The sequence below is a fragment of the Sceloporus occidentalis genome, unplaced genomic scaffold (assembly GCF_023333645.1).
Source record: "Sceloporus occidentalis isolate IW3139 unplaced genomic scaffold, rSceOcc1.0.p SCAF_39, whole genome shotgun sequence".
Taxonomy (NCBI): Eukaryota; Metazoa; Chordata; class Lepidosauria; order Squamata; family Phrynosomatidae; genus Sceloporus; species Sceloporus occidentalis.
Genome location: NW_028317019.1, coordinates 4,440,583 through 4,584,761, shown reverse-complemented (window position 1 = coordinate 4,584,761; position 144,179 = coordinate 4,440,583). Strand labels below are relative to the sequence as shown.

The following is a 144,179-nucleotide window of genomic DNA, read 5'->3' as shown; positions in this document are numbered from 1 at the left end:
TAGCCATGAGGGACAGGGATTGAGAGAGCAGGTCGTCCTCCTAACACTTCTAAGGATCTTGTCCACATCCTTGGTACTTACAGACTCAAAGTGATCCAGTCTAATTGAGTCCATGGAAGCTCTGGAGACCTCTACACTGGTTTCTAACCCAACAATGGCGTCGAGATCAGCCCTTATCCGAGAGGTTTTATTCGCGAAGAAGTTATTAAATTGATCACAGCAGGCCTTGGATGGTTCCAAAATAGGGTTCAGGGAGGAGGGAAGCTGCGTAAGTTACCTCACTACCCTGAACAGATCTGCTGGAAGCGATACATGCAGCATAGAACGAGTTCTTTGCTGTGTCTATCACCACTCCGTAGTCCTTCAAGAGGGAAGCTAGGAGTGCCTTGTCGGCTAAGCGCTGGTGTCTCCGCCATTTACGCTCTAGTCGTCGCAGAGCCCGCTTCCTTGCCCGAAGATCTTTCGTATACCAGGGCTTCTTTTTGGAAGCAGGCCTGAGAGGGCGCTTGGGAGTGATACTGTGTATAGCCCTGGAGAGATCAGTGTCCCAGATGTTTGTCAGGGCATCAACAGAATCGCTGTCACATCCAACCATATACCCCTCTAGAGCTTCCTGGAACCTTATGGGTTCCATCAGCCTTCGAGGGTGGACCATTCTAATAGGTCCACCACCCCATTCTTGCTTGTGACTGTGGGGAATATTGTTCCGGAACCTTCTCTGAGGCCCCAGTTGAACAGAGGCTTCTCTTTCTCTCCTGAGGCTCCAGAGTCAGAAGGAGGCCAGGCTCCTTGGGCCAAACGGAAGGAAGTGTGTCTCTTTGTGTGCATTTTGTGTCTCTTTTCTGAGAGGGTTTTCCTATTACAAAACTCTGCTCCTTCTGGGGAACATGGGTTTTAAAAGGGATCAGAAATGGGGAGGAGAGTTTTAATACAAGCCTTATTCTTATTTTTCTTCACAAACATCAGGCTTTGACTACTATCTCTGTTTTTATTAACTGTTTAAATAACTGTCCAGTAATTTAATAGTATTTTATTTTGGATGGGAGTGTTAGGTTTAGGGTTTGGGAGATCATGAAACATGTTTTTATTGTATTGTATGGATATTTTTTATTTTAAACTGCTGAAAGGTGGCCATTCTTGTGTAGTAATTGTCTTGTGATTAACTCCCACAACAGCCTTGTAAGGTAGGCTTCATAGGCTCCTAGGGCTGGAAGGGAGCCCCAAGGGCCAAACAGTCAGCCCCATTCTGCCCTCAAAGTCCTCTGAAGAGATGGCCATCCAGTCAGAGGCTCCTCCAATGCTCTTTGAGGCAGCATCTCCCATAGATTTGCTCAAAGGTCATGGGGCCTACAGTCCCATGGGAACCAGTTATTTCCACCCCACTTTGGGAAAGGAGACCCCCCTCAGTCCCCTGGACTATTTACTACCCGGAGTTACTATTGAGAGGGACATAATAATGCTTTCTGCTGCTGTACATGGCTTTGCAAAAGAATCAGTGGTTACAGTAGACTGATAGAATGAGCTACAGAGTAAAGTGCAGATGGGCGAATGGCCCCCTACCCTTTTTTACTGCGGCACGTACTCACTTATCACCCCCTCCTTTCTGTAGAGAACTCTGAATACAATGGCCTGTGTCTTAGCAGTGGCCTTGGAAGAGAACAGGATCAGTCTAGCTAAGTATCTCTGTACATTCCAGGCTCCAAGCAGATGTAATGCCAAGAAGAAAATACAGGACCGTTGAGTGAACAGTGAACGCAACCAATCGCTTGTTGTTTAGAAAACAGCCCTCTGCGAAGGGCATAAAAGGGGGGTGACAAGAAGCCATCAGTGCTGCAGCCTTGGTGACGCCTACTTTGGTGTGCTGCTGCCCTGTGCAGAAAATAAAGCATTTTTATTCTAGCCAGTTCGGTCTCGTTGACTCTGCTTGTCCTCTGGCAGGCCACAAGCCTTCGGGTTCGTGGGTTTGGGGTCACCTGCTACATTTTCTGGGGGCTGGTCCAGGATCCCCCCCCTGCCGTTTTGGAGGACGGAGTCAGGGAAGAGGGCATTAGCCCTGCCACTCTGACACGACCCTGGCGGACGACGGGACTTCTGTGCGACGAGAGGGGCCCCTACTGATGACCGTTGGCAGTCATCGCACCGTCCGACGTGGCTGTCCCAGTGTTAGGTGCTGAACCAGGTGGCTAGGATAACCGCTGTGGGACGACCGGTGCACCGGAGGAGGAGGAGGCAAGTATGAAAACAAGAGAAATGTGTTAATCAAATGTGGGAGGCTTTTGTGTGCAGTGTGCATGACCTATGAGGCTGGTACGGTTTCTGCCACTTGCCGTGATCGTCCGGGGGCACAGGCTACCAGTCTGAGTGTTCAAGTGGTTACTTCCCCCATTTTCCTTAAGTAACCACGAATTCCCTGTCAACCCTTGTGTGAATGGTGATTTATGTACCGCGGTTGGGAATAAAGAAAAGGAAAGGAAAGTCTAGGCTATAAAAGTCGGTCTAGGTGAGGGTGATCCGAGACCCTAGTTACCGCAATGGATATAAAGATAGGTTGTAACCTAAGGGAAACTGCAGTTAAAGTCGGTCTAGGTGAGGGTGATCCAAGACACTAGTTACCGCAATGGGATCGGGGAAGTCAAAGGGACTGTCCCCCTTGGATTGTATGTTAAAAAAAAGGGGGAAGAAAGGGAAAAAAAGAAAAAGAAAAGAAAAAGAAAACTAATAAGACAGGCTGGTGAGGGTGCTTACCCAAGACCTAGCCTGCAATGGGACAGGCTGGTGAGGGTACTCACCCAAGACCTAGCCTGCAACAGGAGCTCAGAAAAACAGCTGTTAAGACGGGCTAGTGAGGGTGGGTATCCCCACCCAAGACCTAGTCTGCAATAAGACAGACTAAATCTAGTCTGCAATGGGAGGAAAAAGTTCAAAAGGCAAAGTGCCATTGAGCTAATAAAAACAGCTGTTCAGAAGACTAGGGAGGGTGCCTCAACACCTAGTCTGCAAGGGTTAATGGAAAATCAAAAACTGGAGGCAAGACGTCTTTGGATTGTATGCTAGCAAACTTTGGAGAAAAAACACATTTCGGCAGGCACCGAAAAGCAGGGAAGTTGAAACAAACAAGCAAACCTTTTGTATGTTAGAGTGGCCACTTTTCCCTTTAGATTCCCCCTGGCCAGCTATTGTGTCCTTGGACCTAAAACTTATAAAGAAAGTGTTAGCCTTTACAGCAAAGTACCAATCCAGATCAATGCTACTACATTATTGCATGGTACAATGTTGTAAAAGAAAATCTGCCATGGTTAAGAACAATGTTGCATGGTAGTTAAAATACAAACTACACAAGAAAAATCTACAATTCTGTGATTCCTCATGTGCTAAAGACATGGAGACCAATTGTGAAGGAGACTGATGCAAGTTTACCTAAGGCAAGAGGAAGATTCAAAAACAACAACAACAACAGAGAGGGTTCTCGAGTTTTGTGATCTATGGCCCAGTGAATGAGAACCTGAAGGAAAAAACAGAGACTGAGTAATAAAATGCTAAGAGTTTTAATTGTAAAATAAGACCCCTTTTGTCAGCCTATTGGAAGAGATTAAAGTTTATGCAATACACTGAATAGCCAATGAGTTCTAAAATGCTCCTAGATGCCCAGTACCTTTGAAACAGACTTTGCCTGAAACTAGAAATTTGTGATGAAATTTGAAAAAGTCTATGTCCGTTTGCTCTGAGGACTGTGTCTAAAATTTAAAAAGGAGCAAACAGAAGATAAACCCAGGAGCATGGGCAGAAAAAAAAAAGATTAAAAGCCTGGAGTGTTTAAAAAGAAAAATGGAAAAATGGGTGTTAGAGTAATTTAAAAACACCCAAATGGACTGTATATCATATAAGAAGAAAAATCACATTAATGAAATACCAGTTTGTGTGAAAAACACTCCTGTTAAAGAAAAATATAATCCCAATCTGTGTGAGTTTAAAGGAACTATTATTATTATTATTAACCTTTATTTATAAAGCACTGTAAATTTACACAGTGCTATACATTATAATACATACAATATACAAACAACAAACTTCCACAGATTGAGTGAGAAAACAGATGAGTTTTGCTGTCCTAAAGTAACAGAGAACCTGGAGTAACAAAGCAGGACAAGCTTGAAATTTGGTTGTGAGAGCAGTAGAACAACCACATTTAAAGAGTAAAGACGGGTTTGCAAAGTTATGCAAAACACATGAAAGAACCAAGCACGTTTGTAAAAGGAAAGAGACTCACAAGAAGCCTTTGGATTGTGGAAATCCAGGCTGAGGAAGGATGTATGCATGGAGGCCTGAGAGAGGAATCCTGAGAGAGAAATCCTGAAATACAATATAGAGCACACAGCCAACCACCCAGAGAAAAGCAGGAGACAATGAGGAAATAAATGGGACAGGATTGCTAACAGCTTTTTGGGAAAACTTTCATTGAGCAATTTAAAAAGGAAGGAAAAGTTTCCTTCTAGAGAGCGAAGGCTTTCTTTTTTTTTTCTCCTGCCCCCCTTTATTCTTTGCCATGGAGGATGAAAAAAAGACTTTCAGTTCCTCAAGGCAAAGCCAGAGATAAGACACTGTGTGCACTACAGAGAGGACAAAGAAGGTTTCTTTTAAGAAAGCATGAGAGAGAAAAAGAGAGAGTTCTTGCAATACTCTGAAAGTGAACACTGGAGGCACTAGAGTGTCAACAAGGGTTCCAGAGCATAACAAGAGTGCTATCTTAATGAAAAAGGAGATGAAGTTACCATTGCAGAATAAGTTTTAGCTGCACTTGATAACAGCAGCAACAACAACAACAATAAAATTACAGAGAGACATCTTGCTAAGTTGAAAGAGTCTGAGAAGGATTTCTAACAAAGAAAAGCATTTCCAGACTTTAAAGAGTTTTTCAGTTCTTGTTTTTTAAACTTTTGATGTTTATGAAATTCAACCACTTTTGAGAGTGTTTGGGACTGTTTGGATTTTGATTTTTGGGGAAAGGACATTTTTTCATCAATTTAGTGTTTTTGAGTTTTGGAGATTGTAATCCTGAGTGAGTTTTAAATGTTTTGTAACCATACCTGGAAGAAGTTGTAGAAGGACTGAGGAATGTCCCAGCCTTGGCAGACAGAAGTTTAAGGAAAAGTGAGAAGCAGATGCAGGAAAAAGCAAGTTTGCTGGCCCAGCAGCACTGAAGGAGGAGGATGTGTCCCATTGGACTGGAGAGGCCAGATGAGAGTATGTGGAATGATGATGCATGAGGATGAGGAAGAAGGCGTGGATGCGGAAAGGGTGCCATGAATTCAATGCTAGAGCTCCCCTTCTATTCCGCTTCCTAGGATGTTCCTGCCATGGTAATGAGAGATGTGGAGGAAAAAGAAGACTAAAGTAGAAAACAGAATACAAGAGTCTTAGCAGACAGCTGATGGCAAGATACTGTCAAATATGGATTTTAAACCTTGCTTCTCTGGTGAAACCACTGTATGATATGTTAAAAGAAAAACTACTAGAGTCTGCACTTTTTTTGTGGACAGGCAAACACCAAGAAGACAACTGTAGCCCACCTGTTTTAGGATTACCAGACATCAGCAGACCTAGCATCTTGGTTCCTGGAATAAGCCTGTAGCCTGTTTCAATAAGAATAGGGACCCTGTGAGCCAAAGATAGCCAGGCTGTCTCAGAAACATTGTGGCTATCTCTCTTTTGTTGGAAGAAGCTGTCAAACCTATTTATGGGCAAACTGTTAAAGTTATGAGCTCACATTAAATTCAAACCCTGTTGGAAATTTAAAGGCCTAAGTAGAAGACAAGTTTGAGATTGGAGAAATAATAATAACTTTATTACAGCCATTTGGTCAGCATAGTTAAAGACTGAGCTATGCTTAACTCAGCCACACTGTTTCCCATCCCAAAAGGCTAGGCCATCCCAACTTGGTCTAGAAGTTGTCATTTACATGTACAGCCTGTGTCACTTAGGAGAAGAGACACTGAGATATTTGACTGAACAAACTATATATATATTGACTGGCTCTCAAGTATGTGCAGAGATGCCTCCAAAGGTTGTGTGACCAGAGCTAAGTCAAAACTCCTACAAGAGACCTGTGTTACAGCCCAAAGTTGTACTTGAAGAAAATGTGCTAGGAAACTAAACTAAATTGGGTTAAGGTTTTACCAATGGCGTTGTTAAAAGTCAGGTGTACACCCACCAGGTTTTTGGGATTGTCACCTTATGAATTAGTGTTTGGCAGACCACCGTTAGCAATTCCCTAATTGCAAGCAGATCCAGGAATCTTGGGTCCCAACAGGTTAGCTAAAGAGGTCCAAGCATTAGGGATTATTTTGCAACAGTTGTACATATATGTGGGTGAAATCAGATATCCGTTCCCCTTTACTGCTTTACATTCTTTCTCTCCAGGGGACACTGTGTGGTTAAAAGATTGGAAAACGTCTACCCTGGGACCCAAGTGGAAGGGACCATTTGTGATTTTGCCGACAACTCCAACTGCAGTTAAACTGGAAGGAGTTAAACCTTGGGTCCATTACACTTGCATCAAGAAGGACGACACCCAACAGAGACCTGTGTGGACCATACAGACCAATAAAGACAACCCTTTGCAGGTAAAGATCACCAAACATCCTACAGATGGAGATGGAGGAAGGGGCAGCATCGCAACGTGAGCCCCCCTTCCGAGGTCATGATGCTAAGATCAGCCTCGAAGTAACAGGAGGAATGGCTTCCGAGAGCCATTCTGAAAGACAGAAGGGACTTATGGGAAATGGGATGTGTTGCACAATTGATGTAGAAACACAAACACAAACATTTTCATCACCCCCACCTATATCCCCACCTTCATCCAGATTAAGCTGCCTCACACTTAACCATATGGTAATCATTTGGTTAGCTGGTTTCATAGTAATGATGTTCATATTCCCACCGAGATGTCATGGATTTTCAGAAAGTAATTCCCTTTTGGTATACTCACAGAAAATTGGGAACGCTTTAAATGTATCTGACTGCTGGGTGTGTCACCAAATGCCCCTTGACTCACACACTGGGATGCCCTTTGAGGTAGTACCATTGAACTCTGCTGTATTGGCCAAACCATATAGACCAGACAACAGCACGGGCTGGAGTTGGGTAAAGTCTGAACCCTCCACCCAAGGGTACTATAGAGTTGGTCAAAAGGCAGGACAATGGTGCTGGCAATGCAATGAGACCACAGGACCAAGAGTGGGCATCAGTAAGTGTAAAGTCAACCTAAAAATAAATGGGGCATATATCAATGGTAGCTGGGTGGCAGGATACACCTTGCAAAATCAGAATGTAAGTGGTTATTATGTATCATGGACAGTGTCTGCATCATGTAGAAGGTCGTTCCCTGCTTTGAAAGGACATTATTTTATCTGTGGGATACGTGCATATGCCATTTTGCCTGAGAATTGGAGTGGGAATTGTTATGTAGCCACCATACTTCCAGCTATGACAATTAGAAATGAACTACCTGAGGGAATAATTAGAAATTACTGAGATTTGGAAGAAAGCAGGCAGCTTGTAAAAGATTATGCCCCAATGAGACACTGGAGAGGCCATAGAGGCCTATTGAATGCAGTATATAGACTGCAGGCGGTGGTAGAAATCATGGCAAATGAGACAGGTGAAGCCCTTATTGGTCTAGCCAAAGAACAGAAAGAAATCAGAAAAATGGTGTTGCAGAACAGGCTAGCACTGGACACCATGTTAGCCAGTCAGGGAGGAGTGTGTACACTAATAAAACAGGAGTGTTGTGTATACATCCCAGACAATGAAGAAGATGTAAGACAACATGCTGACAGAATAGCAAAAATAGCAGAGGTTCCTCACATGGGAAAAGGATGGAATCTATGGGACTGGCTGACATCCTGGTTGCCAAACTTTGGATGGTTAAAAGGTCTGTTTGGAACAGGAATAATTGTCCTCACAATAGGGCTATTGTTATGTATGTTAGTGCCATGCTTATTGCAATGTATAAAGAGAAGTATTACTAAGACCACTGCAAGCTTTGTAGCAAAAGAAATGATGATAATGAGGGCATATGATGAACATTCATAGTGAAACTTGTTTTCACAACTTTCAAAGAGAAAAAGGGGGGAATGAGAGGAACACAATAATAATAATGCTTTCTTGCTTCTGTACTTTGCTTTGCAAACGAATCAATAATTACAGAAGGCCCATAGATTGAGCCTACAGAGTAAAGTGCAAATGGGCTGTGCTGGCCCCTACCCTTTCTTTCTGTATGTGTGGCAGTAGTATACACACTCACATAATCACCCCCTCCTTCCTCTGGAGGGCTCTGAACACAATGGCCTGTGTTTAACCAGCGGCCTTGAAGAGCCTAGCTTAGCCGAGTATGTATCTTACAGTTATCTCTCTGTACATTCCAGGCTCCAAGCAAGCAAGCAAGCACATGTAATGCCAAGCAAATGTAATGCCAAAAAGAAAATGTAGGACACAATGCTGCTTCGCTTTTGTGATTGGCTTACGCTAGGAAAAGTAGAGTTAGAAGGGCATAAAAGAAGATGGCAAGAGGCCCTCGGGGCTGCAGTTTTGATAACGCCCACCTTGCTGTGTGTGTGCGTGCTGCTGCCCTTGGCCAAGAAAATAAAGCGTTTTTTTATCCTAGCCAGTTCGGTCTCTTTGACTCTGCTTGTCCTCTGGCAGGCCACGGGCCTTCGGGTTTGTGGATTTGGGGTTCACCCGCTACACTATTAAGAGACATATCTATGATATGGGGTGCACTATAAACATTTTAATAAATGAACAGGTATTTCAATTCTATATATTCATATTATCAGACCAAACTCCAGAGAATGTTAGCCTTTTGGATGCCATAATGTTCCTCTCCTTCCTCAGAGCAAGAAGCAACACTTCAGCTGCCTTCTAGAAGAGAAAGCAAAAAGGCTTCCAAAACAACTGAAGCCTTGGGCAAGTCACACTCTCTCAGCCTCAGAGGATGGCCATGGGAAACCCACTCTGAAGAAACCTGCCAAGAAAACCCCTTCAGAGATTCCCATAAGGTCACCATAAGACCTGGAAACAACTGGGAGGCAGACCCCAAGAACAACATTGGAAATAGGTGCAAGCCTTGCCTTGGGAAAGTGTAATGACTGGGCTCCAGTCAATGGAGGTCTTCTTCAGGCAGTAAAGGGAGGTTTATGCAAATGCAGAATGACATCACTGCTACGGAAGGCTCTCTTGACCAATCAGAGAGCAAGATAAAGGTTCTTCTGGAAGCTTCCGTGAGAAGGAGATATAAGGCCTGAGAGACCAAGAGACAGTTGGGGGAATTGTGTCGGTTGGAGATCGAGAGAGAGAGTTAAAGAGCGGATCTTGGAAGTTGGTCTCAGAATTGGATGCTTAGGTTCATTTATTTGTTTTAATAGCTTGTATGATTTGGATATATATACTTACTAATATTGTACCTGCAAGATTCTTAATATCTTGTATAACTGATATTTTAGTTATATTTTGTTATTTATAATAAACATCTCCTTGGAGTATCTACTACTCAATGCTCCTTTTACACGTGTCTTGGATCGGTTGATGCTTTGGAAGATCAGTAAAGAAGTAGAAATAAGGTTCCTTAACTGGTCCCAGTGTAGGTTAAGGGAAACCCTTTTATAATTCACTGGATGATGGCAGCGTGATTTAAGGAATTTAAGGGTCTGCTGGGCTAAGAGCCATAATGTCTAAATGTCTAATTAACAATTTGTAAGCCACTCTGGTAGCCTTTTGGCTGAAGAAAGAGGGGTATAAAACTATTATTATTATTATTATTATTATTATTATTATTATTATTATTATTACAGGGCCGCGGTTTGGCTGCTTGGACCACCGGAGATCATCACAGAGAGTCAGTTGCAAAAACGCATCTCACTCCAGAAAATAAAGGTACTTCAGGAGTTTGCACTCTATCTCTTTCTGTAATAATAGCTACAAAACTGATAATAGCATTTGGGACATTTAGTCTTTTAAAAACAAATATGGCAGATTTAAATGCTGCTTTAAAACCTCTTTCCATCTGCCAGCTTTGTGCTGGTTTTGGGGGAAATGAGAAAGTGTTGGGAGGGAGGGACTGCCAACAGAATTAGGAGATGCATTGCAGGATATGGACAGTTTGCGGCCAAGTAAGGTCCAAAACACACAGCAGCAATAGTCCATTTTGAGAGCGCTTTAACTGCCCTGGCCTAGTGCTAGGGAATCCTGGGAAATGGAGTTTATTGTGGCACCAGAGCCCTCTGACAGAGAAGGCTCAATGTCTCACAAAACTACATCTCCCACAATACCCTAGCACTGAGCCAGGGCAGTTAAAGCAATCTCAGATTGGATTATTGCTGCAGTGTGTTTTGGACTTAGGTGACCCTTGGCAAGTCACACTCTCTCAGCCTCAGAGGATGGCAATGGCATCCCCTCGCTGAATAAACCTGCCAAGGAAACCCCATGATAAGTTTGCCTTAGGGTTGCCATAAATTGGATTAGACTTGAAGACACACATGAAGAACAGAAAAAAGTCTGCTATTATTTCTCAGGTTGTACATGGGAACGGGGGGCAGTGTGGTGCAATGGTTTGAGTGTTGGGTTACAACTCTGAAGTCCAGGCTCCAGTGCCCCACTCCTCCATGAAACCAGCTGGGTCCCTTGGGCAAGAAGTCACACTCTCTCAGCCTCAGAGGAAGGCAATGGCAAACCTCCTCTGAACAACTCTTGCCAAGAAAACCCCAGGGAAGGCTCCCCAGAAGTCGGCAATGACTTAGAGCCACTCCACAAAAAACTACAAAGCCTCAAGAAAGAGCCAGTGTGGTTTAGTGGCTGGAGCATTGGACTATGACCCTGGAGCCCAGGGTCCAAATGCCCTCTTGGCCACAGAAATCCACTGAGTGACCTTAGGCAAGAAGTCACACTCTCTCAGCCTCAGAGGGAGGCACTTGCAAAACCACTTCTGGACAAATCTTGCCAAGAAAAGCCTTCAATGGACGTCCCTTAGGGTCACCATAAGTCAGAAACAACTTAGAAGCACACAGTGACAACAAGAGCAGTAACAGCACTAACACAAGGCAGCTTGGGAGAAAAGAAGGAAGGAAGGAAGAAGGAAAGTAACAAAAAAGAAAGAAAGAAAGAAAGAAAGAAGACTTGGGAGTTGTAGTCCTCGGTTGAGAGGGATTGGAGTGGCCTTACTGCAGGGCAGGACCAGTGTTGGTAAGAAGCCTTGAACTTATTTCCCGGCATGTTTTACCAAAATCCATGGAATCCACCCCATATTACACGGAATATTCAGTCAAAATCCCTTGAAAGTTCCCGTAATGTTAATAATAATAATAATAATAATAATAATAATAGGATTTATTTATATTTTTACTAATATGGTGGATCTTTAGCAAATAAATGTAAACCTAATTGAATAAAAATAATTGTAACTTATTTCAACTCTCAAAATTACCATTGGACCAAACAAAGAATCTTTCAGTCCTTCTAATACCTTTAAGATACTTATTTGGACATGAAGGGGGGCCAGGAAGATTTATGCAAAATAGAAACGTGTTCGGCTGCAACCACACTGCAGAAATAATCCAGTTTGACACCCCTTTAATTGCCCAGGCTCGGTGCCATGGAATCCTGGGAATTCTAGTTCTGTGAGACATTGAACCTTCTCTCTCAGCAAACTCTGGTATGATAACAAACTACAATTACCGGGACTTCATAGCACTGGGCCATGGCAGTTAAAACGGTATGAAACTGGATTGTCTCTGGAGTGAAGATGCAGCCTGAGTTGGTTCCAAGACACACTGCAGAAATAATCCAGTTCAAGACCACTTTAGCTGCCGTGGCTCAGTGCTAGGGAACCCTGGGAATTGTAGTTTTGTGAGAAAGAGCTCTAGTGCCACAATAAACTACAATTCCCATACATCTGAGGAAGTACGCTTAAGTCTAGGAAAGCTCATGCTGCCAACTTTTCTTTTAGTGAGTCTCAAATGTGCTACACGATCTATCTATCTATCTATCTATCTATCTATCTATCTATCTATCTATCTATCTATCTATCATCATCATCATCATCATCACCATTATTATTATCATTATTAAATTCAAATGCAGCTGAAAAAGTGGACTTAAATTGGCAATGCTGATATACTGTAGAGACTCTTTCTCTGGGGCTGTGATCTGGAAGCGTGGAGGCAATTCCCTTGTCAAATCAGGGAATCCTGGGAATTGTAGTTTGTTGTGACACGTATGTATATATACAGTATATGTATGTGTATATATGTCTGTGTGTGTGTGTGTGTGTGTGTATATATATATAATGTGTGTATATGTGTGTCTGTATGTCTGTGTGTGTGTGTGTGTGTGTGTGTATCTGTGTGTGTTTATGCATGTTCAACTGAGGACTCAGAGAAGGTTCTAGAACATACTCCATAGTCACAAACAGCACACAAAATGGCCGCCAGAACACAAAATGGCCGCCAGTGTGGCTGGGGCTCCAGGGTCCCTCAGTCCCTCCTGCCTTGTTCCATATTAACTGCAGGAGGAGCCTGTGAGGGTGGGGCAGGGGGTGGGGCCTCCCAGCTCCTCTGCTCCCATTGGCCAGATTAAAGAAGGGGTGGAGCTTCTGCCTCTCTATTTAGCTCTGCATGCGGAAGAGTGAGTGAGAAGGGGACAGAGAGAGGGAGGGAGGGAGGGAGGAAGGAAGGAAGGAAGGAAGGAAGGAAGGAAAGAGAGAGAGAGAGAGAGAGAGAGAGAGAGGGAGAAGGAGGAAGGAGGAAGGAAGGAGGCAGAGAGAGAGGGGAGAGGGAGCAGAGGGACAAGGCCTGGAAGTGGTAGGTTTCACTACTGCACTGAGGCCTCCAAGTGCTGACCCAGAGGTGGCCATTTTGTGTTCTGGCAGCCATTTTGTTCGGCTTGTGATTGTGGGGAATAATATTCCGGAACCTTCTCTGAGGCCTCAGTTGAACAGAGGCCTCTCTTTCTCTCCTGAGGCTCCAGAGTCAGAAGGAGGCCAGGCTCCTTGGGCCAAAAGGAAGGAATTGTGTCTCTTTGTGTGTCTTTTGTGTCTCTTTTCTGAAGAGGGTTTTCTTATTACACAGCTCTGCTCCTTCTGGGGAACATGGGTTTTAAAAGGGGTCAGAAATGGGGAGGATAGTTTTCATACATGCCTTATTCTTCTTCTTCACAAACATTGGGCTTTGGCTTCAAAGAGGAGGCTAGTCCCCCAAACAAGGCCAGAGGTGGCTCCTTTGGGAGGTTTTAAGAGTCTCCCCAGTTTCCTTATTAATAGATTTTCAGGCAAGAAGGAAGGAGACAGATCAGAATAACTCATATTACCAAGAATGAAACATAAAACAAACAACAAAAATAAGGATTCTAGACTAAAACAAACTACTTAATTTTTTAAAGGAAAACCATTATTAGGAGGATGAAAACAAGACATCGGTGCTTCTATCCTTTTACAATCGACTCAGGATGTATCTGCACTGCAGAAATAATCCACTTTGAAACTCCTGGTTCCATTCTATGGAATCCTGGGATTTGTAGTTTGTTGTGGCATGAGAACTCTCTGGCAGAGAAGTGTCCTAAAGGTAAAATCCCAGGATTCCATAGCACTGAGCAGTTAAAGCGGTGTCAAAGTGCCTTATTTCTATAGTGTGCATGCAGCCTTCTTGTGAAAGGGGCTGATGCTGGGGAAAAGCACTGGGGACCTCTGCAGGTTTCAGCAGATGGTTTATTTATTTATGATGCACTGATTTCACATCTATCTATGGGGACATAACCAGGGGCCTCTCTAATTCCCCATCCCCTAACCCCCCCCCCCACTCTAATAAAGCATGGAGTATCTGTTGAGTAGGGGAGCTGAAGTAAATCTATGCTAGGTCCAGGGAGCTTTGTTTGGTGCAGAGGGAGGAAGGGGATGCCCACCTCTGCATTGGGCCAAACGAGGCATATGTCACCTGCGTATGTCTCCAGCAGGATGCTGTTCTTTGTGTCTTTGAGTGCTGCAGGGTTTCTTGCCAAGTCAATCCTAATCCTGTTCCCTTTTCTCAGGACCTTCATCTCGGCCTCCTTGGACACGGCTTTGGGCCTCTCTTGCTAGAAGTGACCCAAGTGCAGGACAACCAGGATCCCCCTGCCCACCTGATGGCCGAAACAGAGGCCAAGCAGAGGGAGTCGGGCTCCAACAGAAAGAGGGTCCTGAGGTACAACAGCTCTTTGGTAAGTTGCCATCCTTACTATTAGTTTCATCTATGTCTGGTCCGGCTCATGAAAGCATGCAGAGAACACACTGTCCCAGTTTGGCAGAAAGAGTCCTGGGTAATCCTCTGTCACCTCATTTTTTCAGGGGCTTAGGAAATGTCCTATTTCTCTCTCCTCCTCCCACTTTCCCCATTCTCCTCAGGTCAGTTCAGTTGCTGAAAAATTTGTTCCAAGTTCAAAAGAGTGTTCATCCCTTCCACTCAAAAGAGGGGAGAAGGGAGGAGAGGAGGAAGCAGGGTCTTGCCCTTGCCAGGAGACGGAGGCAAAAGCAAACTGCAGTACCCTTCCTCGCTTGTGTGATCTTTATCATACAACTTTGGCCATCTTGACCACCTTCTGGTGTTGCTTAGCCACATGTGTCTTGCTTTCCCCATCTGTGAAATGCTGGGGGATATGGGAGAATATGTCTAGGCCTAAATTGAGGGTGGGCCCAGTGGCCCTCAAACCCAGAGCACTCCCCAGAACTGTTTTTAACAATGAAATATACCTCTGAAATTAGGTGAGATGTGGCTAAATGCACTATAATTCATTGGTGACTAAATGTACTATACATGTTGGGATAGTCAGTATCCTAATCAAGCAATAATATTCCAGAAATGGCCTAAATTATATTCTTTATTATATAGTATATTATATTGATAGGATTTGAGACAAACTGGATCTCAAAAGCTGCAGCTTTTTTCTGGCTTGCAGAATTTAAAGTTTATTTCCTGGACTGAATTCTAAAGTGATCAAATAATATTTGCAATGCACCATGTGCTTCCCTCCCCTTTTGTTTAGTCACTCTCTGGATGAGGGCTATTTTCTGTTGCAGGTGACCTTTGCGGATGTGGCGGTATATTTCACCGAAGAGGAATGGAAAATGTTGACGAAGAAGCAGAAACTTATGTACAGTAATGTGATGATGGAGAATTACGAGAATGTGGCCTCTGTGGGTAAGGAACCTGAATCCATTGCCCTTCCTGTTAAGACTGAGGGCCCTTTCATAATTCACTGTCAGAGAGCTATGATTCCACTTTAGAATTATAGAATCAAAGAGTTGAAACAGACCACAAGGACCATCCATTTCAGTCTTCTGCCATGCAGGAATAGACATTCAAAGCACCCCCCAAGAGATGGCCATCCAACTTCTGTTTAAAGACCTCCAAAGAAAGAGACTCCACCAAACTCTGAGGGAGTATATTCCACTGTTGAAGAGCCCTTACTCTCAGGAAGTTCCTCCTAGAGTTTAAGTGGAATCTCTTGTCCCTGTGGCTTGCATCCATTGTTCCATGTCCTTTTCTCTGGAGTAGCAGAAAGCAAGCCTGCTTCATCCTGAATATGACATCTCTTCAAATATTTGAACAGGGCTGTCATATCCACTCTTAACCTTCTCTTCTCCAAGCTAAACATACCCAGCTCCCTAAGTCGTTCCTCAGAGAACATGGTTTCCAGACCATTCACCATTTTGGTTTCCCTCCTCTGGACATGCTCCAGCTTCTCAACATCTGTTTGAATTGTCGTCCCAGAACTGGACACAGGATTATTGCAAGTGAGCCTTGACCAAAACAAAATAGAGTGGCACTATTACTTCCCTTGATCTTGACACTATACTCCTATTGATATAGCCTAGGATCACATTGGCCTTTTTAGCCGCTGCACCACACTGTTGACACATGTTCAACTTGTGCTCTACTACCATTCCTAGTTCCCTTTCACACGTAATTTAATTGTCCTAACAACTTCCTGCGGAATCTTGGAATTTCTAGTTTTAGTGAGGCACTATTGTTGTCCACTTTGTAAGGTTTCTAAATATCCAATCCTAAACTGCCAATTCTGGAATGTTGTGGGACGCAAGTGCTATGCTTTTAGGGGAATATGGTACTTAGCTCAGTAGAGCGAAATAGTTTTACTGGGGCAATAGTGACCTCAGCCAATCTATAGCAGTTCCTGAATCAAACAGATCTTGAGTGGGATTTGAAATAGGTTTTTGTGTTTTATTTAGGGGGAAAGCAAAACACACAGACACATACATAGAAGTGTTCACGCACACACACAAGAACTAGGTAACAAAGGTGGGTGTGGTGAATAGATGTAAGGCTTTGATAATGATGATACTTTATCTATCCAGATCTTTATTCCAATTGTTGAGGATTTGAAATAAGGAGAGATCAGTAGTTCCCATGACAATTGGGGTTGGTGAGTGCATTGAGGTGTTTAGCCATGAAAACAAACAGAGTGTCTATCTGTAACTGGACTGACACCGAAGAACAGCAAGTCGGGGCTGATATTTATACTGAAATTGGTTTCTGCTTGGGAGCAGAAACTGTGGGTTCAGAAAGGTTTATATCACTTTAGAATATTTCCTTTGTGGGGGAAGAATGGTGTGAAACGAATTGAATGCAATGGGTGTTGGATGCAAATACATCAGACAAAAGGGATTAGCACACTGCCTCTCAGATTCTTGTTGGCTCTGAATTTTGACCGCGTTCACAAGCCAATGTACACTACAATCTGAGGGTGATGCACCCAGATACAGCTCAAAAATATCATAGCAGAGTACGGAAGCAAATATCCAGGTATAGGCATTGGCAATGCACTGACCACTTTTCACACTTAAAAATAAGTCACAAACACAGTCGATTTCATTGAAATCCTTGGAGGTTCTCTATCTTGAGTTGCAAAATAATGCAAATATTTGCAAGCTCTCCTCTCCGACTTCCATCAACTTCACCATCCATTGTACACACAACTCCGATCCAATCCACTCCAATCCTCATGTGAGCTGCATACTGTATTGGTTGTGAGTCCTCTCCTGGTGCCAAACAGCATGAAGCATCCTCTGCAGTTAGCTTGCATCATGCCTTGGGCTCTGACTCAGCATTCAGTGGCCGTCTCACAGGATATGATGCCACCTGCCAATCAAAGTATTTTTGCACATGTTTAATTGAATATTTTTTTTCAACAGTCCTTTGACTATCTTCTTCTACTGATTCCCTCAAGGCAGTTCCCATATGGTCTCTTCTTTGCTAGCTCCTAGGAGGAAGAATGCAACCATTCAATGGATTTAGGGGCATAAGCAGCAGGGTCATGCTTGGGTTACTCACAGCAACTTTATTAATTTAATCTGTAAGAAGGAGGGGTTAATGAGGACTAAATCATGCGATAACACCTTCCTCTCTTAACTGATTTTCAGTCTCATCTGTAATTGTCCTTCTTTACAGAAAAACATTTGAGTCATGAGAGAGTCCACACAGGAAAGAAGTCACATAAATGCCAGCATTGTGGGAAATATTTTGCGTACAAGTCAATCCTAGTCATGCATCAGAGGGGCCACACCAGGCAGAAGCCATACAAATGCCAGCATTGTGGGAAATGTTTTTCTCGGAAGTCAATCCTAATGATACATCAGAGAGTCCACACAGGAGAGAAGCCATACAAATGCCAGCATTGTGGGAAATGTTTTTCTCAGAAGTCAGGCCTAATGATACATCAGAGAGTCCACACAGGAGAGAAGCCATACAAATGCCAGCATTGTGGGAAAGGTTTTTCTCGGAAGTCAATCCTAATGATACATCAGAGAGTCCACACAGGAGAGAAGCCATACAAATGCCAGCATTGTGGGAAATGTTTTTCTCGGAAGTCAAACCTAGTGAGACATCAGGGAGTCCACACAGGAGAGAAGCCATACAAATGCCAGCATTGTGGGAAATGTTTTTCTCAGAAGTCAATCCTAATGATACATCAGAGAGTCCACACAGGAGAGAAGCCATACAAATGCCAGCATTGTGGGAAATGTTTTTCTCGGAAGTCAATCCTAATGATACATCAGAGAGTCCACAGAGGAGAGAAGCCATGCAAATGCCAGCATTGTGGGAAAGGTTTTTCTTGGAAGTCTGACCTAGTGAAACATCAGGGAGTCCACACAGGAGAGAAGCCATACAAATGCCAGCATTGTGGGAAATGTTTTTCTCGGAAGTCAAACCTAGTGAGACATCAGGGAGTCCACACAGGAGAGAAGCCATACAAATGCCAGCATTGTGGGAAATGTTTTTCTCGGAAGTCAATCCTAATGATACATCAGAGAGTCCACACAGGAGAGAAGCCATACAAATGCCAGCGTTGCGGGAAATGTTTTTCTCGGAAGTCAATCCTAATGATACATCAGAGAGTCCACACAGGAGAGAAGCCATACAAATGCCAGCGTTGTGGGAAATGTTTTTCTTGTGCGTCACACATAGTGTCACATCAGAGAGTCCACACAGGAGAGAAGCCATACAAATGTCAGCATTGTGGGAAATGTTTTTCTCTGAAGTCAATCCTAATGATACATCAGAGAGTCCACACAGGAGAGAAGCCATACAAATGCCAGCATTGTGGGAAATGTTTTTCTCTGAAGTCAGGCCTAATGATACATCAGAGAGTCCACACAGGAGAGAAGCCATACAAATGCCAGCATTGTGGGAAAGGTTTTTCTCGGAAGTCAATCCTAATGATACATCAGAGAGTCCACAGAGGAGAGAAGCCATACAAATGCCAGCATTGTGGGAAAGGTTTTTCTTGGAAGTCAAACCTAGTGAAACATCAGAGAGTCCACACAGGAGAGAAGCCATACAAATGCCAGCATTGTGGGAAATGTTTTTCTCGGAAGTCAATCCTAATGATACATCAGAGAGTCCACACAGGAGAGAAGCCATACAAATGCCAGCATTGTGGGAAATGTTTTTCTCAGAAGTCAGGCCTAATGATACATCAGAGAGTCCACACAGGAGAGAAGCCATACAAATGCCAGCATTGTGGGAAATGTTTTTCTCGGAAGTCAATCCTAATGATACATCAGAGAGTCCACACAGGAGAGAAGCCATACAAATGCCAGCGTTGCGGGAAATGTTTTTCTCGGAAGTCAATCCTAATGATACATCAGAGAGTCCACACAGGAGAGAAGCCATACAAATGCCAGCATTGTGGGAAATGCTTTTCTTCAAAGTCACACCTAGTGAAACATCAGAGAGTCCACAGAGGAGAGAAGCCACACAAATCCTAACATTATATTTGTCAATAACGAATACAACAAATATATTTTCAATCCAGCAGTGCAAAGAAAAGGCCCTTATGATCTTATTTGTAAAATTTGTCTGCCAATATGTCTCTATGTTTTCAAGTTGGATTTTGTTAAGTTTAGGTTTTAATTGCCAATAGTATAGATAATTGCTTTGGGTTGTCAATTTGGCTGGGGATTGTGGGTTGTGGTATAGGTTAGGTAGATGGGAGGTTGGGATTTGTTGCAGCTGGTTAGAATAGTTATGGGAATTATAGCTTTTGCAATGTGTGGGATTTTGGCTTAAGAAAGTTGGGGGCAGGTATTAACAGAAAGGGCTAGTTTTTGGGAATGGCAAAAGGGGGCCTTGTTACCTGTGGGGCAGAGACTGTGGGAATTGGAGGTGGGGGCTAGGTTTGGAAGAGGGTCATGTTTTAGGTTTTAGGGGTTTTAATATATTGTTTGGATTGGAGTGGTCAGTTCTGGCTTAAACACTGAATTTCTATGTGTTCTCAATAAAGTTCTTTACTGTTTCAACACACTGGACTTTGATGCACAGAATTTCTGAATTTGCCCAAAACTGACCCTTTCTTCTCTCCTCAGTTCTCATCTCCATTCCCAGCCATAAGAACAGCACAGACACACAGACACAAACATACAGGATACACAGAGAGAGCTATATTTCCAAAGCAGAGCCTTCCTTTCCTGCCTTTCCCTCCTGAGTCCAGCTCTGCACCTTGGCCTCCATTGCGGTCTCCTCAAAGGAAGAAAGGAGGGAAGGAAGGGGAGGCCACTGAACCCCGGCGCATACCTTCCTTTCCCACAAAGGCCGCCAGCGGAATAAGCAGCAGCATCTAGGACCTGGCAATCCCTGTGCATGCTGAGGAGGGGCCTTTGGGACTTTATGCGCCTGCACAGTCTCAGCCCCAGAAACCATTTCTGCCCTCACAGTCAGTTCTGAGGGAGGGAGGGAAGTGGGGAGAGCCCTTGTTCATTCAGAGGAATGGCTGGAGGGGAGAAGCCCCTCTTCTCCCCCCAAAGAAAGGCAGGGGTCCTGCAAGGCCTCCTCTCCCTCTTTCCTTCCCTGCCCCCTATTTGGGGGATTCCTTGGGTCCCGGGTACTTGGGGAGTTATTATGAGAAATGAAGGCCGGTGGGACCCTTGGAGAGAGGCATGGCCATGGAGCGGAGGGGGATCCAAGGGTAAAAAGGTCTTTGAGGAGCCCCCTCCCTCGTGGAAAGTGGGGCCGAGGAGAACCCCTCTCTTCTGATGCCTCATTTATGGAAGAGTTTTGTGCCAAATAGCATCGCAGAGGATAGGATTCAATGGCATTTTTCTTGGGGGTGGGGGAGTTTTCTCTGGAGTCCTGGGGGAGGAGGCTCTGGGGGGAGAAGAGAAGAGCCAAAATCCTCCTGACCAAAGCCAAGAGGAGGGAGACGGAGGGACCTCAAAACTCTGGCAATTCCCTGTGAACCTGGGAACTAGGCTTAGAGACCCACAGGATCCAGATTGGGCATCCTCCCTCACATACTTACCTTTTCCTTCACAACAACCCTACAGAGGAGGACCAACCGAGAGACCCACAGCCCAGAAACATCCCCCCCCCCCAGTTCTGGGAGCATACTGAAAGGGCTTTTGACCCCCTTGAAGAGATGTTGTTGTTGTTATTATTATTATTATTATTATTATTATTATTATTATTATTCCACCTTTTCTCAAAGGAATGAAAGAGGATTACAGTAATAAAATAAAATACAATTTAAGAAATACAATTAAAATTCCAAACCCCCAACCCTTCTCCCAATTATAAAAACATTAATCAACCCTTAAAAATCCTATTAAACAGCAAGAAAATTTAAAACTTTCATAACACAATACAGTAAAAAAGTTTTATTCGGGCGAGAAATGGGTTATTTTCTGAAGGAGAGGTGGGAGGGCAGGAACGATATACATCAATAGCAATTTCCATCACACTAACGATGGCAAGGGTAAGGGTCAGGAGGAGGGGGAGGCAAGTCAATAGATCTAATCTAGTCTGGAAAGAGGTCCGTCTTAATAGCCTTCCTAAAGGCTTCCAAGGTGTTAATAGGACGGATCTCATCCAGAGGTCGTTCCAGAGTGAACCAACACCTTGTATCTTGCCCCGAAACTAATGGGCATCCAGTGGAGGGATTTAAGAACCGGTGTAATGTGGGCAGTTCTAGAAGAGCCCATAACCAACCTGGCTGCCATATTCTGTTCCAATTGAAGTTTCTGAACTTGGCACAAGGGTAGTCCCATGTAGAGTGCGTTACAGAAGTCCAGCCGAGAGGTGACCAGCGCATGTACTACTGTTTCAAGGTCTCCCTGCTCCCCGCCCCATGTCTCCGAATGATCTCACCCAGCAGCTTCATGTAAATGTTGAATAGCACTGGGAACAGAATTGCGCCTTCAGGGACACTTGACTTGACTCCCTCTTGGACGAACAACTGTCCCCAAGTGACAGGAATCTGCCTGAGATGTAGGACCTGAACCACTGGAAAGCAGTGCCCCAATTCCCAGCTCTCCCATATGTTCCAGAAGGATACTGTGGCCAATGGTATTGAAGGCCGCTGAGAGGCCTTCAATAGCACCAGCACGGTCCCACTTCCCCTTTTCAAAGAGCTGTCGATGCTCAAACGGAGATCACTGACTAAGGTGACCATGGACGTCTGAACTCTAAATCCAGTTTGAAGTGGATGTAGAAAAATCCATTTATTCCAAGACTGCTTGGAGTTGAATGGAGACTTCCCTCTCAATTGCCTTGCCTAAGAATATAAAGATCCAAACAGGCCTGTAATTGTTTCTGTCCAGAGAGTCAAGGGAAGGCTTTTTGTAGAAGTGGTTTAACCACCGCCTCTTTGAGGCAAGATGGAAGAAAGCCTTCCCTCAAAGATGCATTAGTTATGTTTTTTAGCAGCATCTTGATGGTATTTCCCCCTGAACGGCCAGCCAAGACGGGCAAGGATTGAGAGAGCAAGTCCTCTTTATCATACTCCCAAGGAGCTTCTCCACATCTCAAATTGATCCAGAATAACAGTATGGGTGGAGGTTCTGGATACCTCTCCTGTCGCCTCTGTCATAAGGCCGGCATCCAAATTGGCTCTCATCTGAGAGATTTTGTCTGTGAAGAAGTTATTAAAAGCATCACAGCAGGCTTTTGTAGGTTCTAATAAAGAGTTCAGGGTTCTGGAAGCTATATATTAAATAGGACAGTGTTGAAAAATATGTAGTTTGGCAAATGGGTGATATAACCCAAGAAAATGGTTTAGTTCACAGAGACTGGAAGAATCTTAAAGTAAAAGTTGAAAGAATAGATATGTAAATGCAGAACATGTTCACATCTATAAACTTCGCTGTCAAACATACTGGTGGCGACCAGATGACAGACAAGCGTCGGTGGGACCCCAAAAGCCATCAACCAACTGGAAAAGGAGATTCAACAGAGGGAAAAAGACCAAAGATTGTGATGAACTATCTAGAGAACGGGATGATTTTGATAAGGGACACTTTACGGTCTACAGAAGAAGATGTAAAGATTGCTCAGCGCACTCAAGGAATGTGGTCCAGTGACACAGGAGGAAGCAAAGACTTTTTACTAGATGAAGTGTTAAGTCCACAGCCGGTAAAAAGAAACACGCGGTCAGTTACAAGGACTGATCCAGAGAAGACTCCTAAAAAGGACAAGGATATAATTGAGTTGATAGAATAGAAAACCAATATATTGTAGTTTGCCATTAGTATAATGGAAGATGAAATGTTTTCAAAACCATACTGGGAACGGGGCAAAGTAGTTGGAGATGATGTTCCATCAATAAGAGAAAAGGGTTAAAAGATTAAGTATGTTTGATAAAAACATTTAAATGGAACATATAAAGATCTAAAGTTGGGAAAAAGGTTATTTAAGTGTTATTAAAATATTAAAACCCAACAAGTGATAAGGGATATGGATATAATATGCTAAACTTATAAGAAAATGATGGTAAGTTGTTATAACAGGTAGAACTGATATTAGACATATGTTTAAAAGGGGAACATACAGGAAAATACCAAAGATATTTAAGTTGGAAATGGTTATTGATAAAACAAGTATATGAAGTATATCACATGTGTCACCTGATGTGTGTATAATGTTATATATAATGGGTAAGTATAATTGATAACTGGGAGTTCCTTGGACCATAGAACCGTTTGGTTCTGTGTCTCAATGAACCTATTAAAGGGGGGAGGCGTCTGACGGACTGACTTACAAACCAGCCAATCAGAAGCCAGAGACTCTAAGCCAATCAGGTGCTGGCTGAGGAGTGTGAAGATTCCGCTTGGCAGTTGGGTGGAGTCAGTTAGGGTTTGCAATCCTGAGGGATGAAGCGGGAGTTCAGTGGGAGATAGTTATAGAGAGGATGGGAACGGCAGAATCCAAGAGAGGAGTGGGTTCCCATAGTTCCTGAGGGATGGTTACTTAAGGAACTGCTTTGTCCAGAGAGGGACAGGATTAGTTCTGGAGAGTCTAGAAGAGAGACTCAGTGGAGCCAGACTCAGGAAGAGGGCTTTGGCTTACAGCATTTCCCCAAATGCGGGAAACTCGACTGCATTTGTGATAGTATAGCCTGTGTGGCGGAGTTATTATTGTTTTTATTATTATTATACCATTAAAACCAGCCAACAACTCCATCTCAAAGATATCTTTGCCTATTCTATTTTAAAAATAAACTTACATTGTTGTTAAATCAGCCGCTTGGTCTGTGTTTTAAAATCCATCCACACGACTGTCCTTTAAACACCCAAAGAAGTGTCGGGTCAAAATAGAAGAGAGCATTGTGAATCGTTACATCATCTATGAGAGATTTAAATCTGATTCTAGGTCTTTTCCTGCCCAGATGGACTTTTGCAGGTCCTTCTGCCGTTCTAAAAATGGTTTGTCATTAAGAAGGATAGGTATAGTCTGAACGAAACATAGTAATTTAGGTGGTACATTCATTTTAACTGCCGCAATCCTAACCAAGGGGGATAGGTTGAGTTTAGCCCATCTATTGAGACCTTGTATTATATCACCCCATATTTTCTTGTAGCTGTTTTAAAGAGCTCTCGGTTTTTAGAGGTGAACTCAACACCTAGATATTTGACCCTTTTTCCTACTTTAAAGCCAGTCTCCTCTTGTAGATTTTCCTGATCATTCTTTTGTTAAATCCATTGGTAAAATGTTTGTCTTATCCCTTTTAATCTGGAAACCTGAATGCTGTCCATATTCCTTTAATTTATAAAGTAGGGGATTAACACTTTCTATTGGGTCAGATAAGTATATCACCACGTCGTCCGCGTATAGCTTCATGTTTTATTTTCAGGCCTTTGGTCTTCTTATCTCCTTTAATGCTAGGACTCAGAGTCTCTAAAGTGGCCATAAATAACAAAGGTGAGAGGGGTATCTCTCATTACAGGTAACGCCTTCACTTTCCCCCCATTAATAATAAGTCTCAATGTTTGTTTTCTTTAGATTGCTTCTATCCAGCTGATAAAGTTATCTCCTAGAACCATGTTTCTTAAGGTTTCCAGCATGAAGTTCTAATTAACTTCATCGAACGCCTTTTCGGCCTCAAGAAAAATCATAGCTGCTTTTTAATCTGTTTTCTTCTCATAGAAGTCTATAATATCTATTAAATTCCTCGTGTTGTTTCTAAGGTGCCTTTTTGGGAGGAAGCCCATTTGGTCTTCGTTTATGATATTTTGTAGGGTTTTCTAAAATCTTTCTGCTAAGACCATTGCAAAAATTTTATAATCGTTGTTAAGGAGAGAAATGGGTCTGAAATGTTTCACCTCCAGCACCTCCTTACTTTCTTTAGGAATCAGTACAATATCAGCTCTCTTCCGAGAGTCAGGCGTTCTTCTTTGTGAGAGTCTATTCATGATTTCTACTAGGGGTTTAATTAGCTCTTTCTGTAAGCTCTTGTAATAGATTGCGCTTAGGCCATCTGGCCCTGGCGCTTTGGGTGCCTTGGTTTTACTGATTGCTTCTAGCACCTCAGGAGCCGTTATTGGATTATTAAGTTCGATTCTCTGTTCTTCATCAATCTTTACTACATCTTGTCTGTCAAAAAATTCTTGTATCCTCTCCTGGGAAATATATTCTTCTTTGTATAGATTTATATAAACATTCTTTCATATGTTTTTGGTTGGAATAAATCTTGTCCCCTTCTTCAACACTTGAAAAGATCTGTTTCTCCTTTTCCTTTTTCAGTTTCCTTGCTAACCATTTCCCAGGTTTATTAGCATTCTCAAAGTGTTTCTGTTTGACGTATCTTAATTATTTCTCCTGGTCTTCTATTAGCCTTGTGGATATTTCCTTTTGAATCATTTTAATCTGTTGTTGAATCATTTTGTTTGGGGGTTTTCTTTAAGTAATTGTTCCTTATCCTTTAACTTTTCCCGTAGTTCTTTCCAATCCTTTTCTCTATTTGTTTCCCTTTCGTAAGATTGTTTCAAAGAGAAACCCCTCATTTCCGCTTTGCTTGTGTCTCAGACGATCTCTGGGCTGACTTCTCCATTCATATTTTATTCAAAGAAGGATTTAAGTGGGTTTGTTTTTGCTTTATCTAGAATTTTTCTGTCTTTTAACAAAGTCTCATCTAGGCTCCATATCAGTTCCTTAGGTTTATTCTTCAAAGACAATAAAATTGGGTCGTGATCCAATAGGATTTTTGTTAGGGTTTCTCCTGCTTCCACCATTGTGATAATAGTTGGGGAAGTCAGGAACATATCTATTCTCCACCAGGATTGATGGGTGTTTGAAAAGAACGTAAATCCCTTAGACAGACCATACTTGATTCTAATGCAAAGGCTGCTTTTAACTCAAAGAAAGATTTCCCTTGCTTTGAGTATGTTTTGTTGTCTGCTTTTCTATCTATCTGGGGGTCTATCAGTCTATTCCAATCTCTCATCATTAAGGGCCTATCGCACATACGGTCTGGCATTTGTTTTTTCTATTTTCCAAAGAACAGGCCTTTATTTTCTAAGGGTACATAAACTCCCACCATTAGGATCCTTTGGTCTTGTAAAGTAACTTCTACACCAACCAAGTATCCACTGGGGTCTGAGAATACCTCTTTAGATTCTCATTTATCCTTTACATATGTCACTACACCTTTTCCCTTCTTTTTTGAGGCTGCTATGTATTCTTTCCCCAATTTGGCGTTCTTCAACAAATGAGTACCCAGACTGTTGGAGGCAAATTAGCGTATTGCTAATTAGCTTACTTGCTGTTCACTGCTATGATCTTTGGAATAGCAGTATATAAATAAAACAAATTATTTATTATTATTATTATTATTATTATTATTATTATTATTATTTATATGGGTTTCCTGAAGGCAAATGACATCAACTCTCTGTTTCCCTCAGTAATGAAAAAGTTTACCTCATTTTTTGGGCTCTTGATTCCTTTAACATTCAATGATAGGATGTCCGTCTTTTCCCGTTTCATCCTCATATTCTCCATCTATATCGTCCTCTCTTGTGTTTGGTTTCCTAAGCAATTTTCCTTCTTCTGTTTCTTCTTCTAAGCTCTCTTCCACCTTTTCCTCTTCTCCTTTTCCCGGGTTTTTTTCTTTCTTCTTTCTGACTGTCCCCTTTATTAAGTTCTTTTTCATTCTCATGTAGAAAATGTCTTTCTTTTTGTACGGAGTTGATTTGGTATCTTTTTTGCTTGAATTTAAAAGATAGGCCCTGAGTTAGTTCCCATTTGTAGTAGATTGCATTGCTGCGCAAAATCTTAGTCAGTGGTCCATATTCCTTCCTCTTCCTTAACAGTTTCCCAGAGATATATTTAAACAATAAAATTTCATTTTCTTCAGTGTTGAATCTTGTATGAAAGTGTTGTTGTAGAATTGCTTCTTTCATTTGAGTCCTAACAAAATACATCACGATATCTCTGGGCAGTCTCTTCTGTATTGCGACCCAGGAACTTACTCTAAACATCTTGTCCACCTCAAGGAGAAAAGGTTTCATTATCTAGGTCCATAAATTCAGCCAAGGCTGGTATTATCCTTTTATATAGATCTTCTTGTGTTCGGGAAGACCTCTTATTCTAAGACATCCCTCCCTAAATCTTTGCTCTAATTTAATTCTTTCTGCTGTATCTTCAGTATGTTCTTTTGTTAATCTCGCTATCTCTTTCCCCATTTTTTTATATTCTTCCTCCAGGAATGTCACTCTTTCCCTGGTTTGTGTTAATTCTGATGTTATCTTTTCCAGAGAGTATTTATGTTAGTATTTATGTTAAGCAACGGGTGGACATTAAACCAACAGAATCCCCAGACTTTCCCTAGTCTTTAAGCTGAGGCAAATAGATTCGATGTGGTCCATCTTACGGATAGGTATCCTGGCCAAAGCAAGATTGGATGCATGGACCAAAGCGACGTCCCCTTACCTGCTCACTGACGGAGAACCCGGCTGGTAAGGCCTGATCCCAGGTGGCTGAGCTATCATCACCCAGCCAGGTCTCCATGAAACAATCCAGCTCAGTCTCTTCATCCAGAAGGAGATCTTGGACTATCTGCGGTGTATTTTTGACTGACCTGGCATTACACAAGAGCAGGGAAAGGTTCTGTGGTTGGTTTGGTATGCTCTCCAGCCCTTTTGGGATAGCAGGGAGAATGGAAGGGGAGAGAGATATCTGTCAGGGTCCTAACTGCAGCCCCTCTTGCAACACAAAAGGCAATACTTTGAAAAAGGAACAGCTTTTATTGAAAAAGAAGATACATGCAATAGAAGTGACTTTTTTTGTCAGGAATGAAAGAAAGTATGTATATACATTTCACTTTTATAACCATATCAATTAACCCCATCCTATAACCAATAAAGCTAATTAATTAGATAGCCCTTCATCCGGGATTCTGGCAGTGTTTCTAAAAACAATTAAGCTCTCATGTGCCTTTTCTCAACCACTGCACCTGTGGCCTTGTACCACAGAACTCAGCGACACAATAGTTTTAATTAACATTATGGCTTAACAATATATATATATGAAACCCCATCAATCCCAATCTAATATGATACCATATGAAAATATAATAAGCATAAACCCATGACAACATATTACAATATAAAAATACCAATAACTCTCTATGTTCCCCCTCCTTTTACAGAGACCAGTCTTTTAAACTCCAGCTTCTGTTAGAAGGGTGATTCCCACACATTCCAATCCTTGCAAACAAGAACATACTTTGGCCATGATCTCTCTACCTCTTTCTAGTATCTTCTATTAAAGCACATATTCAAACATATTATTTCAACCCACCATAAATCCCATTTATCTTAACTCTAATTTAATCCTAAACCCTTATGGCATGAATCCCTAAATTAATAAATGCATGAATAAAGGGATTCGTGACATATAGCAACCTCAGGCTGGTGCTCCTTGCCTGCAGCAATGAGATGGGACCATTGTGAATTTAGGCTAATGCTACTTACCTGAACGTTTGAGACTTGACCATTGCAACCTGAGGCTGATGCTTCTTGCCTGAAGGATTGAAACTGGCCCATTGTGATCTCCGGCTGATTCTCGTTGCCTGAGAGACTGAGTCTGGCCTATTGTGACTTCAGTCTGATGCTCCTTGGATGAAGGATTGAGACGGTACTATTGTGACTTCAGTCTGAGCAGGTGCCTTCTTCAGAGGAACTAGGGCCAAGCCCAAGACTGGGAAACCCCCTGAAGCTCACAGCACCCAGGCCACCACTGGAGGATTTGGGTTTCCGGCCCCAAACTGGGGAAAGGAAGGCTGTCAGGGGGGGAAAGTAACAGCCTGGGACCTGGCAGTGGGGGAGTCGCTTGATAGCCGCCCCAGCAAAGAAGAACCCCAGGTAGAAGTTTATTGAATGGAGGAATACAGAAAGGAATTAAAGGACCGTATGAAGGGGATGGTGTCCAAGTTAAAGATGTAAGAGAAATGTGTGAGTTCTGACTTAAACCCAGAGCTGAAGAACCAAAGAACCAAGGAATGGTGTTTTAAAACAAGCTAAAGAACTAAACAAGATGGTTCTGCGCAGAGCATTGATGTGAAGGAGGGATTTGGCAACTGAGATGAGGAAAGGCTGAGGAATCTGGAAGCTGAAGCCGGGTGCTGTTCAGGTGTGTCGAACTATGACCGGAAAGGTGCCTTTTCTCCTGAGTCACAATAAAGAGGAACTGACAGGACAATGGACTAATTTGAACAGAACGTCCTGCCTTTGAACAGTGTGGACTGTTTGAATAGCTGTCTCCTCCTGAAAAGAAGAAGTTGAGTAATGGGCGGCAATATTGCAAGACTTCAGCAGCCAAAAGCCAGAGAGAAGAAAAGTATAAGGAGCCTTGGCTTTCACCCTAATTTTGTTGGCACCAAATGCACAGCAATGATGTCATCCCCAGCCTTCGAGGACAACTGATCAATGTCCGGCGGAAGGAAAGTGTGTGAGAGTATTGTATGAATCTGTGAGTGAATGAAAGACCTCTTGATAATCAATGTTTGTATTATGTTTGTGATTTAATAAATGTTACATGTATTATGTTTAAACTCAAATTTTGGTGTCTCACTATCTGTGTTATCCCTTCTCTGAATCAGTCCACAGAAAGAGACATTTTCATTACACGCTCTCAGGTTAAACAGGTTGCCCTTATAAACTTGGGCATAACAAAGATGTGGAGGAGGAAGATGTCAGAGGCGAACTGAGGGCAGCTGATGCTCCTTGCCTGAAGCATTGAGACTGTCCCATTGTGACTTCAGTCTGATGCTCCTTGCCTGAAGCATTGAGACTGTCCCATTGTGACTTCAGTCTGATGCTCCTTGCCTGAAGCATTGAGACTGTCCCATTGTGACTTCAGTCTGATGCTCTTAGCCTGAAGCATTGAGACTGTCCCATTGTGACTTCAGTCTGATGCTCCTTGCCTGAAGCATTGAGACTGTCCCATTGTGACTTCAGTCTGATGCTCTTAGCCTGAAGCATTGAGACTGTCCCATTGTGACTTCAGTCTGATGCTCCTTGCCTGAAGCATTGAGACTGTCCCATTGTGACTTCAGTCTGATGCTCCTTGCCTGAAGCATTGAGACTGTCCCATTGTGACTTCAGTCTGATGCTCCTTGCCTGAAGCATTGAGACTGTCCCATTGTGACTTCAGTCTGATGCTCCTTGCCTGAAGCATTGAGACTGTCCCATTGTGACTTCAGTCTGATGCTCTTTGCCTGAAGCACTGAGACTGTCCCATTGTGACTTCAGTCTGATGCTCCTTGCCTGAAGCATTGAGACTGTCCCATTGTGACTTCAGTCTGATGCTGTTTCCCTGAAGCTTTGAGACTGTCCCATTGTGACTTCAGTCTGATGCTCCTTGCCTGAAGCATTGAGACTGTCCCATTGTGACTTCAGTCTGATGCTCTTTGCCTGAAGCACTGAGACTGTCCCATTGTGACTTCAGTCTGATGCTCCTTGCCTGAAGCATTGAGACTGTCCCATTGTGACTTCAGTCTGATGCTGTTTCCCTGAAGCTTTGAGACTGTCCCATTGTGACTTCAGTCTGATGCTCTTTGCCTGAAGCATTGAGACTGTCCCATTGTGACTTCAGTCTGATGCTCCTTGCCTGAAGCATTGAGACTTTCCCATTGTGACTTCAGTCTGATGCTCCTTGCCTGAAGCATTGAGACTGTCCCATTGTGACTTCAGTCTGATGCTCTTTGCCTGAAGCATTGAGACTGTCCCATTGTGACTTCAGTCTGATGCTCTTTGCCTGGAGCTTTGAGACTGTCCCATTGTGACTTCAGTCTGATGCTCTTTGCCTGAAGCTTTGAGATTGTCCCATTGCGGTTTCCAAATCCTTCACCATTTTAGTCGCCCTCCTTTGGAGGTGCTCCAGTTTCTCAACATCCTTTTTGAATTGGGACACCCAAACTGGACACAATATTCCAGGTAAGGCCTGACCAGAGCAGAATAGAGTGTCACTATTACTTCCCTTGATCTAGACACCATACTTCTATTGATACAGCCTTAAATCGCATTGGCCTTTTTAGCTGCTGCATTGCACTGTTGACTCATGTTCAACTTGTGCCTACTTGATTCTTAGATCCCTTTCACACGTAGTTTCATTCAGCCAGGTGTCCCACATCCTATATCTGTGCATTTCATTTTTCCTCCCTTAATGCAGTACCTTACATTTCTCTGTGTTGAATTTCATTTTGTTAGCTTTGGACCAGCTTCTTAGTCTATTCAGGTCATTTTGAATTTTGATCCTGTCCTCTGGAGTATTAGCTACTCCTCCTAATTTGGTATCATCTGCAAATTTGATAAGCATGTCCCCAATTCTGTCCTCCAAGTCATTGATAAAGATGTTGAATAGCATATAAAACAAAAACATGAAACAAGTTAGACAAAGCAACTGTTACATGGATTTGTAACTGATTGACCGGCCGAACCCAAAGGGTGCTCAAGAATGACTCCTTTTCATCCTGGAGAGAAGTGACCAGTGGGGTTCTGTCCGGGGCCCAGTGCTTGTTTAATTTGGTTAACTGCTATTAGTGAATTGCCAAGAGTGGCCACCAGGTGGCGCTCCAGAATAGAAGTTGGTGAGAAGCCCAAAGAGGCTGCAGTGCCCTGAGTATCCACCAGAGGGCAGCGTTGTATTAGGAATGTTCTTTATTGATTAAAACATTAGTCTATGGGGACTAATGTGATTTTCCATTGGCTCCCCATTCCTGAGGGGGTGTGGCCTCCTTCCCATTACCTGGACTTTCCTCCACTCCCATTGGCTGCCTATTCCCCACGAAAGGTTTCAGCCTTATCCCAGCAACAATGGAGCGAACAACGCACCCCCCTGATTGCCCTGAAAGTGAAAGGAGCACCGGAAGGAAATGGGGGGAATTGCAGCGCTGCATCATGGGAAATTTGCAACCGGGGGGTTTGCGGTGGTGAAACAGAGCAGAAGCGAAGCTACATTCCACACCAGACCAATTCGGAGTGGAATCGGAGTGAGCTTGGAAGCGATTTCTGTGCATTCGCTTGTTACCGATTTCAGCAAAATGAGGGGTCACTTTGGAATCACTTCGGAAGCCCCACGGAAGGAGCCCCATAGAAAGGAATCGCGTGTGATAACACAAAACGTTGTCGCCTGAATTTGCATCATTGGACCCGCAGTGGCTTCGGATCTGAGCTGCATAGAGCTGCAAAAACCTCCGTGTGATAAACACAGTCTTTGAGATTTCACAAGGCTCTGTGGTTTTGGGAACAAGAAGCTAATTATCATAATTGTTGTTGATAATAATAATAATAATAATAATAATAATCTCATTCTCCCTCATAAAGGGACACAACTGGAATTACAAGTTTAAGACAATAAACTCTCTTTCCCTGGAGTTTGCACCCATTGCTCCGTCTCCTGGTCTCCTCCGCTGGGAGGAGGGAGAGCGTGGAATTCTGGGAAAGGCTGGCAGTTGGCTTGGAGCCTGAATAGGGTTCTAGAAGGCTGGTGGCTTTGACTGTTGGCTGCTTAGGAAGAAGAAGGGCTCCTTCTGGGTTTCCTTGGCAGGAAAGGCAAGGTGGGTGCCTCGAGATGGCGATGGGGGACCCCCAAATTTGGTTCCTCTGTGAGAAGGATGGCTAAAGGGAAGAGCCCCCATTTTGGAGCCAAGGGTGGGGGTCTGGAGGGTCTTCTGTATGGAGGCAGCTTTGGGGGCTGGAAGCAAGGAAGCCCCCCTCCTCTTCCCCTCTTCTCCAGCTGCCAGGCCTCCTCTCCTCTCTTGGGAGCCTCTGTGGGGCCCTGAGATTTTGGAGAGGGATCCAAGAGAATCAAAGGGAGGCTGGGACCAAACAACCTCAGAATATGATCAAGATTGCAAGGTTCTTTCTGAGGAAGGAGTGGCAAACTAGGAGAGGCTGCAGCTGTTTGCTTTTGCCTGAGCTTCTGGGAAGGGCCCCTCTTCTCCTTTCTCCTTCACTGTCTTCATGGAGGGCAAACTCCTTTTGCCCTTTGGACTCAGTTTGCAGCAATGGCAGTGAGCTCAAAAGAAGGGGAGAAATGGCAGGAGGAGGAGGAAACTGTGGCCTTTGAAGAGCAGCTGAAAAGGTGGGAGGGCAGAGGATGAACAAGGGGAGGGTCCCTGCCAAACTGGGAGAGTTGGAGGGTATGCAGAAGGAGCTGGGCCTGGAAATGGAGGAGGAGAGGGGGGCTTGCAAAATGACCTCCATGGATGAGGAAGCTGCCCAAGTCCATGGCATACAATGGTCAAGTGAAATGATGTCCATGATATAGGAGCCAGTGTGGCATAGTGGTTTGAGCATAGTGGAACTACAACTCTGGAGATCAGGTTTTAAATCCCAGCTCCAACATAGAAACTCTCTGGGTGACTGGGCACGCCACACTCTCTCAGCCTTAGCGGAAGGCAATGGGAAACATTAAATACAGACATTTAAATATTGCAATTGCTATGGTTGTTGTTATTGCTGTCTATCTATACATTATGATTTTATGTAGATTATTGGACGAAAAAATTTAAAAATAGACCCATTAAAATCAATCAGACCCATGAGTCCTACCCAGCCCTCCTCCTATTGACATCTTTGGAGTGATGAAGGCTGGGGCCAACCCTAGGACTCCAATCCTAGCCCCATTTTCTGGAAATTAAGGGGATGTACAGGCCGCCCCTTTTAGCGCCAGATCAGGGCCATGACAAACACGCTACTTTTTCCAGCTCCTTTTCCCACTATGATAAGGCTACGCTGTGGCCCTGATGTGGCCTTTCCGTGGGGCAAAAAGGAGCTCCTTTCTGCGCCAGGGAAAAAGTGCCATATCCGCCAATGGTGTGGCTTTTCTGCACTCCTTTTCTGCATCATCAGCGCCAGAAGAACACCGTGATGTCACCTGTGATATGGTGCAATGTGCAGCATCACACATGCGGGAAGAGTCAGGGAGTGCGCTGTGCAGACTCCATCTTCGCCCTCATGCCAGCCAACGATGCTGGTCTCTACGCCCCGAAAGGCCCAGTGAACTGTCTTAGTCTTTCAGTATTCACAATATTCTCTCTCTGAGGGTTTGGAGGCAAGACTAATAATAGTAATAATAATAATATCAATAATTAATATCCTGCTTTCCAATGGATTTATTTTGAATTTTAGGGAAGGTTCAGGTTTGATTTGCCCTTAGTGCTGTTGAATTGTATTTTCTGTGGTCCATGAAAGATTGCATAAATGTGTGCACATAAAAACACTTTGTATTTTCTGCAGGTGTGGAAAGAACCAAGATGGCTTCCAAAGGAAGGGAGAGAAGAGAAACAACCCTCAATTCCTCCTTTGTGGAAGAAACTGGAGGAAAGAAGACCTCCAGACAGGTTAGTGTCCAGACCTCCTTTTTTGTGGTGGAGCCATTGGGAATTTGACTGACTAGGATGCAATGGGGGTGTTATTTACAATCCTTTGTCTTTCAGCGAAGGCTGCTTTCTATTGCAGATCACCTTTTGAGATGTGGCAGTGTTCTTCACAGAGGAGGAATGGCCACTCTTGAGTCCAAAGCAGGAATTTCTGTACAAAGAGGTGATGATGGAAACCTATGAAAATGTGTCCTCTGTGGGTAAGGACCCATTGCCCTTCCTATAGAATGGGGGCAAGTGCTCTAGAACACTACATTGCATGCAACACTGGTCCGAATTCAATTTTTATAGCAACAGCCTGTGAAATCATGGAATTTGTAGTCTGTAGTTTCTAGAACTGCCCACATTACACCGGATCTTAAATCCCTCCATTGGCTGCCCATTAGTGTCTGGGCAAGATACAAGGTGTTGGTTGTAACCTTTAAAGCCCTACATGGCTTGGGTCCTGACTACTTGCAGGAGTGCCTTCTTCCACACAATCCTCCCTTCACTGGAAAAAGTCTCCTAAAGCCTAAGAAGACTAGATTGGCTACAACAACCCAGAGGACCTTTTATTCTGCCACTCCTAGTCTTTGGAATGACCTGCCAGAAGAGATCCATCACATCTCCACCTTAGAAGCCTTTAAAAAGGCTGTTAAGACAGATCTCTTTCAGCAGGCCTTTCCAGATTAGGGCTTTTCACTGTCACTGACCCTTTTTTTGCTACCAATACCTTGGCTACCTTGCATAGATAGAGGTTCTCCCCTCAGCCTCTCCACCCTCATTTTAGCCCATTTTTCCTTTTTCTTATCTGTATTGTAATTTATCTTACTTAGAGCCGATATAGACAGGCCAAAATAAAGCTGCTTCTGGTCACTTTGGAGGTATGCTATTTAAATGATGCATGTGTCCTAAGAGGCCAGAAGCCATGACAAAGCCACACTACAATCCTAAGGACAGGAGCGCAGCTTTGGTGCAGCTTCTGACCTCTTAAAATGCATGTGTCATCTGAACAGTAATAATAATAATAATAAGAAGAACAAAAATAAGAACAAGTGTGATGTATGTTTGAATTGTAATTTTATTGATTGTATGGTGGAATTTGAAGATTATTTACAGTTTGACCTCAGTATCTGCTGAGGTTTGGTTTCAGGACCCCATGAAGTAACCAAAATCCATGGATGTTAAGTCCTATTACAAACAATGGGGTTCTAGTATGATGTGCCTTACATAAAATGGCAAAATCAGGGTTGGCGTTTTTGGGGATATATTGAGATGCAGAATCTGTGGATCCTGAGAGCTGACTGTGAAATGTTAAAAAGCAGTTGAAATCATCCTATTAAGAGAAATGTAACCCATGTCATTGGACTCATGGAGAAATGGTCAGATGGAACCAAGGAGAATGTGTTTCTTTGGTTGGTTTCCTTGGAAAGAATTGGGAATCTTGGCCAAGGTGGGAGTTGAGTCAGTTGAGGCTGAGAGAAGGAGGAGAGACCTCAGGAGAAGAGCATTTCTCTGGGTTAGTTTCCCTGTTTCCTATTTTATGTGAGTGTTTAGAGTACTGTCTTCCTTACAGTGGAACCTACTCCTGCTTTGTGAAGGCATCACAAGTTGGACTGGTTGATCTCACCTGAAAGCATCCTTCTGGAGGTCTTTAAGCAGAGGCTGGATGACCATCTGTCAGGGATGCTTTGATTTGGATTTCCTGCATCGTAGGGGGTTGGACTGGATGGCCCTAGTGGTCTCTTCCAACTCTATGATTCTATGATTCTATGATTCTTATTCATTCATTCCTATTGTACCTTCTTTTAACTGTATGGTTGTGTTATTTATTACATTTCATCCCATCTTTCTCCCATGGGTGGGTCTGAAGGTGGCTTAGAATACAAAATGTAGAATGAACAAAAGCATCTTTGGGTCTCCATTAGTCCAAAATGACTTGGAGACACACCAGCACCACCAGCAGCAGCACCACAACAAGGCACTGTCACACCTTCTTCCCCTCCTTTCTTTCAATGGTCAGATCCCTGATTTTGTCACATCCCTAATTTTGCTTTAGGACTAATCTGCCCAATTTTCTTCTTTCACTGGCCAAAGACAGTGAGGCCAAAGTTGGAGATAAAGGGAACCCACCACAGGGCCCTGTCTACGTTGCAGATGGGAGTGAGCCCATAGCCATTGCGGAACAGGAGGAAGAAGAGGAGGAAGAGTATATAACCAGGAAACATTTGACATTGTACGTTTTCTGCCACTCATATCATGCTGAAAACATGCAGAAAAGAGTATCCATTGAACTCTTCTCCTGCATCACATTTTAGATGAGCTGATTTTCCTCTTTACTTAGCTGTCCAAAGCAATAGGCAAGTTAAAAAAATTCCTCCCACCTTCCCTCCCACCCTTCACTTTCACATGGCTCTTCTCTGTTTGTTCCCCTCTTCAGTGCGAAGAGAAGATGCAGCCAGTCAGGAAGGCCATACAAGATCTGGACAACCCAGACAAGGGGCGCTTGGTGGAAGAACTGGAGAATCTTATGCTCAGCTGTCTGTTGAGATAGGCGACCACATCGGCGAGTGCTTGAAAGCTTATTCCAACAAGCAGGAAACTATACTTTGGTGAAGGTAAGCCTCAGCTACTTTCCTGCCAGGCCTTTTACCATGGAATCCAATGACCCCGACGGAAAACCCAGGACAGGGCTATAGAAAGGGAGCTTGTTTGGCTCTCGGTGGCTCCCCTTGAGTCCAATGGACACAGCAGATTGCAGTCTGGAACATAGTTGAATGCAGGAGCAATCATGGGTCTTGGCTTCCATGTCGACCTGTTCTCAGTTTTAATACCCTCTTAGATGCTGAGTTTGAGGGATATGGTTCAGCACCGTCAATAGTTGCCTTAAAATCTGAGACTGCGCATTCGCACATACATCCAAAGGCCCCTTCTGATCATGTGCAGGGATCACCAGGGCCTTACTGCTGCTGCTGTTTACTCCACTGGCAGCCTTTGAGGGAAGGGAAGGAGCGCGCCGGGGGTTCAGCAGCCTCCCCTTCCTTCCTTCCTTCCTTCCTTCCTTCCTTCCTTATTCCTCCCTCCTTTCCTTCTTTTGAGGAGATTTTGAAGAGGCCACAGTGGTGCCCAGGAAAGGCAAGAAAGGAAGACTCTGCTTTGGAAATAGCTTCTCTGTGTATACTGTATGTATATAGATATAGATATATATAGATGTATGTGTGTTTGCCTCTGCTGTTCTTATGGCTGGGAATGTTGCTGAGGACTGAGGGGAGAAGAAAGGGTCAGTTTTGTGCAAATTCACAACTTCTGTGCATCAAAGAGTCCAATGTGTTGAAATAACAAAGACCTTTATTGAAAACACAGCCAGAAATTCAGTGTTTAAGCCAGAACTGCCTCCCCAAGCCAAAGAATATACTGAAACTCCAAAACCTAAAACTCCACCTTCTACCAAACCTAGCCCCCACCTACAATTCCCACCATCTATCCCCCACTATTAACCAGCCCCACTTTGCCATCCTTCTCTCACGCACAATCTCTCCCCGCCCCAGACATTCGAAGAAGCTAGTTCCCTTTCTGTTGCTACCGGTCCCCAACTTTCTTCAGCCAACATCCCACAAATTCTGAATGCTATCATTGCTATTCTAGCTAGCTGCAATAAATCCCAGTCCCCCGTCTAACTAGCCTAAACCACAGCCCATAATCCCCAGCCAAATTTATAACCCAAAGTGATTATCTATACTAGTAGCAATGAAAACCTAAACTTAACAAAATATAACATAAACAGACATATGGACATAAAAACCGTACAAATAAAATCATGAGGGCCTTTTCCTAGCACTGCTGGATTGAAAAAAGATTTTTGTATTCCTTCTTTACAAAAATAAAGTTCGTTCACTGCTTGGATTTGTGTGGCTTCTCTCCTGTTTAGCCTCTCTGGTGACTGAATAGGCCTGACCTCCAAGAAAAGCATTTCCCACAATGCTGGCATTTGTAAGGCTTCTCTCCTGTGTGGATTCTCTGGTGTGTCAGTAGGTGGGACTGCCGAGAAAAACAGTTCCCACAATGCTGGCATTTGTATGGCTTCTCTCCTGAGTGGATTCTCTGGTGTGTCAGTAGGTGGGACTGCTGAGAAAAACAGTTCCCACAATGCTGGCATTTGTATGGCTTCTCTCCTGAGTGGATTCTCTGGTGTGTCAGTAGGTGAGACTGCCGAGAAAAACATTTCCCACAATGCTGGCATTTCTATGGCTTCTCTCCTGTGTGGATTCTCTGGTGTGTCAGTAGGTGAGACTGCTGAGAAAAACAATTCCCACAATGCTGGCATTTCTATGGCTTCTCTCCTGTGTGGATTCTCTGGTGTGTCAGTAGGTGAGACTGCCGAGAAAAACATTTCCCACAATGCTGGCATTTCTATGGCTTCTCTCCTGTGTGGATTCTCTGGTGTGTCAGTAGGTGGGACTGCCGAGAAAAACAGTTCCCACAATGCTGGCATTTGTATGGCTTCTCTCCTGAGTGGATTCTCTGGTGTGTCAGTAGGTGAGACTGCCGAGAAAAACATTTCCCACAATGCTGGCATTTGTATGGCTTCTCTCCTGTGTGGATTCTCTGGTGTGTCAGTAGGTGGGACTGCTGAGAAAAACAGTTCCCACAATGCTGGCATTTGTATGGCTTCTCTCCTGAGTGGATTCTCTGGTGTGTCAGTAGGTGGGACTGCTGAGAAAAACAGTTCCCACAATGCTGGCATTTGTATGGCTTCACTCCTGAGTGGATTCTCTGGTGTGTCAGTAGGGTTGACTGGTGAGGAAAACAGTTCCCACAATGCTGGCATTTGTATGGCTTCTCTCCTGAGTGGATTCTCTGGTGTGTCAGTAGGGTTGACTGCCAAGAAAAACATTTCCCACAATGCTGGCATTTGTAAGGCTTCTCTCCTGAGTGGATTCTCTGGTGTGTCAGTAGGGTTGACTGCCAAGAAAAACAATTCCCACAATGCTGGCATTTGTATGGCTTCTCTCCAGTGTGGACTCTTTGATGCATGACAAGGATAGACTTGTACATAAAATGTTTCCCACAATTCTGGCAGTTGTATGGCTTCTCTGATGTGTGGACTCTCTCATGACTGACAAGTTCTTCTGTAAAGAAGAATAATGACAGATAATACTGAAATTCAGAGTTAAGAGAGGAAAGTGTAGCCCAACATTTAGCCCTACGTTCACGCCTCCCTATTTGAGATTAAATTAATAGAGTTGGAGTGGGTGACCTGAGCATGATTCTGGTGCAGGTGCCCCAAATCCATGAAATGATTATATCCTTACTCAGAGGAGCTGGCAAAGAGGAGATTGTGGGGAGCTACCTTGAGGTAATCAGTAGAAGCAGATAGTCATACAGACTGTTGAATAAATATTCATTTTAACATGTGTAAAAATATCTTAATTGAAAAGTGGCATCATATCCTGTGAGATGGCCAGAGAGTGCTGAGTCAGAGCACATGGCATGATGCAAGCTAACTGCAGAGGACGCTTCATAGTGTGGCATCAGGAAATGAATCACAACCAATACAGTATACAGGTCACATGTGGATTGCTGTGGATAGGATTGAATTGTATTTGTTTATACAAGAGACAGTGAACATGATGGAAGTCAGAGAGGAGAGCTTGCAAATATTTTTTATTTTGCAACTCAAGATAAAAAACTTCCAAAGATTCAGATGAAATCAACTGTGTCTGTGACTTATTTTTAAGTGTGAAAAGTGGTCAGTGCATTACCAATACCTGTATCGGGAAATTTCTTTCCATATTCTGCTATGTTATTGTTGAGCTTCATCTGGGAGCATCGTGCTCACATTGCGTTGTACATTAGCTTGTGAACGGGACTGGAATTCAGAGCCAAGAAGGACTTGAGAACCGGGGTGCTAATCCCTTATGTCTTAGGTATTTGTACCAAGCACCCATTTTATTCCATTTGATTTTGGACCATATTTTCCCCAACCAGGAAACTTTCTGAAACGATTTAAACCTTATAGAAACTCAAGTTCTGCCCACTAGCAACAATTTCAGTATAAATATACCAACTGGCTGTTCTTTAGTGTCAGTCCAGTTGCAGACAGACACTCTGTTGGTTTACATTGCTAAACACCTCAGTACACTTGCCAGCTACACTTGCCATGGGAGTTACTGATTTCTCTCACCATTCTGGACTGTCAGCACTTGGAATCAAGTTCTGTCTAGGTTATGTATTATCATTAGCAAAGCCTAACATCTCCAGTCCCACCTTTGTTACCTAGTTCTTGTTTTTGTGCGTGAACACCTATATGTGTGTGCATGAGTGTACAGTGCACCTGCATCATGCGCGGGCATGCCTTACACGGATTTCAGCATACACTAAAAGTCACACTGGGAAAAGGGCCGGCATGCCTCATAAGGGTTAATAGCACCTCATTCATTTAAATAGGGCTCGGGAATATACGGAATTAGTCTAATGCCGGGGGGGGGGGGGGGGGTCCGGAACTACTGAGGTCCCTGTTGCCCCAATCTCTCCTTTGAACTAAGTATGAAATTCCCCTAAAAGCATAGCACTTGGGGGTGTCCTCCCCAGACTCCAGCAATCAGGTAATAAAGGTCCTCTGGAATCAACCATGGAACTAAGCAAGCTCAGATTGGAAAAGAAACATTAGAGAAAAAGGGATTTTTGTGTCGCCCTTCCATCTCTTCATGGGCCAATAAATAGTGTGATGCGGCAGCTACAAAGGCCCAAGTGATTCTAGGCTGCATCAATGCAAGAATAGTTTCTAGATCAAGGGAAGTAATAGTGCCACTCTATTCTGCTTTGGTCAGGCCTCACTTGGAATAATCCTGTGTCCAGTTCTGGGCCCCATAATTCAAAAAGGATGTTGACAAATTGGAGCATGCCCAAAGAAGAGCAACCAAAGTGGTGTAGAGTCTGGGAACTATCAAGTTCTGTGAGGAACACTTTTAAGAGCTGGTTATGTTTAGCCTGGAGAAAAGAAGATAAAGAGTGGATATTATATCCAAGTTTAAATATTTGAAAGGTTGTCATGTTGCGCAAGGAGCAAGCTTGCTTTTTGTTGCTACAGAGAAAAGGCGACACCACAATAGATGCAAGACACAGGGAAAGAGGTTCCACCTAAACATTAGGAGGAACTTTGTGACAGTAAGAGCTCTTTGACAGTGGAATATACTCCTTTAGAGTCTGGTGGAGTTCTCTCATTCGGATGTCTTTAAAGAGAGGCTGGATGGCCATCTCTTGGGGGTGATTTGAATGTGTATTCCTGCATGGCAGAAGGGGGTTGAACTGGATGGCCCTTGTGGTCTATTCCAACTCTATGATTCTATTATTCTAGTGGAACCATAGAAACATAATAATATAGGATAAAAGGACCCTCAGTCTTTATAGAAAGAGCAATGTATTCATGTTCCTTACCTACAGAAGCCACATTCTCATAATTGTCCATCATTACATAACTGTACAAATGTTTCTGTTTCTTTGTCAACAGATTCCATTCATCCTCGGAGAAATATACTGCCACATCTGCAAAGGTCACCTGAAATAGAAAAAAGCCCTCATCCAGAGAGTGACTAAGCAAAAGGGGAGGAAAGCACATGGTGCATCCCAAATATTAGTATTTCATCACTTCAGAAATCAGTCCAGGAAATAAACTTTAAATTTTGGCTGGGATATTGAGGATGGATTAGGATACTCACTATCCCAGCACATATAGTACATTTAGCCACCAAAGAATTGTGGTGCATTTAGATATCTCTTGCCAAATTTCAGAGGCAAACGTCATTTTAAATAAGGGCCACTGGGCCCACCCCCAATTTAGATCCAGAGACATTCTCCCATATCCCCCAACATTTCGCAGATTGGAAAAGCAAGACATATATGGACAAGTAATCCAGAAGGGGGTGAAGATGGCCAAAGTTGTTTATGAGGAAGATCACACAAGCTAGGAAGGGCACATCAGTTTGCTTTTGCTTCAGCCTCTTGGGAAGGGCATATCCTGCCTCCTTCTTTCCTCTCCTCTCCGCACTTTTGAGTTGATGGGCTGCAAACTGAATGGCACTCAGGAACTGAAGTGAGCTGAGAAGGGGGAAAGTGGGATGGGGTATTTTTAAAAGTCCCTGAAAAAGTGGGGTGAGAGAGGCTTAACCAGGACTGTCTCTGCTAAATTGGGAGAGTATGTTCTCCGCTTGCTTTCATGAACTGGCCCAGCAGTGACACAGATGAAACTAATAGTCAAGAACCTAGACTCACCAAAGAGTTCTTGTACTTCTGCATCCTCTTTCTCTTGGAGCCCAACTCCCTCCGCTTGGCCTTTGTGTCAGCCATCAGGTGGGCAGGGGTCCTGGTGGTCTTGCACTTGGGTCACTTCCAGAAAGAGAGGCCCAAAGCCGTGTACGAAGAGGCCGAGATGAAGTTCCTGACAAAAGGGACCAGGGTTAGGATAGGCTTGGTAAGAAACCCGGCAGCGCTCAAGGACACAGAGAACGGCATCCTGCTGATGACATACGCAGGTTATATATGTCTCCTTTGGGCGAATGCAGAGGTGGGTATCCCCTTCCTCCCTGTCCCCAAACAAAGCCCCCTGGACCTAGCATAGATTCACTGCAGTTCCCCTACACAACAGCTATTCCATGCCTTGTGAGAGTGGTGGGGGATCAGGGGATGGGGAATTGGAAAGGGCCTTGTCTATGTCCCTGTTGCTAGATGTGAAATGAGTGCATAATCTCCACAAGTACCCAGTGGTCCTCAGAGGAAGATGTCTTCATTTTGCTTCTGGCTACAGAAACACGACTGTATGCTTCTCTAATACCTCGCACCTGACACTCTCACCAGGCATGGAATGGCCATGCAGGATGGCATCCACAACTCTATGGTAGGACCTGGGTCAGTGAATGGCCAGTTGTAGCCTCATTCCACCCAGAACAACACTGGAGCGTGGAGGGTTTTTCTGAGTCAGGCTGTGTGGCCTAGTGGCCCCTCATTCTCCCAAACCAGTTGCCCTCCATCCCCCAGAGAGGACCCTGGTCAGGTAGGGCAGGAAAGGAGCTCTCTCTTCTCTTCTTGCTCCCCTTGCATTGTATCATGCCCTCCTCCCAAGGTTGGGGGGCATCAGAGGATTGGGCTGATGGGAAGAGAGCACCTGATTTCCACATTCAGGACTAAATCCTAACCTGGAACCTATACTATGCTTTGTCCTGATCAGAGGAGAATCACTGAATCAGTTGGCATTACCTATAGTTTGACTCGCCAGTCACTTATGGATTCAGTGGGTCTAATCTCTAGGGTTAACCAACAGGATTCATGCCACCTCAGTTTTTTTAAATGAAGAAATGCTGTTTCAAAGTCACGGATGAGAATTAGACTACTCTTTCATGTAGAGGAGGAGGAGGAGGACCTGTTTTATGTCCCATGTAGAGAAGATCTAGCTCCTGGACTGGATAAGATATGCACTACTTTACGGATCTGATCCACAGCCTCCCCTCATCATGCCCCCATCCCCATTTCGACACTGGTGAAAATAATCATTTCATTATTACAAATGAGTGTGTTCATCTAAGTTTAACTGCTGTGTTTCTGTCTGTCAGTCATAGCTAGCGCATGAGGTGTGCACCTCCTCTCTCTGCTTGCTGAGGCCATCCAGAAATCCTTATATGTATATTTGTGTGCAGTGTTTCTGAACAGACCCATTGTCAAAATCACATTCATCTTCACTTCTTTTTGTATATTTTAAAAGGTATGCACACCACTTGATACAATAAAATTATATAAATGTATAGGTTTAAGATTAAAGATTGCATCCTGGATTATGCTTATTTTTGGGAAGAGAAGACATATGTAAATTCATTTTATAAACTCAGTAAAACAAATACCTCACAAAGCTCTAGTAAACAACACATACACATATATTCCCCACACAAAGGACCATGTGTCTGGGGTCTGGAAATCTCACTTCCACCTTCTGGGAAGACAGTGCTGCCAGAAACTGAATTTGGGGCTTTATTCCTGCAAAGCATGGGCTCAGTCTCTCAGCTGCAGCCCTTCCACACAATCCTGGACTGAAACATTTAAACAAAGGTCCTCTTTCAGCTCCAGGAATAAAGGCCTACTTTCAGTACAAAGACCCTGATTCCTGTGGCCCCAGAAAGGCCTCTTCTGCAGTCCTTTATGGCCGTAGCTTCCCTGGGTCAGAGGCCGTCTCCTCAGCCGTAGAGAAGGGTTGCTCTGAGTGCGAAGGAGGAGGAGGTCCACAGGGCTGAGGGAGGGAAGGCAATGGGGAAAGGTCAGTGCCAATGGCCATGGAGGTCAGAAGGTGACAATGCCTAGGAAACTCCTCTGAGTCCCAGCCATTCTAGGAATGAGTGGCAGAAGTGAGTCCAGAGGGCTGAGGGGGTCTCCTTTCCCAAAGGGGGAGGCAAGGACCGGTGGGACCCTCCCCAGCTAGGGCCCAAAGGGAGGGTCTCTTTCCCAACTCTCTCTTCCAGTCCCCAAAGCCCAGGTTCCCCACTGGCCCCGAGTCCCTGCCTCCCCTCCCTTCCTTCCTTCCTTCCTTCCTTCCTTCCTTCCTTCTCCCCAAAATGGAAGGTCAGTGGCACAAAGGGACACACTTCCTTCCTTTTGGCCCAAGGAGCCTGGCCTCCTTGACTCTGGAGCCTCAGGAGAGGAAGAGATACCTCTGTTCAACTGAGGCCTCAGAAAAAGTTCTGGAACAAGCAGCACAAAATGGTTGCCAGAATACAAAATGGCCAGGGATGGAGGGAGGGACTGGGATTCCAGCCAATCAGGGCCAGGGATGGTGGGAGGGACTGGGATTCCAGCCAATCAGGGCCAGGGATGGAGGGAGGGACTGGGATTCCAGCCAATCAGGGCCAGGGATGGTGGGAGGGACTGGGATTCCAGCCAATCAGGGCCAGGGATGGAGGGAGGGACTGGGATTCCAGCCAATCAGGGCCAGGGATGGTGGGAGGGACTGGGATTCCAGCCAATCAGGGTCAGGGATGGTGGGAGGGACTGGGATTCCAGCCAATCGGGGCCAGGGATGGTGGGAGGGACTGGGATTCCAGCCAATCGGGGCCAGGGATGGTGGGAGGGACTGGGATTCCAGCCAATTAGGGCCAGGGATGGTGGGAGGGACTGGGATTCCAGCCAATCAGGGCCAGGGATGGTGGGAGGGAAGGGGATTCCAGCCAATCAGGGCCAGGGATGGTGGGAGGGACTGGGATTCCAGCCAATCAGGGCCAGGGATGGTGGGAGGGAAGGGGATTCCAGCCAATCAGGGCCAGGGATGGTGGGAGGGAAGGGGATTCCAGCCAATCAGGGCCAGGGATGGTGGGAAGGACTGGGATTCCAGCCAATCAGGGCCAGGGATGGTGGGAGAGACTGGGATTCCAGCCAATCAGGGCCAGGGATGGTGGGAGGGACTGGGATTCCAGCCAATCAGGGCCAGGGATGGTGGGAGGGAAGGGGATTCCAGCCAATCAGGGCCAGGGATGGTGGGAGGGACTGGGATTCCAGCCAATCAGGGCCAGGGATGGTGGGAGGGAAGGGGATTCCAGCCAATCAGGGCCAGGGATGGTGGGAGGGAGGGGATTCCAGCCAATCAGGGCCAGGGATGGTGGGAGGGACTGGGATTCCAGCCAATCAGGGCCAGGGATGGTGGGAGGGAAGGGGATTCTAGCCAATCAGGGCCAGGGATGGTGGGAGGGACTGGGATTCCAGCCAATCAGTGCCAGGGATGGTGGGAGGGACAGGGATTCCAGCCAATGGCAGCCCCTCAGAGTGTCCTCAGGAGGAAATCACGTGTAAAAAACATCACAAAGTATAAAAATTCCAATTACAATAATCACAGGGCAGTGATGCTGTTATGAGCGGAAGTAAACGTATATGCAATTATAATTATATATACATGCTGATGTTCAACAGAACATGGCCGATGTATACATGTTCAGGTGCATACATGTGCATGCATATGTACCCCCATATTTCTCCATTCGTTTGCTTATGTTTAACTTGTACGCAAGTAGAAGAGTATATATAAATGTGTTTGTATATATATGTGTGTGTGTGTGTGACCCAACATATATGTGTACCTGTGCTTGCATCTCTCTCTCTCTCTCTCTCTATATATATATATATATATATATATATACACACACACACATGTGTGTACACATGCACACGTTCAGATAGATATCTATGGGTATGTATAGATGTATCTATGCGTGTTGTATGCAAGATCTATAGAACTGAAACATTCCATATATATATATATATATATGTAGGCACATAAAGGTATGAGTGTGATGTAAAGTACCTTTAAGACACAGCCCTTAGTGATATCACCTGCAGTATATATATATAGTATTAAGAGGGTTGGAGAGGGATTGATGGTTCTCTCTTCTTCATCTCACTCTCCTGGAACTGCCGGTGCTCAGTAGCTCATGGATGAATAAACTTACTGCTCTTATTTGAAGACTGGACGCTGTGTGGATTCTTATAAGATTGGCTTCCAACAGTAGACATCACAGTGCATGCACTTAGATAGAGATGCCTCCACATATATACATATATGTATACGCACAAACACACATGCACACATACATCTGTTGTTGTCCATCGAAGGCTGCTGAGAGATCTAAAAGCACCAGCAGGGTCACACTTCCCCTATTGATACTCAAGCTGAGATCATCTACAAAGGTGACCATAGCAGTCTCGACTCTGTATACCATCCTGAAGCCAGTTTGAAATGGGTCCAGATAATCTGTCTCATCCAAGCCCACTGGGAGATGAAGAGCAACTGTCTTCTCAATCACGTTGTTTAGAAATGGGAGATTGGAAAACAGTCTGTAATTGTTCATGTCCAAGGGATCTAGGGAGGACTTTTTCAGAAGAGGCCGTAACACCGCTTCTTTTAAGCAAGATGGAAAATAGCCCTCCCTAAGAGATGCATTTATGATATATCTCAGGTGATATAAAAAGGGCAAGGGTCGGGAGGACAAGTTCTCCTCTTCACACTTCCAAGGAGCTTGTCCACATCCTCAGTACTCAGATTCAAATTGATCCAGTATGATCTTACTCATGGACACCTCACTTACAGCCTCTGCAATAATGCTGACGTCCAATTTGGCTCTTATCTGAGAGATATTATCTGTGAAATAGTCATTTAAAGCATCATAGTGAGCTGTGGAAGGCTCTAATAATGGGTTCGGGGGGGGGGGGGGAAGGTGCCTGAGTCAAGTCCCAGATCCCCCCTCAGCAGTCCCTTTATGCTTCTCTTCCCTTGGTACTTTCACTCCTTTATTCCTTCCTTCTCCTCTTTTAACGGACATCCCTTCAAGGGGGAACAAGGTCCTTTCAGCATGTTCCCAGAATCGGGAGGCATTCTTTCTGGGGCTGTGGGTCTATCTGCTGGTCCTCCTCTTCAAGGTTGTTGCGAAGGGAAAGATGTGTATATGGGGAGGGGGTGCCTAATCCGGATCCTGTGGGCCTTTAAGCCTATTTCCCAGATTGCCAGGGGGGTGTGAGTCTCCCCAGAAGGGGCTTTGGAGTCCCTCCATCTCCCTCCTGTTGACTTTGTCCTAAATTTGGGCTCTTCTCTGCCCCCCAGACAGAGCTCCCTCCCCCCATGACCTCAGAGAAAACTCTCCCCGCCGAATAATGTTGCTTCCAATGCTATAGAAGCCTATGTTGTGTAATGTTCTTTATGTGGCACAAAACTCTTCCGCAAATGAGGCATCAGAAGGGAGGATCTCTCCTCTGCCCCACTACGCTTCCAGGAGGGAGGGGGCTCCTCAAAGCCCTTTTTACCTTTGGATCCCCCTCCCCTCCATGGCCATGCCTCTCTCCAAGGGTCCCCCCTGCCCTCTCATAATAATCCCCCAAACACCTGGGCCCCAAGGAATCCCCCGAAGAGGGGGCGGGGAAGGAAAGAGGGACAGGATATCTGGGTTTCCTTCCTTCTTACAACAACCCCCCCCCAAGAAGACCCACCCAGACATTCCCCCAAATGAACAAGGGCTCTCCCCACTTCCCTCCATCAGAGCAGGCTGTGAGGGCAGCAGCTTCAGGGGCTGAGTGTGCATGCGCAGATGCTGCAAAGTCCCTTCCTGAGCATGTGCAGGGATCGCAAGGCTCTTGCTGCTGATGCTGCTTATTCCACTGTCGGCCTTTGGAAGAAGGGAAGGACTACGGCCTTTTTTCCTTCATTCCGGAATGGAGCCCAAGCTGCGGAGCTGGACTCAGGAGGGAAAGACTGGGAAGGCTCTGCTTTGTACATATAGCTCTGTCTCTCTGAGTGTGTATGTGTGTGTGTGTGTGTGTGTGTGTGTGTTTGCCTCTGTTTTTATGGCTGGGAATGGAGCTGAGGACTGAGGAGAGAAGAAAGGGTCAGTTTGGGTAAATTCAGATTCAGAACTTCTGTGCATCAAAGAGTCCAGTTTGTTGAAACAGCAAAGAACTTTATTGAGAACACATATAAATTCAGCGTTTAAGCCAGAACTGCCCACTCCAATCCAAACAATACATTAAAACCCCAAAACCTAAAATATCACCCTCTTTCATACCTACCCCCACCTCCAATTCCCACAGTCTGTGCCCCACTAACAAGGCCTCCTTTGCCCTTCCCAGAAACTAACGCTTTCTGTTAATACCTGACCCCAACTTTCTTCAGCCAACATCTCACACATTGCAAAAGCTATCATTCCCAAAACTGTTCTAACCAGCTGCAACCAATCCCACCCCTCCATCTTGCTAATCTATTCCACCACCCATAATCCCCATTCAAATTTATAAACTAAAGTAATAATCTATACTAATAGCAATTAGAAAGCATCACACAGGATAGGCTTCAATAGCATAGGAAACAGCATTTTTTTGGGGGGAGGTTTTCTCTGAAGTCCTGGGGGGAGGGGACTCTGTTTGAAAGGGGAGAAGAGCCAAAATCTAGGCCAAAGTCAAGAGGAAGGAGACGGAGGGACCTCAAAACTCTGGCAATCCCCTGGCAACCTGGGAGCTAGATTTAGAGGTCCTCCCTTCATTCCAAATGCCACTTCCCTGGTCTTGAAGCTGAATAAGGAAATCAGATTACATCGTACTGTTTACAGACTAGAGTCTGTCATTTTAACATCCTATACACGTTGTTAACCGCCCTTAAACTGGTCCCAAGGCCCCCGACTCATGCTGACCCTGTGGATGAGACATCTCCAAGACCCCTGTCCTCCATTTCTCTGCTTAGGTCCTGCAGATTCAGGTCCGATTATTGACTCTACCCATTGGGCATGCAGTTTCCTCTACCTTCTATATTTCCTAGCATCATTGTCCTTCCTAGTGAGTCATGCCTTCTTGTGATGTGTCCAAATACGACAGGCTCAATTTAGTCATCTTGGCTTCCAGAGAGAGTTCTGTCTTGATCTGCTTTAGAACCCTTTTGTTTGGCTTTTTGGCTGTCCATGGGATCCTTAGCACTTTTCCCCACCATCGCATCTCGAATGAGTTGATTTTCTTCCTGTTGGCTTTCTTAACTGTCCAGTTCTCACATGTGTATAAAGTGATGAGGAATCCCATGACTTGGACGGTTCTAGTTTTAGTGCTCAGTTGTTTCTCTTTAGGATCTCGTCTAGTTCTTTCATTGCTGCCCTCCCCATTCCTAGTCTTCCTCTGATTTCTTGACTGCAGTCTCCATTCTGATCAATGCTTGATCCAAGGTACAAGAACTCTTTAACTATTGTGATTTCCTCACAGTCTAAGTTGAATTCATGCAGATTCTCCATGGTTGTTATTTTTCTTTTCTTTATGTTCAGCAGTAATCCTGCCTTTACACTTTCACATCAGCCCTTTTCACATCATATACAAACAATTACTCAAACATCTAAGCAAAGGCCTGACTTTCAGTGTCACACCACTGATCACAACACACATAGTGTTTCATGGGCACATACATGTCATCACACACCTCATCCCTTTGCTGTTTTGCTTCTTTGTGTGTGAGGATCCGTTTCTCTCACAATTTTTCTTCCTTGCTGATTTTTCTCTTTCTGTCCCCACGGCTTTTCTCTCTATTAATATCCCACTTCACTTTCTCTCTTTCTCTCTCTCCTCTCCCTCCATATTTTCCTTTTGTATGAGAGAAAAAGAAACTACGTTTCTGACACTCTAAGACTTATCCCTCCCTCACAGACACAAAAGGCATTAAGTGCATGTCTGCAGCCATTTGAAAAATGGTCAATATGCCCACTGCCCCCTCCAAACATGGGAGATTTCAGGCATATGTAATGAGAAGTAACATCCTTGATAAGGACATCACACATGATAACTTTTGTAGATCAGAGAGTGAGCTGGTTTACACAGAATTCAACCCCATTACATGAATGAGCCACATTTTCTTTCTTTAATGTTTGTTGCACTTACATTCCTGCTTTTCTCCCAAAATGGGATACAAGGTGGCTTACAATCATTTTTAAAATATTCAACTAAAACATTAATTTACAAAAGTTATAAAGAAATTAAGAGTCAGCATTGAAAACATGATTAAAACACTGAAAACAAAAACGTATTTAAAACAGTTTTTATATATACAGTATATATCTACAGAGAGAGCGCATACCATGTCACGCACTGCAACTCCATAGTTAAAACCCCAAAGCCTGTCCAAATAGAAATGCCTCCATCTGCCACAGAAAGACAGAAGGGAAGGAGCCAACCGGACTTTCTGTGGAGCCAAGTCCTAGCTATTGGGATCAGCCATGGATAAGGCTCTCTCCCAGATCCTTACTAACCCTGTCTGTGAGGATGGTGGGACTGTGAGAAAGTCCTCCCTTTAGATTTCAATGCACACCTTGGTTTATATCAAGAGATACCACCTTTACAATATTAAAAACAAAAGCTTTATGCTCACACACGCAGTTTCCCATCTCCACTCCTGCTTTTTCATACCTTGGAAGAAGAGATGGGCCATTCCTTCTATGGACTTCAACAGATCTCTGTGACATCCAAACATGAACAATGTGATTTCCCTAAACGCAACTTGACAAAAACCAACCAAACAGGAACAAAGGTATCAGATCTTGGTTTGTTTTAACCAGAGTTTACCCATAAAAAACAACACTGTGGCTTCTCAAAAGGATTCTTTAAACTTGAGTAGCTGGAGCTAATTAGTTTGCGTCTTAATACTATCGTGGGGAGGAGGGAAGCCTCAGATCTGACCTAAATGCATTGCTGATCACTTCTATCCTGACGGTCTTCAATAAAGTTATTTTGTTTATTCAATAAAAAAAGAATTGGAAGCAAATGCTTTCAAGCCCCTTCTCCAGCGAGCAAAAAGAGGAGGGCAGAGTATGAGAGCTCAAGGCTCATATACTATTCATGCCACAAGAAACCAGGGTTTCCCATTACAATAATACCAGGGCAGCATGTACATTAGATAGGGCTTTAAGTACCAAATGCTGAAAAACACACTCAGTAGCACACAGAAGATATAAGGAAAACTGTCGCATGGAGCAGGTCAGTGTCACCAAGTGTGGAAGAAGAAGAAAAAGTGTTTTATATACTGCCTCATATGGAGATCTCTGGTCAGCTCTATCAGTAACAGACTTCCCTCGGGTGATATTCTCCTGGCATTTTTGGACTACAAATCCCTATCAGTTCCTAAAGTGGAATGATATACACAAGTTACTGTTCAAAATATCTAGAAGATTGGGGAAAGCTCTGACTGACTTTTCAGGGACAGGGATAGATCTTTCTTAGCTTCCTTACTACATAAGATCCTACACAAAAACTGAACACAGAACCTCCTACATGCAAAGCATGAACGCTGTCAGTGCATTATAACATCTTTCTTGCAATATGGTAAAAACACATACCAGGACCTATAATCTGTAGAACAGGAGAGCCATGATTTGGAGGTGAAGAAGGGACACCCCTTTTTCAGCATGAGATTAGCCCACATGGACAGTAAGAAAATGCTTAAGCAAAGAGGTTACAGTTTTTTTTTTAAATAGGGTACTGAAGATGTCACAAGCTTTAGAGGGAAGTCCTTTGTGACCACTGATGACATGGGCAATGTCCAGCAGATGACTGCCACATGAACAGCCACATCCCACCAAATACTTTAAAAGGAAGCACCAGGGGATGGGGGTGGAAAATCACTCTCCGTCTACCATTTATTACTCTTCTGAGAATACAGTCATTCATTCGCTGTCACCCACTGACCACAGTTCTCTGCATGGAATAGAAGTGGCTGGCAATACAAAACGCAGAACAACAGTGATTCAACAAAACAGTGATGAAAACCAGCAGCAGGGAATAAACCTATGGCCAACTTCTGGCAGAGTTGTGCAAGAGATTCCTAGAGAGAACATATCAATTGGAACCTCAAATAATCAAAGCCGCAAAAGTCAAAGCTGCAAAGGTAGAAGGCCAACTCTACTCCATAAAGCTAAAAAGCAGCTTCATATTTTTTGTGCTAGAAAAGGGAAGAGTGTAGAAGGATTATGTATCTTGCAGGTATTAATTTGGCATAGAATTTGGGGGAGAAGGCTAATTTCACTGAATTACAGCCAAATAGGTGTGTCTGTGAGTGTGTGTGTGCACCGTCTTCAAGTCGCCTGTCAATGTATGCTGACCCCATGAATTTCATGTGTCTTCTAAGGCAAGGAAAGACTCAGCCATGGTTTTGCTAATCCCTTCCTCTGAAATATAGCCTGCAGCACCTGACCTTTGTTGGCAGTCTCCCATCCATTACTACCCAGGGCTGACTCTGCTTAGCTTCTAAGATCAAGTGGGCATTGGTGCCTTCAAAGTTTTTAGGCCAAATACACCTACACTACAAGCGAATTCCCATAACTCTTGTGCAGCTGATGGATCTTCCCAGATACAGACACATCTTGGAAATCCTTGAGAGAAAGGGCAATGGATGGCATTAAGGAGAGCATCACTTTCATCAGACCCAACATGGACCCCTAAGCCTCTTCCTCATGTACTGAAGGTAGACAAAATAGAATGGAAAATGGCCATAATATAGCCATAGTTCAGCCTGTTTCCATTTCATTAACTTCAAAAGGAATCATTAATGATGCATTTGGGGCCTATAATTCTATGTGTACTAATCTTGGAGAAGGAAAATAAACCATAGGATTGGACCACAGATGTGTGCCAAAGGAATCAATAGGATCCTTAACTGGATCATACAAAATAAATTTCTCTTACAATGTCACCATTTTCATTTCCTAGCAGCCACTCAGGCATCTTACAAATTCAACATGTTTAATTTAAAAACAGCATCAGAGAAGAAGAGAGGGGGCAAAGCTGACTTCGAAAGACCCATTTAGGATTAGGACAATTAAGGGAGCTCTTATATATCACTTATAATAGTATTATAATAGCTATTGCCTCCATTGTTTGTTCATTCTGATCTCAATCCACAATCATTTAATTGTGTGTGCGTTTGTATGTATATGTCTATACGCATGTGTGTGTGTGTGTGTGTGTGTGCATATGATCTTACAATACTGTACTCCAAGCATCTGAGAAAGGCTGTATCTGCACTGCAGAAATAATCCAGTTTGGCACCACTTCGACTACCATGGCTCAATGCTATGGAATCCTGGGAACTGTAGTTTGTTGTGGCACCAGGGCTCTCTGACAGAGAAGGCTAACACAAAACTCACAAAACTATAATTCCCAGAATCCCATAGCATTGAGCCAGGGCAGTTAAAGTGGTGTCAGATGAGATGATTTCTGCAGTGCAGATGCAGCCGAAATGAATCACAACCCACAGAAGCTGATGCTGAAATAAAACCCTTAAGTCTTTACTTGCTTTGTTGTTATTAGCTGCCTTCAACTCACAGCAACGCTGTGGATGAACCACCTCCAAACCCCTCTATCCTCCATTGCTCTGCTCAGGTTCCCTTGATTCAGCCCTGTAACCTCCCGAATTATGTCTAGCCATTTGGCATGCGGCCTTCCTCTCTTTCTACTCCCTTCTACCTTTCCTAGCATTATTCTCCTTTTCAATGGTTCATGCCTCCTCATGATGTGGCCAAAATACAACAGACTCAGTTTAGTCATTTTGGCTTCCGGGGACATTTCAGGCTTGGTCTGTTCTCGGATCCATTTGTTTGTCTTTTTGACTGTCTGCGGTATCCTCAGCCTCTTCTCCAGCACCACATCTCAAATGAATTCATGTTCTTCTCATCCACTTCCATTACTGCCCAGCTCTCACAGCCGAACATGGCAACAGGGGATACAATGGACTGGACATTAGTGCTCAGTTGTATATCTTTAGACTTTAGGACCTTCATGGCTACTTCTCCCATTCATAGTCTTGTTTCGATTTCTTGACTGCAGTTTCCCATTCTAATCAATGTTTGCTCCAAGATACAATAAACCTTTTAACTTCCTCATTATCTTGGTTGGATTTATGGACATCTTCCCTAGTCATTATTTTTGTTTTCTTTATGTTCAGTAACAAGCCTGCCTTTGCCATTTCTTCCTTGACCTTCCTTAGTAATTGTTCCAAGTCTGTGGTGTTTTCCAATAATAGTATTGTATCATCCATGTATCTTAAGATTGCTGATGTTCCTTCCTCTTATCTTCCCTCCTCCTTTTCAAACCAGCTCTTCATTTATTTTCTGCATGTAAACTGAACAGTTGGGGTGATTAGCGGCAGCCTTTTGCCAATTGAGAACTATTCTGTTTCTCCATGTTCTGTTCTGACAGAAGCCTCTTGTCCTGAGTACAGATTCCTCATCAGGACTATCAGAGGTCTTGGCACTCCCATGGCTTTAAGGGCTTTCCATAGCCTTTCATGATCTATGCAGTCTAAGGCTTTGCTATAGTGACCAGTGTTTCACAAACTCTGGTCTTCCAAGTGGTTTGGACTTTACTGGTCAGTAAACAGGAAAGCTGTAATCCTGGGAACAAGTTTAGGAAACACTGCTATAGTCTATTAAGCACACAGTGATTCTTCCCCCTGGAATGCCTTTGTACAGGCACACAACTACAAATCCCAGAATTCCATATCACTCAGAGCCATGGCAGTTAAAGGTGGACTATTTCTGCAGTGTAGATGCAACCAAAATGAATTACAACTCATAGAGTTGGGAGAGACCCCAAGGGCCATCCAGTCCAACCCCATTCTGCCATGCAGGAACTCTCAATCAAGGCATCCCTGACAGATGGCCATCCAACCTCTGCTTAAAGACCTCCATGGAAGGAGACTCCACCAAAATCTCTGAGGGAGTTTGTTCTACTATCAAACAGCCCTTTCAGTCAGGAAGTCCCTCCTAATGTTGAGGTGGACTCTCCTTTCCTGCACTTTGCATCCATTGTTCTGCATCCTAGTCTCTGGAGCAGCAGAAAATAAGCTTGCTCCCTTCTCAATATGACATCCTTCTAATATTTAAACAGGGCTATCATATCACCTCTTAACCTTCTCTTCTCCACGCTGAACATCCCTAGTTCCCTAAGTCCTTCCTCATAGGGCTTCATGGTTTCCAAATCCTGTATAGAAATTTCTGCTTCAGACTCAAGTATGGCCTTTCCTCTTCTGTGAAGAACACTGCGACATCTCAAAAGGTGATCTACAATAGAAAATAGCCCTCATCCAGAGAGCGATTCAGGAGGGAAGCACAGGGTGATCCCAAATATGATTTAATCCCTTCAGGATATCAATAGAGTGGGACATATTGGAACATCCTCCCTTCTCTTTTCCTTAGCTCCCTGGATCTTCAAGAAAGGGGTGAGAGGGAAAAGACAAGGCTGCAATCTTTGTTCCTGGTCATCTAGATAGTGATGGGAGTATTTGTTTAGCAATGAAAGCTCTTCCCTGGAGGCCTTCCCAATCTGCTTTACTAAACTGACAGAAATCCATGGCAGTGTCACCCAATAATCAGATTTATTTATTTATTTATTTATTTGATTTCTAGTATTCCTGGAGGTCCAGTTCTTTTTGGAGGCAGAGAACACTCCGGGGCCCTCTTCCCTTCCCTGGCAATAGAAATAGGAAGACCACATATTCAGCCATTAGGAATGGCTTCCTTTCATGGTGGCTCCAAACCAGCTGCCTTCACCAGGAGCCTCACTGAATCAAGCCCTGTCTCAAAGGCATGCGTTCAATGCTCTTTTAGGAACAGAAGATGTCCTCCTGAGGACACTCTGAGGGCTTCCATTGGCTGGAATCCCAGTCCCTCCCTCCATCCTTGGCCCTGATTGGCTGGAATCCCAGTCCCTCCCACCATCCCTGGCCCTGATTGGCTGGAATCCCAGTCCCTCCCACCATCCCTGGCCCTGATTGGCTGGAATCCCAGTCCCTCCCACATCCCACAGAGAATGACATCACTGCTACGGAAGGCTCTCTTGACCAATCAGAGAGCAAGATGAAGGTTCTTCTGGAAGCTTCCGTGAGAAGGAGATATAAGGCCTGAGAGACCAAGAGACAGTTGGGGGAATTGTGTCGGTTGGAGAGAGAGAGAGTTAAAGAGCGGATCTTGGAAGTTACTCTTAGAACTGGACATTTAGGTCTATTTATTATTTTAATAGCTTGTATGAATTGAATATTATATACTTACAAATATTGTACCTGCAAGATTCTTAATATCTTGTATAATTGATATTTTACTTATATTTTGTTATTTATAATAAATATCTACTATTGAACACTCCTTTTCCACATGTCTTGGCTCACTTGATGCTTGGGAAGATCAGTAAAGAAGGAGAAATAAGGTTCCTTAACTGGTCCCAGTGTAGGTTAAGGGAAACCCTTTTATGATTCACTGGATGGAGGCAGCGTTATTTAAGGAAGTTAAGGGTCTCCTGGGCTAAGAGCCATAATGTCTAAATGTCTGATTAACTATTTGTAATCCACTCTGATAGCCTTTTGGCTGAAGAGAGGGGTATAAAACTATTATTATTATTATTATTATTATTATTATTATTATTATTATTACAGGGCCACAGTTTGGCTGCTTGGACCACCGGAGATCATCACAGTGAGTCAGTTGGAAAAGCCCATCTCACTTCAGAAAATAAAGGTACTTGAGGAGTTTGCACTCTACGTCTTTCTGTAATAATAGCTACAAAACTGATAATAGCATTTGGGACATTTAGGATTTTAAAAACAAATATGGCAGATTTAAATGCTGCTTTAAAACCTCTTTCCATCTGCCACCTTTGTGCTGGTTTTGGGGGAAATGAGAAAGTGTTGGGAGGGAGGGACTGCCAACAGAATTAGGAGATCCATTGCAGGATATGGACAGTTTGCGGCCAAGTAAGGTCCAAAACACACAGCAGCAATAGTCCAGTCTGAGAGCGCTTTAACTGCCCTGGCCCAGTGCTAGGGAATCCTGGGAAATGGAGTTTATTGTGGCACCAGAGGTCTCTGAAAGAGAAGGTGCAATGTCTCACAAAACTACATCTTCCACAATACCCTAGGACTGAGTCAGGGCAGTTAAATCCGTCTCAGACTGGATTATTGCTGCAGTGTGTTTTGGACTTAGGTGACCCTTGGCAAGTCACACTCTCTCAACCCCAGAGGATGGCAATGGCAACCCCTCTCTGAAGAAACCTGCCAAGGAAACCCCATGATAAATTTGCCTTAGGGTTGCCATAAGTCGGAAACGACTTGAAGACACAGATGAAGAACAGAAAAAAGTCTGCACTTATTTCTCAAGTTGTACATGGGAATATGAGGCATGTGGTGCAGTGGTTTGAATGTTGCTTACAACTCTGGAGGCCACGGTACACTGCCCCAGTCCACCATGAAACCAGCTGGGTCCCTTGGGCAAGAAGTCACACACTCTCAGCCTCAGGGAAGGCAATGGCAAACCACCTCTGAACAACTCTTGCCAAGAAAACCCCAGGAGAGGCTCCCCAGAAATCGGCAAAGACTTGGAGCCACTCCACAAAAACAACAAAGCCTCACGAAAAAGACAGTGTGGTTTAGTGGCTGGAGCACTGGACTATGACCCTGGAGACCAGGGTTTGAATGCCCTCTTGGCTATAGAAACCCACTGAGTGACCTTAGGCAAGTCACACTCTCTCAGCCTCAGAGGTAGGCATTTGCAAAACCACTTCTGGACAAATCTTGCCAAGAAAAGCCTGAGAAGAGCTTCCCACAGGGTCTCCATAACTCAAAACAACTTGAAAGCACACAACCACAACAAGAGAAAGAAAGCGAGCTATTGCCAGTATGTCTGGTCAAGAAGACATGGGAGTTGTAGTCCTAGTTCAGAGGGACTGGAGGGGCCTTACTGCAGGGCAGGACCTCTCCTCTTTCTGGCCATGTGGATGCTGGGAGATTCAGTCTAGGAAATACACTTTAAGTCCCATTGGCAAGAGAAAAGGCTACTACTGCCTTTCAGATCCAGTTTGTCCCAAATCCTTTATGAGGACAGAAACCCCTTTGTTAGGAAGCAAACCCCGAATATCTCAGGAAGGCCCTATATCTCCCAAGGCCCCCTCCCTCCAGGACCTCCTTCCTCTCTTCCCCTCAGTCTCTCTCTCTCCCCTGAAGGCCTCAAACTGACAACTGCCAAGCGCTGAGACTCAGGAGGCCATTTTGTGTTCTGGCAGCCATTTTGTCTTTCCAGCGGCCATTTTGTGCTGTTTCTGATTGTGGGGAACAATGTTCTGGAACCTTCTCTGAGCCTCAATTGAACCGAGGCTCCTCTTTCTCTCCTGAGGCTCCAGAGTCAGAAGGAGGCCAGGCTCCTGGGGCCAAAAGGAAGGAAGTGTGTGTCTTTTGTGTGTCTTTTCTGAGAGGGTTTTCTTATTACACAGCTCTGCTCCTTCTGGGGAACATGGGTTTTAAAAGGGATCAGAAATGGGAGGATAGTTTTAATATAAGTGTTATTATTATTCTTCACAAACATTGGGCTTTGGCTTCTAAGAGGAGGCTTCTCCCCCGAAAAAGGCCAAAAGTACCTCCTTTGGGAGGTTTTAAAAGTCTCCCCAGTTTCCTTATTAATAGATTTTCAGACAAGAAGGAAGGAGACAGATCAGAATAACTCATTACCAAGAATGAAACAAACAAACATACAAACAAACAAGAAGAATAAGAATAAAGATCAGACTGAAAGGCAAACTGCTCATCTTTTTTGAAAGGAAAACCATTATTAGCAGAGTAAAAACAAGAATGGGCTGCTTCTATCCTTTTACAACTGACTCCCGCTGTATTTGCACTACAGAAATAATCCGCTTTGAAACCGCTTTAACTCTCCTGCTTCCATCCTATGGAATCCTGGGATTTGTAGTTTGTTGTGGCATGAGAGCTCTCTGGCAGAGAAGGCTAAGTGTCCAAAGGTAAAATCCCAGGATTCCATAGCACTGAGTGGTTAAAGCAGTGTCAAAGTGCCTTCTTTCTATAGTGTGGATGCAGCCTTCTTGGGAAAGGGGCTGATGCTGGGGAAAAGAGGAGGAATGCAGAAGGAAAGGAGGACGGACAGACGGACGGAGGGCCACCTGCAGCTGGACTGGCCTCCCTGAGCAGTCAAGACCTGAGCTGGGTTGTGGACGATGGGCACTCTTAATATCAATATTAATATCTTTCACTATTGATTGTAATTAAGGAGGGGATGGGGTTCCTCCTTTCAATAGCATCAGGAAAATGTGTAGGTGTTGTGAAGGTTTGCAAATCCTGTTTGGGGACTTTTTGTGTTCTCACAGCCATCGGGTGCCATCAGGAAATCTTTTCTTTAGGATCAGAAATCCTATTTGGGGCCCTTCCGACTTTGAGGCCCTTTCATCTTCCATTTTGGGTTCCCTGAAGGCCTCAAACTGCCAACTGCAAAGCGCTGAGACTCGGGAGGCCATTTTGTCTTCCCAGCAGCCATTTTGTGCTGCTTGTGATTGTGGGGAATAATGTTCCAGAACCTTCTCTGAGGCCTCAGTTGAACCGAGGCTCCTCTTTCTCTCCTGAGGCTCCAGAGTCAGAAGGAGGCCAGGCTTCTTGGGCCAAAAGGAAGGAAGTGTGTCCCTTTGTGCCTCTGGCCCTCCATTTTGGGGGCGAAGGAAGGAAGGAAGGAAGGAAGGAAGGAAGGGAGGGAGGGAGGGAGGGAGGGGTCTGTGGGGGGTCTGAGGAAGGGAGGCAGGGACTCAGGGCCAGTGGGGAGGCTGGGCTTTGGGGGCTGGGAGAGAGAGGTGGGAAAGAGACCCTCACTTTGGGCTCTAGCTGGGGAGGATTCCACCGGTCCTTGCCTCCCCCTTTGGGAAAGGAGACCCCCTCAGCCCCGTGGACTCACTCCTGCCACTCATTCCTATGGCTGGGACTCAGAGGAGTTTCCTAGGCATGGTCACCTTCTGCCCTCCATGGCCATTGGCGCTGATCTTTTCCCCATTGCCTTCCCTCCCTCAGCCCTGTGGACCTCCTCCTCCTTCGCACTCAGAGCAACCCTTCTCTACGGCTGAGGAGACGGCCTCTGACCCAGGGAAGCTCCAGATATAAAGGACTGCAGAAGAGGCCTTTCTGGTGCTGCAGGAATCAGGGTCTTTCTACTGAAGGTAGGGCTTTATTCCTGGAGCTGAAAGAGGATCTTTGTTTAAATGGCTCAGTCCAGGATTTTGTGGAAGGGCTGTAGCTGAGAGACTGAGCCCAGGCTTTGCAGGCATAAAGCCCCAAATTCCGTCTCTAGCAGCATTGTCTTCCCAGAAGGTGGAAGTGAGATATCCAGACCCTGACACACAGTGCGCCAGTGATTCCTTTTTATGGGGACTGTGTTTGTATGTTGTGTTCACTAGAACTTTGTGACATATTAGAATCATAGAATCATAGAATCGTAGAGTTGGAAGAGACCACAAGGGCCATTCAGTCCAACCCCCGCCATGCAGGAAATCACAATCAAAGCATCCCCGACAGATGGCCATCCAGCCTCTGCTTGAAGACCTCCAAGGAAGGAGACTCCACTACACTCCGAGGAAGTGTGTTCCAGTGTCGAACAGCCCTTACTGTCAGGAAGTTCCTCCTAATGTTGAGGTGGAATCTTTTTTCCTGCAGTTTGCATCCATTGCTCCGGGTCCTAGTCTCTGGAGCAGCAGAAAACAAGCTTGCTCCCTCCTCAATATGACATCCCTTTAAATATTTGAACAGGGCTATCATATCACCTCTTAACTTTCTTTTCTCCAGGCTAAACATCCTCAGCTCCCTGAGTCGTTCCTCATAGGGCAAGGTTTCCAGACCTTTCACCATTTTAGTCACCCTCCTTTGGACACACTCCAGTTTCTCAATGTCCTTTTTTGAATTGTGGTGCCCAGAGCTGAACACAATATTCCAGGTGGGGCCTGACCAGAGCAGAATATAGTGGCACTATGACTTCCTTTGATCTGACACTATACTTCTATTGATGCAGCCTAAAATCGCATTGGCCTTGTTAGCTGCCGCATTGCACTGTTGACTCAAGTTCAACTTATGGTCTACTACCCTTTCATATGTAGTTTCATTCAGCCAGGTGTCCTCCATCCTATATCTGTGCTTTTCGTTTTTCCGCCCTAAGTGCAGTACCTTACATTTCTCCGTGTTGAATTTCATTTTGTTAGCTATGGCACAGTTTTCTAGTCTGTTCAGGTCATTTTGAATCTTGATCCTGTCCTCTGGAGTATTAGCTACTCCTCCTAATTTGGTGTCATCTGCAAATTTGATAAGTATGCCCCCAATTCTGTCATCCAGGTCATTGATAAAGATGTTGAATAACACTGGGCCCAAGACAGAGCCCTGTGGGACCCCACTGGTCATTTCTCTCCAGGATGAAAAGGAGCCATTGTTGAGCACCCTTTCGGTTCGGCCGGTCAACCAATTACAAATCCATGTGACAGTTGCCTTGTCTAGTCCACATTTTACAAGCTTGTTTGCAAGAATATCATGGGGAACTTTGTCAAAGGCCTTACTGAAATCAAGATATACTATATCCACAGCATTCCCTTCATCTAACAAGCTGGTAATTTTATCAAAAAAAGAGATCAGGTTTGTCTGGCATGACTTCTTTCGTTTATAAAAAGAATTTACATATGTCTTCACTTCCCCAAAATGAGTATAATTCAGGGTGCAATGTTCATTCATAAACTATACATTTATAGATTTTTGTTATATCAAGTGCAACACATTCAGTAGTGTGCATCTTTTTAAAAAATATACAAGGAAAAGTGAAGAAATTGTGATTTTGACAATAGATCCATTCCGAAACAATGCACACAAATGTACATGCCTCAATTTCTATGTGGCTTTAGCAAGCAGAGGGAGCAAGTACACACTTCTTGATCCTGCTATGACTGACATAGACAAACACAGCAGTTAAGCTTAGAGAAATAGTCTCATTTGCAAAAATAAAATAATTATTTTGACCAGTGTCTAAATGGGGAGGGGGCCATGATGATGGGAGGGCGTGGATTTGGTCTGTAAAGTAAATCATGTATCATCCAGCCCAAGAGCTAGAGCTTCTCCACCTGGGACATAAAGCAGGTCCTCCCCCTCCTCCTCTTTGTGAAAGAGAAGTCAAATTCTCATCAGTGATGATGAAATAGCATTGAAAATTGGCATCCCTGCATTAAAAAATCTGAGGAGTCCTTTATCCTGTTGGTTAACCCCAGAGAGCAGACCCACTGAACCCATAAGTGATTGGTGAGTCAACATATAGATAAATCCAACTGATTCAGTGATTCTACTCTGATCAGGACTAGGCATAGGATACAGGCTAGGATTTAGGTCTGCATGTGGCTAGAACAGGATATTCCCAAGACAAGATGGACAGGCAACAGTGTGGAAAATGGGCACTCTCCACATGGGCAGAGACACTCTCAGAATTGTGACTTCTCTGCATGCAGAAGTTTGCCATGGGAATTGGGTGCTCCCTTCCCATCAGCTCAATCCTCTGGTGCCCCCTGATCCTGGGAGGAAGGCTGGATCCCATGGAAGGGGAACAACCTGGGAAGAGAGAGCTCTTTTCCTGCCCTTCTTGACCGGAGGCCTCCCTAGTGAATGGCCAGCTGTAGACCCATTCCTCCCAGAGCAACACTGGAGCATAGAGAGTTCTGCTGATTCGACCATCGGGAGAATGAGGAACCACCAGGCCAGACAGCCTGACCCAGCAGAACCCTCTATGCTCCATTGTTTCTCCAGGTGGAATCAGGCTACAACTGGCCATTCACTGATCCAGGTCCTACCATAGAGTTGTGGAAGCCATCCCTCATGGCCATTCTATGCCTGGTGAGACTGTTGGGTGTGAGGCATTAGAGAAACATCCAGCTGTGTTTCTGTAGTCAGAAGCAAAATGAAGAAATCTTCCTCTGAGGGCCACTGGGGACCTCTGCAGGAGATAATGCACTCATTTCACATCTAGCTATTAGGACATAGTCAGGACCTTTTCCAATTCCCTATTCCCTGATCCCCAGCCACTCTCACAAGGCATGGAGTAACTGTTGTGTAGGGGAGCTGCAGTGAGTCTATGCTAGTTCCAGGGGGCTTTGTTTGGTGCAGAGGGAGGAAGGGGATGCCCACCTCTGCATTGGACCAAAGGAGACATTAGTCACCTGCATATGTCACCAGCAGGATGCTGATCTCAGTGACTTTGAGTGCTGCAGGGTTTCTAGCCAAACCAAGCCTAATCCTGGTCTCTTTTCTCAGGAACTTCAACTTGGACCCCTTGTACACGGCTTTGGAGTATCCTTTGCTGGAAGTGACCAAAGTGCAGGGCCACCAAGACCCCTCGCCCACCTGATGGCCGACACAAAGGCCAAGCAGAGGGAGCTGGGCTCCAACAGAAAGAGGCTGCCAAGGAACAACAACTCTTTGGTAAGTTGCCATCCTGACTATTACTTTCATCTGTGTCTGGGCCGGCTTATGAAAGCAAGCAGAGAACATACTGTCCCAGTTTGGCAGAGAATGTCCTGGTTATTCCTCTGTCACCTCATTTTTTCAGGGGCTTTGAAAATGTCCTATTTCACTCTCCTCCTTCCACTTTCCCCCTTCGCCTCAGGTCAGTTCAGTTGCTGCAAAATGTGTTTCAAGTTCAAAAGAGTGTGCATCCCATCAATTCAAAAGAGGGGAGGAGAGAAGGGAGCAGGGTCTTGCCCTTGCCAGGAGTCGGAGGCAAAAGCAAACTGCTGTACCTTTCCTCGCTTGTGTGATCTTTATCATTAACAACTTTGGCCATCTTGACCCCATTTTGATGTTGCTTTTCCACATGAGTCTTGCTTTCCCAATCTGTGAAATGCTGGCGGATATGGAAGAATATCTCTGGACTTAAGTTGAAGGTGGGCCCAGTGGCCCTAAAGCCCAGAGTACTCCCCAGAACTGTTTTTTTTTAAAGTGAAATTTGCCTCTGAAATTAGGTGAGATATGACTAAATGAACTATAATTCATTGGTGACTATATCTAATATACATGTTGGGATAGTCAGTATCTTAATCAATGTATAATATTCCAGAAATGGCCTAAATTATATTGTTTATTATATTATATATTACATTGAAAGGATTAGAGACAAACTGGATCTCAAAGGCTGTAGCTTTTTGTTTCTTTGCAGAATGTAAAGTTTATTTCCTGGACTAAATTGTGAATTGTTGAAAAAATAATTGCAATGCACCATGTGCTTTCCTCCCCTTTTGTTTAGTCACTCTCTGGATAAGAGCTATTTTCTGTTGCAGGTGACCTTTGCGGATGTGGCAGTATATTTCACTGAGGAGGAATGGAAACTGTTGACAAAAAAGCAGAAACTTATGTATAGTTCTGTAATGATGGAGAATTACGAGAATGTGGCCTCTGTGGGTAAGGAACCTGAATCCATTGCCCTTCCTCTGAAGACTGAGGGTCCTTTCATAATTTACTGTCAGAGCGCTATGATTCCACTTTAGAATTATAGGCCTGTTACAGACTGACAAAATAAAGCTGCTTCGGGTCTCTTTGGAGGTATGCTATTTAAATGATGCATGGGTCCTAACAGTCCGGAGGTCGTGCCAAAGCCACACTCCATTCCTAAGCACTGGAGTGTGGCTTCGGTGCAGCTTCCGGATTCTTAGGATGCATGCATCATTTAAATAGCATACCTCCAAAGAGACTTGAAGCAGCTTTATTTTGGCAGTCTGTAACAGGCCATAGAATCAAAGAGTTGAAATAGACCACAAGGACCATCCGGTTCAATCTTCTGCCATGCAAGAATAGACATTCAAAGCACCCCCAAGAGATGGCTATCCAGCCTCTGTATAAAGACCTCCAAAGAAAGAGGCTCCACCAAACTCTGAGGGAGTATATTTCACTTTTGAAGAGCTCTTACTCTCAGGAAGTTCCTCCTAAAGTTTTAGTGGAGCCTCTTGTCCCTGTGGCTTGCATCCATTGTTCCATGTCCTTTTCTCTGGAGTAGCAGAAAGCAAGCCTGCTCCATCCAGAATATGACATCTCTTCAAATATTTGAACAGGGCTGTCATATCCAGTCTTAACCTTCTCTTCTCCCAGCTAAACATACCCAGCTTCCTAAGTCGTTCCTCAGAGAGCATGGTTTCCAGACCGTTGACCATTTTGGTTTCCCTCCTCTGGACATGCTAAAGCTTCTCAACATCTATTTGAATTGTGGTGCCCAGAACTGGACACAGGATTATTGCAAGTGAGCCCTGACCAAAACAGAATAGAGTGGCACTATTACTTCCCTTGATCTTGACACTATACTCCTATTGATACAGCCTAGGATCACATTGGCCTTTTTAGCTGCTGCATCACACTCTTGACACATGTTCAACTTGTGCTCTACTACCATTCCTAGTTCCCTTTCACACGTAATTTAATTGTCATAACAACTTCCTGTGGAATCTTGGAATTTCTAGTTTTAGTGAGGCACTATTGTTCTCCACTTTGTAAGGATTCTAAATATCCAATCGTAAACTGCCAATTCTGAAATTTTGTGGGAAGGAGCCATGGAGATTAATGCTTTTTGCCCCTAAATGGTCCTCAGCCCATCCCAGAACAAGTAGCCCCTCTTCTAGCATTTTGAGACTCTGGAGAGGCATTGTGGGAAAAAAGCCTTCCTTGGCCCTGCAGTGGCTCAGAGAGGGCCCAACAGTGGCAAAATGGCCTCCACTTCCCCAAAGGGATGCTGTGGGATATTGAGGGGCAAAACATTAGGCCATATTTTTAGGCGACACAATGTGGGGTTGCCCCTGAGATCCACTGGGGTCCAATGTGACCACCCCACTTCCCTACAGCAGTCCATCCCTGTCTTAGAGATGTCTTAAGGTTGTTTTAAGGATTCTCCCTTGCACTTGACCCTCACTAATATCAGAAACAAGGTCCCGGACCCCTTTTTCTGCCTTTCCTAATGCATTAGTCGTATATTAATTGTCTTGCCAAGAAATGACCTCAAAGTGTCCCTTTTGTGCATCACACTCTGTGGGTGTGTGTCTGTGATAGAGAGATGGTGGCAATGTGAAAAACATAAAGGCAGGGAAGAGATGCGGAAGGTGAAATGGTAAAGCAGTGCAGATGGGCAAGAGGCAAGGTTGGAGAGCAGAGGGAGAAAGTGAAGGGGATCAGGCCTCTGGGAGCCAGGAGGGGAAGGCAGGATAGGGTTGCCATATCCCGCTGGGAGGCGGGACAATCCCGGTTTGGGCGGTGCCATCCCGGTCCCGCCCTGGTCTGGCGCCCAAACCGGGACGGCCCCGCCCACCGCGGCCACCTCAGGCCCCGCGGCGGCTCCAAGGCCTTGCTGAGGCCTGGGAAGGCTCTCCATGGTTGGAGCTCCAGCCGCGGAGACGCTCCCTCCCGGGCCCCAGCGAGGCCTTGGAGGCGGCTCCGCAGTCGGAGCTCCGGCCGCGGGGTCCTCAAGGCCTCCACGAGGCCAGGGAGGAGGAGGAGGCCGTTTCCCACCGCGGCGATTGCCGCGATGAGGAGCGGCCCCTGCCTCTTTCCCGGCCTGGGAGCCTGCTGAGGCTTCCTCCCAGACCAGGAGGAGGAGGAGGACGCTTCCCCTCGCGGCGATCGCCGCGATGAGGGGCGGCCCCGCCTCCTTCCCCGCCTGGGAGGCGGCCTAGGCTCTCTCCCAGGCCGGGAGGAGGAGGAGGAAGCCTGGCACCGTGGCGATCGCCACGATGCCAAGCTTCCCCGCGCCCCTTCCTGGCCTGGGAGGCGGCCTAGGCTCTCTCCCAGGCCGGGAGGAGGAGGAGGAAGTCTGGCACCGTGGCGATCGCCACGGTGCCAAGCTTCCCCGCGTCCCTTCCTGGCCTGGGAGGCGGCCTAGGCTCCCTCCCAGGCCGGGAGGAGGAGGAGGAAGCCTGGCAGCGTGGCGATCGCCACGGTGCCAAGCTTCCCCGCGCCCCTTCCTGGCCTGGGAGGCGGCCTAGGCTCCCTCCCAGGCCGGGAGGAGAAGGAGGAAGCCTGGCACCGTGGCGATCGCCACGGTGCCAAGCTTCCCCGCGCCCCTTCCTGGCCTGGGAGGCGGCCTAGGCTCCCTCCCAGGCCGGGAGGAGGAGGAGGAAGCCTGGCACCGTGGCGATCGCCACGGTGCCAAGCTTCCCCGCGCCCCTTCCTGGCCTGGGAGGCGGCCTAGGCTCTCTCCCAGGCCGGGAGGAGGAGGAGGAAGCCTGGCACCGTGGCGATCGCCACGGTGCCAAGCTTCCCCGCGCCCCTTCCCGGCCTGGGAGGCGGCCTAGGCTCTCTCCCAGGCCGGGAGGAGGAGGAGGAAGCCTGGCACCGTGGCGATCGCCACGGTGCCAAGCTTCCCCGCGCCCCTTCCCGGCCTGGGAGGCGGCCTAGGCTCTCTCCCAGGCCGGGAGGAGGAGGAGGAAGGCTGGCAGCGTGGCGATCGCCACGGTGCCAAGCTTCCCCGCGCCCCTTCCCGGCCTGGGAGGCGGCCTAGGCTCTCTCCCAGGCCGGGAGGAGGAGGAGGAAGGCTGGCACCGTGGCGATCGCCACGGTGCCAAGCTTCCCCGCGCCCCTTCCCGGCCTGGGAGGCGGCCTAGGCTCTCTCCCAGGCCGGGAGGAGGAGGAGGAAGGCTGGCACCGTGGCGATCGCCACGGTGCCAAGCTTCCCCGCGCCCCTTCCCGGCCTGGGAGGCGGCCTAGGCTCTCTCCCAGGCCGGGAGGAGGAGGAGGAAGGCTGGCACCGTGGCGATCGCCACGATGCCAAGCTTCCCCGCGCCCCTTCCCGACCTGGGAGGCGGCCTAGGCTCTCTCCCAGGCCGGGAGGAGGAGGAGGAAGCCTGGCACCGTGGCGATCGCCACGATGCCAAGCTTCCCCGCGCCCCTTCCCGACCTGGGAGGCGGCCTGGGCTCTCTCCCAGGCCGGGAGGAGAAGGAGGAAGCCTGGCACCGTGGCGATCGCCACGGTGCCAAGCTTCCCCGCGCCCCTTCCTGGCCTGGGAGGCGGCCTAGGCGTCCTCCAAAGCCGGGAGGAGGAAGAGGCCACTGGAACCGCGGCGCGATTCCAAGCGGCCCCTTGGCGTCCTCCGAAGCCGGGAGGCGGAGGACAGGGTTTGAAAATGTAGGACTTTTTTTTAATTTCCTAGCCAGGAAATTAAAAAAAAAAGTCCTACATTTTCAAACCTGGTCCTACATTTGTCCCGGTTTGGAGGTCCTCCATTATGGCAACCCTAAGGCAGGAGCAAAGCCAGGATCGCCTAGTTCTGTGCGGAGAGGAAGGGACTTCTGGGAAGGGCCAGGAGAGAGGCCTTGGGGATTGGGAGGCAGCCACCAAACTGACAGATTTTAAGAACTGGATTGAGTGAACTGGTGAGAACCAGCTCAAATCCTTCTTTTCAGACATATTTAGGGGTTCCATTTAGCAGTTATGTGTAACATCTATGAAGGGAGGAAAGGGGACACAAAAACTCCTTTTTCTCTAATGTTTCTTTTGCTTAGTTCCATGGTTGATTCAAGACATCCTTTGTTACCCAAAATGCTGGAGTCTGGGTGGACACCCACAAGTGCTATGCTTTTAGGGGAATTTGGTACTTAGCTCACTAGAAATAAATAGGTTTACTGGGGCAATAGTGACCTGGACTCAGCTCAGCTATAGCAAGTCCTGAATCAAACAGATCTTCAGAGCCATTTGAAATATATAAGTGTTTACACACACATGCAAGAACTAGGTAACAAAGGTGGGAGTGGTGAATAGATGTAAGGCTTTGTTAATGGTGACACGTCATCTATCCAGACCTTTATTCCAATTGCTGAGGATTTGGTTGGGAAGAGGTCAGTAGTTCCTTTGACAATTGAGGTTGGTGAGTGCATTTAGGTGCTTAGCCATGAAAAAAAAGAGTGTCTGTCTGTAACTAGACTGACACCAAAGAACAGCAAGTTGGGGCTGATATTTATATTGAAATTGTTGCTTGGGGGCAGAAACTGAGGGTTCAGAAAGGTTTATATCACTTTAGCATATTTCATGTGTGGGGAAAGCATGGCGTGAAACCGAATTGAATGCATTGAATACCTCAGACAAAAGGGATTAGCACACCGCCTCTCAGGTCCTTGTTGGCTCTGAATTTTGACCGTGTTCACAAGCCAATGTACACTGCAATCTGAGGGTGACACTCCCAGATGCAACTCAAAAATAGCATAGGAGAGTATGGAAGCAAATATCTAAATATAGGTATTGGCAATACACTGACCACTTTCCACACTTAAAGATAAGTCACAGACACAGTAGATTTCATTCAGGTCCTTGGAGGTTCTCTATCTTAAGTTGCAAAATAATACAAAATAATCCTCTCTGACTTCCATCAACTTCACCATCCCTTATACACACAACTCCAATCCAATCCACACCAATCCGCATGTGAGCTGTATATTGTATTGGTTGTGAGTCATCTCCTGGTGCGAAACAGCATGAAGGGACCTCTGCAGTTAGCTTCCATCATGCCTTGGGCTCTGACTCAGGACTCTATGGCAGTCTCACAGGATATGATGCCACCTGTCAATCAAAGTATTTTTGCACATGGTTAATGGAATATTTTTTCAACAGTCCTTTGACTATCTGCTTCCACTGATTCCCTCAAGGCAGCCCCATTTTTTGCTAGCTCCTATGAGTAAGGATACAACCATTCAATGGGTTTAGGGGCATAAGCAGCAGGGCCATACTTAAGTTACTCACAGCAACTTTATTAATTTAATCTCAAATAAGGAGAGGTTAATGAGGTCTAAATTGTGGGGTAACACCCTCCTGTCTTTAGTCTGATTTTCAGTCTCATCTGTCATTGTCCTTCTTTACAGAAAAACATTTGAGTCATGAGAGAGTCCACACAGGAAAGAAGTCACATAAATGCCAGCATTGTGGGAAATATTTTGCTTACAAGTCAATCCTTGTCATGCATCGAAGAGTCCACACCAGAGAGAAGCCATACAAATGCCAGCATTGTGGGAAATGTTTTTCCTGGAAGTCTGACCTAGTGAAACATCAGAGAGTCCACACAAGAGAGAAGCCATACAAATGCCAGCATTGTGGGAAGTGTTTTTCCCAGATGTCACACTTAGTGATGCATCAGAGAATCCACACAGGAGAGAAGCCATACAAATGCCAGCATTGTGGGAAATGTTTTTCTCAGAAGTCATACCTAGTGAGACATCAGAGAGTCCACACAGGAGAGAAGCCATACAAATGCCAGCATTGTGGGAAATGTTTTTCTCAGAAGTCATACCTAGTGAGACATCAGAGAGTCCACACAGGAGAGAAGCCATACAAATGCCAGCATTGTGGGAAATGTTTTCCTCAGAAGTCAGACCTAGTGATACATCAGAGAGTCCACACTGGAGACAAGCCATACAAATGCCAGCATTGTGGGAAATGTTTTCCTCGGAAGTCATACCTAGTGACACATCAGAGAGTCCACACAGGAGAGAAGCCATACAAATGCCGGCACTGTGGCAAATGTTTTTCTTTGAAATCAAAACTAGTGTTACATCAGAGAGTCCACACAGGAGAGAAGCCATACAAATGCCAGCATTGTGGGAAATGTTTTTCTACAAAGTCAGACCTAGTGAGACATCAGAGAGTCCACACAGGAGAGAAGCCACAAAAATCTCAGTAGTGAACTAACATTATATTTGTCAATAACGAATACAAAAAATACATTTTCAATCCAACAGTCCAAAAAAGGCCCTTGTGATATTGTTTGTAAGGTTTGTCTGTCCATATGTATGTTTATGTTTTAAAGTTATACTTTGTTAAGATTAGGTTTTCATTGCTAATAGTATAGAAAATTACTTTGGGTTGTATATTTGGCTGGGGATTGTGGGTCATGGTATAGGTTAAGTAGATGGGGGGTTGGGATTTGTTACAGCTGGCTTTATTAGTTATGGGAATGATAGCTTTTGCAATTTGTGGGATTTTGGCCTAAGAAGGTTGGAGGCCAGTATTAACAGAAAGGGTTAGTTTGTGGGAATGGCAAAGGGTCTTTGTTACGTGCAGAGCATAGACTGTGGGAATTGGAGGTGGGGTTTAGAAGAGGGTAATGTTTTAGGTTTTGGTGTTTTAATGTATTGTTTGTATTGGAGTGGGCAGTTCTGTCTTAAACACTGAATTTCTGTGTGTTCTCAATAAAGTTCTTTGCTATTTCAACACATTGGACTCTTTGATGCACAGAAGATCTGCATTTGCCCAAAACTGACCCTTTCTTTTGTCCTCAGTCCTCAGCTCCATTCCCAGCCATAAGAACAGCAGAGGCAAACACACACACACAAACACAAATATACAGGGACAGCTATATTTCCAAACTAGATCCTTCCTTTCCTGACTTTCCAGCTCTGCACCTTGGGCTCCATTTTGGTTTCCTCAAAGGAAGAAATGAGGGAAGGAAGGGGAGGCTCCTGAACCCCCGGCGCATCCAGAAGAACTGTATAAGCGGAGGGTCTGGATACTTCTCCTGTCGCCTCTGTCGTAAAGCCAGAGTCCAAATTGATTCTTATCTGAGAGATTTTGTCTGCAAAGTTATTATTAAAAGCATCAGAGCAGACTTTTGTAGGTTCTCACAAAGACTTGAGGGTGGGGGACATTTGAGCCAAGTCCCTTACCATCCTGAATAGCTCTGCAGGACGAGACTTTGCAAATGCAGTACATGCAGAGTAGAAGGACTTCTTAGCTGCATCTATTGCTACTACATAGGATTTAAGAAAAACCCTTATCAGGTATCAGTCCATATTTCTGCCAGAAGCGCTCTAGCCGTTGTCCAGCCCCCTTCATTAATTTGAGATCTTTAGTATACCATGAACTGCAATTTGAAGCGGGTTGAAAAAGGGCGCTTGGGAGCAATAGTGTCTATAGCTCTGGTAAGAACATTGTTCCAAGTATTGACCAGAGCTTCAACAGAATCGCAGGCATTACCATCCATCAAACCCTCTAAGGCCTCTGGGAACCTAGTGGGTTTCATCAACCTTCGAGGGCGGACCATTTTAATAGGTCCTCCAACCCCGATGGGGGGAATAGTGGCCTTCAGCCTAACCTTGACCAGGAAATGATCCATGGTCCATGACAATGCGGAGATATTGACTACCTCCGCCCATGGATGTGCCTGTTCCGCACAGAAGACCATATCGAGAGTATGACCTGCACAGTGAGTGGGCTCAGAGCCTATCTGGGAAAGGCCCATGTTTGTCATGCTGACCATGGACTCCCGAGCTGCACCAGATACGTTCCTTAAACCGGCCTCGAGGGGGATGTTGAGGTTGTCCAGGACTAAAAGCCTAGGCGACTCCAGCAGCAGCTCTGAAACCAGTTGTGTCAGCTCCGCTAGGCAGTCTGTTAAGGAAGGGGGTGGACATTAAACCAACAGAATCCCTAGACTTTCCCTAGTCCTTAAGCTGAGGTAAAGACATTCAATGTGGTCCATCTTATGGATAGGTATCCTGGCCAAAGCAAGATTGTTTTCATGGACCAAAGCAAGGTTCCCTTATCTGCTCACTGATGGCGAACCCAGCCGGTAAAGTCTGAGCTCAGGTGGCTGAGCTATCATCACCCAGCCAGGTCTCCGTGAAACAAGCCAGGTCAGCCTCTTTGTCCAGTAGGAGATTCTGGACTATCTGCGTTGTATTTTTGACTGACCTGCCGTTACACAAGAGCAGGGAAAGGCTCTGTGGCTGGTTTGGTATGCTCTCCATCTCTTTTGGGATAGCAGGGTGAATGGAAGGGGAGATAGATATCAAACATCAATCTCTCCTTCCGCTGTAACGACATTTCACCCTGTTAGCGCACCATGCACATCTTGTATAGCCACTCCACAGTCAATCTCCCCCCCCCCCAATTCATCATCTGAATGATATTCTCCTTGCCCATGCCCATCTCCCTCCAAGTGTCTGTCTAAGAACATATGAAATAAAAGTACACAAGGAAAAAGGTACCAGCCAGTTGGCAACATCTGTCCCACCATTCACCACTGCGTCCCTGCCACTGGGAGCCAGGGATGTTAAGGGAGAAGGCTGTCTCCTGGCTGGCGTCCTCTGGCCTCGGGGAAGATCTACAGTCCTGGCCATGCCCCTCTCACTGCTGCCTTGCCTCTGCTGGCTTCCTTGGCCCCTGGAGGAATTGGAGGAGAGAAAGGGTTGCTTCTGGCTTGGCTCAACTCTCTGCCTGGCTGGAGGTGAAAGGAAGAGAAGGAAGGAAGGAAGGAAGGTGCCAAGGGAAGAAAAGCATAATGGGACTATTGAAGTGAGGTGGGGGTATCGTGGACCAGACTGATGTACTCACCTCCCAGGACCCATTGTAAGAGCTATCACAGCTCACTGTGATGCTTTAAATCAGGGGTCCTCAAAGTCCAGCCCTCCAGGTGTTTTGGACTTCATCTCCCAGAAGACTCAGCCAATCACCATCCATATGCAAATTTCCTTCCTACCTCAGTAGTCTACAGTCAATCTGAATAGACTTCCAGAGCCCCACAAAGGCTCCCCTTTCCTCTTTGGCCCTCAGCCAATCACCATCCACAAATTTGCTTCCTACCTCATAATGCCCTCCCTGACAGCTTGGCCAATGATCTGAGATTCTGGAAGTTGAAGTCCAAAAAATCTGGAGGGCCGGAGTTTGAGGTCCCCTGCTTTAAATGATAAGAGCTGACTTGGATGCGAGCATTATTGCAGAGGCCATAGGTCAGGTGTCCAGTGACTCTGTCAATGAGATCATACTGGATCAATTTGAATCTGTGAGTACTAAGGATGTAGTCAAGCTCCTGGGAAATGAGAAGAAGACAACTTGCCCTCTTGATCTGTGTCCTTCATGTCTGGTCATCCAAGGAGGAGATGCACTTAGGACTCACCTGAGATGTATCATAAATGCATCTCTTCCATCTTGCTTAAAAGAAATGGTGTTATGATCCCTAGGACATGAACAATTACAGACCGGTCTCCCATCTTCCATTTATAAACAACAACAACAACAACAACAACAACAACAACAACAACAACATAATAATAATAATAATAATAATAATAATAATAATAATAATTGTTATTATTATTTATAGCCCGCCCAATCACAAGGAATCTGGGTGGGTTACAACAATAAAAATATAAAGAATACACTGCTACCTCGGGTTACGAAATTAATTCGTTCCGCTATTCCTTTCGTAAGCCGAAAATTTCGTAACCCGAAACACATTTTCCATTGAAAATAACTAATGCGTTCTATGACCTCAGACTGAACCTGCAAGTCAAAACAAAGGCACAATAGAGGCCTATTCAGCTAAGTACCCTACAATACAAGTTGCCTGAGGCACTAACGATCTTAACAATGACTGGCAGGTCCATTCTAAACTTTCTAAAGGATAAAGAAAAAAAGTTTTTTTCTTATCTTTGATGGTTCTGGCATCTCAGAGTGAGGCAGGAGGAGGAGGAGGAGCTCTCAAATCATCACACCCATGACCAAAGCAACCCCATGGTCACACTCTCTGGCCCACATCAAATCAAGGCCAAACATGCAAAAATCGATGCCCACACTTTGAAATCATCACACCCATGACCATACCACCCCAGAACCCAAACCCAAAGGCCAGAAACCCCAAATCTGAACATGCCACCCCAAGGTCACACTCTATGGCCCACATCAAATCAAGGCCAAACTTGCAAAAATCGATGCCCACACTTTGAAATCATCACACCCATGACCATACCACCCCAGAACCCAAACCCAAAGGCCAGAAACCCCAAATCTGAACATGCCACCCCAAGGTCACACTCTATGGCCCACATCAAATCAAGGCCAAACTTGCAAAAATCGATGCCCACACTTTGAAAACATCACAGCCATGACCAAACCACCCCAGAACCCAAACCCAAAGGCCAGAAACCCCAAATCTGAACATGCCACCCCAAGGTCACACTCTATGGCCCACATCAAATCAAGGCCAAACTTGCAAAAATCGATGCCCACACTTTGAAAACATCACAGCCATGACCAAACCACCCCAGAACCCAAACTCAAAGGCCAGAAACCCCAAATCTGAACATGCCACCCCATGGTCACACTCTCTGGCCCACATCAAATCAAGGCCAAACATGCAAAAATCGATGCCCACACTTTGAAATCATCACACCCATGACCATACCACCCCAGAACCCAAACCCAAAGGCCAGAAACCCCAAATCTGAACATGCCACCCCAAGGTCACACTCTCTGGCCCACATCAAATCAAGGCCAAACTTGCAAAAATCGATGCCCACACTTTGAAAACATCACAGCCATGACCAAACCACCCCAGAACCCAAACTCAAAGGCCAGAAACCCCAAATCTGAACATGCCACCCCATGGTCAGGCCCATTCTAAAGGATAAAGAAAAAAAGTGTTTTTCTTATCTTTGCTGGTCTTGGCATCAGAGTGAGGCAGGAGAAGGAGGAGGAGGAGCTCTCAAATCATCATAGCCATGACCAAAGCAACCCCAAATTTAAAAAAGCAACCCCATGGTCACACTCTCTGGCCCACATCAAATCAAGGCCAAACATGCAAACCTCACATCCCACACTCTCAAATCATCACACCCATGACCATACCACCCCAGAACCCAAACCCAAAGGCCAGAAACCCCAAATCTGAACATGCCACCCCAAAGTCACACTCTCTGGCCCACATCAAATCAAGGCCAAACATGCAAACCTCACATCCCACACTCTCAAATCATCACACCCATGACCATACCACCCCAGAACCCAAACCCAAAGGCCAGAAACCCCAAATCTGAACATGCCACGCCAAAGTCACACTCTCTGGCCCACATCAAATCAAGGCCAAACATGCAAACCTCACATCCCACACTCTCAAATCATCACACCCATGACCATACCACCCCAGAACCCAAACCCAAAGGCCAGAAACCCCAAATCTGAACATGCCACCCCAAAGTCACACTCTCTGGCCCACATCAAATCAAGGCCAAACATGCAAACCTCACATCCCACACTCTCAAATCATCACACCCATGACCATACAGTACAAAAGTGTTTTTCTTATCTTTGCTGGTCTTGGCATCTGGTCCTGGCATCTCGGAGTGAGGCAGGAGGAGGAGGAGGAGGAGAGGGGCAGCCCAAAAAGCCAAATTTAAACCAATTCAAGCAATTTAACCACTTCAGCCAATTCAAGCAATTTAACCAATTCAGCCAATTTAGCCAATTCAAGCAATTTAACCAATTCAGCCAATTTAGCCAATTCAAGCAATTTAACCAATTCAGCCAATTTAGCCAATTCAAGCAATTTAACCAATTCAGCCAATTTAGCCAATGCCACCAATTTAACAAAGTTAACCATTTTTTTAAAAAGAATTTGGTGTTTTTTTTAAGGGTCACCTTTTTTTTAAGGGTCACCTTTTGCCTTCTTGGATGACGGTTCTCCCTCTCTAGTGAAGAACTGGTCCAAGGATGTCTGCTTTTGCCGGCCCTTAAGCAGGTTCTTAAAATGGCTAAGGCAGACATTATCAAAATGGGCAATGGCATGGCTGGTGAGCACCTTCTCAGGGTGGTGCTTCTCCACATATGAAGACACATTGTGGAATTGCCGCAAAATGTCTTTAATTTCTGCCGTTGGCAAAGATGCCCCCGCAGCCTCCTCCTCCTGGCCCCTGTCGAAATGGAGCACGTCTTCATCCACGGCCGAGTGTTGCATCGCCGCCAAGGCCTTCAGGTCCTCTGTTGTCAGGTCCTCGTTGTGCTCCTCGATGAGTTCCTCCACGTCCTCGTTGTCCACGTCGAGTCCCAGGGACCTTGCGATGGAGACGATCTCGTGCAGCTCTTCCTCTTCACCTGGCTCAGCACCCTCGGACTGTGACTCTTCCAAGGAAGAAGCATCAGGCCACAGCTTCCTCCACGCAGCAATCAGGTTGCGCCTGGTGATCTCCTGCCAGGCCAAGTCCACCATCTTCAAGCACACCACGATATCAAAATGCTGCTTCCAGAACTCTCGAAGGGTCAGCTGTGTGCTCTCTGTCACATCGAAGCAACGCTTGAACATGTGCTTGGTGTAGATCTTCTTGAAGTTGGCGATCACCTGCTGGTCCATGGGTTGCAAGAGGGAGGTCGTGTTGGGTGGCAGAAACTGGACCTTGATGAAGGAGAACTCCGCGAGGATGTCCTTCTCCAGGCCATGCGGGTGCGCAGGAGCATTGTCCAAGAGGAGGAGGCACTTCAAGGGCAAATCTTCTTCCTCCAGGTACCGCTTCACTGTCGGGGCGAAGACACTGTTGATCCACTCGACGAAAAGGAGGCGTGTGACCCATGCGCGGCCATTGGAGCGCCACATCACTGGCAACCTGTCCTTCTGGATGTTGTGTGCCTTGAAAGCCCTTGGATTTTCGGAGTGGTACACCAACAGGGGCTTGACCTTACAGTCCCCGCTGGCATTGGCACACAACGCAAGTGTGAAGCGGTCCTTCATAGGCTTGTGGCCTGGCTGTCTCCTCTCCTCCTGGGTGATGTAGGTGCGGCGAGGCATCTTCTTCCAGAAGAGGCCCGTCTCGTCGCAGTTGAAGACTTGCTGTGGGACGTAGCCTTCCTCCTCCACCATGGCCTTGAACTCGACGACGAATGCTTCGGCGGCCTGGTGGTCTGCGCTGGACGCCTCGCCGTGACGGACGACAGAGTGGATCCCGGTCCTCTTCTTGAACTTCTCGAACCAGCCACGTGATGCTTTGAAGTCCGGGGTGGCTGGCTCCTCCTGCGAAGAAGTTCCTTCGCCTGCCTCCCTGCTGGCCAGGTCTTCGAAAATGGTGATGGCCTTCTCGCAGATGACCGAGGTGGTCACAGTGTCCCCGACTCGCTCCTTTTCCTTGATCCAGAGGAGAAGCAGGCGCTCCATCTCCTCGTGCTTCGGTGTCCTCTGCTTGGCGATCGTCGTCACGCCTTTCGCTGGAGCCACAACAGCTCTGATGGCCTCCTTCTGCTTGAGGACAGTGCCAATTGTCGAAGGGTTTCGTCCATACTCCTTGGCAATGTCCACCAAGCGCACGCCCCTCTCGTGCTTGGCGATGATGTCCTTCTTGTCCTCCAAGGACAAGGGAGCCCTCTTCTTTTTCTCACCGCTTGGCTTGGGAGCCATAGCTCAAGCCTAAAAAGGACAAAAGGCACAGGCACTGAGCAAAAGCCACAATTGGAAACCACCCCCACCCCCATGGTCACACTCTCTGGCCCAAACTTGCAAAAGTCCCACCCCACACTCTCAAATCATCACAGCCATGGCCAAAGCACACAAGAACACAAGCCCATAGGCCAGAAACCCAAAATCTGAAAATGCCACCCTATGGTGGGACTCTCTGGCCCACATGGGACCATGGCCAAAGTTTCAAAACCCACACTCCACACTTTGAAAACAGAAAAAGGCAAGCCAGCATGTGAAGCCCATAATCCACAAATCAGAGCATGCCACCCTAAAAGGAAAAAAGCCAAAAAAAAGGCAAGCCAGCATGTGAAGCCCATAATCCACAAATCAGAGCATGCCACCCTAAAAGGAAAAAAAGCCAAAAAAAAGGCAAGCCAGCATGTGAAGCCCATAATCCACACATCTGAACATGCCACCCTAAAAGGAAAAAAGCCAAAAAAAAGGCAAGCCAGCATGTGAAGCCCATAATCCACAAATCAGAGCATGCCACCCTAAAAGGAAAAAAGCCAAAAAAAAAGGCAAGCCAGCATGTGAAGCCCATAATCCACACATCTGAACATGCCACCCTAAAAGGAAAAAAGCCAAAAAAAAGGCAAGCCAGCATGTGAAGCCCATAATCCACACATCTGAACATGCCACCCTAAAAGGAAAAAAGCCAAAAAAAAGGCAAGCCAGCATGTGAAGCCCATAATCCACAAATCAGAGCATGCCACCCTAAAAGGAAAAAAGCCAAAAAAAAGGCAAGCCAGCATGTGAAGCCCATAATCCACACATCTGAACATGCCACCCTAAAAGGAAAAAAGCCAAAAAAAAGGCAAGCCAGCATGTGAAGCCCATAATCCACAAATCAGAGCATGCCACCCTAAAAGGAAAAAAGCCAAAAAAAAAGGCAAGCCAGCATGTGAAGCCCATAATCCACACATCTGAACATGCCACCCTAAAAGGAAAAAAGCCAAAAAAAAGGCAAGCCAGCATGTGAAGCCCATAATCCACACATCTGAACATGCCACCCTAAAAGGAAAAAAGCCAAAAAAAAGGCAAGCCAGCATGTGAAGCCCATAATCCACAAATCAGAGCATGCCACCCTAAAAGGAAAAAAGCCAAAAAAAGGCAAGCCAGCATGTGAAGCCCATAATCCACACATCTGAACATGCCACCCTAAAAGGAAAAAAGCCAAAAAAAAGGCAAGCCAGCATGTGAAGCCCATAATCCACACATCTGAACATGCCACCCTAAAAGGAAAAAAGCCAAAAAAAAGGCAAGCCAGCATGTGAAGCCCATAATCCACACATCTGAACATGCCACCCTAAAAGGAAAAAAGCCAAAAAAAAGGCAAGCCAGCATGTGAAGCCCATAATCCACACATCTGAACATGCCACCCTAAAAGGAAAAAAGCCAAAAAAAAGGCAAGCCAGCATGTGAAGCCCATAATCCACACATCTGAACATGCCACCCTAAAAGGAAAAAAGCCAAAAAAAAGGCAAGCCAGCATGTGAAGCCCATAATCCACAAATCAGAGCATGCCACCCTAAAAGGAAAAAAGCCAAAAAAAAGGCAAGCCAGCATGTGAAGCCCATAATCCACAAATCAGAGCATGCCACCCTAAAAGGAAAAAAGCCAAAAAAAGGCAAGCCAGCATGTGAAGCCCATAATCCACACATCTGAACATGCCACCCTAAAAGGAAAAAAGCCAAAAAAAAGGCAAGCCAGCATGTGAAGCCCATAATCCACAAATCAGAGCATGCCACCCTAAAAGGAAAAAAGCCAAAAAAAAAGGCAAGCCAGCATGTGAAGCCCATAATCCACAAATCAGAGCATGCCACCCTAAAAGGAAAAAAGCCAAAAAAAAGGCAAGCCAGCATGTGAAGCCCATAATCCACACATCAGAGCATGCCACCCTAAAAGGAAAAAAGCCAAAAAAAAGGCAAGCCAGCATGTGAAGCCCATAATCCACAAATCAGAGCATGCCACCCTAAAAGGAAAAAAGCCAAAAAAAAAGGCAAGCCAGCATGTGAAGCCCATAATCCACAAATCAGAGCATGCCACCCAAACAGCAACAAAAACCCAAAAAAAGCAACCCAGCACCTCAAGCCCATAATCCACACATCTGAACATGCCAGTAGCAAAACCCACAATCCACACTTTGAAAAAAAAAAAAAAAAAAAAAAAACCCAGCACCCCACAGCAAAAGCATGGTCACACTGTCTCACCCCAGCCCACCCCACAAGAAGAAGGTAAAAATCCATCAACCTACCTGTAGAGAAATTCCTGATGGCCGGTCTTGATCCGAAGATACACCTGGCAAAGGCAGCAAAAGTCCAAAGCCAGGCAAAGTCCGAACCGCAAGTGAACCCAAGAGTCAGAGCTCAAAATATCAACTCTTCCTCACACAGTCCACAGGGCCAGACAAAGGAGCAGATCAATGGAAGCCGGCTTTTGTACCTCAAGCCAGGCCACCCCCCCAATTTCGTTAGCCAATACAGTTGATCAGCTTGATTTCTCAAGCCAATCACTGCTGCTAACGAAATTCAAAATTCGCGCCAAAGCTAACCCCTAACCCAGCCCCCTTAGGTTTCCGTTAGCCCTGGAAATCCCTGGAAAATCTGTACGTTGCACTTTGCATCATTTGAATTTCGCGCCAAAACGAATTTCGTAACCCGAAAAATAATTCGTAACCCGAAACAGTTTTTTCCAATCCACGTTTTTCGTATCCCGAAAATTTCGTAACCTGGGTATTTCGTATCCCGAGGTACCAGTGTACAATAAAATAAAATACAAAAAATAAATACAATACAATAAAATAAAAGAGAGGGATGTTAGTTACAGTAATTCACAGTTAGGCCTGATGCAAATTGGGCCTGTCTTTTTCACTCCCTCCCAGGTCTGATGATGACACTTGAAATGGAGGGAGGGCTCTTCTTCTTGAGGCAATAATATAATTTCATTAATTTTAATTTAATTCTTCTCATTAATATAAGAGAAGAATTGGTGGACAGAGTGACATAAGTCACAGTAAATGGGGAGAGGAACTAGGTAGGGAACTAGGCAGGGAAGGCCTGCCTGAAGAGATGCGTCTTAAGAGCCTTCTTAAAGGCTGTAAGAGTAGAAATGTCACGGATCTCCTTCGGCAGGTCATTCCGTAGCTTCGGAGCTGCGATGGAAAAGGCCCTCTGGGTGACTGAGGTTAGCCTAGATTTTATTGGCTGAAGTAGATTCTTCCCCGAGGACCTTAGAGTGCGGGACGGACAGTATGGAAGTAGGCGATCTCTTAAGTATTCTGGACCCAAGCCATGTAGGGCTTTGAAGGTAATCACCAACACCTTGTACCTTGCCCGGAAACTAACTGGCAGCCAGTGAAGGGATTTCAAAACCGGTGTTATGTGGTCGGTACGACGAGTACCTGTAATTAACCTGGCTGCCATATTTTGTACAAGTTGAAGTTTCTGAACTTGGCACAAGGGTAGCCCCATGTAGAGCGTATTAGAGAAGTCCAATCGAGAGGTGACCAGCGTATGTACAACTGTTTCAAGGCCTCCCTGCTCCAGGAAGGGGCGCAGCTGGCGTATCAGCCGAAGCTGATAACAAGTGCTCCTGACTGTCGCATCTACCTGAGCTGTCAGGTGAAGCGACGAGTCAAGGAGCACCCCTAAGCTGCGGACAGAGTCTTTCAGGGGAAGTGTGACCCCATCCAGAACTGGCTGACATAATTCCATACCTGGGCTTGGGTTTCCTATAACAAGTACCTCCGTCTTACCTGGATTCAGCTTGAGTCGGTTTTCCCTCATCCAGTCCATTACCGCCCCAAGACAGGCATTCAGAGGAGAGATGCCATCCATAGACACTGCATCAGTTTGAGACATAGAGAAATATATTTGGGTGTCATCAGCGTAGTGATAACATCCTGCCCCATGTCTCCGGATGATTTTTCCCAGCGGCTTCATGTAAATGTTAAACAGCATGTGAGACAATATGGCGCCCTGGGGTACACCAAATTTTAGCTCTCTTTTAGAAGAGCAACTCTCCCAGCGCCACCATCTGGAATCTGCCTGAGAAGTAGGACCAGAACCACTGTAGAACAGTGCCTCCGATACCTAACTCTCTCAGGCGTTCCAGAAGGATACCATGGTCGATGGTATCAAAGGCTGCTGAGAGGTCCAAGAGCACCAGCAGGGCCACACTTCCCTGTCGATGCCCAGAAGGAGATCATCGACTAAGGCAACCATGGCAGTCTCCACTCCGTATCCCCCCCCCCCCCGAATCCGGTTTGAAATGGGATTTCCCCCCTCTCTTCTCTTTCCCTCCTTCCCTTCACTCCAAGGGCAAACTTCTCCACTGACTCAAAGACTTCCCTGCAGCCCTGGCTTCCTTTATGTCCCTTCCCCCAAAAGACAGCTCTCCTGGCTCTCCTTCCCCTGAATGAACCTGAGAGCCCTTGGCAATGGGGCTGCAATGGAACACCCTCCCCTCCTCTTTCCCTTTCCTTAGGTGAACACTGACCCTCTTTCTGTGTCTCTCAAAATGGTGGCACTTAGTCTGGACCCCCCCCCTTCCCAAAATCCTGGCTATATCCCTCTTTATGATGGCTTTATGATATGCATTTTACACATGATTGCCTCCTAAGGACACTCTTCGGGCTGCCATTGGCTGGAATCCCCTCCCTCCCATCATCCCTGGCCCTGATTGGCTGGAATCCGAGTCCCTCCCACCATCCCTGACCCTGATTGGCTGGAATCCCTGTCCCTTCCACCATCTCTGGCCATTTTGTATTCTGGCAACCATTTTGTGCTGCTTGTTCCAGAACTTTCTCTGAGGCCTCAGTTGAACAGAGGTATCTCTTCCTCTCCTGAGGCTCCAGAGTCAAGGAGGCCAGGCTCCTTGGGCCAAAAGGAAGGAAGTGTGTCCCTTTGTGCCTCTGGCCCTCCATTTTGGGGAGAAGGAAGGAAGGAAGAGGCCAGTGGGGGTCAGAGGAAGGGGAGGCAGGGACTCAGGGCCAGTGGGGAACCTGGGCTTTGGGGACTGAAAGAGAGAGTTGGGAAAGGGACCCTCCCTTTGGGCCCTAGCTGGGTAGGGTCCACCGGTCCTTGCCTCCCCCTTTGGGAAAGGAGACCCCTTCAGCCCCCTGGACTAACCCCTGCCTCTCATTCCTAGAATGGCTGGGACTCAGAGGAGTTTCCTAGGCATTGTCACCTTCTGCCCTCCATGGCCATTGGCACTGACCTTTTCCCATTGCCTTCCCTCCCCCAGCCCTTGGACCTCCTCCTCCTTCGCACTCAGAGCAACCCTTCTCTACGGCTGAGGAGACGGCCTCTGACCCAGGGAAGCTCCGGCCATAAAGGACTGCAGAAGAGCCCTTTCTGGGGCTGCAGGATTCAGGGTCTTTGTACTAAAGGTAGGCCTTTATTCCTGGAGCTGAAAGTGGACCTTTGTTTAAATGTTTCAGTCCAGGATTGTATGGAAGGGTTGCAGCTGAGAGAGTGATCCCATGCTTTGCAGGCATAAAGCCCCAAATTCAGTCTCTGGCAGCATTGTCTTCCCAGAAGGTGGAAGTGAGATTTCCAGACCCCAGACACATGGCCCTTTGTGTGGGGAATATGTGTGTATGTGTTGTTTACTAGAGCTTTGTGAGGTATTTGTTTTACTGGGTTTATAAAATGAATTTACATATGTCCTCTCTTCCCAAAAATAAGCATAATCCAGGATGCAGTCTTTAATCTTAAACCTATACATTTATATAATTTTATTGTATCAAGTGGCGTGCATACCTTTTAAAATATACAAAAAGAAGTGAAAATGAATGTGATTTTGACAATGGGTCTGTTCAGAAACATTGCACACAAATATACATATAAGGATTTCTGGATGGCCTCAGCAAGCAGAGAGAGGAGGTGCACACCTCATGCGCTAGCTATGACTGACAGACAGAAACACAGCAGTTAAACTTAGATGAACACTCTCATTTGTAATAATGAAATGATTATTTTCACCAGTGTCGAAATGGGGATGGGGGCATGATGAGGGGAGGCTGTGGATCAGATCCGTAAAGTAGTGCATATCTTATCCAGTCCAGGAGCTAGATCTTCTCTTCGTGGGACATAAAACAGGTCCTCCTCCTCCTCCTCTACATGAAAGAGTAGTCTAATTCTCATCCGTGACTTTGAAACAGCATTTCTTCATTTAAAAAAACTGAGGTGGCATGAATCCTGTTGGTTAACCCTAGAGATTAGACCCACTGAATCCATAAGTGACTGGCGAGTCAAACTATAGGTAATGCCAACTGATTCAGTGATTCTCCTCTGATCAGGACAAAGCATAGTATAGGTTCCAGGTTAGGATTTAGTCCTGAATGTGGAAATCAGGTGCTCTCTTCCCATCAGCTCAATCCTCTGATGCCCCCCAACCCTGGGAGAAGGGCATGATACAATGCAAGGGGAGCAAGAAGAGAAGAGAGAGCTCCTTTCCTGCCCTGCCTGACCAGGGGCCTCTCTGGGGGATGGAGGGCAACTGGTTTGGGAGAATGAGGGGCCACCAGGTCACACAGCCTGACTCAGCAAAACCCTCCACGCTCCAGTGTTGTTCTGGGTGGAATGAGGCTACAACTGGCCATTCACTGACCCAGGTCCTACCATAGAGTTGTGGATGCCATCCCGCATGGCCATTCCATGCCTGCTGAGAGTGTTGGGTGCGAGGTATTCGAGAAGCATACAGCCGTGTTTCTGTAGCCAGAAGCAAAATGAAGACATCTTCCTCTGAGGACCACTGGGTACTTCCGGAAATGATGCACTCATTTCACATCTAGCTACAGGGATATAGACAAGGCTCTTTCCAATTCCCCATCCCCTGATTCCCCACCACTCCCACAAGGCATGGAATAGCTCTTGTGTAGGGGAACTGCAGTGAATCTATGTTAGGTCCAGGGGGCTTTGTTTGGTGCAGAGGGAGGAAGGGGATAACCTGCGCATGTCATCAGTAGGATGCCGTTCTCTGTGTCTTTGAGCGCTGCCGGGTTTCTTACCAAGCCTACCCTAACCCTGGTCCCTTTTGTCAGGAACTTCATCTCGGCCTCTTTGTACACGGCTTTGGGCCTCTCTTTCTGGAAGTGACCCAAGTGCAAGACCACCAGGACCCCTGCCCACCTGATGGCTGACACAGAGGCCAAGCGGGGGGAGTTGGGCTCCAAGAGAAAGAGGATGCAGAGGTACAAGAACTCTTTGGTGAGTCTAGGTTCTTGACTATTAGTTTCATCTGTGTCACTGCTGGGCCAGTTCATGAAAGCAAGCGGAGAACATACTCTCCCAATTTAGCAGAGACAGTCCTGGTTAAGCCTCTCTCACCCCACTTTTTCAGGGACTTTTAAAAATACCCCATCCCACTTTCCCCCTTCTCAGCTCACTTCAGTTCCTGAGTGCCATTCAGTTTGCAGCCCATCAACTCAAAAGTGCGGAGAGGAGAGGAAAGAAGGAGGCAGGATATGCCCTTCCCAAGAGGCTGAAGCAAAAGCAAACTGATGTGCCCTTCCTAGCTTGTGTGATCTTCCTCATAAACAACTTTGGCCATCTTCACCCCCTTCTGGATTACTTGTCCATATATGTCTTGCTTTTCCAATCTGCGAAATGTTGGGGGATATGGGAGAATGTCTCTGGATCTAAATTGGGGGTGGGCCCAGTGGCCCTTATTAAAAATGACGTTTGCCTCTGAAATTTGGCAAGAAATATCTAAATGCACCACAATTCTTTGGTGGCTAAATGTACTATATGTGCTGGGATAGTGAGTATCCTAATCCATCCTCAATATCCCAGCCAAAATTTAAAGTTTATTTCCTGGACTGATTTCTGAAGTGATGAAATACTAATATTTCGGATGCACCATGTGCTTTCCTCCCCTTTTGCTTAGTCACTCTCTGGATGAGGGCTATTTTCTGTTTCAGGTGACCTTTGCAGATGTGGCAGTATATTTCTCCGAGGATGAATGGAATCTGTTGACAAAGAAACAGAAACATTTGTACAGTTATGTAATGATGGACAATTATGAGAATGTGGCTTCTGTAGGTAAGGAACCTGAATCCATTGCTCTTTCTATAAAGACTGAGGGTCCTTTTATCCTATATTATTATGTTTCTATGGTTCCACTAGAATAATAGAATCATAGAGTTGGAATAGACCACAAGGGCCATCCAGTTCAACCCCCTTCTGCCATGCAAGAATACACATTCAAATCACCCCCAAGAGATGGCCATCCAGCCTCTCTTTAAAGACCTCCAAATGAGAGAACTCCACCAGACTCTAAAGGAGTATATTCCACTGTCAAAGAGCTCTTACTGTCACAAAGTTCCTCCTAATGTTTAGGTGGAACCTCTTTCCCTGTGTCTTGCATCTATTGTGGTGTCGCCTTTTCTCTGTAGCAAGAAAAAGCAAGCTTGCTCCTCGCGCAACATGACAACCTTTCAAATATTTAAACTTGGATATAATATCCACTCTTTATCTTCTTTTCTCCAGGCTAAACATAACCAGCTCTTAAAAGTGTTCCTCACAGAACTTGATAGTTCCCAGACTCTACACCACTTTGGTTGCTCTTCTTTGGGCATGCTCCAATTTGTCAACATCCTTTTTGAATTATGGGGCCCAGAACTGGACACAGGATTATTCCAAGTGAGGCCTGACCAAAGCAGAATAGAGTGGCACTATTACTTCCCTTGATCTAGAAACTATTCTTGCATTGATGCAGCCTAGAATCACTTGGGCCTTTGTAGCTGCCGCATCACACTATTTATTGGCCCATGAAGAGATGGAAGGGCGACACAAAAATCCCTTTTTCTCTAATGTTTCTTTTCCAATCTGAGCTTGCTTAGTTCCATGGTTGATTCCAGAGGACCTTTATTACCTGATTGCTGGAGTCTGGGGAGGACACCCCCAAGTGCTATGCTTTTAGGGGAATTTCATACTTAGTTCAAAGGAGAGATTGGGGCAACAGGGACCTCAGTAGTTCCGGACAAACCCCCCCCCCCCCCCCCGGCATTAGACGAATTCTGTATATTCCCAAACCCTATTTAAATGAATGAGGCGCCATTAACCCTTATGAGGCATGCCGGCCCTTTTCCCAGTGTGACTTTTAGTGTATGCTGAAATCCGTGTAAGGCATGCCCGCGTATGACGCAGGTGCACTCTACACTCAGGCACACACATATAGGTGTTCACGCACAAAAACAAGAACTAGGTAACAAAGGTGGGACTGGAGATGTTAGGCTTTGCTAATGATAATACATAACCTAGACAGAACTTGATTCCAAGTGCTGACAGTCCAGAATGGTGAGAGAAATCAGTAACTCCCATGGCAAGTGTAGCTGGCAAGTGTACTGAGGTGTTTAGCAATGTAAACCAACAGAGTGTCTGTCTGCAACTGGACTGACGCTAAAGAACAGCCAGTTGGTATATTTATACTGAAATTGTTGCTAGTGGGCAGAACTTGAGTTTCTATAAGGTTTAAATCGTTTCAGAAAGTTTCCTGGTTGGGGAAAATATGGTCCAAAATCAAATGGAATAAAATGGGTGCATGGTACAAATACCTAAGACATAAGGGATTAGCACCCCGGTTCTCAAGTCCTTCTTGGCTCTGAATTCCAGTCCCGTTCACAAGCTAATGTACAACGCAATGTGAGCACGATGCTCCCAGATGCAGCTCAACAATAACATAGCAGAATATGGAAAGAAATTTCCAGATACAGGTGTTGGTAATGCACTGACCACTTTTCACACTTAAAAATAAGTCACAGACACAGTTGATTTCATCTGAATCTTTGGAGGTTTTTTATCTTGAGTTGCAAAATAAAAAATATTTGCAAGCTCTCCTCTCTGACTTCCATCATGTTCACTGTCTCTTGTATAAACAAATACAATTCAATCCTATCCACAGCAATCCACATGTGACCTGTATACTGTATTGGTTGTGATTCATTTCCTGATGCCACACTATGAAGCGTCCTCTGCAGTTAGCTTGCATCATGCCATGTGCTCTGACTCAGCACTCTCTGGCCATCTCACAGGATATGATGCCACTTTTCAATCAAGATATTTTTACACATGTTTAAATGAATATTTATTCAACAGTCTGTAGGACTATCTGCTTCTACTGATTACCTCAAGGTAGTTCCCCATAATCTCCTCTTTGCCAGCTCCTCTGAGTAAGGATATAATCATTTCATGGATTTGGGGCACCTGCACCAGAATCATGCTCAGGTCGCCCACTCCAACTCTATTAATTTAATCTCAAATAGGGAGGCGTGAACGTAGGGCTAAATGTTGGGCTAACACTTTCCTCTCTTAACTCTGAATTTCAGTATTATCTGTCATTATTCTTCTTTACAGAAGAACTTGTCAGTCATGAGAGAGTCCACACATCAGAGAAGCCATACAACTGCCAGAATTGTGGGAAACATTTTACGTACAAGTCTATCCTTGTCATGCATCAAAGAGTCCACACTGGAGAGAAGCCATACAAATGCCAGCATTGTGGGAACTGTTTTTCTCGGCAGTCCCACCTACTGAGACACCAGAGAATCCACTCAGGAGAGAAGCCTTACAAATGCCAGCATTGTGGGAACTGTTTTTCTCGGCAGTCTCACCTACTGACACACCAGAGAATCCACTCAGGAGAGAAGCCTTACAAATGCCAGCATTGTGGGAAGTGTTTTTCTCAGCAGTCAACCCTACTGACACACCAGAGAATCCACTCAGGAGAGAAGCCATACAAATGCCAGCATTGTGGGAACTGTTTTTCTTGGCAGTCAACCCTACTGACACACCAGAGAATCCACACAGGAGAGAAGCCATACAAATGCCAGCATTGTGGGAACTGTTTTTCTTGGCAGTCAACCCTACTGACATACCAGAGAATCCACACAGGAGAGAAGCCATACAAATGCCAGCATTGTGGGAACTGTTTTTCTTGGCAGTCAACCCTACTGACACACCAGAGAATCCACACAGGAGAGAAGCCATACAAATGCCAGCATTGTGGGAACTGTTTTTCTCGGCAGTCCCACCTACTGAGACACCAGAGAATCCACTCAGGAGAGAAGCCTTACAAATGCCAGCATTGTGGGAACTGTTTTTCTCGGCAGTCCCACCTACTGACACACCAGAGAATCCACACAGGAGAGAAGCCTTACAAATGCCAGCATTGTGGGAAATGCTTTTCTTGGAGGTCAGGCCTATTCAGTCACCAGAGAGGCTACACAGGAGAGAAGCCACACAAATCCAAGCAGTGAACGAACTTTATTTTTGTAAAGAAGGAATACAAAAATCTTTTTTCAATCCAGCAGTGCTAAGAAAAGGCCCTCATGATTTTATTTGTACAGTTTTTATGTCCATATGTCTGTTTATGTTATATTTTGTTAAGTTTAGGTTTTCATTGCTACTAGTATAGATAATCGCTTTGGGTTATAAATTTGGCTGGGGATTATGGGCTGTGGTTTAGGTTAGTTAGATGGGGGACTGGGATTTATTGCAGCTAGCTAGAATAGCAATGATAGCATTCAGAATTTGTGGGATGTTGGCTGAAGAAAGTTGGGGACCGGTAGCAACAGAAAGGGAACTAGCTTCTTCGAATGTCTGGGGCGGGGAGAGATTGTGCGTGTGAGAAGGATGGCAAAGTGGGGCTGGTTAATAGTGGGGGATAGATGATGGTAATTGTAGGTGGGGGCTAGGTTTGGTAGAAGGTGGAGTTTTAGGTTTTGGAGTTTCAGTATATTCTTTGGCTTGGGGAGGGCAGTTCTGGCTTAAACACTGAATTTCTGGCTGTGTTTTCAATAAAGGTCTTTGTTATTTCAACACATTGGACTCTTTGATGCACAGAAGTTGTGAATTTGCACAAAACTGACCCTTTCTTCTCCCCTCAGTCCTCAGCAACATTCCCAGCCATAAGAACAGCAGAGGCAAACACAGATACATCTATATATATCTATATCTATATACATACAGTATACACAGAGAAGCTATTTCCAAAGCAGAGTCTTCCTTTCTTGCCTTTCCTGGGCACCACTGTGGCCTCTTCAAAATCTCCTCAAAAGAAGGAAAGGAGGGAGGAATAAGGAAGGAAGGAAGGAAGGAAGGAAGGAAGGGGAGGCTGCTGAACCCCCGGCGCGCTCCTTCCCTTCCCTCAAAGGCTGCCAGTGGAGTAAACAGCAGCAGCAGTAAGGCCCTGGTGATCCCTGCACATGATCAGAAGGGGCCTTTGGATGTATGTGCGCATGCGCAGTCTCAGATTTTAAGGCAACTATTGACGGTGCTGAACCATATCCCTCAAACTCAGCATCTTAGAGGGTATTAAAACTGAGAACAGGTCAACATGGAAGCCAAGACCCATGATTGCTCCTGCATTCAACTATGTTCCAGACCGCAATCTGCCGTGTCCATTGGACTCAAGGGGAGCCACCGAGAGCCAAACAAGCTCCCTTTCTATAGCCCTGTCCTGGGTTTTCCATTGGGGTCATTGGATTCCATGGTAAAAGGCCTGGCAGGAAAGTAGCTGAGGCTTACCTTCGCCAAAGTATAGTTTCCTGCTTGTTGGAATAAGCTTTCAAGCACTCGCCGATGTGGTCGCCTATCTCAACAGACAGCTGAGCATAAGATTCTCCAGTTCTTCCACCAAGCACCCCTTGCCTGGGTTGTCCAGATCTTGTATGGCCTTCCTGACTGGCTGCATCTTCTCTTCGCACTGAAGAGGGGAACAAACAGAGAGGAGCCATGTGAAAGTGAAGGGTGGGAGGGAAGGTGGGAGGAATTTTTTTAACTTGCCTATTGCTTTGGACAGCTAAGTAAAGAGGAACATCAGCTCATCTAAAATGTGATGCAGGAGAAGAGTTCAATGGATACTCTTTTCTGCATGTTTTCAGCATGATATGAGTGGCAGAAAACGTACAATGTCAAATGTTTCCTGGTTATATACTCTTCCTCCTCTTCTTCCTCCTGCAGACCCAAAGATGCTTTTGTTCATTCTACATTTTGTATTCTAAGCCACCTTGAGACCCACCCATGGGAGAAAGATGGGATGAAATGTAATAAATAATACAACCATACAGTTAAAAGAAGGTACAATAGGAATGAATGAATAAGAATCATAGAATCATAGAATCGTAGAGTTGGAAGAGACCACTAGGGCCATCCAGTCCAACCCCCTACGATGCAGGAAATCCAAATCAAAGCATCCCTGACAGATGGTCATCCAGCCTCTGCTTAAAGACCTCCAGAAGGATGCTTTCAGGTGAGATCAACCAGTCCAACTTGTGATGCCTTCACAAAGCAGGAGTAGGTTCCCCTGTAAGGAAGACAGTACTCAAAACACTAACATAAAATAGGAAACAGGCAAACTAACCCAGAGAAATGCTCTTCTCCTGAGGTCTCTCCTCCTTCTCTCAGCCTCAACTGACTCAACTCCCACCTTGGCCAAGATTCCCAATTCTTTCCAAGGAAACCAACCAAAGAAACACATTCTCCTTGGTTCCATCTGACCACTTCTCCATGAGTCCAATGACATGGGTTACATTTCTCTTAATAGGATGATTTCAATTGCTTTTTAACATTTCACAGTCATCTCTCAGGATCCACAGATTCTGCATCTCAATATATCCCCCAAAAGCCAACCCTGATTTTGCCATTTTATGTAAGGCACATCATACTACAACCCCATTGTTTGTAATAGGACTTAACATCCACGGATTTTGGTTACTTCATGGGGTCCTGAAACCAAACCTCAGCAGATACTGAGGTCAAACTGTAAATAATCTTCAAATTCCACCATACAATCAATAAAATTACAATTCAAACATACATCACACTTGTTCTTATTTTTGTTCTTCTTCTTATTATTATTATTACTGTTCAGATGACACATGCATTTTAAGAGGCCAGAAGCTGCACCAAAGCTGCGCTCCTGTCCTTAGGATTGTAGTGTGGCTTTGTCATGGCTTTTGGCCTCTTAGGACACATGCATCATTTAAATAGCATACCTCCAAAGTGACCAGAAGCAGCTTTATTTTGGCCTGTCTATATCGGCTCTAAGTAAGATAAATTACAATACAGATAAGAAAAAGGAAAAATGGGCTAAAATGAGGGTGGAGAGGCTGAGGGGAGAACCTCTATCTATGCAAGGTAGCCAAGGTATTGGTAGCAATAAAAGTGTCAGTGACAGTGAAAAGCCCTAATCTGGAAAGGCCTGCTGAAAGAGATCTGTCTTAACAGCCTTTTTAAAGGCTTCTAAGGTGGAGATGTGATGGATCTCTTCTGGCAGGTCATTCCAAAGACTAGGAGTGGCAGAATAAAAGGTCCTCTGGGCTGTTGTAGCCAATCTAGTCTTCTTAGGCTTTAGGAGACTTTTTCCAGTGAAGGGAGGATTGTGTGGAAGAAGGCACTCCTGCAAGTAGTCTGGACCCAAGCCATGTAGGGCTTTAAAGGTTACAACCAACACCTTGTATCTTGCCCAGACACTAATGGGCAGCCATTGGAGGGATTTAAGATCCAGTGTAATGTGGGCAGTTCTAGAAACTACAGACTACAAATTCCATGATTTCACAGGATGTTGCTATAAAAATTGAATTCGGACCAGTGTTGCATGCAATGTAGTGTTCTAGAGCACTTGCCCCCATTCTATAGGAAGGGCGATGTGTCCTTACCCACAGAGGACACATTTTCATAGGTTTCCATCATCACCTCTTTGTACAGAAATTCCTGCTTTGGACTCAAGAGTGGCCATTCCTCCTCTGTGAAGAACACTGCCACATCTCAAAAGGTGATCTGCAATAGAAAGCAGCCTCCGCTGAAAGACAAAGGATTGTAAATAACACCCCCATTGCATCCTAGTCAGTCAAATTCCCAATGGCTCCACCACAAAAAAGGAGGTCTGGGCACTAACCTGTCCGGAGGTCTTCTTTCCTCCAGTTTCTTCCACAAAGGAGGAATTGAGGGTCCTTTCTCTTCTCTTCCTTCCTTTGGAAGCCATCTTGGTTCTTTCCACACCTGCAGAAAATACAAAGTGTTTTTATGTGCACACATTTATGCAATCTTTCATGGACCACAGAAAATACAATTCAACAGCACTAAGGGCAAACCAAACCTGAACCTTCCCTAAAATTCAAAATAAATCCATTGGAAAGCAGGATATTAATTATTGATATTATTATTATTACTATTATTAGTCTTGCCTCCAAACCCTCAGAGAGAGAATATTGTGAATACTGAAAGACTAAGACAGTTCACTGGGCCTTTCGGGGCGTAGAGACCAGCATCGTTGGCTGGCATGAGGGTGAAGATGGAGTCTGCACAGCGCACTCCCTGACTCTTCCCGCATGTGTGATGCTGCACATTGCACCATATCACAGGTGACATCACGGTGTTCTTCTGGCGCTACATCCTGATGATGCAGAAAAGGAGTGGAGAAAAGCCACACCATTGGCAGATATGGCACTTTTTCCCTGGCGCAGAAAGGAGCTCCTTTTTGCCCCACGGAAAGGCCACATCAGGGCCACAGCGTAGCCTCATCATAGTGGAAAAAGGAGCTGCAAAAAGTAGCGTGTTTGTCGTGGCCCTGATCTGGCGCTAAAAGGGGCGGCCTGTACATCCCCTTAATTTCCAGAAAATGGGGCTAGGATTGGAGTCCTAGGGTTGGCCCCAGCCTTTATCACTCCCAAAGATGTCAATAGGAGGAGGGCTGGGTAGGACTCATGGGTCTGATTGATTTTAATGGGTCTATTTTTAAATTTTTTCTTCCAATAATCTACATAAAATCATAATGTATAGATAGACAGCAATAACAACAACCATAGCAATTGCAATATTTAAATGTCTATATTTAATGTTTCCCATTGCCTTCCCCTAAGACTGAGAGAGTGTGACTTGCCCAGTCACCCAGAGAGTTTCTATGTTGGAGCTGGGATTTAAAACCTGATCTCCAGAGTTGTAGTTCCACTATGCTCAAACCACTAGGCCACACTGGCTCCTATATCATGGACATCATTTCACTGGACCATTGTATGCCATGGACTTGGGCAGCTTCCTCATCCATGGAGGTCATTTTGCAAGCCCCCTTCTCCTCCTCCATTTCCAGGCCCAGGTCCTTCTGCATACCCTCCATCTCTCCCAGTTTGGTAGGGACCCTCCCCTGGTTCATCCTCTGCCCTCCCACCTTTTCAGCTGCTCTTCAAAGGCCACAGTTTCCTCCTCCTCCTGCCATTTCTCCCCTTCTTTTGAGCTCACTGCCATTGCTGCAAACTGAATCCAAAGGGCAAAAGGAGTCTGCCCTCCATGAAGACAGCCAGGGAGAAAGGAGAAGAGGGGCCCTTCCCAGAGGCTCAGGCAAAAGCAAACAGCTGCAGCCTCTCCTAGTTTGCCACTCCTTCCTCAGAAAGAAACTTGCAATCTTGACCATATTCTGAGGTTGTTTGGTCCCAGCCTCCCTTTGATTCTCTTGGATCCCTCTCCAAATTCTCAGGGCTCCACAGAGACTCCCAAGAGAGGAGAGGAGGCCTGGCAGCTGGAGAAGAGGGGAAGAGGAGGGGGGCTTCCTTGCTTCCAGCCCCCAAAGGCTGCCTCCCTACAGAAGACCCTCCAGACCCCATCCTTGGCTCCAAAATGGGGGCTCTTCCCTTTAGCCATCCTTCTCACAGAGGAACCAAATGTGGGGATCCCCCATTGACATCTCGAGGCACCCACCTTGCCTTTCCTGCCAAGGAAACCCAGAAGGAGCCCTTCTTCTTCCTAAGCAGCCAACAGTCAAAACCACCAGCCTTCTAGAACCCTATTCAGGCTCCATGCCAACCGCCAGCCTTTCCCAGAATTCCACACTCTCCCTCCTCCCAGCGGAGGAGACCGGGAGACGGAGCAATGGGTGCAAACTCCAGGGAAAGAGAGTTTATTGTCTTAAACTTGTAATTCCAGTTGTGTCCCTTTATGAGGGAGAATGAGATTATTATTATTATTATTATTATTATTATTAACAACAATTATGATAATTAGCTTCTTGTTCCCAAAACCACAGAGCCTTGTGAAATCTCAAAGACTGTGTTTATCACACGGAGGTTTTTGCAGCTCTATGCAGCTCAGATCCGAAGCCACTGTGGGTCCAATGATGCGAATTCAGGCGACAACGTTTTGTGTTATCACACGCGATTCCTTTCTATGGGGCTCCTTCCGTGGGGCTTCCGAAGTGATTCCAAAGTGACCCCTCATTTTGCTGAAATCGGTAACAAGCGAATGCACAGAAATCGCTTCCAAGCTCACTCCGATTCCACTCCGAATTGGTCTGGTGTGGAATGTAGCTTCGCTTCTGCTCTGTTTCACCACCGCAAACCCCCCGGTTGCAAATTTCCCATGATGCAGCGCTGCAATTCCCCCCATTTCCTTCCGGTGCTCCTTTCACTTTCAGGGCAACCAGGGGGGTGCATTGTTCGCTCCATTGTTGCTGGGATAAGGCTGAAACCTTTCGTGGGGAATAGGCAGCCAATGGGAGTGGAGGAAAGTCCAGGTAATGGGAAGGAGGCCACACCCCCTCAGGAATGGGGAGCCAATGGAAAATCACATTAGTCCCCATAGACTAATGTTTTAATCAATAAAGAACATTCCTAATACAACGCTGCCCTCTGGTGGATACTCAGGGCACTGCAGCCTCTTTGGGCTTCTCACCAACTTCTATTCTGGAGCGCCACCTGGTGGCCACTCTTGGCAATTCACTAATAGCAGTTAACCAAATTAAACAAGCACTGGGCCCCGGACAGAACCCCACTGGTCACTTCTCTCCAGGATGAAAAGGAGTCATTCTTGAGCACCCTTTGGGTTTGGCCGGTCAATCAGTTACAAATCCATGTAACAGTTGCCTTGTCTAACTTGTTTCATGTTTTTGTTTTATATGCTATTCAACATCTTTATCAATGACTTGGAGGACAGAATTGGGGACATGCTTATCAAATTTGCAGATGATACCAAATTAGGAGGAGTAGCTAATACCCCAGAGGACAGGATCAAAATTCAAAATGACCTGAATAGACTAAGAAGCTGGTCCAAACCTAACAAAATGAAATTCAACACAGAGAAATGTAAGGTACTGCATTAAGGGAGGAAAAATGAAATGCACAGATATAGGATGGGGGACACCTGGATGAATGAAACTACGTGTGAAAGGGATCTAAGAATCAAGTAGGCACAAGTTGAACATGAGTCAACAGTGCAATGCAGCAGCTAAAAAGGCCAATGCGATTTAAGGCTGTATCAATAGAAGTATGGTGTCTAGATCAAGGGAAGTAATAGTGACACTCTATTCTGCTCTGGTCAGGCCTTACCTGGAATAGTGTGTCCAGTTTGGGTGTCCCAATTCAAAAAGGATGTTGAGAAACTGGAGCACCTCCAAAGGAGGGCGACTAAAATGGTGAAGGATTTGGAAACCACAATGGGACAGTCTCAAAGCTTCAGGCAAGGAGCATCAGACTGAAGTCACAATGGGACAGTCTCAATGCTTCAGGCAAGGAGCATCAGACTGAAGTCACAATGGGACAGTCTCAAAGCTTCAGGCAAGGAGCATCAGACTGAAGTCACAATGGGACAGTCTCAATGCTTCAGGCAAGGAGCATCAGACTGAAGTCACAATGGGACAGTCTCAAAGCTTCAGGCAAGGAGCATCAGACTGAAGTCACAATGGGACAGTCTCAATGCTTCAGGCAAGGAGTATCAGACTGAAGTCACAATGGGACAGTCTCAAAGCTTCAGGCAAGGAGCATCAGACTGAAGTCACAATGGGACAGTCTCAATGCTTCAGGCAAGGAGCATCAGACTGAAGTCACAATGGGACAGTCTCAATGCTTCAGGCAAGGAGCATCAGACTGAAGTCACAATGGGACAGTCTCAATGCTTCAGGCAAAGCGCATCAGACTGAAGTCACAATGGGACAGTCTCAATGCTTCAGGCAAGGAGCATCAGACTGAAGTCACAATGGGACAGTCTCAATGCTTCAGGCAAGGAGCATCAGACTGAAGTCACAATGGGACAGTCTCAATGCTTCAGGCAAGGAGCATCAGACTGAAGTCACAATGGGACAGTCTCAATGTTTCAGGCAAGGAGCATCAGCTGCCCTCAGTTTGCCTCTGACGTCTTCCTCCTCCACATCTTTGTTATGCCCAAGTTTGTAAGGGCAACCTGTTTAACCTGAGAGCGTGTAATGAAAATGTCTCTTTCTGTGGACTGATTCAGAGAAGGGATAACACAGACAGTGAGACACCAAAATTTGAGTTTAAACATAATACATGTAACATTTATTAAATCACAAACATAATACAAGCATTGATTATCAAGAGGTCTTTCATTCACTCACAGATTCATACAATACTCTCACACACTTTCCTTCCGCCGGACATTGATCAGTTGTCCTCGAAGGCTGGGGATGACATCATTGCTGTGCATTTGGTGCCAACAAAATTAGGGTGAAAGCCAAGGCTCCTTATACTTTTCTTCTCTCTGGCTTTTGGTTGCTGAAGTCTTGCAATATTGCCGCCCATTACTCAACTTCTTCTTTTCGGGAGGAGACAGCTGTTCAAAGGCAGGTTGTTCTGTTCAAATTAGTCCATTGTCCTGTCAGTTCCTCTTTATTGCCACTCAGGAGAAAAAGCACCTTTACAGTTATAGTTCGACACACCTGAACAGCACCCAGCTTCAGCTTCCAAATTCCTCAGCCATTCCTCATCTCAGTTGCCAAATCCCTCCTTCACATCAATGCTCTGCGCAGAACCAGCTTGTTTAGTTCTTTAGCTTGTGTTAAAACACCATTCCTTGGTTCTTTGGTTCTTCAGCTCTGGGTTTAAGTCAGAACTCACACATTTCTCTTACATCTTTAACTTGGACACCATCCACTTCATACGGTCCTTTAATTCCTTTCTGTATTCCTCCATTCAATAAACTTCTACCTGGGGTTCTTCTTTGCTGGGGCGGCTATCAAGCGACTCCCCCACTGCCAGGTCCCAGGCTGTCACTTTCCCCCCCTGACAGCCTTCCTTTCCCCAGTTTGGGGCCGGAAACCCAAATCCTCCAGTGGTGGCCTGGATGGTGTGAGCTTCAGGGGGTTTCCCAGTCTTGGGCTTGGCGCTAGTTCCTCTGAAGAAGGCACCTGCTCAGACTGAAGTCACAATAGTACCGTCTCAATCCTTCATCCAAGGAGCATCAGACTGAAGTCACAATAGGCCAGACTCAGTCTCTCAGGCAACGAGAATCAGCCTGAGATCACAATGGGCCAGTTTCAATCCTTCAGGGAAGAAGCATCAGCCTCAGGTTGCAATGGTCAAGTCTCAAACGTTCAGGTAAGTAGCATTAGCCTAAATTCACAATGGTCCCATCTCATTGCTGCAGGCAAGGAGCACCAGCCTGAGGTTGCTATATGTCACGAATCCCTTTATTCATGCATTTATTAATTTAGGGATTCATGCCATAAGGGTTTAGGATTAAATTAGAGTTAAGATAAATGGGATTTATGGTGGGTTGAAATAATATGTTTGAATATGTGCTTTAATAGAAGATACTAGAAAGAGGTAGAGAGATCATGGCTAAAGTATGTTCTTGTTTGCTAGGATTGGAATGTGTGGGAATCACCCTTCTAACAGAAGCTGGAGTTTAAAAGACTGGTCTCTGTAAAAGGAGGGGGAACATAGAGAGTTATTGGTATTTTTATATTGTAATATGTTGTCATGGGTTTATGCTTATTATATTTTCATATGGTATCATATTAGATTGGGATTGATGGGGTTTCATATATATATTGTTAAGCCATAATGTTAATTAAAACTATTGTGTCGCTGAGTTCTGTGGTACAAGGCCACAGGTGCAGTGGTTGAGAAAAGGCACATGAGAGCTTAATTGTTTTTAGAAACACTGCCAGAATCCTGGATGAAGGGCTATCTAATTAATTAGCTTTATTGGTTATAGGATGGGGTTAATTGATATGGTTATAAAAGTGAAATGTATATACATACTTTCTTTCATTCCTGACAAAAAAAGTCACTTCTATTGCATGTATCTTCTTTTTCAATAAAAGCTGTTCCTTTTTCAAAGTACTGCCTTTTGTGTAGCAAGATGGGCTGCAATTAGGACCCTGACAAATCTCTCTCTCCCCTTCCATTCGCCCTGCTATCCCAAAAGAGCTGGAGAGCATACCAAACCAGCCACAGAACCTTTCCCTGCTCTTGTGTAATGCCAGGTCAGTCAAAAATACACCGCAGATAGTCCAAGATCTCCTTCTGGACGAAGAGGCTGAGCTGGATTGTTTCATGGAGACCTGGCTGGTGATGATAGCTCAGCCACCTGGGATAAGGCCTTACCAGCCGGGTTCTCAGTCTTTGAGCAGGTAAAGGGACGTCGCTTTGGTCCATAAAGACAATCTTGCTTTGGCCAGGATACCTATCCGTAAGATGGACCACATCAAATGTATTTGCCTCAGCTTAAAGACTAGGGAAGGTCTGGGGATGCTGTTGGTTTAATGTCCACCCCATTGCTTAACATAAATACTCTCTGGAAAAGATAACATCAGAATTAACACAAACCAGGGAAAGAGTGATATTCCTGGAGGAAGAATATAAAAAAATGGGAAAAGAGATAGAGAGATTAACAGAAGAACATACTGAAGATACAGCAGAAAGAATTAAATTAGAGCAAAGATTTAGGGAGGGATGTCTTAGAATAAGAGGTCTTCCCGAACAGAAGAAGATCTATATAAAAGGATAATACCGGCCTTGGCTGAATTTATGGACCTAGATAATGAAACCTTTCTCCTTGAGGTGGACAAGATGTTTAGAGTAAGCTCCTGGGTCACAAAACAGAAGAAACTGCCCAGAGATATCGTGATTTATTTTGTTAGGACTCAAATGAAAGAAGCAATTCTACAGCAACACTTTCATACAAGATTCAGAATTAAAGAAAATGAAATTTTAATGTTTAAAGCTATCTCTGGGAAACTGTTAAGGAAGAGGAAGGAATATGGACCACTGAGTAAGGTGTTGTGCTGCAATGCAATCTACTGCAAATGGGAACTAAGGGCCTATCTTTACAATTCAAGCAAAAAAGATACCAATCAACTCGGTACAAAAAGGAAGACATTTTCTACATGAGAATGAAAAAGAACTTAATAAAAGGGACAGTCAGAAAAAAGAAAGAAACAACTCCGGAAAAGGAGAAGAGGATAAGGAGGAAGAGAGCTTAGAAGAAGAAACAGAAGAAGGGGAATTGCTTAGGAAACCAGATCCAAACACAAGAGAGGATGATATAGATGGAGAATATGAAGATGAAACGGAAAAAGACGGATCTCCTATTATCGAATGTTAAAGGAATTAACAGCCCAAAAAACAAGGTAAACTTTTTCATTATTGAGGGAAACAGAGACTTGATGTCATTTGCCTTCAGGAAACCCATATAAAGGAAGAGGATATAAGATTGTTGGAAAATGACAAATTGGGGAAAGAATACATAGCAGCCTCAAAAAAGAGGAAAAAAGGTGTAGTGATGTATGTAAAGCATAAATGAGAATCTAAAGAGGTATTCTCAGACCCCAATGGATACTTGGTTGGTGTAGAAGTTACTTTACAAGACCAAAGGATCCTAATGGTGGGAGTTTATGGACCCTTAGGAAATAATGGCCTGTTTTTTGGAAAACGGAAAAAACAAATGCCAGACCATATTTGCTATAGGACCTTAATGATGTGAGATTGGGGTGGGGTGATATGCCCGCAGATAGATAAAAAAGCAGACAACAAAATATACTTATATAAGAAAGGGAAATTGCCGGAATCTTTCTTTGAATTAAAAGAAGCCTTCACGTTAGAAGATACTGGAGAATGAAGTAGGGTCTGTCTAAGGGATTCACGTTCTTTTCAAACACCCATCAATCCTGGTGGAGAATAGATATGTTCTTGACTTCCCCAACTATTAGCACAATGGTGGAAGCAGTAGAAACCTTACCAAAAATCCTATTGGATCACAATCCAATTTTATTGTCTTTGAAGAATAAACCTAAGGAACTGATATGGAGACTAGATGAGACTTTGGTGCTTTACAGACCGCCGCTTTGCCGGCGCTGTTGTTTGCTCCGCGAGGGAGCCGCAGCAGCCAAACTGTGCGACTCCCTTGCGGAGCAAAAAAGAAGCTCCAAAATGTCCAAAAACGTCATAAGCGCTGCGTGACGTGCAGACACACAGCGTCCGCTACGTCAAGATGGCGGCGGCCGTGTGGAACGGCCGCTGCCATTTGTTACAGACAGAGTCCGTAACAGGAGTAGGGGCATCTGGAAGAGATGCCTCCTTTTTAAACTGGGATGTCCTGGGGACGTCCCAAATGGCAGTATGTAACCCGCCTTTGATTCCTAAAGAAAGTAAAGAAGTGCTGGCGGTCAAAAATTTCAGACCGATTTAGGAGTCTTCTCTGGATCAGTCCTTGTAACTGACCACGTGTTTCTTTTTACCGGCTGTGGACTTAACACCTCATCTAGTAAAAAGTCTTTGCTTCCTCCTGTTTCACTGGACCACATTCCTTGAGTGCGCTGAGCAATCTTTACATCTTCTTCTGTAGACCGCAAAGTGTCCCTTATCAAAATCATCCCGTTCTCTAGATAGTTCATCACAATCTTTGGTCTTTTTCCCTCTGTTGAATCTCCTTTTCCAGTTGGTTGATGGCTTTTGGGGTCCCACCAACGCTTGTCTGTCATCTGGTCGCCACCAGTATGTTTGACAGTGAAGTTTATAGACGTGAACATGTTCTGCATATACACATCTATTCTTTCAACTTTTACTTTAAGTTTCTTCCAGTCTCTGTGAACTAAACCTTTTTCTTGGGTTATATCACCCATTTGCCAAACTACATATTTTTCAACACTGTCCCATTTAATATATACCTTCCAGAATCCTGAACTCTTTATTAGAACCTACAAAAGCCTGATGTGATGCTTTTAATAACTACTTTGCAGACAAAATCTCTCAGGTAAGAGCAGATTTGGATACTGGCCTTACGACAGAGGTGACAGGAGAGGTATCCAGAGCCTCCCCCTATACTGTTATTCTGGATGAATTTGAGTCAGTTAGTACAGAGGATGTGGACAAGCTCCTTGGCAGTATGAAAAAGAGGACTTGCTCTCTCGATACTTGCTGTCTTGGTTGGCCATCCAGGGGGAAATACCATCAAGATGCTGCTAAAGATATAACTAATGCATCTTTCAGGGAAGGCTCTCTTCCATCTTGCCTCAAAGAGATGGTGGTTAAACCACTCCTTAAAAAGCCTTCCCCTTGACTTCTGGACAGAAACAATTACAGGCCAGTTTGGATCTTAATATTCTTAGGCAAGGTAATGGAGAGGGCAGTCGCCATTCAACTCCAAGCAATCTTGGAAGGAATGGATTTTTCTACATCCATTTCAAACTGGATTTAGGAAGGGTTACGGAGTTGAGACAGCCATGGTCACCTTAGTCAGCGATCTCCGTTTGAGCATCGACAGCTCTTTGAAAAGGGGAAGTGGGACCCTGCTGGTGCTATTGAAGGCCTCTCAGCGGCCTTCAATACCATTGACCACAGTATCCTTCTGGAACATATGGGAGAGTTGGGAATTAGGGCACTGCTTTCCAGTGGTTCAGGTGTAGGACCTGAACCACTGGAAAGCAGTGCCCCAATTCCCAACTCTCCTTGGGGACAGTTGTTCATCCAAGAGGGAGCTCAAGTCGGGCATCCCTCAAAGCGTGATTCTGTCCCCAATGCTATTCAACATTTACATGAAGCTGCTGGGTGAGATCATTCGGAGACATGGGGCGGGGAGCAGGGAGACCTTGAAACAGTAGTACATGCGCTCAACTTCTGTAACGCACTCTACATGGAGCTATCCTTGTGACAAGTTCAGAAACTTCAATTGGTACAGAATATGGCAGCCAGGTTGGTTACGGGCACTTCTAGAACTGCCCACATTACAGCGGTTCTTAAATCCCTCCACTGGCTGCCCATTAGTTTCCGGGCAAGATCCAAGGTGTTGGTTCACTCTGGAACGACCTCCGGATGAGATCCGTCCTATTAACACCTTGGAAGCCTTTAGGAAGGCTATTAAGACGGACCTCTTTCCAGACTAGATTAAATCTATTGACTTGCCTCCCCCTCCTCCTGACCCTTACCCTTGCCATCGTGTTATGGAAATTGCTATTGATGTATATCGTTCCTGCCCTCCCACCTCTCCTTCAGAAAATGACCCATTTCTTGCCCGAAAAGCTTTTTTTACTGTATTGTGTTATGAAAGTTTTAAATTTTCTTGCTGTTTAATAGGTTTTTAAAGGGTTGATTAATGTTTTTATAATTGGGAGAAGGGTTGGGGGTTTGGAATTTTAATTGTATTTCTTAAATTGTATATTATTTTATTACTGTAATTCTCTGATTCCATTGAGAAAAGGTGGAATATAAATTATTATTATTATTATTATTATTATTACATCTCTTCAAGGGGGTCAAAAGCCCTTTCAGTATGCTCCCAGATCTGGGAGTGTGTGTGTTTCTGGGGCTGTGGGTCTCTCTGTTGGTTCTCCTCTGCAGGGTTGTTGTGAAGGAAAAGATAAGTATGTGAGAGAGGATGCCCAGTCTGGATCCTGTGGATCTCTAAGCCTAGTTCCCAGGTTGACAGGGGATTGCCAGAGTTTTGAGGTCCCTCCATCTCCCTCCTCTTGGCTTTGGCCAAGAGGATTTTGGCTCTTCTCTCCACCCAGAGCCCCCTCCCCCAGGACTCCAGAGAACCCCCCCCCCAAGAAAAATGCTACTGAATCCTATCCTGTGTGATGCTTTCTATTTGGCACAAAACTCTTCCCCAAATGAGGCATCAGAAGAGAGGGGTTCTCCTCGGCCCCACTTTCCACGAGGGAGGGGGCTCCTCAAAGACCTTTTTACCTTTGGATCCCCCTCCTCTCCATGGCCATGCCTCTCTCCAAGGGTCCCACCGGCCTTCATTTCTCATAATAACTCCCCAAGTACCCGGGACCCAAGGAATCCCCCAAGGAGGGGGCAGGGAAGGAAAGAGGGAGAGGAGGCCTTGCAGGACTCCTGCCTTTCTTTGGGGGGGAGAAGAGGGGCTTCTCCCCTCCAGCCATTCCTCTGAATGAACAAGGGCTCTCCCCACTTCCCTCCCTCCCTCAGAACAGACTGTGAGGGCAGCAATGGCTTCTGGGGCTGAGACTGTGCAGGCGCATATAGTCCCAAAGGCCCCTCCTCAGCATGCACAGGGATTTCCAGGTCCTAGATGCTGCTGCTTATTCTGCTGGCGGCCTTTGTGGGAAAGGAAGGTATGCGCCGGGGTTCAGTGGCCTCCCCTTCCTTCGCTCCTTTCTTCCTTTGAGGAGACCGCAATGGAGCCCAAGGTGCAGAGCTGGACTCAGGAGGGAAAGGCAGGAAAGGAAGGCTCTGCTTTGGAAATATAGCTCTCTCTGTGTATCCTGTATGTTTGTGTCTGTGTGTCTGTGCTGTTCTTATGGCTGGGAATGGAGATGAGAACTGAGGAGAGAAGAAAGGGTCAGTTCTGGGCAAATTCAGAAATTCTGTGCATCAAAGTCCAGTGTGTTGAAACAGTAAAGAACTTTATTGAGAAGACATAGAAATTCAGTGTTTAAGCCAGAACTGACCACTCCAATACAAACAATATATTAAAACCCCTAAAACCTAAAACATCACCCTCTTCCAAACCTAGCCCCCACCTCCAATTCCCACAGTCTATGCCCCAAAGGTAACAAGGCCCCCTTTGCCATTCCCAGAAACTAGCCCTTTCTGTTAATACCTGCCCCCAACTTTCTTAAGCCAAAATCCCACACATTGCAAAAGTTATAATTCCCATAACTATTCTAACCAGCTGCATCAAATCCCAACCTCCCATCTACCTAACCTACACCACAACCCACAATCCCCAGCCAAATTGACAACCCAAAGCAATTATCTATACTATTGGCAATTAAAACCTAAACTTAACAAAATCCAACTTGAAAACATAGAGACATATTGACAGACAAATTTTACAAATAAGATCACAAGGGCCTTTTCTTTGCACTGCGGGATTGAAAATATATTTGTTGTATTCGTTATTGACAAATATAATGTTAGGATTTGTGTGGCTTCTCTCCTCTGTGGACTCTCTGATGTCTCACTAGGTCTGACTTTGAAGAAAAACATTTCCCACAATGGTGGCATTTGTATGGCTTCTCTCCTGTGTGGACTCTCTGATGTTTCACTAGGTCTGACTTTGAAGAAAAACATTTCACACAATGCTGGCATTTGTATGGCTTCTCTCCTGTGTGGACTCTCTGATGTTTCACTAGGTTTGACTTCTCAGAAAAACATTTCCCACAACGCTGGCATTTGTATGGCTTCTCTCCTGTGTGGACTCTCTGATGTTTCACTAAGTTTGACTTCTCGGAAAAACATTTCCCACAACGCTGGCATTTGTATGGCTTCTCTCCTGTGTGGACTCTCTGATGTATCATTAGGATTGACTTCCGAGAAAAACATTTCCCACAACGCTGGCATTTGTATGGCTTCTCTCCTGTGTGGATTCTCAGATGTGTCACTAGGTATGACTTCGTAACAATATATTTCCCACAACGCTGGCATTTGTATGGCTTCTCTCCTGTGTGGACTCTCTGATGTATCACTAGGTCAGACTTCTGAGAAAAACATTTCCCACAACGCTGGCATTTGTATGGCTTCTCTCCTGTGTGGACTCTCTGATGTATCACTAGGTCAGACTTCCGAGAAAAACATTTCCCACAACGCTGGCATTTGTATGGCTTCTCTCCTGTGTGGACTCTCTGATGTATCACTAGGTCAGACTTCTGAGAAAAACATTTCCCACAACGCTGGCATTTGTATGGCTTCTCTCCTGTGTGGACTCTCTGGTGTTTCACTAGGTCAGACTTCCGAGAAAAACATTTCCCACAACGCTGGCATTTGTATGGCTTCTCTCCTGTGTGGACTCTCTGGTGTGTCACTAGGTTTGACTTCTGAGAAAAACCTTTCCCACAATGCTGGCATTTGTATGGCTTCTCTCCTGTGTGGAGTCTCTGGTGTCTCACTAGGTATGACTTCCAAGAAAAACATTTCCCACAATGCTGGCATTTGTATGGCTTCTCTCCAGTGTGGAATCTTTGATGCATCACTAGGTTTGACTTCCAAGAAAAACGTTGCCCACAATGCTGGCATTTGTATGGCTTCTGCCTGGTGTGGACCCTCTGATGCATGACTAGGATTGACTTGTAAGCAAAATGTTTCCCACAGTGCTGGCATTTTTGTGACTTCTTTCCTGTGTGGACTCTCTCATGACTCAAATGTTTTTCTGTAAAGAAGGACAAGTACAGATGAGACTGAAAATCAGCGTTAAGAAAGGAGGGTGTTACCGCATGATTTAGCCCTCATTAATCCCTCCTTCTTAGAGATTAAATTAATAAAGTTGCTGTGAGTAACTCAAGCATGACCCTGCTGCTTATGCCTCTAAATCCATTGAATGGTTGCATTCTTACTCATAGGAGCTAGCAAAGAAGAGACTGTATGGGAACTGCCTTGAGGGAATCAGTGGAAGAAGATAGTCAAAGGACTGTTGGAAAAAAAATTTAATTAAACATGTGCAAAAATACTTTGATTGACAGGTGGCATCATATCCTGTGAGATGGCCATAGACTGCTGAGTCAGAGCACATGGCATATGCAAGCTAACTGCAGAGGATGTTTCATGCTATGTGGCACCAGGAGATGACTCACAACCAATACAGTATGCACCTCACATGAGGATTGGAGTGGATTGGATCTGAGTTGTGTGAGCAAGAGATGGTGAAGTTGATGGAAGTTGGAGAGGAGAGCTTGCAAATATTTGTATTATTTTGCAACTCAAGATAGAGAACCTCCAAGGATTTCAATGAAATCGACTATGTGTGTGACTTATTTTTAAGTGTGAAAAGTGGTCATTGCATTGCCAATGCCTATATCTGGATATTTGCTTCCGTACTCTGCTATGATATTTTTGAGCTGTATCTGGGTGCATCACCCTCAGATTGTAGCGTACATTGGCTTGTGAATGCGATCAAAATTCAGAGCCAACAAGAATCTGAGAGCCGGTGAGCTAATGCCTTTTGTCTGATGTATTTGCATCAAACACCCATTGCATTCAGTTTGTTTCACACCATTCTTCCTCCACAAAGGAAATATTCTAAAGTGATATAAACCTTTCTGAACTCACAGTTTCTGCCCCCAAGCAGAAACCAATTTCAGTATAAATATCAGCCCCGACTTGCTGTTCTCCGGTGTCAGTCCAGTTACAGATAGACACTCTGTTTGTTTTCATGGCTAAACACTTCAATGCACTCACCAACCCCAATTGTCATGGGAACTACTGACCTCTCCTTATTTCAAATCCTCAACAATTGGAATAAAGATCTGGATAGATAATGTATCACCATTATCAAAGCCTTACATCTATTCACCACACCCACCTTTGTTACCTAGTTCTTGTGTGTGTGCATGAACACTTATATATATGCGTCTGTGTGTTTTGCTTTCCCCCTAAATAAAACACAAAAACCTATTTCAAATGCCTCTGAAGATCTGTTTGATTCAGGAATTGCTATAGCTGGGCTGAATCTAGAGGTCACTATTGCCCCAGTAAACCTAATTCGTTCTATTGAGCTAAGTACCAAATTCCCCTAAAAGCATAGCACTTGTGGGTGTCCACCCAGACTCCAGCATTTTGGGTAACAAAGGCCCGTTACACACGGGCCTTAAAGTATGGACTGGGTCCATACTAGGGTTAGCAAGGGGTGTCCCTTCCGGACACCCCTAACCCTAATACAGACCCAGTCCGTACAAAATGGCGGCACTCTATGTAGACTGCGCCACCATTACAGCGTCATGAGCACGCTGCCTCAATACGGGGCGGTGCGGACGTGACGTCGTCATGCTACGCCAGGGCGCAGAGTGTGCCCTTTCCCCGGCCTCAGAATGATCTCCAAAACGGAGCTCCTTTTGCCGTTTGTGTCGCTGGGCGCAGCATTTAGATGGCTGCGCAAGCGACACAAAGGTGAAAGGGTTCTCCTCCTCCCCGTCGCCGCCGGGTGTCCTTGGGGCTTGAAGCCTCAACGACACCCTTTCCAGGCCGCAGGGAAGTGGCCCTTTGCCGCTTCCCCGCAGCCTGAAAAGCGGCGGATCGGGGCCTCAGAGGCTGCCGTTCTGTAACCCGCCAAAGGATGTCTTGAATCAACCATGGAGCTAAGCAAAAGAAACATTAGAGAAAAAGGAGTTTTTGTGTCCCCGTTTCCTCCCTTCATAGATGTTACACATAATTGCTAAATGGAACCCCTAAATATGTCTAAAAAGAATCATAGAATCATAGAATCGTAGAGTTGGAAGAGACCACTATGGCCATCCAGTCCAACCCCCTGCCATGCAGGAAATCCAAATCAAAGCATCCCTGACAGATGGCCATCCAGCCTCTGTTTAAAGACCTCCAAGGAAGGAGACTCTATCACCCTCCGAGGGAGTGCATTCCACTGTCGAACAGCCCTTACTGTCAGGAAGTTCCTCCTAATGTTCAGGTGGAATCTCTTTTCCTGTAGCTTGCATCCATTGTTCCGGGTCCTGTTCTCTGGAGCAGCAGAAAACAAGCTTGCTCCCTCTTCAATATGACATCCTTTCAAATATTTAAACAGGGCTATCATATCACCTCTTAACCTTCTTTTCTCCAGGCTAAACATCCCCAGCTCCCTAAGTCATTCCTCATAGGGCATGGTTTCCAGACCCTTCACCATTTTTGTCGCCCTCCTTTGGATACGCTCCAGTTTCTCAATGTGGCGCCCAGAACTGGACACAATATTCTAGGTGGGGCCTGACCAAAGCAGAATACAGTGGCACTATTACTTCTCTTGATCTAGACACTATACTTCTATTGATGCATCCTAAAATAGCATTGGCCTTTTTAGCTGCCGCATCACACTGTTCACTCATGTTCAACTTGTGGTCTACTTGGACTCCTAGATCCCTTTCACACGTAGTTTCATTCAGCCAGGTGTCACCCATCCTATAGCTGTGCATTTTATTTTTCCGCCCTAAGTGCAATACCTTACATTTCTCCATGTTGAATTTTATTTTGTTAGCTTTGGCCCAGCTTTCTAGTCTATTCAGGTCATTTTGAATCTTGATCCTGTCCTCTGGGGTATTAGCTATTCCCCCTAATTTGGTATCATCTGCAAATTTGATAAGTATGCTCCCAATTCTGTCATCCAGGTCATTGATAAAGATGTTGAATAGCACTGGGCCCAGGACAGAGCCCTGTGGGACCCCACTGGTCACTTCTCTCCAGGATGAAAAGGAGCCATTGTTGAGCACCCTTTGGGTTCGGCCGGTCAACCAATTACAGATCCATTTAACAGTTCCTTTGTCTAGCCCACATTTTACAAGCTTGTTTGCAAGAATATCATGGGAAACCTTGTCAAAGAAGGATTTGAGCTGGTTCTCAGAAGTTCACTCAAACCAAAATTTAAAATCTGTGAGGTTGGTGGCTGCCTCCCAATCCCCAAGGCCTCTCTCCTGGCCCTTCCCAGAAGTCCCTTCCTCTCCGCACAGAATTAGGCGATCCTGGCTTTGCTCCTGCCTTCCCCTCCTGGCTCCCAGAGGCCTGATCCCCTTCCCTTTCTCCCTCCGCTCTCCAACCTTCCCTCTTGCCCATCTGCACTGCTTCAGCATTTCACCTTCAGCATCTCTTCCCTGCCTTTATGTTTTTCACATTGCCACCATCTCTCTATCAGAGACACACACCCACAGAGTGTGATGCACAAAAGGGACACTTTGAGGTCATTTCTTGGCAAGACTACAACTAATGCATTAGGGAAGGCAGAACAAGGGCTCCGGGACCTCGTTTTTGATATTAGTGAGGGTCAAGTGCAAGGGAGAAGCCTTAAAACAACCTTAGGGCATCTCTAAGAAAGGGATGGACTACTCTTGGGAAGTGGGGTGGTCACATTGGACCCCAGGGGATCTCAGAGGCAACCCCACATTGTGTCGCCTAAAAATTTGGCATAATAGTTTGCCCCTCAATATCCCACAGCATCCCTTTCGGGAATGGAGGCTTTTTTGCCACTGTTGGGCCCTCTCTGAGCCATTGCAGGGCCAAGGGAGGCCTTTTTCCCACAAAGCCTCTCCAGAGCCTCAAAAGCCAGGAAACTTGATCAGGAATGGGCTGAGGACCATTTAGGGGCAAGAAGCATTAATCTCCATGGGTCCTTCCCACAAAATTCCAGAACTGGCAGTTTAGGATTGGATATTTAGAATCCTTACAAAGTGGAGAACAATATTGCCTCACTAAAACTAGACATTCCAAGATTCCACAGGAAGTTGTTATGACAATTAAATTACGTGTGAAAGGGAACTAGGAATGGTAGTAGAACACAAGGTGAACATGTGTCAACAGTGTGATGCAGCAGCTAAAAAGGCCAATGTGATCCTAGGCTGTATCAATAGGAGTATAGTGTCAAGACCAAGGGAAGTAATAATGCCACTCTATTCTGTTTTGGTTAGGGCTCTCTTGCAATAATCCTGTGTCCAGTTCTGGGCACCACAAATCAAACAGATGTTGGGAAGCTGGACCATGTCCAGAGGAGGGAAACCAAAATGGTGAACAGTCTGGAAACCATGCTCTCTGAGGAATGACTTAGTGAGCTGTGTATGTTTAGCTTGGAGAAGAGAAGGTTAAGAGGTAATATTATAGCCCTGTTCAAATATTTGAAGAGATGTCATATTCTGGATGGAGCAGGCTTGCTTTCTGCTACTCCAGAGAAAAGGACATGGAGCAATGGATGCAAGCCACAGGGACAAGAGATTCCACTTAATCATTAGGAGGAACTTCCTGACAGTAAGGGCTCTTCAAAAGTGGAATATACTCCCTCAGAGTTTGGTGGAGTCACTTTCTTTGGATGTCTTTAAACAGAGGCTGGATAGCTATCTCTTGGGGGTGCTTTTCCTGCATGGCAGATGATTGAACCAGATGGTCCTTGTGGTCTATTTGAACTCTTTGATGCTATAATTCTAAAGTGGAATCATAGCGCTCTGACAGTGAATTATGAAAGGGCCCTCAGTCTTCAGAGGAAGGGCAATGGATTCAGGTTCCTTACCCACAGAGACCACATTCTCGTAATTCTCCATCATCACATTACTGTACATAAGTTTCTGCTTCTTCGTCAACATTTTCCATTCCTCCTCGGTGAAATATATTGCCACATCCGCAAAGGTCACCTGCAACAGAAAATAGCCCTCATCCAGAGAGTGACTAAACAAAAGGGGAGGAAAGCACATGGTGCATTGCAATTATTTTTCAACAATTCACAATTTAGTCCAGGAAATAAACTTTAAATTCTGCAAGCCAGAAAAAGCTACAGCCCTTGAGATCCAGTTTGTCTCGAATCCTATCAATATAATATACAATATAATAAAGAATATAATTTAGGCCATTTCTGGAATATTATTGATTGATTAGGATACTGACTATCCCAACATGTATAGTACATTTAGTCACCAATGAATTATAGTGCATTTAGCCATATCTCACCTAATTTCAGAGGTATATTTCATTGTTAAAAACAGTTCTGGGGAGTGCTCTGGGTTTGAGGCCACTGGGCCCACCCTCAATTTAGGCCTAGACATATTCTCCCATATCCCCCAGCATTTCACAGATGCGGAAAGCAAGACACATGTGGCTAAGCAACACCAGAAGGTGGTCAAGACGGCCAAAGTTGTATAATAAAGATCACACAAGCGAGGAAGGGTACCGCAGTTTGCTTTTGCCTCCGTCTCCTGGCAAGGGCAAGACCCTGCTTCCTCCTCTCCTCCCTTCTCCCCTCTTTTGAGTGGAAGGGATGAACACTCTTTTGAACTTGGAACAAATTTTTCAGCAACTGAACTGACCTGAGGAGAAGGGGGAATGTGGGAGGAGGAGAGTGAAATAGGACATTTTCAAAGCCCCTGAAAAAATGAGGTGACAGAGGATTACCCAGGACTCTTTCTGCCAAACTGGGACAATATGTTCTCCGCTTGCTTTCATTAGCCGGACCAGACATAGATGAAACTAATAGTAAGGATGGCAACTTACCAAAGAGCTGTTGTACCTCAGGACCCTCTTTCTGTTGGAGCCCGACTCCCTCTGCTTGGCCTCTGTTTCGGCCATCAGGTGGGCAGGGGGATCCTGGTTGTCCTGCACTTGGGTCACTTCTAGCAAGAGAGGCCCAAAGCCGTGTCCAAGGAGGCCGAGATGAAGGTCCTGAGAAAAGGGAACAGGATTAGGATTGACTTGGCAAGAAACCCTGCAGCACTCAAAGACACAAAGAACAGCATCCTGCTGGAGACATACGCAGGTGACAAATGCCTCCTTTGGCCCAATGCAGAGGTGGGCATTCCCTTCCTCCCTCTCCACCAAAGAAAGCTCCCTGGACCTAGCATAGATTTACTTCAGCTCCCCTACTCAACAGATACTCCATGCCTTTTTAGAGTGGGGGGGGGGGGAATTAGGGGATGGGGAATTAGAGAGGCCCCTGGTTATGTTCCCATAGATAGATGTGAAATCAGTCCATCATAAATAAATAAACCATCTGCTGAAACCTGCAGAGGTCTCCAGTGCTTTTCCCCAGCATCAGCCCCTTTCAGAAGAAGGCTGCATGCACACTATAGAAATAAGGCACTTTGAGACCGCTTTAACTGCTCAGTGCTATGGAATCCTGGGATTTTACCTTTAGGACACTTAGCCTTCTCTGCCAGAGAGTTCTCATGCCACAACAAACTACAAATCCCAGGATTCCATAGAATGGAGCCAGGAGTTTCAAACTGGATTATTTCTGCAGTGCAGATACATCCTGAGTCGATTGTAAAAGGATAGAAGCACCCATGTCTTGTTTTTACCCTCCTAATAATGGTTTTCCTTTAAAAAATTAAGTAGTTTGTTTTAGTCTATAATCCTTATTTTTGTTGTTTGTTTTATGTTTCATTCTTGGTAATATGAGTTATTCTGGTCTGTCTCCTTCCTTCTTCCCTGAAAATCTCTTAATAAGGAAACTGAGAAGACTTTTAAAACCTCCCAAAGGAGCCACTTCTGGCCTTGTTTGGGGGACTAGCCTCCTCTTTGAAGCCAAAGCCCAATGTTTGTGAAGAAGAAGAAGGCTTGTATTAAAACTATCCTCTCAGAAAAGAAACACAAAAGACACACAAAGAGATACACTTCCTTCCTTTTGGCCCAAGGAGCCTGGCCTCCCTCTCTCACTGGAGCCTCAGGAGAGAAAGAGAAGCCTCTGTTCAACTGAGGCCTCAGAGAAGGTTCCAGAATATTATTCCCCACAATCACAAGCAGCACAAAATGGCCACCTCTGGCTCAGCACTTGGAGGCCTCAGTGCAGTAGTGAAACCTACCACTTCCAGGCCTTGTCCCTCTGCTCCTGCTCCCGCTCCCGCTCCCGCTCCCGCTCCCGCTCCCTCTCCCTCTCCCTCTCCCTCTCCCTCTCCCTCTCCCTCTCCCTCTCCCTCTCCCTCTCTGCCTCCTTGTCTCTGTCTCCTCTGTCCCCTTCTCACTCACTCTTCCGCGTGCAGAGCTAAATAGAGAGGCAGAAGCTCCACCCCTTCTTTAATCTGGCCAATGGGAGCAGAGGAGCTGGAAGGCCCCGCCCCCTGCCCCACCCTCACAGGCTCCTCCTGCAGTTAATATGGAACAAGGCAGGAGGGACTGAGGGACCCTGGAGCCCCAGCCACACTGGCGGCCATTTTGTGTTCTGGCAGCCATTTTGTGTGCTGTTTGTGACTATGGAGTATGTTCTAGAACCTTCTCTGAGTCCTCAGTTGAACATGCATAAACACACACAGATACACACACACACAGACACACAGAGACATATAGACACACATATACACACATTATATACACACACACACACACACACACACACACACAGAGACATATATACACATACATATACTGTATATATACATACATGTCACAACAAACTACAATTCCCAGGATTCCCTGATTTGACAAGGGAATTGCCTCCACGCTTTCAGATCACAGCCCCAGAGAAAGAGTCTCTACAGTATATCAGCATTGCAATTTAAGTCCACTTTTTCAGCTGCATTTGAATTTAATAATGATAATAATAATGGTGATGATGATAGATAGATAGATAGATCGTGTAGCACCTTTGAGACTCACTAAAAGAAAAGTTGGCAGCATGAGCTTTCCTAGACTTAAGCGTACTTCCTCAGATGTATGGGAATTGTAGTTTATTGTGGCACCAGAGCTCTTTCTCACAAAACTACAATTCCCAGGGTTCCCTAGCACTGAGCCACGGCAGCTAAAGTGGTCTTGAACTGGATTATTTCTGCAGTGTGTCTTGGAACCAACTCAGGCTGCATCTTCACTCCAGAGACAATCCAGTTTCATACCGTTTTAACTGCCATGGCCCAGTGCTATGAAGTCCCGGTAATTGTAGTTTGTTATCATACCAGAGTTTGCTGAGAGAGAAGGTTCAATGTCTCACAGAACTAGAATTCCCAGGATTCCATAGCACCGAGCCTGGGCAATTAAAGGGGTGTCAAACTGGATTATTTCTGCAGTGTGGTTGCAGCCGAACACGTTTCTATTTTGCATAAATCTTCCTGGCCCCCCCTTCATGTCCAAATAAGTATCTTAAAGGTATTAGAAGGACTGAAAGATTCTTTGTTTGGTCCAATGGTAATTTTGAGAGTTGAAATAAGTTACAATTATTTTTATTCAATTAGGTTTACATTTATTTGCTAAAGATCCACCATATTAATACAAATATAAATAAATCCTATTATTATTATTATTATTATTATTATTATTATTATTATTATTAACATTACGGGAACTTTCAAGGGATTTTGACTGAATATTCCGTGTAATATGGGGTGGATTCCATGGATTTTGGTAAAACATGCCAGGAAATAAGTTCAAGGCTTCTTACCAACACTGGTCCTGCCCTGCAGTAAGGCCACTCCAATCCCTCTCAACCGAGGACTACAACTCCCAAGTCTTCTTTCTTTCTTTCTTTCTTTCTTTCTTTCTTTTTTTGTTACTTTCCTTCTTCCTTCCTTCCTTCCTTCTTTTCTCCCAAGCTGCCTTGTGTTAGTGCTGTTACTGCTCTTGTTGTCGTTGTGTGCCTCTAAGTTGTTTCTGACTTATGGTGACCCTAAGGGAAGTCCTTTGAAGGCTTTTCTTGGCAAGATTTGTTCAGAAGTGGTTTAGCAAGTGCCTCCCTCTGAGGCTGAGCGAGTGTGACTTCTTGCCTAAGGTCACTCAGTGGATTTCCGTGGCCAAGAGGCCAATTCAGACCCTGGGCTCCAGGGTCATAGTCCAATGCTCCAGCCACTAAACCACACTGGCTCTTTCTTGAGGCTTTGTAGTTTTTTGTGGAGTGGCTCTAAGTCATTGCCGACTTCTGGAGAGCCTTCCCTGGGGTTTTCTTGGCAAGAGTTGTTCAGAGGAGGTTTGCCATTGCCTTCCCTGAGGCTGAGAGAGTGTGACATCTTGTCCAAGGGACCCAGCTGGTTTCATGGAGGATTGGGGCACTGGACCATGGCTTCCAGAGTTGTAACCCTGCACTCAAACCACTGCACCACACTGCCTCCCATTCCCATGTACAACCTGTGAAATAATTGCCGACTTTTTTTCTGTTCTTCATGTGTGTCTTCAAGTCTAATCCAATTTATGGCAACCCTAAGGCAACCTTATCATGGGGTTCCCTTTCCAGGTTTATTCAGAGAGGGGATGCCATTGCCATCCTCTGAGGCTGAGAGAGTGTGACTTGCCAAGGGTCACCTAAGTCCCAAACACACTGCAGCAATAATCCAATCTGAGATTGCTTTAACTGCCCTGGCTCAGTCCTAGGGAATTCTGGGAAATGTAGTTTTGTGAGACATTGAGCCTTCTCTGTCAGAGGGCTCTGGTGCCACAATAAACTCCAGTTCCCAGGAGTCCCTAGCACGGGGCCAGGACAGTTAAAGCGCTCTCAAACTGGACTATTGCTGCCGTGTGTTTTGGACCTTACTTGGCCGCAAACTGTCCATAGCCTGCAATGCATCTCCTAATTCTGTTGGCAGTCCCTCCCTCCCAACACTTTCTCATTTCCCCCCAAAACCAGCACAAAGCTGGCAGATGGAAAGAGGTTTTAAAGCAGCATTTAAATCCGCCATATTTGTTTTTAAAATCCTAAATGTCGCAAATGCTATTATCAGTTTTGTAGCTACTATTACAGAAAGACGTAGAGTACACTCTTACCTCGGGTTACGAAAATAATCCGTTCCGCCGCCATTTTCGTAACCCGGAAGTCTTCGTAAGCCGAGAAAGCCATAGGCGCTAATGGAGGGAAGCCGCGATTTGGTGCGAAATAGCGCCGAAAAGCACCAAAAGGTTATTCGTATCCCGGAATAACCTTCGTAACCCGGAAATATTTTTTATTTTTTATTTTTTTCGTAACCCGAAAAGTTCGTATCCCGGCGCATTCGTAACCCGAGGTAAGAGTGTACAAACTCCTCAAGTACCTTTATTTTCTGGAGTGAGATGGGCTTTTCCAACTGACTCACTGTGATGATCTCCGGTGGTCCAAGCAGCCAAACTGCGGCCCTGTAATAATAATAATAATAATAATAATAATAACAACAACAAAAATAATTTTATACCCCTCTCTTCAGCCAAAAGGCTTTCTGAGTGGATTACAAATGGTTAATTAGACATTTAGACATTATGCCTCTTAGCCCAGCAGACCCTTAAATTCCTTGAATCACGCTGCCATCATCCAGCGAATTATAAAAGGACTTCCCTTAACCTACACTGGGACCAGTTAAGGAACCTTATTTCTACTTTTTTCCTGATCCTCCCAAGCATCAACCGAGCCAAGACACGTGTAAAAGGAGCGTCGAGTAGTAGATACTCTAAGGAGGTATTTATTATAAATAACAAAATATAACTGAAATATAAGTCCTACAAGATATTAAGAATCTTTCAGGTACAATATTTGTAAGTATATAATGTTCAATTCATACAAGCTATTAAAAATAAATAAACCTAAGTGTCCAATTCTGAGACTAACTTCCAAGATCCGCTCTTTAACTCTCTCTCTCTCGATCTCCAACCGACACAATTCCCCCAACTGTTTCTTGGTCTCTCAGGCCTTATATCTCCTTCTCACGGAAGCTTCCAGAAGAACCTTTATCTTGCTCTCTGATTGGTCAAGAGAGCCTTCCGTAGCAGTGATGTCATTCTGCGTTTGCATAAACCTCCCTTTTCTGCCTGAAGAAGACCTCCATTGACTGGAGCCCAGTCATTACACTTTCCCAGGGCAAGGCTTGCACCTATTTCCCAATGTTGTTCTTGGTGTCTGCCTTCCAGTTGTTTCCAGGTCTTATGGTGACCTTATGGGAGTCTCTGAAGGGGTTTTCTTGGCAGGTTCCTTCAGAGTGAGTTTCCCAGGGCCATCCTCTGAGGCTGAGAGAGTGCGACTTGCCCAAGGCTTCAGTTCTTTTGGAAGCCTTTTTGCTTTATCTTCTAGAAGGCAGCAGTTGCTTCTTCCTCTGAAGAATGAGAGGAACCTTCTGGCATCCAAAAGGATGGCATTTTCTGTAGTTATGTCTGATAATATGTATATATAGGATTGCAATCCCTGTTCATTTATCAAAAGGTTTATAGTGCACCCCATATCATAGATTCTCATAGCTATGTCTCTTAATAGCAGTTAACCAAATTAAACAGTTTATAAAACAAAAACACGAAACAAGCTACACAAGAGGCCTCCAGGAGCAGCACCCGGTCTTTTCCCCGGCAGTGTGCTGGCAGTGGAAAGGAGGCTGAGGAGCAGTGCCAGAGGCTTCCTCGGCCTCCTCTCTACCGCCACCATGACGCAAGGGCCGGGTGGGGCTATTGGAGGCCAAGAGGCCTCTGGGTCACCACCCGGCCCTTCCATGGTGGCGGCAGTGGGGCCGTGGAGGCTGAGGTGGAGAGGAGGCCTCTGGTGCTGCTCCTCCGCCTCCTCTTCGCTGCCACTGCCACAAGCACTGCCACATCCACAGAAGGGCCGGATGGTTGGCTGGAGGCCCCTTGGCCGCCAATAGCCCCACACGGCCTTTCCCCAGAGCGTGGCGGCAAGGAGGGAAAAAGTTGGGGAGGGGAGGAGAGGAGAGGGACTCTTGTCCCCAATGTCGGCGAGCGTGGACTTGAGCATACGCGGATTTTGGTATACATGGGGGGGAGGTATACCAGGGGCCCACTGTATTCGCAAGCAAAGGAGGGCCAAGAGAGCCCTGGAGAGCCTTGTCTTGGGGTGGCTCTGGATCTCTGGTGCCGCAACAAACTACAAATCCCAGGATTCCACAGGATGGAGGCAGGAGAGTTAACACAGTTTAAACTGGAATATTTCTGCAGTGCAGATATAGCCTGAGCTAGATGTAAAAGGGTAGAACAGGGGTAGGCAACCTGTGGGCCGCTGGCCGGATGCAGCCCGGCGAGGCCTTGGGACCGGCCCCAGCCCAGAACTGCCGCCGATTGCCGCCAGGGCCTTTGGCCTCTCGTGCGCAGGGGCAAGGGGGGCAATTGTCTATAGACATCTCAGAAACATGCATTTATATTAACATTTTTTAAAAAAAATCAGCACATTTTTTGTGTGTCCTCCATTTTTTAAAAAAAGTGTCTACCATTTGAAAATGCTGTCCTACAAGATATTACTAATGAGAGATCTTGAAAAGGAGACAATAAAAGAAAATATGATAAGATGGGCACGGGATATAGGACGTGCAATCCCATATGAAGAATGGCTGAAGGCCTGGGACATGACAAATAAATTCACTGCCTCACAGTCTCTAAAAGAAAATCATCTCAAAATATCCAATAGGTGGTATTTCACACCAGCTAAAATTAATATATATATATATATATATATATATATATATAATACCTAACTTAAAATGTTGGAGATGTGGCATATGTGGTGGCCTTGTAAAAAAGTCAAGAAATTTTGGTTTAAGGTTCATTCTGAGATACAAACAGCCTTTTCTTTTCAATTTAACATGTCTCCAGAGTTCTATTTACTGAACTATTTACTGCCAAAGACGGAAAAAAAGATGGAAAAAAATATTGGATAACTGTTTTATACAGTCCGTCCTCGCCTTACGCGGGGATCCGTTCTGGATCCCTCCGCGTAAGGCGAATTCCGCCTATGCTCGAGCCCCATTGGAAACAATGGGGCTCATGCGTGGTGGCGTGGGCGTGCCCAGGGCGCAATGGGCACGCGTGCCCATTCAATTGAATGGGACGCAACGCCCCTTCCGCCTCGTGCGCGCCCCGCGGCTTGAGCGCGTACGCTCAAGTCCGCGTATGTCAAGACAGCGTATGGCGAGGTTCCACTGTATTTAGTCACTGCTGCAAGACTTGTGATAGCACAAAATTGGAATAGCAGTAACCCACCACAAATAGATGAATGGAAGGAAATGGACAGATTGACAAAATTGCTAAGTAATAGATCTGAATTGGAATTAAATGATGACTGGTTACCAATAGCACAGACATGGGGAAAGGTATTTGATATAAAGAAAGGTATTTTGATATAAATTTGATGCATGTGAAATGAGGAAAAAATGTGTGTACATATTTTTTTATTCAGAAATAGTTGTTTTTGTCAAGTTGATTATAATAAGTATAAAAAAATTGAGAATGTAAATAAGATTAAGATGTGAAATGAGCAAATTGGGGGGGGAAGAAAACTAGTAATAGTCAAAGCACAAAAAAAATGTTGTCCTACATTTGTCCCGGTTTATTTATTTAGTTAATTTTTTTAAAAATAATTTATTTATTTATTGGCTTCGCCCCCCCATTTGTCTGAGGGACACCAACCTCAGAAAAGTTGCCTATCCCTGGGGTAGAAGCACCCAAGTCTGGTTTCCCCCCTCTTAATAATGGTTTTACTTTCAAAAACTAAGCAGTATGTTTTTCTGTGTAATCCTTATTTTTGTTGTTTGTTTGTTTCATTCTTGGTAATAGGAGATGGTCTCGTTTGTCAACTTCCTTCATGCATAAAAATCTATTAATAAGAAAACTGGGGAGACTTTTAAAACCTCCCAAAGGAGCTACTTTTGGCCTTGTTTGGGGGACAAGTCTCCTCTTAGGAGCCAAAGCCCAAGGTTTGTGAAGAAGAAGAAGAAGAAGAAGGCTTGTATTAAAACTATCCTCCCATTTCTGATCCCTTTTAAAACCCATGTTCCCCAGAAGGAGCAGAGCTTTGTAATAAGAAAACACTCTCAGAAAAGACACACAAAGAGACACACTTCCTTCCTTTTGGCCCAAGGAGCCTGGCCTCCTTCTGACTCTGGAGCCTCAGGAGAGAAAGAGAAGCCTCTGTTCAACTGAGGCCTCAGAGAAGGTTCTGGAACTTTATTCCCCACAGTCACAAGCAGCACAAAATGGCTGCCAGAAAACAAAATGGCTGCCTCTGTCTCAGCGCTTGGCAATTTGAGGCCTTAAGGGAACCCAAAATGGGGGATGAAAGCGCTCCAAAGTCAGAAGGGACCCTGAACAGCATTTCCAAACCTTAACAACACCTAAAATCTTTCCTGATGAGACTCCCTGAGACATTCTTTATAAATATGTCTTTACATGTCTTTATAAATAAATAAAATTTAATAATACTAATGCTACTACTAATAATAGTAGTAATAAGTTACAACCAGGAGATTTCTCCCAGTGGCTTCTCCCCCAGAGGCCTCTGCGTATGCTCAGGAGCCCCTTCTTCTTCTTCCTCTGCAGAATCCTCCAGAAGTCTCTCTGCTCCTCCTCCTCCTTAGGCTCTTCCTCTAAGCCTTCCTCCTCCTCCTCAGGTCCTTCTTCTAAGCCTTCCTTCTCTTCCTCCTCCTCTTCCTCAGGCCCTTCCTGTAAGCCCTTCCTCTTTCTCCTCCTCCTCCTTAGGCCCTTCTTCTAAGCCTTCCTCCTCCTTTTCCTCCCAGACTTTGGGGGAGTGTTGTGTACCTTCAATTCCTTTCTGGGGATCCTAAGGCAACACTGTCACAGGAGTCTCTTTGTAGGTTTTGTCGAAGGGGGTTTGCCATTGCCATCTTTTGAGGCTGAGAGAGTGTGCCTTGGGGGCTGGGGATGTGCTGCGTGCCTTGAACTCGTGACTAGTGACCCTATTCCCAGGGTTTCCTTGCCTTCAGGTTTGCCTTCCACTTTGCCCTTTGTCTTCCTCTGAGGCTGAGAGATTGTCTGCTGCCCAAGGTTCCCCTGCAGTGGGTTTCATGGCCCAGAATGAATGCCATTTTCATCAGGTAGATGTGTGTCTGTGTGTGTGTGTGTGTGTTGTATGCTTTCCAGCTGGCCGTTGGTCTTCCTCTGAGGCTGAGAGAGTGTGACTTACCCAAGGTCACCCATTTTATATAATGGGACTTGAGCACCCATGGATTTTGCTATCCAGACCAAATCCCAAAGGATACCAAGGGCCCATTGTTTTTCCATCTTTTTTTTGCAAACAGCAAAGCAGATCTTGCTTGCCTGATCTTTGAATGTTCAAGAGCAGTTTTGGGCAAATGCTAAGAGATGCCTTGTGGGTTAGGAAGAGGGTCCTGGAAATCAGTCCTCTTCCTCTGGACCCACAGACTCAGAAAGACATGCCCCCCCCATTCAATGGGACCCCTTTCTTTGAGGCTGCTCTAGGTCCAGGAGGGTCTCTCAGGAGAGATTGGGAAAGTCAGCCTTTGAGGAGCTCTTGTCCTTAAAGGTTACTATCTCCAGGCTTTGCTGAGAGGGCAATATTTGGGATTTGGGCAGATCCAGGCTGCAGGGCTCTCTCAGATCTGGTTCAAAAACACTGCAGAAATTATGATGATGATAATGATGATGATGATGATGAATCTTCCATTCAAACCCACAGAGCTTTGTGGATGCTCAAATAGTAACAGAGGTCAAAAACACATTGCAGAAATAATCCAGTTTGCAGAAATAAACCACTTCAACTGCCCTAGTTCAGTGCTCAAGAATCCTGGGAATTTTAGTTTATTATGGCATCTGAGTTGTCTGACAGAGAAGACTAAATATCTCCCAAAACTACACTTCCCAGAATTCCCTAGCATTCAGCCAGACAAATAAAGCAGCCCTGAACTTGGACCATTGTTAGCGGTTGGCTTGGAGCCTGAATAGGGTTCTAGAAGGCTGGTGGGTTTGGTCATTGGCTGCTTGGGAAGAAGGGCTCCTTCTGGGTTTCCTTGGCAGGAAAGGAAAGGAAAGGTGGGTGCCTCAAGATGCCGATGGGAACCCCCTAAATTTGGTTCCTTTGTGAGAATGCTGACTGAGGGGGAAGAGAAGGGTGATTGATTTGGTCCCCAGGGAGGCCCCAGGGCAGGCAATGCAGGCAGGGCAGGCCACACAACATTTGCTAACTCCCAATTCAAATCCTGGGTTCCCTTCTTTTGCCCAGGACCTAAACCTGGACCAGAAAGGATCAGGTTTTATTTGCTTTCTTCTCCTGTAACAGGTGTTTTTCCTTGCCCTTTTTACACGTGGCAGTAAAGATACGATACATCAGGGCCTGGTTTTCATGCATGATCTTCAGACAGGAGATGAGGCTGCCTCTTCTCCATTTTGGAGGGAGCCCAATTCCAGGAAAGAGGAAAGGTCACAGGTGATGTGAGAGCAGTAGCTTATTATAAATTGCGAGTCTTAGTTCATTGGTTTCTTTAACTAGAAAAAATGCAGGGGTCTATGGATTGGTTTAGTTTCTTGCTTTCTCTCAGTTGTGGTGGTACAAGGGCTCACTACTATACTCTGCATTCGCCATCTGGCTAGAAAGAAGGAGGCTAAATTAAATGCTTTTTATCCTTAGTTTTTTGTGGATTTTTTGGGCTATGTGGCCATGTTCTAGAAAAGTTTCTTCCTGACGTTTCGTCAGCATCTGTGGCTGGCATCTCTGAAGATGCCAGACACAGATGCTGGTGAAACATTAGAAGAAGCCTAGAACGTGACCACATAGCCCGAAAAACCCACAAAAACCTATGGAAGCCGGCTACGAAAGCCTTCGACTTCACACTTTTTATCCTGTCTCTCCAAGCAAGTGAGAAAGAATAATTCTCTCATTTCCCCTTGATCTGGGAACAGACCTTTAAAATTTTCTCTCTTCATTTCTACACAGGAAAGTATATTAGTACAGTGGAACCTCGCCATACGCATACAACCCAGGTGCCAAAAAACACCCATAGAAATTCTGGACAGACTTGTTCAGTCTTTGTCTCTATTGGTGGAGGGCTATTTACACCAAGAAACCCATTGATCTTCAAAGGATCTCCAGTTTATTTAGTTTATTTATATACAGTGGGTCCTCGCCTTACGCCGGGATCCGTTCCGGATCCCTCCGCGTAAGGCGATTTCCGCCTATGCTCAAGCCCCATTGGAAACAATGGGGCTCATGCACAGCGGCGCGGCAGTGCGGGGGGTGCAACGGGCGCGCGCGCCCATTCAATTGAATGGGACGCGCTGCCCCTTCCGCCCCGTGCGCGCCCCACGGCTTGAGCGCGTATGCTCAAGCCGCGTAAAGCGCGCCCGCATATGACGCGGGCGCGCTGTACATCCATCCTTTCTCCCAATATAGGGACTCAGGGTGGCTAACAATAAATTTAATACAGTACAAATTAATGACAATGCAAATGTATTAAAATTATAACTATTTTTTAAAATTAAACTATTTATATAATTAGACCTTGAAAAAACCATATACAATTGCACCTTGACCTCTGAACTGCACAGCAGTTCAAACCTTATCTCTCATTTTGCTTAGGATCCAGCCCTTGAGGCATCAGCATTTCCAGAAAGGAGAGAAAGTGGAAGAGCAAAATACTTTTTGTTTGGAGGAAGTGTCTATCCAGGTTCTGTCCTCTAAAACTATTAGAGCCTCTTTGATGCTGTCTTTTATTCAGAACATATGATTTCGAGGCATCTTGCACTTCTATCTCCATCCAATAAACTTTTGAATTCTTTGAAGCATTCTGTTTTCCTGGCTGCCCATCCCAAGAGTATGAAACATAGCACCAGTCATGGAGATTCAGTCTTTTTCTTGATGGGGATACAGAGCGAAGGCCACAGGATCCCCACTCCTGACATAACATTTGGCCCAGTTCATTGCAGATATTTGACATACTTAATGTTAGAGCCAGACTGGGAGGTTTTGGGAGTCCCTGTACCTCCAAAAGTAACTTTCCCAAGAGCACTCTAGGTCTTCCTTCCAAAGACCAGCAGTGGATGGAGAAGGAGGCCTTGGGGAAGCAGAGGAGAGCTTGGCTTGACCCCCAAGGACTCTCCCTTGAAGGTTTCCATCTCTCTAGGAAACGGTGGAACCTGGGAGGGAGACTGAGGACTAGGGCATGCTGGGAAAAGCTTCAGGGGAGCTTATGGGAGCAAATGTGGGTCTTTGCTTTCTCCTCCCGATTACTTTCCTGCTCTCTTTTGACAGCCTTGAAGTCAACACAAGGTAAGCTCAATGGTGGAAAAGATTACCAAAGCCATCTTCCCTGTACGTTCCATGCTCACCTCCATGGCACCTTAGGAGCAAGCAATCTCCACTGAGGGCAGCACAGTCAAAAAACAAAATCCAAAATGGGGAGTGGTCCTTGAGACCCTGATGGTCCTCTGAGAGGAAAATGCCAGCCCCTGAAACCAATCCTGGCCAGCTTTTGGGAAAGTGCCCTCAAGGTTTGGTCCAAGCGGCTCTCAGCCCCTGGCAGACTGTCCCTTCCCTGAGTCTTGCTCTCCTGAAGGCTCAGAGGAGATTCTGGGGGGTCCTGGCACCTCCTCTTCTTAGGGACCCTGAGCCCCAAGTTCAGCTGACAAATGGTAATTCGCCCACGATGAACCCCCCCATTCCCTGCTCTGTCCTGGCACATGCCTTAGGAAACCTCTTCCATGGACATTTGGGAGCTCCTAATCTTAGTGGAAATGGGAACCTCAGGAATTCTCCTATTCTTCCCAGCTGGGAAACAAGGTATAGTTGTGAATGTCTTCCAATAAAAAGAGGGTTTTTCTTGTTGTTGTTGTAATAACAGGGCTCCAGTCAATTGAGATCTTCTTCAGGCAGTAAAGGGAGGTTTATGCAAATGCAGAATGACATCACTGCTACGGAAGGCTCAGTTGACCAATCAGAGAGCAAGATGAAGGTTCTTCTGGAAGCTTCCGCAAGAAGGAGATATAAGGCCTGAGAGACCAAGAGACAGTTGGGGGAATTGTGTCGGTTGGAGATCGAGAGAGAGAGTTAAAGAGCGGATCTTGGAAGTTAGTCTCAGAATTGGACGTTTAGGTTTATTTATTTGTTTTAATCCCTTGTATGAAATATCTTGCATGACTTATATTTATTATTTATAATACATATCTCCTTGGAGTATCTACTACTTGACGCTCCTTTTACACGTATTTTGGTTCAGTTGATGCTTGGGAAGATCAGTAAAGAAGTAGAAATAAGGTTCCTTAACCGGTTCCAGTGTAGGTTAAGGGAAATCCTTTTATAATTCACTGGGTGGAGGCAGCGTGATTTAAGGAATTTAAGGGTCTGCTGGGCTAAGAGCCATAACAGGGCTGTGGTTTGGCTGCTTGGACCCCAAGAGATCATCACAATCTTTGATCCCACACATTGTGCAGGTCATACTCTCAATGTGGTCTTCTGTACGGAACAGGCACATCCGTGGGTGGAGGTAGTCCATATCTTCACATTGCCATGGACCATGGATAGTTTCCTGGTCAAGGTTGGGCTGAAGGTCACTATTCCCTCCGTTGGGGGCAGAGGACCTATTAAAATGGTCCCACATAGAAGCTAGTAGAGCAATGGCTGTGAGATCTATTGGAGCAATCCTTAGATCCTACAACCAGGCAGGGGGTCATCTGGTTGCACCAGCTCTAAAGTTATAGCTCAGATCCTATATGGCGCTTGTGTGGGGATGGGATGATTCCCAATTGGTGAAACTGGAGGCCATCCAGAATACATCTTTCAAGAAATTGCTCCTACTTTCACCTGGCACACCTGCAGCTTTGGTTTGGGCTGAGATCTTCCTCCCTTCCATCAGAGCTGGTATTCATTTTGCTTTATTTAACTACTGGAGATCTGTAATAGATTCTCCGGTTAAGGTTTTTCCTAAGTTGTGTTTCCAACATTTACCAAGCTGCAAAGTCTGGAGTTTAAGATACAATAGGTTGCTTGAATCATATCCTGCTCTAACTGAAAATCCTTCTACCCGGAATTCAAGAGAGAAGCTTTGTGAATACATTTTTAACCATGATGTGTATCTGGATAGACTGGCTATTAACAATTCGACATTTTCCAAATGGTTTAGATTATATAAATTGGACCATCAGATGCCTGTTTACCTAAGGAAGCTTACATTCCCAAAGCTTAGGCAGGCTTTTACAGCTCTTCATTTCCAAACAATGCCTTCAGCCACGATCGATGGTAGATATTCACACAGACCTACGGATTCCCGTTTATGTATTTGTGGAGCTCCAGAAATCGAGGACTTGCCTCATTATCTGCTTTTTTGCTCATTATATCCTGATCCAAGAACTAAATTTATGGGATCTATTCTGTCCAATTTACAGTCTAATACCACGTCTTAAAAGATTTTTTTCTCCTGTCTGATAGTGATTCTCAGGTAACTTATAAGGTTTCACTGTTTGCCTCAGCAGCAATCAAAATTCAGGCAAAGGTTAATAGCAGACATAGCAGTTGATTGTCATGGGGAAGATCTTATCTAAACTTTGAAGTTGTTTTTAATGTTGTTTTATTTAAATGTCTGGAATTTTATTATGTTTAATGTATAAAATTTGGATGTTAATTATTTGATGGAGCATTTTATAATTCTGAATTTCTGTCACCGATTTTACATTTTAATCATGCGAATGGCCTTTGGCTTAAGCATTAATAAAAAAATTGATTGATTGATCTAATGCTATTGAAGCCTATGCTGTGTGATGTTCTTTATTTGGCACAAAAATCTCCCCCAAATGAGGCATCAGAAGGGAGGGTCTCTCCTCTGCCCCACTTTCCACCAGGAAGGGGGCTCCTCAAACCCCTTTTTACCTTCAGATCCCCCTCCCCTCCATGGCCATGCTTCTCTCCAAGGGTCCCCCCTGCCCTCTTTTCTCATAATAACCTCCCAAGTACCTGGGCCCCAAGGACCCCCTGAAGGAGGGGGCAGGGAAGGAAAGAGGGAGAGGCGGACTGGCAGTTCCCCTGCCTTTCTTTGGGGGGAAATCGGGGTTTCATTCCTTCTTACAACTCCCCAGACCCCTCCCCAGAAGACCCTCCAGCCAATCCTTCAAACGAACAAGGGCTCTCCTCCACTTCCCTCTCTCAGAGCAGGCTGTGAGGGCAGCAATGGCTTCAGATGCTGAAACTCTGCATGCACATTAGCAGCCATAGGCCCCTCCTGAGTATGCGCAGGGATTGCATGGCCCTTGCTGCTGCTGCTTATTCCACTCTCGGCCTTTGGAAGAAGGGAAGGAGTACGCCCTTCCTTCCTTCCGTCCTTCCTTCCAGAATGGAGCCCAACCAGCGGAGCTGGGCTCAGGAGAGAAAGGCTAGGAAGGCTCTGCTTTGTACATATAGCTCTGTTTCTCTGAGTGTGAGTGTGTGTTTGTGTGTGTGTTTGTCTGTTTGCCTCTGTTCTTATGGCTGGGAATGGAGCTGAGGACTGAGGAGAGAAGAAAGTGTCAGTTTTGTGCAAATTCACAACTTCTGTCCATCAGTGAGTCCAGTGTGTTGAAACAGCAAAAAACTTTATTAAGAACACATAGTGAGAAATTCAGCTTTTAAACCAGAGCTGCCCTCCCCAAGCCAAAGAATACATTAAATCCCTAAAACCAAAAACTCTAACCTCTTACAAACCTAGCCCCCACCTCCAATTCCCACAGTCTACGCCTCATAGGTAAAAAAGCCCCCTTTGCCATGCCCAGAAACTAGCCCTCTTTATGTTAATACCGACTACCAACTTTCTTCATCCAACATCCCACAAATTCCAAAAGCTATCATTCCCTTAACTATTCTAGCCAGCTGCAAGAAATCCCACCCCTCTATCTAGCTAACCTATTCCATAACCCATAATCCCCAGCCAAATTTATAAACTAAAGCAAAGAAATATACTAATAGCAATTAAAACCAAAACTTAACAAAATATAGCTTTAAAACTTAAACATACATATCGACAGACAAACCTAACACACAAAATCACAAGGGCCTTTTCTTATCACCAGCGGACTGAAAATATATTCTTTGTATTCATTCTTGAGAAAAATAATGTCATTTCACTTCTGGGATATGTGTGGCATCTCTCCAGTGTGGACTCTCTGATGTCTCACTAAGTTTGACTTTGAAGAAAAACATTTCCCACAATGCTGGCATGTGTATGTATTCTCTCCTGTGTGGCCTCTCTGATGTATCACTAGGTATGACTTCAATGAAAAACATTTCCCACAATGCTGGCATTTGTATGGCTTCTCTCCTGTGTGGATTCTCTGATGCATGACAAGGACTGATTTGTAGGCATAACTTTTCACACAATGCTGGCATTTGTAGGGCTTTGCTCCTGTGTGGATTCTCTGATGCAACGTGGCAAACTTTACTTTATACATTGAAGAAGGAAGAAGATTTTGATAACTCTCTGTGTTATAATTGAATCTCTGAGCAGTAGCTCCTTACCAGGAAGAATGTGGGAAAAGAAAACCTTGGACTGAGGAAAGCTGGACTCTGTTGTAAATTACTGATAAACACGGAGGTAAAAAAGAGGAGTAAGCTTCTGAACTTATTTTTCTGTGGTAAGTGCCTGCTACTCCTTTACAGACTATTTGTTGTATCTAAGCTGAAAGTCACTAAGTATTGAGTTGTAAGAAATTGATGTAGAAAGTTAATAACAGATCCTGAATGTTTGGAATACCTGAATGTTTGTGTTTACAAAAGGGGTTTTCTTTAGTGCATTTGAATTAACAGAAGGATTTGAATAAGATTGGATACTGGACACTGGACTGGACATTCGATATCTTGATAAAACAAACTTTAAACATTAATTTGGAGAGTGTAATTGTTGGACAACGAAAGAAACTGGAAATATTGGGAGTTGACTGCAGACAGCTGGGAAGACAGCAATTCAAAAGTGAGATAAAACAGCGAAAGGAACACAGCTGGAGCTCATTATGGACAGCTGGGAGTACAGGCTGAGTAAATTAAGAGAGAGAAATAACAGCGTAAAGATAACAACCAGACCTCACTGTAAACAGCTGGAAAGAAGGTGGAATTAAAAGACTAGACAGTGATGGAAGAGAGAATCAGACTCAAGGCACCCACATATTAAGGGGAAAACATGTAAAGCAATAAGGACTATAATTATCTGATTCCCATATTGGTATTTGATATATGGATACTTTAGTACGGATATTGGTTTTGCATGAATAGTAAATTAGGGACTGTAATCCTCTAAAGTGAGTAAGGAAAATAGGAGAAAAGGTAATAGGTAAAACATAGGTGAATGCAAACTAGAAGTATGACGGCGAGAAGAGGATCATTGGGGCAAGCGGACATCTCTGCTATAATTTTACAAGAACTAAGGGAATTTAAAAAAAATTAAGAAGGAGATATGAGATGAATTGAAGGATAACAGGAATGAGATAAGGGAGGATATGCAGAAAGAGATAGATGGATTGGGGGGGGAATAGACAGCTAAAGAGATATCAGGAGTGAAAGTGGAGGTGGAGGAAGTATTAGAAAGAACGGAAAGTCTTGAAAAAAAACAAGAATTGGAAAAGGCTCAATTACGGGACCAACAGAGTAATCTTCTGCAGGAGGTCAGATATAGGGAAAGGGCAATTAAAATTAGGGAAAGTAAAGAACAAGACAAACAAATATATGACAAAATTATACCTATGCTGGCAAAATATGTGGATATTGAGGAGGATTTGATGGAGGCACAGATTGATAAGATATTTAGACTTAGCTCAAAGATAGCAAAGGAAAGGAAATTGGACAGAGACATTACGGTATGTTTTACAAGCTCAAGGATGAGAGAGCAAATATTGTAAATATGAGAAAAAATTGATTGTGGAAGATAGAATAGTGGAAATTTATAAGGATTTACCATTGCAAATAATTAGAAAGAGACAGGAATATAAATTCCTAACAATATTCTTTTGCAGTAAGAATGAGATACTGTACAGATGGGATAAGATAGAAGGAGTGATCTTTCATTACCATCAGAGGAGATATAGGATAAGTGCAATAGAACAAGCAAAAGCCTTTTATGAGAGATTAAGCAGAGATAACAGAGAGCAAGAAGAAAGAAATAAAGAAAGGGACAAGAAGGAAGGAGAAAGTGTAAATGGACAAAGAGAAGAAAAGACCCAGAGAAAAGGGCAAGGAAGGAGAGATAATCTAGGGATTAAGGAGGTAAATACTGACAATTTGGGAAACAAAAGCTCAGAAGAGGGTTACTCAGGAGAGATAGGAAAGTCTACATAAAAGACATAAGAACCTCTCTAAAAGGAAAATGGGGCTTAAAATAGTTTCGTGGAATGTAAAAGGAATAAGCCAAGAGAGAAAGAGAAAGCATGTAATGCAGTATCTAGGGAAGAATAATTTTGATTTATTGTGTTTACAGGAAACAAAAATAAAAGATGGAGATATAAAGAAGAAAGATAAAGACAGTAGATTCTTGTGTGTGGAGATTTTGATAGATAATGTTAAATATGTACTGATTAATGTTTATGGGCCATTAGAGAAGAAGGAAACCTATTATAGAAATTTGGCGGAGGTTATGAGAGAAGTTGATAATGACAAATTAATCTTGACAGGAGATTTCAATGGAGTTCTAAATCCAATTTGGGACAGGAAATCCCAGAAAAAAGTAATTAAGAAAAGACAAGGAAAATTACCAAGAGGTTTTTTGTTTTAAAAGAGGAATTTAATTTGTTAGATGTTTGGTCACATTGTAATGGGAACAAAGGAGGGTATACCTTCTATTCAGATGCACATAAATCCTTCTCAAGGTTGGATATGTTTTTCGTGACGAAGCAACTGGTTACTAAAGTGAAAAATAATGGAAATTTGGCCAAGGACGATGTCGGATCATAATATGATAGAGCTGGAATTAAACATAAATTGGGACAAAAATATAGGATGGAGAATGAAAGAGGATATCCTAGATGACGAAGAATTTGTAAATAAGGTAAAGAGAGAGTTAAAGATGTTTTTTAAAGGAAACAGTGGAAAGGAGGTAAAAATGAAGGTTGTATGGGATACTAGTAAGGCATTTGTAAGGGGACTATTTATACAAAGAACAATGGAAATTAAAAAACGAGAAAAGCAGAAAGAGGAAAAAAATAGGAATGGATTTAAAATTAGAGAACAAAAACTACAACAAACAAAAGGGGACAAAAAATAATGAATGAAATAAAACTATTGAAAGAACAATTAGAGAAAAAATGACAGAGGAAATAGCTATAAATTTAAGAAGATCAAAGCAAAATCAATTTGAGAATGCTAATAAAATAAGCCGACGGATGGCTAATAGATTAAAGAATGAGAGAGAAAAGAAAATGATAACTAAAATTAAACAAAATAACACAATCATAACGGAACAAGGGAAAATTAAAAATACTTTCACTACATATTTTGAAAAATTATTTGAGGAAAAAGGTGAGCAGATATATATTCAGAAAATCAGTTAATAGAAATAATTGATAAATATAATGAAATAAAATTCAGATCAGAACTATAGTGTTTAGGTCTTCAGCTTCCAGGACTGGGTGCAGTTAGCATATCAACTGAAGGAGATAATAGGCACTCCTCGCCGTCACATGTATCTGAGCTGACATCTGGAGTGATGGATCCAGGAGCATCCCCCAAACTACTAACATAGTCCTTTAGGGAAAGTGTGACACCTTATACAGGTGGATCACACGTCTCAAACCTCCATACCTGGATTAGGATCTCCAGCATTACGCAGCTCTGTCTTATCTGGATTCAGCTTCATTCTGTTTTTTTCTCATCCAGCCCATTACTTCTTCAAGACATTCATTCAGAGGGGAGATGCCTTTCTTAGTTGACGCTGAAGTCCGGGACATGGAGAGATATATCTGGGATTCCTCAGCATACTGATAACACCCCATGCCATGTCTCCAGATGATCTCTCCCAGCAGCTTCATGTTTATGTTAAACAGCATTGGGGAGAGGATGGTGTCCTAAGGAACATCAGATTTAAGCTCCCTCTTAGAGCACCAACTATCCCCAAGAATCTCCATCTAGAATCTGCCCAAGAGATAGGACCAGAACCACTGCAATGCATTGCCTCCTCGTCCCCAATTCCTTCAGACGTTCAAGAAAGATGCCATGGTTGATGGTATCAAAGGACCCTGAGAGATCCAAAAGCACCAGCAGGGTTGCACTTCCCCTGTCCATACTCAAGCGGAGATAATCTACTAAGGCGACCATAACAGTCTTGACTCCGTATCCCATCCTGAAGCCAATTTGAAATGGGTCTAGATAATCTGTTTCATCCAAGACCACGTGGAGTTGAAGAGCAACAGCTTTCTCAATCACCTTGTTTAGAAATGGAAGATGGGAGACCGGTCTGTATTTGTTCATGTCCAAGGGATTTAGGGAGGGCTTTTTCAGAAGCGGCTGTACCACCGCTTCATTTATGGAAGATGGAAAATAGCCCTCCCTCAGAGATGCATCTATGATATATCTCAGGTGAGTCCTAAGTGCATCTCCTCCTTGGATGACTGGCCATGAAGGGCAAGGGTTGAGAGGGCAAGTTGTCTTCTTCACACTTTCAAGGAGCTTGTCCATGTCTTCAGTACTCACAGATTTAAATTGATCCAGGATGATCCCATTCACAGAGTCACTGGACACCTCACCTATAGCATCAGCAATAATGTCAGCATCCAAGTTGGCTCTTATCTGAGAGATTTTATTTGCAAAATGGTCATTTAAAGCATCACAGTGAGCTGTGGAAGCCTCTAATAATGGGTTCTGGGGGGGGGAGTGCCTGAGTCAGGTCCCAGATTCCCCCCTCCTCCCCCCAAGACCCCAGAGAAAACTCCCCCCCCCCCCCCCCGAATAATGTTGTTTCCAATGCTATTGAAGCCTATGCTGTGTGGTGCTCTTTATTTGGCACAAAAATCTTCTCCAAATGAGGCATCAGAAGGGAGGGCCTCTCCTCTGCCCCACTTTCCAGGATGGAGGGGGCTTCTCAAAGCCCTTTTTATCTTTGGACCCCCCTCCATGGTCATGCCTGTCTCCAATGGTCCCCCTTCCCTCTCTTCTCATGATAACCCCAAGTACCAGGGCCCCAAGGAATCCCCCGAGGAGGGGCAGGGAAGGAAAGAGGGAGAGGAGACCTGGCAGGCCCCCTGCGTTTTGGTTGGGGGGAGAAGAGGGGATTCCTTCTTCTTATAATCCCCAAGGGCCCCCCCCCCCGAAGACATTCCAGCCATTCCTCTGAACAAAGAATGGTTTCCCCCCATTTCCATCCTTCCTTCCCTCAGAACAGAGTGTGAGGGCAGCAATGGCTTTAGGGCTGAGACTGTGCATGCGCACATATATCTGAAGACCCCTTCTGATCATGCGCAGGGATCACCAGGGCTTTACTGCTCCTGCTGTTTATTCCATTGGCGGCCTTTGAGGGAAGGGAATGAGTGTGCCGGGGGTTCAGCAACCTCCCCTTCCTTCCCTATTTTGAGGACACTTCGAAGAGGCCACAATGGAGCCCAGGAAAGGCAAGAAAGGAAGGCTCTGCATTGGAAATAAAGTCTATGTATACACACACACACACACACACACACACACACACACATAAATGTACAGTAGTGCCTCGGGATACGAAATGATCGCGTTACGAAATTTCCGGGATACGAAAAAGTTGGATTGGAAAAAACTGTTCCGGGTTACGAAATATTTTTCGGGTTACGAAATTCATTTCGGCGTGAAATTCAAATGCAAAGTGCAGCTATAGGCTTTCCAGTGCTAACGGAAAGCCTTTTCGGGTTACAAAATTTTCGGGTTACGAAAGGAATGGCGGAACGAATTAATTTCGTAACCCGAGGCACCACTGTATGTGTGTTTGCCTCTGCTGTTCTTATAGCTGGGAATGGAGATGATGGCTGAGGAGAGAAGAAAGGGTAAATTTTGGGCAAATGCAGAACTTCTGTACACCAATGAGTCCAGTCTGTTGAAACAACAAAGAATTTTATTGAGAACACATAGTCAGAAATTCGGCGTTTACGTCAGAACTGCCCACTCCAATCCAAACAATACATTAAAAACCCCAAACCTAAAACTCCACCCTCTTAAAACCTAGCCCCCACCTTCAATTCCCACAGTCTATGCCCCACAGGTAACAAGCCCCCCTTTGCCATTCCCAGAAACTAGCCACCTTCCTGTTAATATCAGCCTCCACTTTCTTCAGCCAACATCCCACAAATTCCAAACGCTGTCATTCCCAAAACTATTCTAACCAACTGCAACAAATCCCAGCCCCCCATTTAGCTAACTTATACCACGAACCACAATCCCCAGCCAAAGTTACAACCCGAAACAATTATCTATCCTATTAGCAATTAAAACCTAAATCTAACAAAATACAATTTTAAAACATAAACAGACATATGGACAGAAAAACAAAATCACAAGGGCCTTTTCTTAGCACAGCAGGACTGCAAATATATTTTTTGTATTCCTTATTGACAAAAATAATGTTAGTTCACTGCTGGCATTTTTATGGCTTCTCTCCAGTGTGGACTCTCTGATGTGTCACTAGGTCTGACTTCTGAGAAAAACATTTCCCACAATGCTGGCATTTGTATGGCTTCTCTCCTGTGTGGACTCTCTGATGTGTCACTAGGTTTGACTTCGAAGTAAAACATTTCTCACAATGCTGGCATTTGTATGGCTTCTCTCCTGTGTGGACTTTCTGATGTGTCACTAGGTTTGACTTCGAAGTAAAACATTTCTCACAATGCTGGCATTTGTATGGCTTCTCTCCAGTGTGGACTCTTTGATGTACCACTAGGTGTGACTTCATAGAAAAACATTTCCCACAATGCTGGCATTTGTATGGCTTCTCTCCTGTGTGGACTCTCTGATGTGTCACTAGGACTGACTTCATAGAAAAACATTTCCCACAATGCTGGCATTTGTATGGCTTCTCTCCTGTGTGGACTCTCTGATGTGTCACTAGGACTGACTTCATAGAAAAACATTTCCCACAATGCTGGCATTTGTATGGCTTCTCTCCTGTGTGGACTCTCTGATGTGTCACTAGGACTGACTTCATAGAAAAACATTTCCCACAATGCTGGCATTTGTATGGCTTCTCTCCTGTGTGGACTCTTTGATGTCTCACTTGGTGTGACTTTGAAGTAAAATATTTCTCACAATGCTGGCATTTGTATGGCTTCTCTCCTGTGTGGACTCTCTAATGTGTCACTAGGACTGACTTCATAGAAAAACATTTCCCACAATGCTGGCATTTGTATGGCTTCTCTCCTGTGTGGACTCTTTGATGTCTCACTTGGTGTGACTTTGAAGTAAAATATTTCTCACAATGCTGGCATTTGTATGGCTTCTCTCCTGTGTGGACTCTCTGATGTGTCACTAGGACTGACTTCTGAGAAAAACATTTCCCACAATGCTGGCATTTGTATGGCTTCTCTCCAGTGTGGACTCTTTGATGTATCACTAGGTGTGACTTCATAGAAAAACATTTCCCACAATGCTGGCATTTGTATGGCTTCTCTCCTGTGTGGACTCTCTGATGTGTCACTAGGTCTGACTTCTTAGAAAGACATTTCCCACAATGCTGGCATTTGTATGGCTTCTCTCCAGTGTGGACTCTTTGATGTATCACTAGGTGTGACTTCATAGAAAAACATTTCCCACAATGCTGGCATTTGTATGGCTTCTCTCCTGTGTGGACTCTCTGATGTGTCACTAGGACTGACTTCATATAAAAACATTTCCCACAAAGCTGGCATTTGTATGGCTTCTCTCCTGTATGGACCCTTCGATGCATGACAAGGATTGACTTGTAAGCAAAATGTCTCCCACAATGCTGGCATTTATGTGACTTCTTTCTTGTGTGGATTCTCTCATGACTCAAATATTTTTCTGTAAAGAAGCACAGTGACAGATAAGACTGAAAATCAGTGTTAAGAGAGGAGGCTGTTACCCATGATTTAGCCCTCATTAACCCCTCCTTATTAGAGATTAAATTAAGAGAGTTTCTGTTAGTAACCCAAGGATGACCGTACTACTTATGCCCCTAAATCCATGGAACAATTGTATCCTTATTTATAGGCGTTAACAAAGAAGAGATTGGAGGGGGACTTAAGGGAATCACTGGAAGCAGATAGTCAGAAAAAGGAATGTTGCAAAAATATTCTATTAAACATGTGGAGAAATAGTTTGATTGGCAAGTGGCATTATATCCCATGAGACTGCCATAAAGTCCTGAGTCAGAGACCAAGGCATGATGAAAGCTAACTGCAGAGGTCCCTTCATGCTGTGTGGCACCAGGAGATGACTCACAACCAATACAGTATACAGCTCACATGTGGATTGGTGTGGATTAGAGTTGTGTGTACAAGGGATGGTGAAGTAGATGGAAGTCAGAGAGGAGAGCTTGCAAATAATTGTATTATTAGGAGCAGGTAACTGTTAAAGTTGCCAGATATTGTGCATCTGCGATTATTTTTTTTTTAACAGATGTAGAAACACCCATGAAATATCTTGAAATAATTATGACCCAGAGTCAGGCTATTACAATTTTATACAACTTCCATTTTGGAATTAATAGGATTGTATACGGTGTTTTCTGCACTATATCCATTTGACTGTTCTGTTTTATATGAATCATTTTAGAAGTTTGAAGTTAATGAGTGGGTTGCCACTATAAACACTATAAACACGCCATGTGCAGCTTGTATTCTGCTTGAAATGTTATATAACTCAGCTTGGGAGATACTCGATTAGGATACAACTTTCTAAGCAACCGTGCCAAAGCGACTATTTTAAGTCTATATTTCTCAAAGTTATTTGGGACAATTTTTACCTGCCAGGTTTAGGATTTCATTTTATGGATTGATGTTTACCCTTATTGCTACAATACAAATTACTTCTTGTGATGCTTTGTGTGTTTTTCAAGCTAGGCGATCCTGGCTTTGCTCCTGCCTTCCCCTCCTGGATCCCAGAGGCCTGATCCCCTTCCTTTTCTCCCTCCGCTCTCCAACCCTGCCTCTTGCCCATCTGCACTGCTTTACCATTTGACCTTCAGCATCTCTTCCCTGCCTTTCTGTTTTTCACATTGCCTCCATCTCTCTATCACAGACACACACCCACAGAGTGTGATGCACAAAAAGGACACTTTGAGGCTCATTTCTTGAGAAAGGCAAGACAATCATTATACAACTAATGCATTAGGAAAGGCAGAACAAGGAGTCTGGGACCTGGTTTCTGATATTAGTGAGGGTCAAGTGTGAGAGATGAGCCTTAAAACAACCTTAAGGCATCTCTAAGACAGGGATGAAGTACTGTTGGGAAGTGGGGTGGTCACATTGGACCCCAGGGGATCTAAGGGGAAACCCCAAATTGTGTTGCCTAAAAATATGGTATAATGTTTTGCCCCTCAATATCCCACAGCATCCCTTTGTGGAAGTGGAGGCCATTTTGCCACTGTTGGGCCCTCTCTGATCCATTGCAGGGCCAAGGGAGGCCTTTTTCCCATGAAGCCTCTCCAGAGCCCCAAAAGGCTGGAAGAGGGGCCACAAAAGCCAGGAAACTTGCTCAGGAATGGGCTGAGGACCATTTAGGGGCAAAAAGCATTCATCTCCATGGCTCCTTCCCACAAAATTCCAGAATAGGCAGTTTAGGATTGGATACTGAGAATCCTTACAAAGTGGAGAACAATAGTGCCTCACTAAAACTAGAAATTCCAAGATTCCACAGGAAGTTGTTATGGCAATTAAATTACATGTGAAAGGGAACTAGGAATGGTAGTAGAGCACAAGTTGAATATGTGTCAACAGTGTGATGCAACAGCTAAAAAGGCCAATGTGATCCTAGGCTGTATCAATAGGAGTATAGTGTCAAGATCAAGGGAAGTAATAGTGCCACTCTATTCTGTTTTGGTCAGGGCTCACTTGCAATAATCCTGTGTCCAGTTCTGGGCACCACAATTCAAACAGATGTTGAGAAGCTGGAGCATGTCCAGAGGAGGGAAACCAAAATGGTGAATGGTCTGGAAACCATGCTCTTTGAGGAATGACTTAGGGAGCTGGGTACGTTTAGCTTGGAGAAGAGAAGGTTAAGAGTGGATATGACAGCCCTGTTCAAGTATTTGAAGAGATACTGAGTATGCAGCAAGCTTGCTTTCTGCTGCTCTAGAACAAAGGACAGAGAACAATGGACGCAAGTGTTAGGAAGGATCGAATCAGGGGAATTTAATTAGCTCAAATTTACAAGAGGCGTGTCCTAACAATGCATGCAGCAGATTGGGTCCCTATGTGTATACCAGAGGTCATATAGTCCAACCCCAAGAAACAGAGACTGCAATGTCAATGAGTTGCAAATAAAATATAAACATTTATTAAAGCCACACGACCAAAAAGGGATCACACACGCACACGCACATTCAATGCTAAAGCAAGGGAGGGGAAGAGTTGGGGGTAAAGGAGAAAGGATAGAGGCACCGTTGAAATATTTACCTTAGGAGTCTTCTCCAAGCGACAGATGTGAGGGATGTTGGTAAGTGAACACGGCAGCAGGGAACAGAAAGCAAGCGGCAACCGCGATGGCTAGGAGCTAAGTTCCAGCGGGCTAAGCTAACAAGAGGCCCGAAAGAGACAGTGGGCTTTGGCTTGCCCAAGTGATTTCAGCAGGGCACCGTGCCCAAGAGAGCTCTGGAGCGATTGCTCGACAGAGTTGAGGTTTGGAAGTGTAGCTCAGAAAGCCCAAAGGAGGGCTGGAATCTGGATCTTATGTATACTGCGAAACGTATCCTCAGGCTATAGCTACCTGCAGAACAAAGGTCTTCATGGCTATCTATTGACTAAGACTAAAGTTAAACAATGGATACACAAAAGGGTCTGCCACTTCTTTGGGAGAAGACTACTATGTAGATGGCTGGGTATTTAATACCATCAATAGGTGAGGCAAACTTCCTTTGTCCTCATTCAGGTTGCCTGCGACAATGGCAACTCCCAGAACTGGTTTTAAAGGTTTAAATCTACCTTTCTGCTTTAGCCATGGCCTGCTAGGCTTGTCTGGCTACGTGGTCAGCTCGCTTTTGGGATAATGGCGGCTGTGATGGGGTCAGTCAGGGGTCATGATTTTTGATCGCTTGGTACCCAAAATTTATATAAATCCAAACTCGATCACACAAGCCACAGGAAAAAAGGTTCCACCAAAATATTAGGAGGAACTTCCTGACAATAAGAGCTATTCAACAGTGGAATATACTCCATCAGAGCATGGTGGCATCGCATTATGGTTATTATTATTATTATTATTATTATTATTATTATTATTATTAATTTCAAATTAATGGACATGGAACAATGGATGCAAGCCACAGGGACAAGAGATTCCACTTAAGCTTTAGGAGGAACTTCCTGATAGTAAGAGCTCTTCAAAAGTGGAATATACTCCCTCAGAGTTTGGTGGAGTCCCTTTCTTTGGAGGTCTTTAAACAGAGGCTGGATGGCCATCTCTTGGGGGTGCTTTGAATGTCTATTCCTGCATGGCAGAAGATTGAACCGGATGGTCCTTGTGGTCTATTTCAACTCTTTGATTTTATAATTCTAAAGTGGAATCATAGCACTCTGACAGTGAATTATGAAAGGGCCCTCCGTCTTCAAAGGAAGTGAAATGGATTCAGGTTCCTGACCCACAGAGGCTACATTTCCATAATTCTCCATCATCACATAACTGTACATCAGTCTCTGTTTCTTCGTTAACAGTTTCCATTCCTCCTCAGTGAAATATACAGCCACATCCGCAAAGGTCACCTGCAATAGAAAATAGCCCTGATCCAGAGAGTGACTAAACAAAAGGGGAGGAAAGCACATGGTGCATTGCAAATATTATTTCAACACTTCAGAATTCAGTCCAGGAAATAAACTTTAAATTCTGCAAGACAGCAAAAAGCTACAGCCTTTGACATCCAGTTTGTCTTGAATCCTTTCAATATAATATACAATATGATAAACAATATATTTTTGGCCATTTCTGGAATATTATTGATTGATTAACATACTGGCTATTCCAACATGTATATTAGTTTTCATTTAGCCATATTTCACCTAATTTCAGAGGCAAATTTCATTTTTAAAAAACAGTTCTGGGGAGTACTCTGGGCTTGAGGGCCACTGGGCTCACACTCAATTTAAGTCCAGAGATATTCTTCCATATCATCCAGCATTTCACAGATTGGGAAAGCAACACACATGTGGACAAGCAACACCATAAGTGGGTCAAGATGGCCAAAGTTGTTAATGATAAAGATCACACAAGCGAGAAAGGGTAAGGCATTTTGCTTTTGGCTCAGACTCCTGGCAAGGGCAAGACCCTGCCCCCTTCTCTCCTCCCCTCTGCCCTCTCCCCTCTTTTGAATTGATGGGATGTACACATCTTTTGAACTTGGAACACATTTTGCAGCAACTGAATGGACCTGAGGAGAAAGGAGGAAATGGGAGGAGTAGAGTGAAATAGGACATTTCCTAAGCCCCTGAAAAAATGAGGAGACAGAGGATTAACCAGGACTCTCTCTGCCAAACTGGGACAGTATCGTCTCCGCTTGCTTTCATGATCCAGCCCAGACACAGATGAAAATAACAGTCAGGATGGCAACTTACCAAAGAGCTGTTAAACCTCGGCAGCCTCTTTCTGTTGGAGCCCAGCTCCGTCTGCTTGGCCTTTGTGTTGGCCATCAGGTGGGCAGGGGGATCCTGGTGGCCCTGCACTTTGGTCACTTCCAGCAAACAATGTCCCAACGCTGTGTACAAGGGGATCGCGATGAAGTTCCTGAGAAAAAAGACCAGGGTAAGGCTTGGTTTAGCAAGAAACCCTGCAGCACTCAAAGACACAGAGAACAGCATCCTGCTGATGACATACGCAGGTAACATATGCCTCCTTTGGGCCGATGTAGAGGTGAGCATCCCCTTCCTCCCTCTGCACCAAACAAAACCCCCTGGACCTAGCACAGACTCACTGCAGCTCCTCTACACAACAGTTACTCCATGCCTTGTGAGAGTAGCTGGGGATCAGGGGATGGGGAATTGCAAAGGGTCCTGACTATGTCCTCATAGCTGGATGTGAAATGAGTGCATTATCTGCTGAAACCTGCAGAGGTCCCCAGTGGCGCTCAGAGGAAGATTTCTTCATTTTGCTTCTGACTACAAAAACACAACTGGATGCTTCTCTAATACCTCACACCAACACTCTCACCAGGCATGGAATGGGTATGCGGGATGGCTTCCACAACTGTATGGTAGGACCTGGGTCACTGAATGGCCAGTTGTAGTCTGATTCCACTCGGAGCAACACTGGAGCATAGAGGGTTTTGCTGGGTCAGGCTGTCTGGCCTGGTGGTTCCTCATTCTCCCAGTGGCCAAACCAGCAGAACTCTCTATGCTCCAGTGTTGCTCTGCGTGGAATGCGTCTAAAAATGGCCCTTCCCCAGGGAGGCCCCTGGTCAGGAAGGGCAGGAAAGGAGCTCTCTCTTCTCAGGTTGCTCCCCTTCCATGGGATCCAGCCCTTCTCCCAGGATCAGGGGGCACCAGAGGATTGAGCTGATGGAAAGGGAGTACCCAATTCCCATGGCAGCCTTCTGCATGCAGAGAAGTCACAATTCTGATAGTGTCTTTGCCCATGTGGAGAGTGCCCATTTTCCACATTGTTGCCTGTCCATCTTGTCTTGGGAATATCCTGTTCCAGCCACATGCAGACCTAAATCCTAGCCTCTATCTTGTGCCTAGTCCTGATCAGAGTAGAATCACTGAATCAGTGGGATTTATCTATAAATAATAATAATAATGTGTTTTATTTATATACCGCTATTCCAAAGATCATAGCGGTGAACAGCAAGTAAGCTAATTAGCAAGTAAGCTAATTTGCCCCCAACAGTCTGGGTACTCATTTTAGCGACCTCAGAAGGATGCAAGCCTGAGTCGAGCTTGGGCCCTTTGCTGGTCTTGAACTCGCAACCTTGTGGTTTCGAGTGAATGGCTGCAGTACAGGCATTTAACCACTGCGCCACCAGGGCTCCTATAAGTTGACTCACCAGTCACTTATGGGTTCAGTGGGTCTACTCTCTAGGGATAACCAACAGGATTCAGGACTCCTCAGATTTTTGAATGCAGGAATGCAAATTTTTCATGCTATGTTATCCTCACTGATGAGAATTTGACTTCTCTTTCACACAGAGGATGAGGGGGAGGACCTGCTCTATGTCCCAGGTGTAGAACCTGTAGCTCTTGGGCTGGATGAGACATGAATTACTTTACATATCTAATCCATGCCCTCCCCTCATCATGGCCCCCTCCCCATTTAAACACTGGTCAAAATAATTACTTTATTTTTGCAGATGAGACTATTTTTCTAAGCATAACTGCTGCGTTTCCGATGTCAGTCATAGCAGGAGCATGAAGTATGAACCTCCTCCCTCTTCTTGCTGAAGCCACATAGAAATTGAGGCATGTACATTTGTGTGCATTGTTTCTGAATGGATCTATTGTTAAAATCACAATTTCTTCATTTTTCCTTGAATATTTTTTAAAAAGATGCACACTGCTGAATATGTTGCACATGATATAACAAATGTCTATAAATGTATAGGTTTATGACTTGAATATTGCACCCTGGATTATGCTCATTTGG

At 44.9% G+C, this 144,179-nt stretch overlaps 3 protein-coding genes and 1 pseudogene across 3 annotated transcripts in view; 1 reads left to right on the top strand and 3 right to left on the bottom strand.

The window, feature by feature from the left end:
- Positions 1-17,662: 17,662 nt before the first annotated feature.
- LOC149290447 (uncharacterized) lies at positions 17,663-19,306 on the top strand. The gene has a single exon (XM_089489336.1). The coding sequence runs from the start codon at positions 17,663-17,665 to the stop codon at positions 19,304-19,306; it is 1,644 nt and encodes a 547-aa protein (XP_089345462.1).
- Positions 19,307-38,595: 19,289 nt separating this feature from the next.
- On the bottom strand, positions 38,596-42,139 carry LOC149290446 (uncharacterized; annotated as a pseudogene).
- Positions 42,140-53,501: 11,362 nt separating this feature from the next.
- LOC149290445 (uncharacterized) lies at positions 53,502-109,167 on the bottom strand. Its single transcript, XM_089489335.1, has 3 exons — positions 109,155-109,167; positions 106,372-107,555; positions 53,502-53,576 (listed from the first exon to the last, which is right to left on the bottom strand). The coding sequence occupies exons 1-3, from the start codon at positions 109,165-109,167 to the stop codon at positions 53,502-53,504; spliced, it is 1,272 nt and encodes a 423-aa protein (XP_089345461.1).
- A 26,310-nt stretch (positions 109,168-135,477) lies between these two features.
- LOC149290444 (uncharacterized) overlaps positions 135,478-144,179 on the bottom strand; it is a 17,938-nt gene continuing 9,236 nt past the window's right edge. The window contains exons 2-4 of the mRNA XM_089489334.1: positions 142,157-142,325; positions 141,190-141,310; positions 135,478-137,414 (exon numbers count right to left, since the gene is read on the bottom strand). Coding sequence (XP_089345460.1) covers positions 136,723-137,414; positions 141,190-141,310; positions 142,157-142,325 — 982 coding nt within the window. The 3' untranslated portion in view covers positions 135,478-136,722. The remainder of the gene's footprint in view (positions 137,415-141,189; positions 141,311-142,156; positions 142,326-144,179) is intronic.

Excerpts from the sequence above, each read along its gene's own strand:
- LOC149290447 (XM_089489336.1), top strand. The coding sequence starts at position 17,663 with ATGATACATCAGAGAGTCCACACAGGAGAGAAGCCATACAAATGCCAG.
- LOC149290445 (XM_089489335.1), bottom strand. Across the intron at positions 53,577-106,371 it reads TTTCTTCAAAGTCAGACCTA|GATTTCCAAGATGTGTCTGT; the intron begins GTGAGACATCAG and ends CTTTCTCTCAAG.